Source organism: Balaenoptera acutorostrata, chromosome 15 (assembly GCF_949987535.1).
Source record: "Balaenoptera acutorostrata chromosome 15, mBalAcu1.1, whole genome shotgun sequence".
NCBI classification, from domain to species: domain Eukaryota; kingdom Metazoa; phylum Chordata; class Mammalia; order Artiodactyla; family Balaenopteridae; genus Balaenoptera; species Balaenoptera acutorostrata.
In genome coordinates, this window is record NC_080078.1 from 65,795,958 (window position 1) to 65,917,853 (window position 121,896).

At 46.6% G+C, this 121,896-nt stretch overlaps 5 protein-coding genes across 12 annotated transcripts; 2 read left to right on the forward strand and 3 right to left on the reverse strand.

Moving 5' to 3' along the window:
- The first annotated feature begins 3,919 nt into the window (after positions 1 to 3,919).
- On the forward strand, positions 3,920 to 16,232 carry PROCR (protein C receptor). 4 transcript variants are annotated; one of them, XM_007193237.2, is made up of 5 exons: positions 3,920 to 4,034; positions 4,155 to 4,305; positions 6,507 to 6,758; positions 7,152 to 7,430; positions 7,684 to 8,195. In XM_007193237.2, exons 2-5 carry the CDS (start codon positions 4,227 to 4,229, stop codon positions 7,800 to 7,802), a joined length of 729 nt encoding a protein of 242 aa, XP_007193299.1. In that variant the 5' UTR covers positions 3,920 to 4,034; positions 4,155 to 4,226; the 3' UTR covers positions 7,803 to 8,195. The 4 variants fall into 4 exon arrangements, with proteins under 4 accessions (XP_007193299.1, XP_057385530.1, XP_007193298.1 ...); XM_057529547.1 differs by lacking the exons at positions 3,920 to 4,034; positions 7,684 to 8,195 and adding an exon at positions 15,981 to 16,232 and having other exon boundaries at positions 4,073 to 4,305; XM_007193236.2 differs by lacking the exon at positions 3,920 to 4,034 and having other exon boundaries at positions 4,073 to 4,305.
- Positions 16,233 to 54,561: 38,329 nt separating this feature from the next.
- MMP24 (matrix metallopeptidase 24) lies at positions 54,562 to 99,285 on the forward strand. The gene is made up of 9 exons (XM_057529067.1): positions 54,562 to 54,783; positions 74,201 to 74,349; positions 79,035 to 79,151; positions 80,830 to 81,134; positions 88,508 to 88,669; positions 90,756 to 90,970; positions 93,364 to 93,502; positions 94,911 to 95,177; positions 97,113 to 99,285. The coding sequence occupies exons 1-9, from the start codon at positions 54,562 to 54,564 to the stop codon at positions 97,448 to 97,450; spliced, it is 1,914 nt and encodes a 637-aa protein (XP_057385050.1). The 3' UTR covers positions 97,451 to 99,285.
- Positions 99,286 to 99,710: 425 nt separating this feature from the next.
- MMP24OS (MMP24 opposite strand) lies at positions 99,711 to 100,972 on the reverse strand. Of its 2 annotated transcripts, XR_009005395.1 has the most exons (3): positions 100,853 to 100,972; positions 100,154 to 100,768; positions 99,711 to 99,740 (listed from the first exon to the last, which is right to left on the reverse strand). XR_009005395.1 is itself a non-coding variant. In XM_057529069.1 (2 exons), exon 2 carries the CDS (start codon positions 100,763 to 100,765, stop codon positions 100,499 to 100,501), a length of 267 nt encoding a protein of 88 aa, XP_057385052.1. In that variant the 5' UTR covers positions 100,766 to 100,768; positions 100,853 to 100,972; the 3' UTR covers positions 99,711 to 100,498. The 2 variants fall into 2 exon arrangements, 1 of the variants encoding a protein (XP_057385052.1); XM_057529069.1 differs by having other exon boundaries at positions 99,711 to 100,768.
- A 588-nt stretch (positions 100,973 to 101,560) lies between these two features.
- Positions 101,561 to 110,196, reverse strand: EIF6 (eukaryotic translation initiation factor 6). Of its 4 annotated transcripts, none has more exons than XM_007193229.2 (7): positions 110,042 to 110,194; positions 109,665 to 109,783; positions 109,445 to 109,530; positions 107,749 to 107,924; positions 107,033 to 107,209; positions 106,664 to 106,845; positions 101,561 to 101,843 (listed from the first exon to the last, which is right to left on the reverse strand). In XM_007193229.2, the coding sequence occupies exons 2-7, from the start codon at positions 109,769 to 109,771 to the stop codon at positions 101,834 to 101,836; spliced, it is 738 nt and encodes a 245-aa protein (XP_007193291.2). In that variant the 5' UTR covers positions 109,772 to 109,783; positions 110,042 to 110,194; the 3' UTR covers positions 101,561 to 101,833. The 4 variants fall into 4 exon arrangements, with proteins under 4 accessions (XP_007193291.2, XP_007193292.2, XP_007193293.2 ...); XM_007193230.2 differs by having other exon boundaries at positions 110,056 to 110,192; XM_007193231.2 differs by having other exon boundaries at positions 110,013 to 110,100.
- A 2,206-nt stretch (positions 110,197 to 112,402) lies between these two features.
- Positions 112,403 to 117,791, reverse strand: FAM83C (family with sequence similarity 83 member C). The gene is made up of 5 exons (XM_007193376.2): positions 117,694 to 117,791; positions 117,023 to 117,629; positions 114,695 to 114,862; positions 114,356 to 114,480; positions 112,403 to 113,843 (listed from the first exon to the last, which is right to left on the reverse strand). The coding sequence occupies exons 1-5, from the start codon at positions 117,789 to 117,791 to the stop codon at positions 112,403 to 112,405; spliced, it is 2,439 nt and encodes an 812-aa protein (XP_007193438.2).
- Positions 117,792 to 121,896: the final 4,105 nt, after the last annotated feature.

The following is a 121,896-nucleotide window of genomic DNA, read 5'->3' on the forward strand; positions in this document are numbered from 1 at the left end:
TTTTCATAGGGCACTAGTGAGAATAAAACACAAGTACTCTGCTGACTTAATACCATGCTTAGCACATTGTAAGCTCTCAATACATGTTATTGTTATTATTTCACATCCTAAGGGGGAGGTGATCTCTGAAGGGACCACACTCTGCTGTTATCTGTTGTTATCTGAGTTGGGTCTGGTTGCTTCAACTGCCTCTCTTCAGTAGCTAACAGGGAGGGAGAGGGCTGGTCCTGTGAAGTCCCGCCGGGCCCTCTGCCAGTCCCCAGCTCAGCCCAGCTCCTACGGCCCTGGCAGGGCCTCTCCTCACCTACTGGGGCTGCACCGGCACTGACCCCTGCTCAGCTTCCTGTCTCCCTTATCTACCCCCCACATGTGCGCTCTGCAGTGGGAAATGCTACCACTTGCTTCCTTTACTCAACAGGACCCTCATTCTTTAGGCCGCAGTCAAATCCCAGCAGCTGGCCCTGTGCCCACTCTGCTCACTGGTTTTCTGCCCCTCAGCCACCCAGGCCAGATGCAGCAAAGGCTCTGCCTCCAACCCTCACCCCTGGCTTTAGAAAGGGAATGGGGACGCCCCTTAAGCTGCCCCCACTTACCAGCTTCCCCAGCCCCAATACTCTCTTTGTTCTCCCTGTACCCAACCCCATACATCCATCCTCTTTGAGTTCCAATCTCTGCTCTGAACTTCTCAACTCTGTGACCTTGGGCAAGTTAATTACACTTTCTGTCCTTTAATTATCCAATCTGTCACATGGAGACAAGACAGCCTGGTGCTATCTGCCCCAGAGGAAGCCATAAAGGTCTAGCACTTCGTATAAATTTTTGGCACATTTTATATTATACATAACATAAATATTCAAGCATGTTGGAAGTATGTGTTCAAAAATATACTGATGGAGAGTTATCTCCTCAAATTTTTGAGATACTATGTGGTCGTTAAATTCACAAACTTTGGCATCAGAGAGATGTGGGTTCAGATTATAGCTTTTGCTATATGACCTTAGGTAAGTCACTTACCCTCTCAAAGCCCCAGTTTCTTTATTAGTAAAATGATGTCAATGAAACCCACCTGGTAGGGCTGGCATATGAATAATGTGAGATTATTTGTGTAAAGAGATTATTTGTGTAATAATAATAAAAGATTATTTGTGTAAAGAGCTTAACACTGTTCCTAGGCACGATAAATGTTACCTATAATAATTGTTGTCTCTGCTATTTAATTTTCAGGGCACTGGTGTGTGAGGAGGGTGCTTGGGAAATAGCTGTTGCTGCTGCCACTTCTGTCCATGACAGATCTTAGCTTGGTGGGAAAGATCTCTCTGTAATTAGCTCTGTGCATACTGGTGTGGATCCACTTTAACCCCAGTGACCCAGGCCCTATCTGCTTAGATCAAAGACTCACAGCCCTCAATTCCAAATTGGTTCAATCATATGCTTTATTACGCTCCATCCCAAAGTACCCTTCTAAGCCCCCAAGGGAGAAAAAACACAAAGCAAAAATGCACAAACTCACTAGGAATCAGATAAAGCTAAGTAAAACCAAAACAAAGTGCCATTTTACACCCAACCATCTGACGTCAATGGCTAGCAAGGAGGTAGAGCTAGGGAACTCTCACGCACTGCTGGGGTATAAATTGGCCCAACCTTTTTGTAAATCAGTTTGGCAATATCTAGAAAAATTGAAGGTATGCATATACCCTATGACTCAGCAATGCTACTCTCAGGTTTGCACCTACAAAAACTCTCCCACCCATGCACAAAAAAATGTTTATAAGAACATTCATACCAGCACTGTTTATAACAGCAAAAACCTGGAAAAAAGACTGTAATGTCTAACAACAGGAGAATGGATAAATAAATTGTGATATAGTCATAAGATGGCATATTACAGAGCAGTGGAAATTAATGGACCTACACAGGGCAACATGAATGAATCATTAATATGTCAGGTAAAAAAAGCAAAAAAAAAAAGCAAACTGCAGAGAAATATGAGCACGTCAATACTATTTCTATAAAGCTCAACTTATGCAAAATACCACTATATATTACTTAAGGATATATGCATATTTTGTGTAAGTATACAGAAATGTAAGGATATAAAAAATAGCAAATTCTGATTAGTGGTTACTTTGGTGGTGGGGCACGGGGGAGAGAGATGCAGTTGGGTAGGAGTACAGAGGGGGCTGCAATTATATTGGTAATATTTTATTTCTTATGCTGAGTAGTGGGGGCTTGTATGTTTGTAATAAAATTCAAGCGTGAATTAATTCTTCAAATATGAATTATTTCATAATATTTTTTTACAAAAGGCAAGACAATACAATTGGCAGTGATTTAAGTCCTTTTGCTTTTCCTGAGTCCCAGTCCAGGAAAACAAGGCCCCCATTCTTCTTCTAACTAGACCACTTTGACGAGCTGGAAAAAACTTTGTTATTTCTATGCTGGTTTATAACAACTGAGAGGTGAGTATGGACGTTCTTGCATATTTTCAGCTCAGAGACTGGGAGTCTAGTATGTGCCTAGGGTTTGCCCCAGTTCTACTACGACATCTACTCTCCCTCCAAGAAACAGTATGTAAAATAAAAAGTTAAAGTCCCCCCTCAGCCCTTTATCTAATCCCATTCCCCAGAGGTAATCTCTACTGACGGTACCCTTCCAGGCATTTTCCCTATCATATATAAATACATAGATAAACACATAAAGTTTTTTTAAATATAAGAATGGAATTAAATATGGATTACTTGGACAGAAGTAAAAATTTTAAACTAAAAATAGATGGAATTTTACTATATGTATCGTTTACTATATAAATCGTTCTGCAGTTCCTTTTTTCATTTATCAGTGTCTCACGTCAACACATCAGTTCATAATGTGTCTTCTACCACAATCTGTTACTTAAACTTCTATTTTTAATTCAACAAGAGATATATGATCACATTCTAGATGCAAAATTTTCAAACAATACAGATAGAGTGATAAAATCCTTCACAAAATAGAGTGAGAAAGCCTTTCACAAGATTGTCACCCCTAACGCATACACACACACACACACACACACACACACACACACACACACACACACACAATCTCAGGCTCCTCCCTGGAGATGAACCACTGCTATATTTGATGTACATCTTTCCAGATTCCTTTACTCCCATAAAGAAATAGGTTGTTTAGTTGTTGTGTGCGTGGCTGACACATAAATGGTTCTAAACTGTACATAATGTTCTGCAACTTACTCTTGGTGATTTATGCATATAATCACTATCTCACTGAGTCATCCATTAGCTGATATTTATTATTTATTATGCTATTATTTATGATGTGCACTGTTCCAGGCACAGTAGCAAATAAGATGGACAGCCTCCATCCTCATGGAGCTTACATTCTGATGGGACATTCAGACAATAAACATGTAAATGAATAAGTAAAATCATTTCAGGTAGTGCTAAGTAACATGATGAAAACAGAGTGGGCATTGGGCAGAAAGGGTTTTTTTAACAACTGCATAGTATCCCACAGTATAGATTAACATAGTTTGGGAGAGTGACTTTCAAATTTTTCTACTTGCTTCCTAGAGTAAGAAATAAATTTTACACTGCTACCCAATATCCACCATAGAAATATACACACACAGAACCAACACACACACATATACAATTGAACAAATATTTCATGAAATAATGTTTACCCTTATTAAGGGTGATGCACTGAAAATTTTTATACTGTTCTATGTCATTCTTTTATTATTATTTTTTAATTCCTTACATCTCTCTGGGCCTCAGTTTCCCCATCAGGAACATGCTGATCTCAACATCCTAGAATCTGCTCTAAGTTGATGCCCCACCCCCTGACTCAGCGAAGGCAGGACTTCTCTCTGGCCCTTCTCCCCCTTTTCCGCTCCCTGTTCCTCAGAAGTGGCCCAGGGAAAAGGGAAAAGGGAAAAGGCAGGTCTCTGCAGGCAGGAGAGTGTGATTCAGGGCAGGGCAGAGGGAGGGAAAGAGAGAGGCCCGCCCTCTAGTAGGAAATGAGACCGGGTAAGAATAATACTTTATAAGCCTGCCGACCTCTTTCTCCTCCCATGCCCTGGCCACCTTCCAGCCTCCTCCGTCCAGTCTCCTCCCCTCCCAGAGAGTCCTCACTTCTTTTTCCCCTAGGCTGCAGTCAGCCGGAGGCCCCAGCGTGCCAGAGCCAAGAGCCCAGGTGGGGTCGAGAACCTCAGCTACAGGATGTTGACAACACTGCTGTCCCTGCTGCCACTACTGCTCCTGCCCCACTGGGCCCTCTGCAGCCAGGAAGCCTCAGATGGTGAGTCGAGGGCACATCTCGTGCCCTGGGATGGTTCTGGAGACTCTCAGCCTGTCTGGGTACACAGGCAAGACCAGAGGGGAGCTTATCCCACAGTGTCTGTGTCTGCAGCCCTGCTGGATCTCTCCAGGGGGCAGGCAGGTACCTGGGGACTGGTTCGTGTCCCAAAGCCAAGGTGAGGAAGCATAGTTCAGCCCCTGAGAAGGGGGAGATGCAGGAGGCTAGGGGGAAACAAGACTGGAAAAATGGGAAAGGGGCTTGTAGAAAGGGTGAGAGAATTAGCCGTGGGGAGAGAGGAAAGATGGGGCGAAGTCTAGAGAGGGAGGTCTGAGGGTGATGGTGGGTGGAGGTGAGTTTAGGGAAGATGGGAAGAGACTTAGGGATGAGACGAGAGATGGAAGGAATGAGAGAGACTGGGAGAACTGACGGGAGACTTGGGGAAAGACTGGGGCTGAGATCTGTGAGGCAGAAGAGGAGACTAGAGAAGGTGGAGGAAGACTGGGGGCAGCTGGTGAGGGGAAACCCAAGGGAGAGACAAGCTGTGGTTGATGGGAGAACTTGTGAAGGATCAGGCTGCCACAGTAGCTCCATTTAAGCAGGGAAGGGGAGTTACTGCCTTGCACCGTAATTGCACAGGGGCCTCGTCTCCCCTCTCCCACAGCCTCTGTAGCTTCAGTCTCCCCCTCAGAGAGGGAGCAAATAATAACCAGTATTCAATCAGTGCTCACTATGCTTAATACGTGTATTGACTCATTTCACTCCCACAAAATCTTTACAAGGTGGGTGATATTATTATCTCCATTTTACAAAGGAGGAGACTGGTCACAAAGCAGTTAAGAACCTTGTCTGGGGGTGACCCACACAGAAATACTTGTTCACATCTGCAGACACAGAGCACAACTTCTCAGATGCAAACGGGGACGAGACACATGCCCCCACGGAGATTTACAACGCCAGACGCATTCCCCCCTCAGACATTCTCTGGGCACCAACTCCATGCCAGGCCCTTAGTGGGTGTAGGAGGCAGAGATAACCAGACATGATTCCATAGCCTAGAGGAATGGAAGCCTGTGTGTTTGGAGCCAGTTATGCAGAATCCGGGATCGCGGAAACTGACCCACTGTGTCTGGGAGGGTAAAGAGGAGAAGCATTAGGAAAACTTCTTCAAGGAGAGGGCAACAGAGCTGGGTCTTAAAGCATAAACAGAAGTTTGCCAGGAGGCACAGCAACCCCGGCATGCTATTCACATGTCACCTGAAAGGTGGCATGATGGACTCCAAGTACTCTGAGGTACTATCTAAGCACAGGGAAGAGGCCAAAAAAGGCAGGCGGGGCCCAGTCTCCAGCAGCCTTGAATGTCAGGCTAAAGACTTTGGACTTGATTCTATGGACAGATATCCTATGGGGAGACAGTATAGTTGAGTGGCTAAGAGTGCTGGGCTCAGACTGCCTGCTAACCTTGACTCTGCTATGCCACTTTCACCTGTTTTCCACATGGACTGGGGTTAATAATAGTAGCTACTACACCAAGTTAATGGAAGGAAGGCACAAATAAGATAATGATGCATGTAAAGTACAGTGCCCAGGTCATAATAAGCACTTAATGGCTATTACTATTGTTGTTGTTGATAGGGGACTGTGTCCCTGGAGGATTTTTAGGCAGAAGGACATAATCTTATTTCTAGGCCAGGTGGAGGGCAGATTAGAAGGGGTGAGACTGAAAGATGAGTGGAGGGGGATGAGGAAGGAAGTTACTACTCCAGGACAGATGAGAACCACTGAGGCCTGAAGTGGGACAGTGGCAGAGGAGATAGAGAACAGGAGATGGAATTGGGACTTCATTGTAGGTCAGGATTTGTTAACCAACCGGAAATGGGGGGGTGGGGAGGAAGGGGTGAGAGAGAGAAAGCAGACCAGAGTGGCTCTTCCACTGACCGTCTGGATTATCCTGGGGCAAGTGGCTCCTGCACTTCTAGCCTCAGTTTCCTCATCTGTAAAAACAAAGATAATAACCCCTGACCTGCCTTCCTGGCAGGGTTCCTGAGAGCGTCAAATGGAAGGAAGGGTGGGAGGGCACTTTATGGTTTAGGAAGGGCCGAGAAGGTGGGCGGCCGACCTCTGGGTGGGGGGTTATTATCTCGGGTTACACGCCGACCCCTCCCACGCCGGCCTGGGCCCGACGCGCTGACTCCTGCCCCCAGGCCCGCGGTACCTCCACATGATCCAGGTCTCCTACTTCCGCAACCCCTCTCAAGTGTGGCACCGGGGCAACGCGACGCTGGGGGGAGTCCTGACGCACGTTCTGGAAGGCCCGGGCAACAACGTCTCGATCCAACAGCTGCAGCCCTTTCAGGAGCCCGAGAGCTGGGCTCTCACAAAGAACAGCCTGAATCGCTACCTGCAGGAGTTCCTGGGCCTGGTGCAGGTGGTGCACCACGAGCGGGGCGTGGCCTGTGAGTGACGCACGCAGGGGCGGGGGCTGGCGAGGGAGGGCCCTTGAGGTGGGGGGCGTGGCCTATGGGCGGGACATAACTGGGGGCCGGGTCTGTGGAAGAACCGGGCGGGGCCAAGTTCTGGGATGGGTGTCCTTGCCGGGCGTGGTCTTTTTGCCTTTGCTGATTGCTGGGTGGGAGATTGAGGCTGGAGAAGAGTGGGTGTCCTAGCTGACGTACTGTACTGTCCGTCAGGCCCTCTTCCTGCTGGCATGACCTCGGGGTAGTCCCTGTTAAAGAGGCCCTGTCCCTGATCCACCCTGCACCCTGAAAGCTCACTTCCCCCTGGCGGACATGCCCCGACACCTGACACCCTTCCACATATCCCCCTGACCCTGAATCCCACATCTACAGTTCCTCTGACCATTCGCTGCTTCCTGGGATGTGAGCTGCCTCCTGAGGGCTTGAAAGCCCGTGTCTTCTTTGAAGTGGCTGTGAATGGGAGCTCCTTTATGAATTTCCAACCGAAGACAGCCTCATGGACAGCAGGGCCTCAGGCACCTTCCAGTGTGGTCACCTACGCCCTGGAGCAGCTCAACAAGTACAATCGTACTCGGTACGAACTGCAGGAATTTCTGCAGGTCACCTGTGTGCAGTACGTGCAGAAACACATCACCGGGAACAACTCGAAAGGTATGGTGGGATCGGGGAGGGTCCTGTGTGTTGGGTGGTTCCAGGCAAATGCGTGGACCTGAAGGATGGATACCTTGAGCAACAGGAGGCCCAAGGCTGGCGGTTTGGGACAGAGTACACACACCTTACGTAAATTGGTGAACTAGCCCTCCCCGCCCCCCTTCCTTTGGGGAAGGGATTCCTTGGGGTTTGACTCAAACCATGGACTCCTTGGGGGTATGCTCTTCAAGCTAACTCTCCGCATGTTCTGCAGGAAGCCAAATAGGCCGCTCCTACACTTCGCTGGTCCTGGGCATCCTGGTGGGCTGTTTCATCATCACTGGAGTGGCTGTAGGCATCTTCTTGTACACAGGTGGACGGCGGCGGTGTTAATTACTCTCCAGCCCTCTCTGGAAAAGAGCTAGACTGATGGGGGCTGGCAAAGGAAGATCTCAGCTCACTGCAAAACTGTACAGTTTCTCTATCTGGGACATTATACTCCAGAAGATTTAGAGTGGCAGCTCATTTCTTCTCCAAGATCCGCCCACCAAGAGTTTGAGGGAGGGGAGGGGAGGAGCCTAGGTAGACAGGGTAGTTGGTTTGCTAAGAACCTAAGAACTGGCACCTTTGCTGAATTGGTCTGAGAAGTGAATGCTTATCTATATTTGTGGAAAACAGATGATGGAGTTGGGGCAACAGAGGTGGTCTGTGGCCCACCCATCTTGCAAAGACAGAATCACCTGAGGCGTTCAAAACACATAACCAAATAAAACAAGTCATCCACAACCCAAACAACCAACATTCAGTGCTTCCGGGTATGTTAGACTTGGGAAGGGACACTGGTATTATACAATAGAGGTAGAAATAACCAGAGAAATGATGGAAGTGTGCAATCGAAGTAATATGGGAGCAAGGAATTATTAATTAATCAATTAATAATAACATTAATAAAATTCCTTGCTTATGTATACACCATTATTACTTCCTCTACTTTGCAAAACTTTGGGGAAAGTAGCCTATACCCTTTGCTTCTGCTTCCTCCCCTCCCACTCTCTCTTCAACCCACTGCAATCTGACTTCTCTGTAAACTGCTCTAAGATCATCAATGACCTCTAATTGTGAAACCTTCATCTTCCATGATATCTGCAACATTTCACTTTATGGACTAGGACTCTCTTTTTACCCCAACTTCTGAGATAGCATACTTCTCATCTTTAAAAACTGTTCTGGCTGCTCAGTCAATCCCTTTGCCTATGTCGTCTTCCCCAATTCACCTTTGAAATATTGACTTCCTTAGAATTCCTTTTTTTGGCTCCTTTTGTTCCCCTTTAAACTGTACCCTTTCTGGTGACCTACTAACTTCCATGACTTCAAATACTGTCTCTATGTGGTGGTTTCCATGGGCAAACAATGTCATGGTGTCTTTGAGAGCATGTGTTTTGTCATAAGACAGGCTCGAGTTTTACCTCTATGAGCCAGGCATTTAACTTCTTCAAGTCTTAGTTTCTTCATAAACAAAAGGTATAATAAAATATACAAAAAGGGTATAATAAAAACAATACCTATCTCATAGAGGCATTATGAGTATTAAATGAGATAATATATATAAGGTAATATATATATACTCAATAAATATAGTCCTTGCTGCTGACCTCCAGACCCCCCCATTTGCCTTGCTTCTTGAAAATCATCTGTACCTTAATATTTTGCAGACATTTCAGAGTCAACATGTTCAAAATGAAATTCCATATCTGTCTCCCCAAACCTGGTCTCCCTCTTCTGTTTACTCTCAGTTAAACAGAATTACCATCAAATCATATCAATGTAGAGACCTCACTGTTAACCTTTATTTACTCCCTTTATTTACTCTGACCCACTGTATTTCTGATGAGCTGTGTTCATTCCAGAGCTCCTCACCAGGTTGGCTGGGTCTCTGTTGGATCTACACTACAGTCTGATTTCTTCCTCTATTCAATCCTGCTTCCTCCCCCTAGTTAATATCTTGCACCTCAAACCCTGTCTTGGCATCTGCTTCCAGAAGGCCCAACCTGTGATTGACAATCTCTCTCTCTGTCTCCAAATTGAGGAAGTCTATCAATCTTTTGACTGGACCATGGCAATAGCTCTTCCTCATTTTTCTCCTGGTCTCTAATTTCTCTAATCCTCTACATGGCAATAAAAATATATAGTTCTGAGCATGTCATTGTTCTGTTTTTCAAATTTCCCATATTTATTGAGCTAAATTCAGAATCTGCAAAATGACTGTCAAGGCCTCGTAAAATCTGGCCCCAACTTACTTTTCAAATTTTTTTCCCTACCACTTCTCTTCACCCAACTGTGCTTTAGATTTACCAATTTTAAAAGCATATTTTTAAATGACGGAAGTAATACAACAACAGTAGCAACACAGAGGTTTACAAAGAGAAAAGTGAAAGACTCCTGCTTTCCCCTTCTCCCCAAAACCTTACCTCAAAGGTATGCCAAGATTCTTAGTTGCAAGCAATAGAAATCAATTCTGCCAACTTAAGGGGGAAATAAATATATCGGAAGGCTATCAAGTAATCCTCAGAGTTTGGGGGAAGGCCAGCTAATCAAGCTCAGAAAATAGAACCAGGGATGACAAAGTCACAGCACAGGAATGGTCTAGTTAAGGATACCACAGCTGAAACCACTACCTTCATCACCACTGCATGGTGCCTTCTTAAATGAATACTACCCTGTCCCTTGTGTCTTACACTATTTGTTCAAGATTCAAGGTCCTGGTGGAAGCATTCAAATGGCCAGACCTATATCATGTTGCCTTTGCCATAGTTATAAGGAGGTGGTGGGGAGGGAAACTTTAAGTATCTTTGGCTTCTTTGAATTCAAACCCATGCCTTCATGTTCTAGAATTTATGCTTTTTCTAGTCTTTCTAAAACTAAGGGAATCAGAGGAATCTGAGGGGGAAGGGGTGGGATTTGTGGATGGGTAAGATATGACCATGCACAGATAGGAAACATAGATAGAATAGCTTAAATAATGGCTTAGAGTTAGAAAAAAGCAGAGTAAATTTTAGGAAGGATAACCAGCCCAGTGGGACTGGAGAATAGAGAAGAATGGTGGAAAATGAGACTGGAAAGCAGGCTGGGGTTTCATTGTACTGGACCTCTAAAGCCTGGTGAAAGAGTGTGTTTTTTAGGTGGTAAAAACCTGGGGAATTATCAAAGCTGGTTGGATAGAAAACTGCTGAAGTCTCCTTTCCCCTTTCAGCTGCATTGCGTTTTTCTTTTGGCTGTGCCCTGCTGCATGTGGGATCTTATTTCCCTGACCAGGGATGGAACTGCGCCCCCTGCAGTGGAAGTGCGGAGTCTTAACCACTGGACCACCATGGAAGTCCTCAGCTACTTTGTAAAAAAGGGGCTTCAGATAGACTGAGACCCATCGACCCCAAGCTTAAAGACCTGGCCTTGACACTGTTCAGATCAAGACTAGACTAGGCCTGGGACTTCCCTGGTGGCGCAGTGGTTAAGACTCCGTGCTCCTAATGCATGGGGCTCGGGTTCAATCCCTGGTCAGAGAACTAGATCCCACACGCATGACACAACTAAGAGTTCGCATGCCACAACTAAGGAGCCAGCAAGCCGCAACTAAGGAGCCCACAAGCTACAACTAAGGAGCCCGCCTGCTGCAACTAAACCCGGCGCAACCAAATAAATAAATAAATAAATAAATTTTTAAAAAAGTCTAGACTAGGCCTTCTCCCAAGTTAGGGAGCAAAAGGGAAAGGAGAATGTGGGAAGAAGTCAGCCTGGAAAAGAGTGAAATCTTGGAGAGTGGGTCAGATGTACTCAGGCTCTGAGATATTACATCACCCCATTTCATCAATGCTGGAACCGCGGTATTTCAGACCTTCACCAACTCTAACTTAGACTATTAGAATCAGAGCTTACTCTCTTTTAGTCCCCTCAAAAAGTTGCCCTCAGAATGTTTTTTCTAAAACATGCTAGTCTTCTGCTCAGAATTCTTTAGTTCTTCTATTGTCTATAGGATAAAATTTAAACTCCTTAGTATGGAGTTGAAGACCATCCACAATCCAGCACCAACCTATCTTTTCTCTGGCTTCGTCTTCAACCCTTCTGTCTTAGTCTGTTCAGACTGGGTGGCTTAAACAACAAGCATTTATTTCTCACAGTTCTGGAAGCTAGGAAGTCCAAGATCGAGATGCTGGCATATTCGGTGTCTGATGAGGGCCCACTTCTTGGTTCACAGGTGGCCATCTTCTCAGTGTCCTCATAAGGTGGAAGGGGGGAGGGAGCTCTCCAGGGTCTCTCTTTTAAGGGTACTTATCCCATTCATGAGTGTTCTACCCTCATAACCTAATCACCTCCCAAAGGCCCCACCTCCAAATATCATCACATTGGGGATTAGGTTTCAACAGATGAACTGGGGAGGTGAGCACAAACATTCAGTCTATAGTACCCTTCCTCTCTCTCAACCTACCTTCTAGCCCCTCCAAACCACCTTTGTTTTCTCCAACATACCTTGTCCTTTCTGGTCATGCCATTTCATGTCATATTCTTTTCTCTCCCTGGCAAACTCCTATTCAACAATAATAGTTACAGAGTTCAGTACTCCATTTTTTTTTTAATTAATTAATTAATTTATTTATTTTTGGCTGTGTTGGGTCTTCGTTTCTGTGCGAGGGCTTTCTCTAGTTGTGGCAAGCGGGGGCCACTCTCTTCATCGCGGTGCGCGGGCCTCTCACTTCCGCGGCCTCTCTTGTTGCGGAGCACAGGCTCCAGACGCGCAGGCTCAGCAGTTGTGGCTCACGGGCCTAGTTGCTCCGTGGCATGTGGGATCTTCCCAGACCAGGGCTCGAACCCGTGTCCCCTGCATTGGCAGGCAGACTCTCAACCACTGTGCCACCAGGGAAGCCCAATACTCCATTTTTAATAATGGCAGAAAATCAATAATGACACAGAAGACTTGAACAACACTATAAACCAACTAGACGCATCTATAGGATACTCCATCTAACAACAGCAGAATATACATTCTTCTCAAGCACACATGGACAATTTTCAAGGACAGATCATGTGTTAGGCCATGAAACAAGTCTCAATATTTTAAAAAGAAAGTCATTAAAGGCATGTTCTCTGACCACAGTGGAATTAAATTAGAAATCAACAATAAAAGGAAATTTGGAAAATTCACAAATTTGCATGTAAACAACACATTCCTAAATTTTAAAATGGGTCAAAAAAATTATGAGGTAAACTAGAAAATAGTTTGAGGTGAATGAAAACAAAAACTCAACATATGAAAACCTATGAGATGTAGCTAGATTAATTAGAAATGGGGGAAATGTATAGGTTTAAGTGCCTATATTAAAAAAGAAGAAATATCTCAAATCAATAACCTAACCTTCCACCTAAAGAAGCTAGAAAAAGAGGAGCAACCTAAACCTAAATCAAGCAGGAGAATGGAAGTAATAAGAATTAGAGCAGATAAGTGAAATAGAGACTAAAAAAAAATAAAGAAAATCAACAAAATGAAAAGTTGATTTTTGAAAAGATAAACAAATTTGACAAAACTTTAACTAGACTTATCACGAAAAAAAGAGAGAAGATCAAATTACAAATATCATTACAGAAATAAAAATGATTATAAGGAATACTACAAACAACTGTATGCCAACAAACCAGACAACGTTGATGAAACTGACAAATTCCTAGAAAAACACAAACAATCAACACAGACTAAGAAGAAATAGAAAATCTAAATAGACTTATAACAAGTAAAGATGTTGAATTAGTAATTTTAAACGTCCCACAAAGAAAAGCCCAGGCCCAAATTAATTCACTGGTGAATTCCACCACATTTAAAGAAGAATTAACATTAATCCTTGATAAACTCTTCCAAAAAACAGAAAAGGGAACACTCTCCAGGTCATTCTATGAGGCCAGTATTACTTTGAGACCAAAACCATATAGATAGATTATAAGACAACTACAAATATCTTATAGACATGAAAATCCTCAACAAATTCTAACAAATTGAATCCAACAACATATAAAAAGGATGATATTCCGTGAACAAGGGAGGTTTATCCCAAGGATGCAAAATTGGCTCAATATATGAAAATCAGTCAGTGTAATACACCATATCAATAAAATAAAGGACAAAATCAACATGATCATCTCAATAGACGCAGAAAAAGCATTTGTTATAATCCAATACCCTGTATGATAAAAACACTCAACAAACTAGAAACAGAAGGGAACTTATTCAACCTGATAAATGTTATCTACAGAAAAACCCACAGCTAACACCATACTTAACCTTTTCCCTAAAATCAGAAACAAGACAAGAATTTCTGCTCTCCCTACTTTTTTTTCAACATTGTACTTGAGGTTCTAGCCTGAGCAACCAGGCAAGAGTAAAATCAGGCAAGATAAAAGGCACCTGTATTAGAAGGGAAGAAGTAAAAGTATATCTATTCAGAAATGACATGATTTTATATATGGAAAATCCTAAAGAATGTACTAAAAAAAACAATTAGAGCTAATAACAAGTTTAGCAATGTTGCAGGATACAAGATCAATATATAAAAACCAATTGTAGGGAAAAGAATCTGAAAAAGAATAGATATATGTGTATGTATAACTAAGTCATTTTTCTGTACACCCGAAACTAACACAACATTGTAAATCAAATATACCCCAATATAAAATAAAATAATATTTTTAAAAAATAAAATAAAATATTGATAAAAAACATTTGTATCTCTATGCACTAGCAATAAACAATCCAATAATGAAATTAAGAAGAGAAATCTATTTATAATAGCATGAAAAAGAATAAAATACTTAAGAATAAATTTAACAAAAGGAGCATAAGATCTACACACTGAAAACTACAAATCCTTATTGAAAGAAATTAAAGAAGGCCTAGATAAATTAACAAATCCTGCATTCCTTGGTCAGAGACTTAATATGTTAAGGCAGCAATACTACCCAAACTAATCTACAGATTCAATGCAGTCCCTATTAAAATTCATATGGAAGTGCAAGGGACCCAAAATAGCTCCCAAAACTATCTTGAAAAAAAAGTTGAGGACTCACACTTCTTGACTTAAAAACTGACTACAAAGCTACAATCATCAACACAGTGTTTTACTGGCATAACAAGAGATATATAGATCAGTGGAAAAAGACTGAGACTCCAGAAATAAACCCTTATGTTGTGGTCAATTGACTTCCTACAATTTGCTAAAGTAATTCAATGGAGAAGGAATAATTTTTTCAACAAATGGTGCTGGGACAACTGTATATCAACATGCAAAAGAATGAAGTTGGGATCCCAACCTCACGCTCTAAACACAAATTAACTCAAAATGGATCAAAGTACTAAATATAAGATCTAAAGTCATTAAACTCTTAGAAGAAAACACAAGTGCAAATACTGCCCTTAGATTAGGCAATGGTTTCTTAGATATGATAAAAAAGTATAAGCAACAAAAGAAAAAAAATAGATAAATTGCAATTCTTCAAAATAAAATACTTTGGTGCTTCACAGGACACTATCAAAGTGGAAACATGTCCCACAGAATAGAAGAACATATTTGTAAATCATATATCTCATAAGGATCTAGTATTGAGAATATATAAAAAGCTCTTACAACACAAAAATAAAAAGACAGATAACCCAATTTTAAAATAGGCAAAGGATTTGAATAGGCATTTATTAAAGAATATATACCAGTAGTCAAAAGCACATGAAAAGAGGCTCAACACCATTAGTCATTAAGGAAATGTAAATCAAGACTATAATGAGATACCATTTCACACCATCAAAAATGGCTAAAATTAAAAACGACAGACAATAAACAAGTGTTGGTGAGGTCGTGGAGAAAGTGGAACCCTAAGATATTGCTGGTGGAAATGTAAAATGGTACAGCCACTTCGGAAAACATTTGACAGTTCCCAAAAAGTTAAACGCAGATTTACCAATTGACTCAGCAATTCCATTCCTGTTATGTACTCAAGAGAACTGAAAACATGTCTACACAGATACTTGTACATGAATGTTCATAGCAGCGCTATTCATAACAGCCAAAGGGTGGAAACAATCCAAATACCTATCAATTGATGAATGGATAAACAAATTGTGGTATATTTCTACAATAGAATACTCTGCAAGCATAAAAATGAATGAAGCATTGATACATGCTACAATATGAATGAGCCTTTAAAACATTACAATAAATGAAAGAAGCCAGTCACAAAGAACCACATCTTGTATGATTCCATTTACATGAAATGTCCAGAATAGGAAATCCATAGATATAAAAAGTAGATTAGTGGTGCCTAGTGCTGGGAGGAGGAGGTGGTGACAGAAAGTGACTGCTAAAGGACACAGGGTTATTTTGGGGGTGATGAAAATATTCTAAACTTAGACTGTGATGATGGATGCATCATAGTTAAACATTGAACTGCATACTTTAAATGGATGAATTTTATGGTATGTGAATTATATCTCAATACAGGTGTACCTTGTTTTATTGTATTTTGCTTTATTGCACCTCACAGATATTGCAGATTTTACAAACTGAAGGTTTGTGGCAACCCTGCATTGAGCAAGTCTATCAGAGCCATTTTTCCAACGGCGTTTGCTTACCTCCTGTCTCTGTGTCTCATTTTGGTACTTCTCACAGTATTTCAACTTTTTCATTATTATTACCTCTATTCTGGTCATCTGTGATCAGTGACCTTTGATGTTACTACTGTAATTGTTTGGGGGCTCCATGAACTGTGTTATATAAGATGGCGAACTTATTAAATGTTGTGTGTGTTCTGACTGCTCCACCAACTGACTGTTCCTCTGTCTCACACCCTCTCCTTGGGCCTCCCTATTCCCTGGGACACAACAACATTGAAATTAGGCCAATAATAATCCTACAATGGCTTCTAAGTGTTCAAGCGAAAGGAAAAGTTGCATGCCTCTCACTTTAAATCAAAAACTAGAAATTATTAAGCTTAGTGAGGAAAGCATATTGAAAGCCAAAATAGGCTGAGAGCTAGACCTCTTGTACCAAACAGTTAGCTAAGTTGTGAATACAAAGGAAAAGTTCTTGAAGGAAATTAAAAGCACTACTCCAGTAGCACATGAATGATAAGGAAGTGAAACAGCCTTATTGCTGATATGGAGAAAGTTTATTCTGGAGAGATGATCAGACCAGCCACAACGTTCCCTTGAGCCAAAGCCTCATCCAGAGTAAAGCCCTAACTCTCTTCAATTCTATGAAGGCTGAGGGAGGTGAGGAACTACAGAAGAAAAGTTTGAAGCTAGCAAATGTTAGTTCATGAGGTTGAGGAGAGAAGCCATCTCTGCAACATAAAAGTGCAAGTAAAGCTACCAGTGCTGATGTAGAAGCTGCAGCAAGTTATCCAGAAGATGTAGCTAAGATAATTAAAGAAGGTGGCTACACTAAACAACAGATTTTCCATGTAGATGATACAACCTTATATTGGAAGATGCCGTCTAGGGCTCTCATAGCTAGAGAGGAGAAGTCAATGCTTGGCTTTAAAGCTTCAAAAGACAGGCTGACTCTCGTTAGGGCCTAATGCACCTGGTAATTTTAAATCGAAGCCATGGTCATTTACCATCCTGAAAATCCAAGGGCCCTTATGAATTATGCTAAACCTACTCTGCCTGTGCTCTATAAATAGAACAACAAAGCCTGGATGACAGCACATCTGTTTACAACAGGGTTTACTGTATATTTTAAGCCCACTGTTAAGACCTATTGCTCAGGAAAAAAAAAAAGGATTCCTCTCAAAATATTACTGCTCATTAATGCACCTGGTCACCCAAGAGCTCTGATGGAGATGGACAGTGAGATTAATGTCATTTTTTTAAATATACTCTGCTTGTTGACACTTTCTTTCTTTTTTTAATTGAGATTAATGTTATTTTCATGCCTGCTGACACAACAGCCATTCTGTAGTCCATGGATCAAGGAGTCATTTCAACTTTCAACTTTATTTATTTATTTTTTTTAGAATTTTATGTATCTATGTATTTATTTTATTTATTAATTTTTGGCTGCACTGGGTCTTCATTGCTACTCGCGGGTTTTCTCTAGTTGCTGCGAGCGGGGGCTACTCTTTGTTGAGGTGCGCAGGCTTCTCATTGCGGTGGCTTCTCTTGTTGTGGAGCACGGACTCTAGGCCCACAGGCTTCAGTAGTTGTGGCACGTGGGCTCAGTAGTTGTGGCTCGCGAGCTTAGTTGCTCCGTGGCATGTGGGATCTTCCCGGACCAGGGCTCGAACCCGTGTCCCCTGCATTGGCAGGCGGATTCTTAACCACTACGCCACCAGGCAAGCCCTCAACTTTCTTTATTTAAGAAATATTTTCGGGGCTTCCCTGGTGGCGCAGTGGTTAAGAATACGCCTGCCAATGCAGGGGACACGGGTTCGAGCCCTGGTCTGGGAAGATCCCACATGCCGCGGAGCAACTAAGCCCATGCTCCACAACTACTGATCCTGCGCTCTAGAGCCCACAAGCCACAACTACTGAAGCCCACGTGCCACAACTACTGAAGCCTGCGCACCTAGAGCCCGTGCTCCGCAACAAGAGAAGCCACCACAATGAGAAGCCCGCACACCACAACAAAGAGTAGCCCCTGCTCTCCACAACTAGAGAAATCCTGCGCGCAACAACAAAGACCCAACTTAGCCAAAAATAAATAAATAAATTTATTTTTTTAAAAAAGAAATATTTTCCGTAAGCCTATAGCTGCCATAGTAGTGATTTCTCTGATGGATCTGGGCAAAGTCAGTTAAAAACCTTCTGGAAAGGATTTACCATTCTAGATGCCATTAAGAACATTAAAGGGGTTAGGCAACACTAACAGGAATTTGGAAGAAGTTGATTCCAACCCTCATGGGTGACTTTGAAGGGTTCAAGACTTCAGCAGAGAAAGTAACTGCATATGGTGTGGAAATAGCAAAACAACCTGAATTAGAAGTGGAGCCTGAAGATGGGACTGAATTGCTGCAATCTCATGATAAAACTTGACCAGACGAGGAGTTGCTTCTTACAGATGAGCAAATAAAGTAGTTTCTTGAGATGAAATCTACTCTTGGTGAAGATGCTTTGAAGATAATGATTTAGAGTATTACATCAACTTAGTTGATAAAGCAGAGGCAGCGTTTGAGAGGACTGCCTCTGATTTGGAAAGAAGTTCTACTGTGGGTAAAATGCTATCAAACAGCATTGCCTGCTACAGAGAAATCGTTCATGAACTGAAGAGTCAATGAATGTGGCAGACATCACTGCTGTCTTATTTTAAGACATCGCCGCAGCCACCCAAGCTTCAGCAACCACCACCCTGATCAGTCAGCAGCCATCGCATCAAGGCAAGACCCTCCACCAGCAAAAAGATTACTGCTTGCTGAAGGCTCAGAGGATGGTTAACATTTTTTAACAAGAAAGTATTTTTAAAATTAAGGTGTGTACATTGTTTTTTAGTCATAATGCTATTGTACACTTTCGAGACTACAGTATAGTGTAAGTATAACTTTTATATGCACTTAGAAACCAAAAATGTCGTGTAACTGGCTTTATTGCGATACTCACTTTATTGCAGTGGTCTGGAACCAAACACACAATATCTCCAAGGTATGCCTGCAAAGATGTTACAAAGCGGTACCAATAAAAAAACTTGAATATGAAAAAAGAAAGCAATAGATGCTTAAGTCAGAGGTCAGCAAAAAAATGTTAACAATTATTTGAAAAAAAAAAGAGCCTCTAGAGTGAGGTTAGGGAAGTTAATTCTCTTTTTTTTCCCAATATTTATTTATTTATAATAGATCTTTATTGGAGTGTAATTGCTTCACAATACTGTGTTAGTTTCTGCTGTACACCAAAGTGAATCAGCCATATGCATACATATGTCCCCAGAGCCCCTCCCTCTTGAGCCTCCCTCTCTTTATGCTTTATCAACCCACAGTCTGATCACTCTTCCTCTGAGTCCACAGGGAGAATAAAGAGGCAGAACTGTAAAATGTTATATCGTATATTCTTTTTTTTTTGGCTGCTTTGGGTCTTCGTTGCTTTCTCTAGTTGTGACGAGCGGGGGCTACTCTTGGTTGCGGTGAGCAGGCTTCTCATTGCGGGGCTTCTCTTGTTGCGGAGCACAGGCTGTAGGCCCGTGGGCTTCAGTAGTTGTGGCTCACAGGCTCAGTAGTTGTGGCTCACGGGCTCTAGAGCTCAGGCTCAGTAGTTGTGGTGCATGGGCTTAGTAGTTCTGCGGCATATGGGGTCTTCCCGGATCAGGGCTCGAACCCATGTCCCCTGCATTGGCAGGCGGATTCTTAACCACTGCGCCACCAGGGAAGCCCTACATCATATATTCTTGACCTGATGGTAAAATTGAATCTGGGAGAGACTAAGCAGCTTGTCCAAAATTCCACAGTTATCTGGCATAGGAACTAGCACTAGAACTTGGGACTTCTGACTTTTGACCCTGAGCTAATGCTGCTACACCATGCTGTGAGAGGTAGTGGGAGTCATAAGCTGTAGAAGTAATGGGATTACTTGCAGGGATTTTCTTAAAGTTCTTATTCACATTCCGAAGAAGGAGAGGTAAAGCGTCAGAAAAACAATGGGATGAGTAACTCTGACCTTCTAGGGAGACGATATGATCCTCATTTCTAGAAGGTTCTACACCGAGTAGAGAGTGAATGGAAGGTTCATTGCCTATGCTTACACATGTGAATATTTGTTCATAGCTGTGTGACCTTGGCTAAATCAGTGCCCCTCCGAAAGGGAGCTTATAATTTCTAAGATACTTTCCAGCTCTGATAACTAGGATTCTAAGTTCCTAAGTCCAGACAGCTGGCCTTTGGGTAAAGGTAAGAGTTCTAGAAGTCCCATTCTTCTTCCCGGACAACTGCAGAATGTTTGGCTTATGCCTACCTCCAATAGCCAGACTACTGGAAGCCAAATTTGAGTTTGCACAAGAAGTAAACAAATCTGGAATAAATTTAAACAAGTGACTCCCTAGCGTATTCTAAAAGCCTCCTTCTGGGTAGCTTGGCTTACTGTCTTCCCCATCCTTTTAATTCAGTTCAATATGTATGTTTTTATGGATCAATGGAACAGAATAGAGAGCCCAGAAATAAACCCACTCACCTATGGTCAATTAATCTTTGCCAAAGCAGGCAAGAAGATATAATGGAGAAAAGGCAGTTTCTTCAGTAAGTGGTGTTGGGAAAGCTGGACAGCCACATGCAAATCAATGAAGTTAGAATACTCCTTCACACCATACACAAAAATAAACTCAAAATGGCTTAAACACTTAAATATAAGACAGGACACCTTAAAACTTCTATAAGACCACATAGGCAAACATTCTCTGACCTAAGTCGTAGCAACGTTTTCTTAAGTCAGTCTCCCAAGGCAACTGAAATAAAAGTAAAAATAAACAAATGGGACCTAATCAAACTTATGTTTTTGCTTAGGAAACCATAAACAAATGAAAAGACAGCAAAGGAAACCATAAACAAGCGAAAAGACAACTTACAGACTGGGAGAAAATATCTGCAAAATATGTGACTGACAAGGGCTTAGTTTCCAAAATATACAGACAGCTCACACAACTCAATAACAACAAAATAACAAACAACCCAATCAAAAAATGGGCAGAAACTCTAAATAAACATTTCTCCAAAGAAGACATACAGATGGCCAGTGGGCACGTGAAAAGATGCTCAACTTCGCTAATAATTATCAGAGAAATGCAAATCAAAGCTACAATGATGTATCACCTCACACTCAGCAGAACGGCCATCATTAAAAAGTCTGCAAATAATAAAGGCTGGAGAGGGTGTGGAGAAAAGGGAACCCTCCTACAATGTTGGTGGGAGTATAAATTGGTGCAGCCACTATGGAAAACAGTATGGAGTTTCCTTAAAAAACTAAAAATAGAATTCCATATGATCCAGCAATCCCACTCCTGGGCATATATCCAGAGAAAACCTAACTCGAAAAGGTACATGCACCCCAATATTCATAGCAGCACTATTCACAATAGCCAAGACATGGAAGCAAGCTAAATGTCCATTGACAGATGAATGGATAAAGAAGATGTGGTAGGGCTTCGCTGGTGGTGCAGTGGTTAAGAATCCACCTGCCAATGCAGGGGACACGGGTCCGAGACCTGGTCTGGGAAGATCCCACATGCCGTGGAGCAACTAAGCCTGTGCACCACAACTACTGAAGCCCGCATGCCTAGAGCCCATGAACCGCAAGAAGAGTAGCCCCCACTTGTCGTAACCAGAGAAAAGCCCGCGTGCAGCAACGAAGACCCAACGCAGCCAAAAATAAAATAAAATAAATAAATTTATATAAAAAAAGGAAGATGTAGTATATACACAAATACTACTCAGCCATAAAAAAAGAATGAAATAATGCCATTTGCAGCAACATGGATAGACCTAGAGATTATCATACTAAGTGAAGTAAGTCAGACAGAGAAATACAAATATCACATGATATCACTTATATGTCGAATCTAAAATATGACACAAATGAACTTATCTACAAAACAGAAACAGACTCACAGACATAGAAAACAAACTTATGGTTACCAAAGGGGAAGCGGGGTGGGGTGGGGGGGAGAGGGATAAATTAGGAGTTAGGGTTTAGCAGATACAAACTACTATATATAAAATAGATAAACAGCAAAGTTCTAGCATATAGCCCAGGGAACTATATTCAATATCTTGTAATAACATATAATAGAAAAGAATATGAAAAAGAACATATATATTTATATTCTTTTTCATATGCTTTTCCATTATACATATATACATATATTTATAACTGAATCACTTTGCTGTATACCAGAAACTAACACAGCATTGTAAATCAACTATACTTTAATTAAAAAATAATAAATAAATAAATAAATAAAATAATAATAAATAAATATAAATTAAAAACAAAATGCAAAAAAATGTATGTTTTGATTTTATGCCTCCTGCCAGGTCTGAGGTGTAGGTTTCTGTAACTTATTCTTCTTCCAATTCAACCAACTGTTGCTGGGGCCTATCTGATGTAAAGCATCGTGTTAACTGCTCTCAGGATGCAGAAATGCGTAAAACATGATTCCTGAAAGGAGCTCATAGTCTAGAAGGAGAGGCACACAAAACAGTTTATTTTCACACAACAGGAATGAAAAGGGTACAAAGTAATTATAAGCCATGTACTGAGGGAAAGGGTCTGGGAAAGCTACACAGAGGCCATAGATTCACCTGGGCCTTGAAGGAAGAGAAGGATTTCAGTAGGTGAAGGGGGGAAAGATGTTTCTCCCCTCCCAGGCTAAGATCTTTGAGGGCAAAGCTTATATCTTATTTATCAACATGTTCCTGGGACTTCCCTGGTGGTCCAGTGGTAAAGAATCTGTCCTGCAATGCAGGGCACGCGGGTTCGATCCCTGGTTGGGGAACTAACATCCCACATGCCGCGGGGCAACTAAGCCCCGCGCCACAACTACAGAGTTTACGCGCACCTCAACTAGAGAGCCCCACGTGCCGCAAACTACAGACCCCACGCGCTCTGGAGCCCACGCGTCATAACTAGAAAATAGGAAAAACCCCAAGCCACAACTAGAGAGAAGCCTGTGTGCCTCGGTGAAGAGCCCGCACGCTGCAAATAAACACCCTACACGGCCAAAAAAAAGTTCCTGACATGTCCCAGCATAAAACACAAGGGAAGAGTCCAGTACATGTTTGTTTGATGAATGAATAATGACTGGATTCTGGATGGACATAAAAGCATAAAGGCAAAGAGGGTGAAAGAGAACCGTATGTTTGAGGAATAATAAATGGTCTCATGTGGCTGCTCTTGAGTATACGTAAGGAAATGTCATGGGAGATAAAATGGGTCATTTGAGTACCAGATTAAGAATGCCATGCTGGGGACTTCCCTGGCAGTCCAGTGGTTAAGACTCCGTGCTTCCACTGCAGGGGGCAAGGGTTCGATTCCCTGGTCGGGGAACTAAGATCCCACATACGGGGGCTACCCTGGTGGTGCAGTGGTTAAGAACCCGCCTGCCAATGCAGGGGACACGGGTTCGACCCCTGGTCCTGGAAGATCCCACATACCGCAGAGCAGCTAAGCCCGTGCACCACAACTACTGAGCCTGGGCTCTACAGCTCGCGAGCCACAACTACTCAGCCCACGTTCCACAACTACTGAAGCCCGCGCACCTAGAGCCTGTGCTCCGCAACAAGGGAAGCCACCGCAAAGAGAAGCCCATGCACCACAACAAAGAGTAGCCCCCGCTCACTGCAACTAGAGAAAGCCCGCACGCAGCAACGAAGACAGAACACAGCCAAAAATAAATAAATAAATAAAAATAAATAAATTAAAAAAAAAAAAGATCCCACATGCTGCGTGGTGTGGCCAATTAAAAAAAAAAAAAGAATGCAATGCTAAGAAGTGATACTTAATTCTACAGGCAGTAGTTAACTAGTTCCTTCTCTAGGGAAATAAAAACGCTTGTTCATCTTTGTAGCCTTAGTATCTAGAAGAGTGCCAGGGATCTAGAAGAGTGCCAGGGATTTAGAAGATAGACAACAAATGACTAGATGAATAAATAAACGGACAATTTTTGAGAAAGAAAGTTATTTCATCCAGTCTTCCACTACCTTTAATAATAATAATCCCTTTTAGGGCTTCCCTGGTGGCGCAGTGGTTGAGAGTCTGCCTGCCAATGCAGGGAACACGGGTTCGAGCCCTGGTCTGGGAGGATCCCGCATGCCACGGAGCAGCTGGGCCCGTGAGTCACAATTACTGAGCCTGCGCGTCTGGAGCCTGTGCTCCACAGCAAGAGAGGCCGCGATGGTGAGAGGCCCGCGCACCGCGATGAAGGGTGGCCCCCGCTTGCCACAACAGGAGAAAGCCCTCGCACAGAAACGGGGACCCAACACAGCCAAAAATAAATAAATAAATTTATTAAAAAAAATAATCCCTTTTATATACAATTTTATCATTACAGAAATATTTTTATTCTATTATCTTGTTGAAATTTTTGTTCATCTGGCAAACAAGTTTATTAGGAAAGAAGCACAGGTATTATCTTCATTTCCTAGCAGATGTTATTATTCTCATTTCCTGGCAGATGTTACTATTCTCATTTCCAGTATCCAAAACTCATTTCCACAGAATCCAAAACTCTGTTTCCTCTGATCTCCCCTCGTCTGGCTGAAGGACTGGTGTATGTGGACTTGCATATGACAGCCCTCTCATGAGCAGCCTCACACTGGCTCCACACTCACCAGACTCAAGACTTCTACATATTCCCCCCCAAAATAGATCCAAGTCTACAATGCAGGAATATTTTACTGATTACTTAATGGAGAGCCTAGTAAAAAGGTACATCACGCCTGCCCCATACAGCAGAAACTTAATCAAATTCTCCTTTAGATATTTCTGTCCTTTTCCCCAAGATTCCTCTCCCGAACCATCAACTCATCTTCCTTCTTTGTCTTTCCTCTCACAACTTCACAATACCTTCCCACTTAAACAAACAACAAGCAACAACACCTTTTATTTTTTCAAGCCTCCCATTTTTCAGTATGTGTATTCCTTTCTGCAAAACAAAAGTCACGTCATTTTTTTTGTTTTATTCTGTTTTTTAAATTTCCTCAGGCATACGTGTTGGTGTTCTCTCCGTATTTTTTTTTGGGGGGGCCACACCACGCAACGTGTGGGATCTTAGTTCCCCGACCAGGGACTGAACCCCAGACCTTGGCGGTGAGAGCCTGAAGTCCTAACCACTGGACTGCCAGCGAATTTCCCCTATTGGTGTCTCATTTCATCCAGTTAGAGGTGAAGAGGGAAGGATATTTGGTCTGGAAGCTCCGGAGAACAGATTAATGAATAAGAGGAAGTCATAGAGAAATAAATGTTAGTTCAGTATAATAACTTTCTAACAGAGCAATCCAATAACAGAACTGGCAGCTTCACAAAATAGTGAGCTCCCTGTCACTAGAAGTATTCAAATGGGTCAGGTCCAAGTTCTGACCTCCAAAACCACATGTGACAGCCCTGCATACTTTTGAAGACAGTGATCCTGTTCTCCCAAATCTTCTCTTCTTTAGGTTAAACATCTCTGGCTCCCTCAAGAGTTCCTTATGTGATGCGGCTTTTCAGTATCCCAGTATTACTCTTCTGGACTTATCACAACTTGTCAATTTATATGAGTTTATTCCAAAAATATTTATTGAGTGTCTACTGTGTTTCAGACATCATTTGAGGAGCTGGGACTATAGCAAAGAACAAAATGAAGTGTCTGTCCTCATAGAACTTACTGTCTACTGGGAGAGAAAGACAATAAACAAGTAAAGTTTTAAAATGTCAGTGATAATAAGTGCTATGTGGAAAAGTAAAGGAGGTGAGGGAGAGTAATAAAGGGATAACGAGTGCCAGGGTGTGGTGAGTTGCTGTTTTATACAGCACAGTCAGGGCAGGCCTCTAAAATAGGATGGCAGGTGAGCAGAGATCTGAAGGAAGAGAGAGAATGAGCCATCACATGGCCAGGGGAAGAACAATCTAATCTAAGTAGACAGAACAAATGCAAAAGTCCCGAGAGTAAGCTTGGTTTATTTGATTAACAAGGAGGATCGTTTATCTATAGTATATGGTTGGGCAAAGGAGAGAGAAGTAGCAGGACGCTCATCCCTTAGGACCTTGTAGGCCAATTATAACTCCTTTGATTTTTATTCTAAATGAGGTGGGAAGCCATGGGAGGCTTTTGAGAAGAGGAGTGATGTGATCTGACTTTTGTTTGAAGAGCATCACTGTGGCTACCATAGGGGAAATAGGGCTCAGGGGCAAAGACACGCTCAGGGAGTCCCAAGGACACATACATTCCTCTTATGAGGCTACTATAATAATATGGGTGAAAAATGATGGTGGTGTGGACCAGGGTGTTTGCAGTAGAGATGGTGAAAGTACATGGATGTTGGATATGTTATGAAGATAGAGCTGATAGAATTTGCTGACAGATTGCATGTGGGTATGAGAGAAATAGAGGAATAAAAAAGTGACTCTAAGAAATGAAAATTAAAGCCACAATATGAAGCCACTACTTACCTACCAGAATAGTTAAAAACAAAAAGACAAGACTAGTGAGGAAGGGAAGGAGAGAGGAGGGAGGGAAAAAGAGTATTGGTGAGGCTATAGAACAACTAGACCCCTACTACTCTGCCGTGGGTAATGTAAACTGGTACAACCACTTAGGAAAACTGATAGCACCTACTAAAGCTGAATATATCCCTCCTAGGTATATTCCTAGTAGAAATGCTTACATATATCCATTGAAAAACACATATATGTTTAGTCATAGCAGCATTATCTGTAATAGTCCCAAATTGGACACTACCCAAACAGCTGTCAAGAATAGAATGACTGTGGGGACTTCACTGGTGGTCCAGTGGTTAAGGCTCTGCGCTTCCAGTGCAGGGGGCGCATGTTTGATCCCTGCTGGGGGAACTAAGATCCCACGTGGCACGGTTAAAAAATAAATGAAAAAAAAAAAAGAATAGAATGATTGAACAGATTATGCCATATTTACAAAATAGAATATACAGCAATGAAAATGAATAAACTTAAATTACGGTGATTTGTTCAAGATGGCGGAGTAGAAGGATGTGCTCTCACTCCCTCTTGAGAGAACACTGAAATCACAACTAACTGCTGAACAATCATCGACAGGAAGACACTGGAACTCACCAAAAAAGATACCCCACATCCAAAGACAAAGGAGAAGCCACATTGAGACAGTAGGAGGGATGCAATCACAATAAAATCAAATCCCATAAGTGCTGGGTGGGTGACCCACAAACTGGAGAACTCTTATACCACAGAAGTCCACCCCCTGGAGTGAAGGTTCTGAGCCCCACGTCAGGCTTCCAAACCTGGGGGTCCGGCAAAGGGAGGAGGAATTCCTAAAGAATCAGACTTTGAAGGCTAGTGGGATTTGATTGCAGGACTTCAACAGGACTGGGGTAAACAGAGACTCCACTCTTGGAGGGCACACACAAAGTAGTGTGCACATCGGGACCCAGGGGAAGGAGCAGTGACCCCATAGAGACTGAACCAGACCGACCTGCTAGTGTTGGAGGGTCTCCTGCAGAGGCAGGGGGTGGCTGAGGCTCACCACAGGGACAAGGACACTGGCAGCAGAAGTTCTGGGAAGTACTTCTTGGCATGAGACCTCATAGAGTCCACCATTAACCCCACCAAAGAGCCTGTAGCCTCCAGTGCTGGGTCGCCTCCGGCCAAACAACCATCAGGGAGGGAACTCAGCCCCACCCATCAGCAGACAAGCGGATTAAAGTTTTACTGAACTCTGCCCACCAGAGCAACAGCCAGCTCTACCCACCACCAGTCCCTCCCATCAGGAAACTTGAACAAACCTCTTAGATAGCCTCATCCACCAGAGGGCAGACAGCAGAAGCAAGAAGAACTACAATCCTGCAGCCTGTGGAACAAAAACCACATTCATAGAAAGACAGACAAAATGAAAAGGCAGAGGGCTATGTACCAGATGAAGGAACAAGATAAAACCCCAGAAAAATAACTAAATGAAGTGGAGATAGGCAACCTTCCAGAAAGAAAATTCAGAATAATGATAGTGAAGATGATCCAGGACCCTGGAAAAAGAATGGAGGCAAAGACCGAGAAGATGCAAGAAATGTTTAACAAAGACCTAGAAGAATTAAAGAACAAACAAACAGAGATGAACAATACAATAATTGAAATGAAAAATACACTAAAAGGAATCAATAGGAGAATAACTGAGGCAGAAGAATGGATAAGTGACCTGGAAGACAGAATGGTGAAATTCACTGCTGCAGAACAGAATAAAGAGAAAAGAATGAAAAGAAATGAAGACAGCCTAAGAGACCTCTGGGACAACATTAAACACAACAACATTCTCATTATAGGGGTCCCAGAAGGAGAAGAGAGAGAGAAAGGACCCGAGAAAATATTTGAAGAGATTATAGTCGAAAACTTCCCTAACATGGGAAAGGAAATAGCCACCCAAGTCCAGGAATCACAGAGAGTCCCATACAGGATAAACCCAAGGAGAAACACGCCGAGACACATAGTAATCAAATTGGCAAATATTAAAGACAAAGAAAAATTATTGGAAGCAGCAAGGGAAAAATGACAAATAACATACAAGGGAACTCCCATAAGGTTAACAGGTGATTTCTCAGCAGAAACTCTACAAGCCAGAAGGGAGTGGCATGATATACTTAAAGTGATGAAAGGAAAAAACCTACAACCAAGAGTACTCTACCCAGCCAGGATCTCATTCAGATTCGATGGAAAATCAAAAGCTTTACAGACAAGCAAAAGCTAGGAGAATTCAGCACCACCAAACCAGCTCTACAACAAATGCTAAAGGAACTTCTCTAAGTGGGAAACACAAGAGAAGAAAAGGATCTACAAAAACAAACCCAAAACAATTAAGAAAATGGTCATAGGAACATACATATCTATAATTACCTTAAATGTGAATGGATTAAATGCTCCAACCAAAAGACACAGGCTTGCTGAATGGATACAAAAACAAGACCCATATATATGCTGTCTACAAGAGACCCACTTCAGACCTAGGGACACATACAGACTGAAAGTGAGGGGATGGAAAAAGATATTCCATGCAAATGGGAATCAAAAGAAAGCTGGAGTAGCTATACTCATATCAGATAAAATAGACTTTAAAATAAAGAATGTTACAAGAGACAAGGAAGGACACTACGTAATGATCAAGGGATCCATCCAAGAAGAAGATATAACAATTATAAATATATATGCACCCAACATAGGAGCACCTCAATACATAAGGCAACTGCTAACAGCTATAAAAGAGGAAATCGACAGTGACACAATAATAGTGGGGGACTTTAACACCTCACTTACACCAATGGACAGATCATCCAAACAGAAAATTAATAAGGAAACACAAGCTTTAAATGACACAATAGACCATATAGATTTATTGATATTTATAGGACATTCCATCCAAAAACAGCAGATTACACATTCTTCTCAACTGCACACGGAACATTCTCCAGGATAGATCACATCTTGGGTCACAAATCAAGCCTTAGTAAATTTAAGAAAATTGAAATCATATCAAGCATCTTTTCTGACCACAACACTATGAGATTAGAAATCAATTACAGGGAAAAAAATGTAAAAAACATAAACACATGGAGGCTAAACAATACGTTACTAAATAACCAAGCGATCACTGAAGAAATCAAAGAGGAAATCAAAAAATACCTAGAGACAAATGACAATGAAAACAGGAGGATCCAAAGCCTATGGGATGCAGCAAAAGCAGTTCTAAGAGGGAAGTTTATAGCAATACAATCCTACTTCAAGAAACAAGAAAAATCTCAAATAAGAAATCTAACATTACACCTAAAAGAACTAGAGAAAGAAGAACAAGCAAAACCCAAAGTTAGCAGAAGGAAAGAAATCATAAAGATCAGAGCAGAAATAAATGAAATAGAGACAAAGAAAACAATAGCAAAGATCAATAAAACTAAAAGCTGGTTCTTTGAGAAGATAAACAAAACTGATAAATCTTTAGCCAGACTCATCAAGAAAAAGAAGGAGAGAACTCAAATCAATAAAATTAGAAATGAAAAAGGGGAAGTTACAATAGACACCGCAGAAATACAAAGCATCCTAAGAGACTACTACAAGCAACTCTATGCCAATAAAATGGACAACCTGGAAGAAATGGACAAATTCTTAGAAAGGTATAACCTCCCAAGACTGAACCAGGAAGAAATAGAAAATATGAACAGACAAATCACAAGTAATGAAATTGAAACTGTGATTTAAAATCTTCCAACAGGGGCTTCCCTGGCAGCGCAGTGGTTGAGAATCTGCCTACCAATGCAGGGGACACAGGTTCGAGCCCTGGTCTGGGAAGATCCCACATGCCGTGGAGCAACTGGGCCTGTGAGCCACAGCTACTGAGCCTGCGCGTCTGGAGCTTGTGCTCCGTAACAAGAGAGGCCGCGATAGTGAGAGGCCCCCGTGCACCGCGATGAAGAGTGGCCCCCACTTGCCACAACTAGAGAAAGCCCTCGCACAGAAACGAAGACTCAACACAGCCAAAAAAAAAAAAAAAATCTTCCAACAAACAAAAGCCCAGGACCAGATGGCTTCACAGGTGAATTCTATCAAACATTTAGAGAAGAGCTAACACCCATCCTTCTCAAACTCTTCCAAAAAATTTCAGAGGAAGGAACACTCCCAAACTCATTCTATGAGGCCACCATCACTCTGATACCAAAATCAGACAAAGATACTACAAAAAAAGAAAATTACAGACCAATATCACTGATGAACATAGATGCAAAAATTCTCAACAAAATACTAGCAAACAGAATCCAACAACACATTAAAAGGATCATACACCATGATCAAGTGGAATTTATCCCAGGGATGCAAGGATTCTCCAATATACACAAATCAATCAATGCAATACACCATATTAACAAATTGAAGAATAAAAACCATATGATCATCTCAATAGATGCAGAAGAAGCTTCTGACAAAATTCAGCACCCATTTATGATAAAAACTCTCCAGAAAGTGGGCATAGAAGGAACCTACCTCAACATATAAAAGCCATATATGACAAACCCACAGCAAACATGATTCTCAGTAGTGAAAAACTGAAAGCATTTCCTCTAAGATGAGGAACAAGACAAGGATGTCCACTCTCACCACTATTATTCAACATAGTTTTGGAAGTCCTAGCCACGGCAATCAGAGAAGAAAAAGAAATAAAAGGAATACAAATTGGAAAAGAAGAAGTAAAGCTGTCACTGTTTGCAGATGACATGATACTATACATAGAGAATCTGAAAGATGCCACCAGAAAATTACTAGAGCTAATGAATGAATTTGGTAAAGTTGCAGGATACAAAATTAATGCACAGAAATCTCTTGCATTCCTATACACTAATGATGAAAAATCTGAAAGAGAAGTTAAGGAAACACTCCCATTTACCATTGCAGCAAAAAGAATAAAATACCTGGGAATAACCCTACCTAGGGAGACAAAAGACCTGTATGCAGAAAATTATAAGACACTGAAGAAAGAAATTAAAGATGATACCAACAGATGGAGAGATATACCATGTTCTTGGATTGGAAGAATCAATATTGTGAAAATGAGTATACTACCCAAAGCAATCTACAGATTCAATGCAATCCCTATCAAATTACCAATAGCATTTTTTACAGAACTAGAACAAAAAATCTTAAAATTTGTATGGAGACAAAAAAGACCCCGAATAGCCAAAGCAGTCTTGAGGGAAAAAAACGGAGCTGGAGGAATCAGACTCCCTGACTTCAGACTATACTACAAAGCTACAGTAATCAAGACAATATGGTACTGGCACAAAAACATAAACATAGATCAATGGAACAAGATAGAAAGCCCAGAGATAAACCCATGCACCTATGGTCAACTAATCTATGACAAAGGAGGCAAGGATATACAATGGAGAAAAGACAGTCTCTTCAATAAGTGGTGCTGGGAAAACTGGACAGCTACATGTAAAAGAATGAAATTGGAACACTCCCTAACACCATACACAAAAATAAACTCAAAATGGATTAGAGACCTAAATGTAAGACCGGACACTATAAAACTCTTAGAGGAAAACACAGGAAGAACACTCTTTTTTTTTTTTTTTTTTAAATCTCAATCTGTGTGAACCCATAGTCTGCTTTTTTTTTTTTAACTTTATTAATTTATTTATCTATTTTTGGCTGTGTTGGGTCTTCGTTTCTGTGCGAGGGCTTTCTCTAGTTGTGGCAAGCGGGGGCCACTCTTCATCGCGGTGCGCGGGCCTCTCACTATCGTGGCCTCTCTTGTTGCGGAGCACAGGCTCCAGACGCTCAGGCTCAGTAGTTGTGGCTCACGGGCCTAGTTGCTCCACAGCATGTGGGATCTTCCCAGTCCAGGGCTCGAACCCATGATCCCTGCATTAGCAGGCAGATTCTCAACCACTGTGCCACCAGGGAAGCCCATGGTCTGTTTATTGATCTAGTGCTGACTATATAAATGTGCTCACTTTGTGAACATTTATTGACTTACACATTTATAATTTGTGTACTTTTCTGTATTAGTATTATGTTTCAATAAAGCCTGTGTTAAAAAGATAGAACCCTGAAGTTTTTGGTCTGGGCAACTGGAGGCCAGAGTTATCATTTATTGAAAGGGGGAAGCTGTAGGAGAAGCAGGTTTTTGCGGGAAATACATCAATTTTTATACATTAAGTTTGATACTTAATCAGATACTTATCGGTATTTTAATGCTACTTATTAGTATTTCCATCCAAGCAGAAATGCTGACAGGTAGTTTGTATGCAAGTCTGAAGTTCAGGGAAGAAGTCTAGGCTGGAACCTAAATATGGGAGCTCACCATATAGATGATGTGTAAACCAATGAAGCTGGATGGGATCACCTAAGGTATAGTGAAGACAGAGAAAACACCCGAGGACTACACCCTGGGGGAGCCCCAGCTTCTAATGATTGGGATGGAGGGGAAGTCAGCAAAGAAAAGTGAGAAGTGGCCAGGGAGGTATGAAGAGAACCAAGAGAGAGTGGCATCTCAGCAGCCAGATGAGAAAGGTTCCAAGGGGGAAGTGATCAACGGTAGCAGATGTTCCTGGAGGTGGAGTAAGGTACGGATTGAGGATGGATTGTTGATGGAGGTCACTGGTGACTTGGTAAGAGCAGTTTGGGTGGTGCGGTGGGCAAAAAGCCTAATTGGAGTGGGATTAAGAAAGAAAGTGGGGGGCTTCCCTGGTGGCGCAGTGGTTGAGAATCCTCCTGCCAATGCAGGGGACGCGGGTTTGATCCCTGGTCCGGGAGGATCCCACATGCCGCGGAGCAACTAAGCCCGTGCACCACAGCTACTGAGCCTGCACTCTAGAGCCCGCGAGCCACAACTACCAAGCCCACGTGCCACAAGTACTGAAGCCTGCGCGCCTAGAGCCCACGCTCTGCAACAGGAGAAGCCACCGCAATGAGAAGCCCCCGCTCGCCGCATCTAGAGGGAGCCTGTGCGCAGCAATGAACACCCAACACAGCCAAAAATAAATAAAATAAATAAAAATTTTAAAAAAGAGAAAGAAAATGGGGAAACTAATTTGAGGCAAAGAGTATAGATAACTCTTTTGAGGAGTTGGCTTGTTTCATAGGGGAGCAGAGAAGTAGGATATAAAATAGAGTATTAATTAAGGGTATTAGAAGTGTGGGATTAAGTATCTAAAAGAGACTGTGGAGTAAAAGGAAGTTTTTAGGGGGACTTCCCTGGTGGCGCAGTGGTTAAGAATCCACCTGCCAATGCAGGGGACACGGGTTCGAGCCCTGGTCCGGGAAGATCCCATATGCCGCAGAGCAACTAAGCCCATGTGCCACAACTAGAGCCGAGCCACAACTACTGAAGCCCGTGCACCTAGAGCCCATGCTCCACAACAAGAGAAGCCACCGCAATGAGAAGCTCACACACCGCAACGAAAAGTAGCCCGCACTCACCGCAACTAGAGAAAGCCCGTGCACAGCAATGAAGACCCAACGCAGCCAAAAATAAATAAATAAACTAATTAATTTTAAAAAAAGAGAGAGAGAGCAGATTGCTCCATCTCCTATTTAAAAAAAAAAGAGAGAGAAGTTTTTTTCTTTTGAGAAGGTGGATAATATAGCATGTTTGTACACTTATAGGAATAATCAATCGGGAGGGAAATTTTGATGATGCAGGAAAAAGGACGGTCACTGGAGTTGCGTCCTTGAGGAGGTAAGAAAGGATGGAATCTAAGGCACAGATGGAGAAACTGACTTGGCTGGGAGCATAGACAGTTCACTCATAGTAACTGGAGGGGAGACAGAGCAAATGAGTAGAGATGCTAATAGATCAGTAGAGTGGAAACTGTTTTCCCAGAGAATTAGGAAGCACAATTTTCATCTGAGTGTTAGAGGGACACAGTGATGGTGGTGGCTTGGAAAGAGAGGTGTGAAACAATCATCTTGGAGATTGGAAGAGTGCAAGTGTGAATTGGACAATAGTTCTATAGGTAGCATTTGACAAGTGCATCATATTTATCCAATGAAACTATTACTTTCTGGGTTTTGTATACAGTGTTTTTTCTCCAACAGTACAATCAAACTTATTATTAATCAAAATATCTGGTTTTTACTTCTGGCACTGGCCAAATGAAGTAAACCCACTACCGTCTTTTTCTCTCACTGATTGCAGCTAAAAATCTCTGACCAAAAATATGAAACGAAACAAAACAAAAACAGTCTGAAGACTCTGCAAAGTTAATAATAGCAGACAGATTGGGGAGGGAAGTCAAAACTTGAAGAATGCCCACTATGGCAGTGGTGAATTTCCTAGTGGTGTTTGGTTGGGACTTTTTTCTCCTTTACCCCTGGCCTTCACCCGAGGGTGGGTCAAATCTGGGAACTGTGCAGTAGGTGCAGACAATAAAAAACACTAAGGGGCTTCCCTGGTGGCACAGTGGTTGAGAGTCTGCCTGCCAATGCAGGGGACACGGGTTCGAGCCCTGGTCTGGGAGGGTCCCACATGCCCTGGAGCAACTGGGCCCGTGAGCCACAGTTACTGAGCCTGCGCGTCTGGAGCCTGTGCTCCGCAACAAGAGAGGCTGCGACAGTGAGAGGCCCGCGCACCGCGATGAAGAGTGGCCCCCGCTTGCCACAACTAGAGAAAGCCCTTGCACAGAAACGAAGACCCAACACAGCCAAAAATAAATACATAAATAAAATTTTTAAAAAACAAACAAAAACAAAACACTAAGAAAACCCCATCTTTCTGTCCAGAGGATCGGAAAAGGAGACATTTTGAGCTGGAGAGTGTGGGGAGAACCCCTATTTTTTTCCTCTCCCAGTGTCTGCACTGCTATGGGAGTGGTGTTGTCAGTATGGCCATCTAAAACTCTGGAGAAAACCCACTTTTAGACAGAGGATCTGGAAAAGGGACCACTGTTGTGTGGATTTTTTCTTTCTTTTTTTTAAGCAAGGGGTAGTTGATTTAAAATACTATATAAGTTTCAGGTGTACAACATAGTGATCCACAATTTTTAAAGGTTATACTCCATTTATAGTTATTATAAAATATTGGCTATACTTCCTGTGCTGTATAATATATCCTTGTAGCTTATTCGTTTTATACATAGTAGTTTGTAACTCTTAATCCCCTATCCCTATCTTGTCCATTTCCCCTTCCCTTATGCAACTGGTAACTAGTTTGTTCTCTATATCTGCAAGCCTGTTTCTGTTTTGTTATAGTCACTAGTTTGTTTTATTCGTAGATTCTACTTATAAGTGATATCATATAGTATTGGTCTTTGATTGATTTCACTAAGCATGATACACTGCAAATCCATCCATGTTGTTGCAAATGGAAAAATTTCATTCCTTTTTTATGTCTGAGTAGTATGCCATTGTATATACATACCACATCTTTATCCATTCATCTGTTGATGCACACTTGGGTTGCTTCCATATCTTGGCAGTTGTAAATAATGCTGCTATGAACATTGCGGTGCATTTATCTTTTCAAATTAATGTTTTTGTTTTCTTTGGATATATATCCAGGAGTGGAACTGCTGGATTATATGGTAGCTCTATTTTTAGTTTTTTGAGAAACCTCCATTTTCAGTGTCTGCACCAATTTACATTCCCACAAACAGTGTACAAGAGTTCCCTTTTCTCCACATCCTCACCAACATTTGTTATTTGTGGTCTTTTTGATGATAGCCATTCTGGCAGGTGTGAGGTGTTACCTCACTGTGGTTTTGATTTGCATTTCTCTGATGATTAACGATGTTGAGCACCTTTTCATGTGCCTGTTGGCCATCTGTATGTCTTCTTTGGAAAAATGTGTATTCAGGTCTTCTGCCCATTTTTAAATCAGGTTGTTTGGTTTTTTTGATGTTGAGTAGTATGAGCTGTTTATATATTTTGGATATTAACCCCTTATTGGTCATATCATTTGCAAATATTTTCTTCCATTTAGCAGGTTGTCTTTCGTTTTGTCAGTGGTTTCCTTAGCTGTGCAAAACCTTTTAAGTTTACTTAGGTCTCATTTGTTTATTTTTGCTTTTGCTTCCTTTGCCTTAGGACACAGATCCAAAAAAATACAGCTATGATTTATGTTAACAAGTGTTCTGCCTATATTCTCTTCTAGTTTTATGGTTTCTGGTCTTACATTTAGGTCTTTAATCCATTTTGAGTTTTGTGTGTGAATGTTTTTCAATGTAGATTTTATTTTTATTCAGGTATGGTGAGGCCAACAGATCAGGAGATGATTGTCATAGAAAAGATGGCCACTGGGGTCACAGAAAGAATACTGAGGTCCACTGCAGGCAGAGAGAGGACCTGGAGGTATGTCTTTAACGTGGTTTTGGAGGGAAGGAATGAGGGAGACAGGGTAAGCAAGTTTAGGATAGATTAGTTTGAATAATTTCAGGGCCTCTAGGATTTAGGGGCCCAGAGGTGATTCTGAGGTAGGGCCTCAGTATTGGTTAATTTGCATATGAATAGCACACAGGAAAGAGAGTCATTTCCTATTTCTAGGAATCAGCTAACCCTTGAAGGGGCAGCAAGGCCCTAGATGTCAAAGCACCAAATATAGAAACTAGAAAATGTGGTTAAAACTGTGGAGACTATGGAGGGAATTCCCCACCATTTTTTTCCTCTTTTCTCTTGCTAGCTCACCCCAGAGGTGGGTTGAGTCATATGGAACTGTGTGGCAGGATGGGAGGCTAAAGCTCTGAGAGAACCCCAACTTTCTAGACAGAGGATTCAGAAAAAGGGGCCTCTGGGAGCCAGAGTGAGGGAGAAATCCCAGGGAGGAGGGAGCAGGAGAAGGGGGACCCTTTAATTCTGTGCATGAACCAACAGAAATTCTGGGCTCATCCCCAAGTAGCAGAACATACCCAAGAAGCTTAGTAAGGGCTTTGGGAAATGAACTATGATATAAACCATCACTTAAGTCCCAGACCAACCCCTGAGCAGCACATGACAAGGTCAGGTCCAAACAGCTAAGGAAAAACTCTGAAAACAAACTGACACTGGAACCACCACCCATAGAAGGTGAGACAGAACTTGTAGTCTGAACCTAATTGTGTTGATTTGATTGTTAATATAAAAATAATCAACATCCAGAAGATTTAGCAGAACTCAAAGTCCCACAGTATGGACTTCCCTGGTGGCACAGTGGTTAAGAATCCACCTGCCAATGCAGGGGACACAGGTTCGAGCCCTGGTCCAGGAAGATCCCACATGCCGCGGAGAAACTAAGCCCATGCGTCACAACTACTGAGTCTGCACTCTACAGTTGAAGCCACAACTACTGAGTCTGCGTGCCACAACTACTGAAGCCTGCACGCCTAGAGCCCATGCTCCGCAACAAGAGAAGCCTCCGCAACAAGAGAAGCCTGCACACTGCAAGGAAGAGTAGCCCCCGCTCACTGCAACTAGAGATAGCCTGCATGCAGCAACGAAGACCCAATGCTGTCAAAAATTAATTAATTAATTAATTAAAAAAAAAAGTCCCACAATATAATATTCAAGATGGCCAGGATAAATCCAAAATTACTTAACATACCAAGAACCAGGAAAATATGACCAGTCTTCAAAGGAAAGGAAAATAAACAAATGCTAATCCTAAAATGACCCAGATATTGAGATTACCTGACAAAGATTTTAAAGCTATTTAACCATCCTCCATGAAGTAAAAGTAAACACCTTTGAAATGAATAGAAAGGTAGAAGTTCTCAGTAGAGAACCAAAAAATAAAATAAGAACAAAATGGAAATTACATGAAGAAAAAAAATTACTGGAGGGACTCATTAGTAGAATAGAGATGACAGAGGAATGAATGAGTAAACTTGAAGATAGATCAATCTGAAGATCACAGAGGAAAAAAAAAACATCTTTTTTTAATGAACACAGTTTTGGGACCTGTGGGACAATATTAAAGAAAATTGAATTCATAGTTTAAAACCTTCCTAATGAAGAAATTTCCAGGCCCAGAGTTTCATTGGCAAATTCTACCAAACACTTAAGGAAGAAATAATACTAGTTCTACACAAACTCCCCCAGAAAATAGAAATGGAGGGACACTTTGCAACTCATTTTATGAGACCAGCATTATCCTGACACCAAAATGAAAAAAAAAAGACATTATGAGGAAACTACAGACTAATATTCCACATGAGCGTAGACTAAAAATTCTCAACAGATTATTAGCAAATGGAATCCAGAAACATATAAAAAGGATAATACTTCACTACCAATTGGAGTTTATCCCAGGTAATTCAATGCTGATACAACATTCAAAAATCAATTAATGTAATTAACCATATTGACAGACTAAAGCAGGAAAAAAATACATGTTAATCTCAACTGATGAAGAAAACACATTAACAGAATTCAACATCTATTCATGATAAAATCTCTCAACAAACCAGGAACAGAAGATAACTTCCCTAACCTAAAAAAAGGACATCTACAAAAAGGGCATCATACCTAAAGACTGAATGATTTCTCCCTAATATTGGGAACACAAAAGGATGCTCACTCTTGCATATTCAATATTATCCAGAAAATTCTAACTAATGCAACAAGGCAAGGGGGGAAAAAGACATATGGATTGGAAAGGAAGAAATAAAACTCTCTATTAGTAGCCAACATGATTGCCTATATGGAAAATTCTATTAAATCTACAAAAAAGTTCCTAAAACTAATTAATGAGTTTGGCAAAGTCACAGGATACAAGTCATAATATAAAAATCAATTGTATTTCTATATACTGGCAATAAACAATTGGAAAACAAAATTAAATAAATACTAATTAACAGTTGCACCAAAATAATGAAAGTCTTAGGGATAAATACAACAAAATATATGATGGATCTTTATGCTGAAAAACTACAACACACCGATGAAGGAAATCAAAGAGATATAACATGTTCACTGATTGGAAGCCTCAATTCTGTTAAGACATCAGTTCTCCCTAAATTGATATGCAGATTCAATACAATCTCAATCAAAATCCCAGCAGTTTTTGTAGATATCAATAAGTTGATTCTAAAATTTATATGGAAAGACAAAGAAACTAGAATGCTGAAACAATTTTGGAAAAGTAGAACACTGGTGGAGAAATACCACTACATTGATAAAGATAGCATAGTACTGGTGAAAGGACAGATGCATAGATCAATGGAACGGAACAGGGAGTCCAGAAATAGATTGACACAAATATGGCCCATTGATTATTTTACAAAAGTGCAATGGGATAGATTGTCTTTTCAACAAATGATACTAGAGTAACTGGACATTCCTATGCAAAAATGTAAACCTTGACCTATATCTTATACTTTCTATTTTAAAAACTTAGTTGAAATGAATCTTGGACCTAAATGTAAACCTACGAAACTTTTAGAAGGAAGCAAAGGAGAAAATTCTTTGTCACCTTAGGTTAGACAGAATTCTTAAATGCAACATTAAACCAAATTCATAAAAGGAAATCTTGGTAAACTGGACCACAGGATAGAGAGAACATCAGTGTGGCCAGAGCTTAAGGGTGGGAGAAGGTTTTGACTACAAAGGGTTAATACATGGAAATTTTTAGGGAATGATGAACCCTTCTGTATTTTTATTGTGGTGGTTACATGACGGTGCAAAACTCACAGAGCTATACACCAAAAAGTCAATTGTACTGATATAAATTACAATTAAGTTGTATATACAGATACATTTACATATATTATATGGATGGATGGATGGATGAATTTATGAAATTTTAAAGAAGCTTTTCTCCTCATATCAAGTCATATCTAACAGATTTTGTATTTGTACAATTATTTTTCTTGAGACCAAGATTAGGACTGCTTTAATCCCAGTTAACTTTCCATTTTCTCTTATTCCATAGAACCTAAAACTTCATCATTTGAAATTTATTCTTTTTTGAGTAGGTTATTCTGTCTCAAGAAGGTCCAACTCCTATTATTGGGAGTGGTAAAATAACACACTATCTGCCATTAGCACGTTAGCGGGGTCCCATTTATTGGGTGAACAAGCTGTCATCGTGGATGGCAATGAGTAGGCCTCTGAGGGGCTGGGACACAGGACAGACGTGCTTTGATGGGAGGAAAGGGAAAGAAAGGCCTGCAGTTCAGGACAATGATAGGGCACCAGGGTGAGAGGTGGAGGTGGGAGGGCAGTGATCAGAGAGCAGAGATACGAGCCTGCCAAGAACACACTGTGATAACAGCTTTGCCTCCCGCTGGCTATGGACTTAGGCCAGTCTCTTCCTTGAGCTTTCATTTCATCTCTTATGAATCTGTGAAGTCTCTGCTCACATCAGATCCATAAGGTAACCAAGATCCTCTTCCTCTGCCTGCATTTATTCAACAAATATTTATCATAACTGACTCCAATAATACTCTCTTCTGTTTGCACTAAAGCTCTTTTATATCTGCTTATCTTTTTTGATCCACGGGGAGGAGAATTAGCCCTGATTTCCGAGGAAGGAAATAGAGTCTCAGAAAAGTTAAATCATTTACCTGAAGTCACCCTTTCAATACTGAAGTGGACTCTTTCCATTATCTATACTCTGCTGCCCCCTACTGTGCACATAGCATTAGGCACTAAACTTCAGACAACACACAGTTGCTATCAATACAATCTGAGGGTTTATATTTGTTAATTTAACAAATATTTATTGAGACCCTACTATGTGCCAGAAAAAAGACAAGCATGGTTCTTGTGCTTATGGAGCTTGTGATGTAGAGGGGGGGAGAGATAATTACATAAATAATTACATAATTACAATTTGGATGAGTACTAGAAGTAGAAGGTGCTATATGAGGGTATAGAATAGGGGTATATGTAGTCTAGTCTGCAGGCTTAGGGGAATCTTGCATGAAGTGTAATCTATAGGAATAGATTATTTATTGGCTATGGAGCAGGTTAAGGAGGTATCAGAGATGGCTCCCAGGCCTCTGGCATGAACTGGGCAGAAGGAATATTGTGACTCAGTTGGGGAAGCCTAGCAGAAGATGAGATTCTGACTGGGAAGAACATGAGCTTGGCTTTGGTTTTTTTCAGTTTGTAAATTCTGTGGGACCTTCAGGTATAGACATGGAATAAGTAATTGGATTTAGGAGTTTGGGAGCAAGGTCCTAGGCTAGAGATAGAAATTTGGGAGTTGTTGGGATGCAGGTGGTATTTAAAATTAGGATTAATGGAGACTTCCCTGGTGGCCCAGTGGTAAAGAATCCACCTTACAATGCAGGGGACGTGGCTTCGATCCCTGGTCGCAGAACTAGGATCCCACATGTCGTGGGGCAGCTAAGCCCGTGCGCCACAACTACTGAGCTCACGCGCTCTGGAACCGGCGCACCACAACTACAGAGCCCACATGCCCTGAAGCCTGTGCGCCACAACGAGAGAGAAGCCCACACCACAACGAGGATCCCACGTGCACAACTAAGACCCGATGCAGCCAAAAAAAATTTTTTTTAATTAAAAAATTTTTTAAAATAAAATTGTGGTTAGGGCTTCCCTGGTGGCACAGTGGTTGAGAATCTGCCTGCCAAGGCAGGGGACACAGGTTCGAGCCCTGGTATGGGAAGATCCCACATGCCACGGAGCAACTGGGCCCGTGAGCCACAATTAACTGAGCCTGCGCATCTGGAGCCTGTGCTCTGCAACAAGACAGGTCACGATAGTGAGAGGCCCGCGCACCGCGATGAAGAGTGGCCCCCGCTTGCCGCAACTGGAGAAAGCCCTCGCACAGAAACGAAGACCCAACACAGCCATAAATAAATAAATAAATAAATAAATAAATAAATAAAATTAAAAAAAAATACTCCTCTTGAAAAAAAAAATTGTGGTTAAAGGATGAAATCTCTTTGTAAGAAAAGAACAGAAAGAGGAAGGAAAAGTGTTTCTAGTGGCTGGGTTATGAGTCTGGAGAAAATCACTCAATGCCCATTGGCATTCGTTTAAAGTATTACTTTCAAGGAAAAACAATGGAGAAAGACTTGTTTGTTAACATAAATTGCTAGAAATAAAAATAAACAAAGGCAGAAAAAAAAAAAACCACAGAAAGAGAAGAGGGCTTATAACTGCCATGAGAAGCTCTTGAATTTAAAAGGTCAATTGGAGGCTTCCCTGGTGGCGCAGTGGTTGAGAATCTGCCTGCCAATTCAGGGGACACAGGTTCGAGCCCTGGTCTGGGAAGATCCCACATGCCACGGAGCAACTAGGCCCGTGAGCCACAATTACTGAGCCTGCGCGTCTGGAGCCTGTGCTCCGCAACAAGAGAGGCCGCGATAATGAGAGGCCCCTGCACCACCATGAAGAGTGGTCCCCACTTGCCACAACTAGAGAAAGCCCTCGCACAGAAACGAAGACCCAACACAGCCATAAATAAAATTTTTTTAAAAAAAAAGTTATTTAAATGCAAGTTGAGTGGCATGTATATTAAAAAAAAAAAAAAAAAAAAAAGGTCAATTGGAAGAGATGGGACTAGAAAAGGAAAGTTAGAATGAGGGGCCAGAGAGGTTGAAAGGAAAATCAGAGTGTGATAAAAGCCAAGGGAAGAGTGTGTTTTAAGAGGGAGACTGTCGGGGCTTCCCTGGTGGCGCAGTGGATAAGAATCCGCCTGCCAATGCAGGGGACACGGGTTCAATCCCTGGTCCAGGAAAATCCTACATGCCACAGAGCAACTAAGCCCATGCGCTACTACTACTGAGCCCACGTGCCACAACTACTGAAGCCCGCGTGCTTAGAGCCCATGCTCTGCAACAAGAGAAACCACCTCAATGAGAAGCCCACGCACAGCAACGAAGAGTAGCCCCCGCTCGCTGCAACTAGAGGAAGCCCACACGCAGCAACAAAGACCCAACACAGCCAAAAATAAAAATAAGTAAAATAAATAAATATAAAAAAAAATAATAAGAGGGAGACTGTCAACTGTAATGGAAGTTATAAAGTAATCAAGTACAAATTAAACAAATAAATAAATAAATATGCTTTTTAAAAAATCAAGTAAAAATTATTTACCTGACTCTCCTAGTAAAATTGAGGTCCAGTTGTAGAGGCCTAGAGCTTGAGAAGCCCAGGATCTCCTAGAAAAACCTCCAGAAGCTACCATAGTGTGTTATCTTGGACCAGTGGTCTTCATACTATTTTTTTCACATACCACCCAAAAAATTTTCATAGATGATGTAACCCCAAAATTAAAAGATATTGCCCTGAAAACTATCAACAAAATGAAAAGGCAGTCTACTGAATGAGAGAAGATATTTGCAAATGATATATCTGATAAGGGGTTAAAATATACCAAGAACTCATGCAACTCAATATCAGAGAAAACAAACAACTCAATTTAAAAATGGACAGAAGACTTGAATAGACATTTTTCCAAAGAAGACATACAGATGGCCAGCAGACACATGAAAAGATGCTCAACATCACTAATCATCAGGAAATGCAAATCAAAACCACAATGAGATATCACCTCACACCTGCCAGAATGGCCATCCTTAAAAAGACAACGAATAACAAGTGTTGGTGAGGGTGTGGAGAAAAGAGAATCTCCATGAACTGTTGGTGGGAATGTAAATTGGTACAGCCACTGTGGAAAACAGTGTGGAAGTTCCTCAAAAAGTTAAAAATAGAATGACCATGTGATCCAGGAATTCCACTTCTGAGTATTTTTCTGAAGAAAATAAAAACACTAATTCAAAAAGATATATACATAATGCAGGATTATTTACAATAGCCAAGATAAGGAGGCAACATAAGTGTCCATCGATAGATGAATGGATAAAGAAGATGTGTATATATACAATGGGATATTACTCAGCCATAAAAAGAATGAAGTCTTGCCATTTGTGACAACATGGATGGATGGACCTACAGGGTATTATGCTAAGTGAAATGTCAGACAAAGACAAATACCGTATGATTTCAGTTATATGTGGAATCTAAAAAACAAAACAAATGAACAAACATAACAAAACAGAAACAGACTCAGAGATACAGAGAACAAACAGGTGGTTGCTAGAGGGGAGGGGGGTGTGGGGATGAGTGAAATAGGTGAGGAAAATTAAGAAGTACAAACTTCCAGTTACAAAATAAATGATTCACAGAGATGAAATGTACAGCATGGGGAATATAGTCAATAATATTGTAATAACCTTGTATGGTGACAGATGGTAACTAGACTTATTGTGGTGACCATTTTGTAATATATAGAAATATCAAATTACTATGTTGTGCCCCTGAAACTAACATAGTGTTGTAGGTCATTATGCTTCAATTAAAAAAGGATGTTTCCCTAAAACTGGTATTTTTAATTGTCTCTTTGTCACTTCCAGTATTTTTTTTTCTTTTTTTTTTTTTTTTTTAAATTTATTTTTGTTTTATTTATTTATTTTTGGCTGTGTTGGGTCTTCGTTGCTGTGTGCGGGCTTTCTCTAGTTACGGCAAGCGGGGGCTACTCTTCATTGCGGTGCGCAGGCCTCTCATTGCGGTGGCTTCTCTTATTGTGGAGCACGGGCTCTAGGCGCATGGGCTTCAGTAGTTGTGGCACTTGGGCTCAGTAGTTGTGGCTCACAGGCTCTAGAGCGCAGGCTCAGTAGTTGTGGCGCACGAGCTTAGTTGCTCTGCGGCATGTGGGATCTTCCCGGACCAGGGCTCGAACCCGTGTCCCCTGCATTGGCAGGCGGATTCTCAACCACTGCGCCACCAGGGAAGCCCAGTATTTTTTTTTCTTTCTCAGACTATTTTATTTTATTTTAAAATTTTTATTGGAGTACAGTTGACTTATAATGTGTTAGTTTCAGGTGTACAGCCAAGTGAATCAGTTTTATATACATATTTCCATTCTTTTTCAGATTCTTTTCCCATACAGATTATTACAGAATATTGAGTAGAGTTCCCTGTGCTTTACAGTAGATCCTTATTAGCCATCTATTTTATATATAGTAGTGTATATATGTTAATCCCAATCTCCTAATTTATTACTTCCCCCCATGTTTCCCCTTTGGTAACCATAAATTTGATTTTGAGATCCATGAGTCTTTCCGTTTTGTAAATAAGTTCATTTGTATCATTTTTTATTAGATTCCACATATAAGTGGTATCATAAGATATTTGTCTTTGTCTGACTGGCTTCACTTGGTATGATAATCTCTAGGTCCATCCATGTTGCTGCAAATGGCATTATTTCATTCTTTTTTATGGCTGAGTGATATTCCATTTTATATCTGTACCACATCTTCTTTATCCATTCCTCTGTCAATGGACATTTAGGTTGCTTTCATGTCTTGGCTATTGTAAATAGCGCTGCAATGAACATGGGGTGCAGGTATCTTTTTGAATTCACTTCCAGTATTTTTTATTGCCCCATGCAATAAATGTATTTTTAATTGCCCCAGGCAATAGATTACCATAGTAAGATTCATGTTGACCCAGGATATGCCTTTCTTATGAAGATTAGAAGAATTACAATTATGAAAGAAAAGCCAGCTTGGAGCCTCAACCCCAGGAACTTTCTCAGGTAGAATGCATACGGAAGTTGAGGACCTGGAAATTGATGCCCTTAAAATGATCAGTACATGAGAACCCCATAGAAGGTCTTTCTATATCATAGGGGTATCGCATACCTCCATTTGAAAGCCAGTGTTGCAAAGGATTAGAGGCAATCTGAAACTACTGCCAGGTTCCTGGAATCTGGAACTGACTGATGGGGTCAGCTGGACCTGATGAAATCAAATCCCCATTTTTAAATGCCTGAAGGGTATAAGGAGATGCAGAGACAGGGATAGGTGGCTTGGGGGATCCTCCAAAGGCTTTCAGGTTCAGGCATCTCCTACCGCTCCAGGGGACCATCTGAAACTATATCACGGCTCTTAGAATCAAGAGCTGGCCATCAGGGCTTGCTGGCCTCAGTGAACTTAGAGTCCAATCCAATTTAGCAACGTAAAGGTGAGGTGTAACCATGAAGCAAAACAATTGATTATTTAACACACCCACCCAAACAGATCCACTCCAATTCATTCATTCTCTCAACTCCCAGGTCCCCAGCAATGTATGAGGTTCTAGGGTTACTCAAATAAGCAAACAAGCATAACCCATAGGCCAAGACTTTGAGAAGCTTAGAGGGAGAGATTTTTAAACAAATCATCATAATACTCTGTAACAAAGAGTTAATAAAACGATGGGCAAGATCTAGGGGAGCACTGAAGAAAGAGTGTCTTGGGTGAGAGGGTCAAAGAAAACTTCCCAAAGCATTTGAGTTATTTCTTGACAGGCATGTAGTACATCAGATGGTGGGGGAAAGATGTGGGAGGCGGAGGAAACAGCATGCCACTTTGGCAGCCAGTGTCTAAGTTGGCACTCCAAGAACAAAGCCAGCTTCACGGGCATGTGACCTCGGCAGTCACACAGGGCCTTGCACTTAGAAGGGTCCCCGCACTTGTTTTAATGCTCTGCTGTCACCATCTTGGAATTCATAATATTTTTTAAACAAGAGGCCCTGAAATTTCATTTTGCACTGGGCCTGCAAATTACATAGCAGGTCCTGCGAGGGGGCAAGATAAAGGCAGGGAAACCTGTCAGGACACTGTAGCCCAAATAGGAGATAATAAGGGGGATAAATTAATCTTGTCATAACAGTAATATAGATGCACACTGTTCTTTTCAACACCTAGCTAGTGTTTCTCTGTTTAGATGTAGCAGTTTCCCCAGTTCGAAAATATTTAGGTAGATTTTGATCTTTTGTAATTACAAAGAATGCTGCAGTGAATAATTTTGTACATCTGTCTGTGTACATATGCAAAGATTATCTGTCTAGGATAAATTCTGAAAATTAGAATTGATGAGTCAAAGGTACGCTCATTTTCAAGGTTGAAAGGCATGGCTAATTTGTGCTCCAAAGAAAGTCTACCAGTTTATATCTCTTCTCAAAGTACTTTAATCGTGCCCTCTTTAACACTCTGTAATATTCAACTTTTTGATATTTGCAGTCTCGTGGGTGAGAAAGCAATAGCTCATTGTTCCAATTTGCCTTTCTTTAATTACAAATAAGGTTGGACTTTAAAACAAAGAATATAAGTCCATATTTCTGTTTACGTGAAGCCCATTTTATCCTTTGCCATTTTTGAACTGGGTAATAGGTCCTTTGCTTAATGGTTTCTAAAGAACTGTCTTATGTTAAGAAAATTAATAATAAATATCTTACCGTTCTTTTTTTTTACTTTATTTCTGGTATTTTTTTTGGCCAAGCAAATTAAGGCCTGAATTTTTGAAACTGCCCACCTAAGTGAACTGCTTTTGCTTATATCATACCGTAATAAATGCCCTCTTTTCGGGGAATTTCCTTTAGAGACTAATACACTTACTTTTTCAAAAGTTCAACTTATATTTATGTATTTTTTTAATAGATAATATATTCACATGGTTAAAAAGTCATAGAGGTATACAGTGAAAAAGAGGTATACAGGGAGCTCTCACCCTGTCCTCAAGCCACATAGTTCCTCTCCGGGAAGGTATTCCCTGTTATCAGTGCCCTGGGTATCCTTCCATATTTGACATGTAAACAAGCAAATGCACACACACACACGCACACACACACAAACTCTTTTCTTCCCATTATTGCGTAAATAGTAGCATACCATAACCAGTATTCTGCACCTTCCTTTTTTTCATTTAACATCGCATTTTGGAAATAATTTCCTAACAGTTCATAAAATAATTTCTCATTTTCTTAAATGACTGAGTGTGTTTTATTGAATGCACATCACTTTGAGGATGTTCTTAAGGGAAAAAAATCTAAGTGGAAAATACCTTGGAGTCATTTGAGGTTGGATTCTGAGACAGAGGCAAGGGATTGAACTGGGGCTTCTCTACATCCTGAACAATCAGACCCTTTCCTTCTTCCATGCCTTCACCCCTATTTTCTGCCAATTAAAACTTCACAGTCTTCCATTGCTTATAACTTTTAAACACATGTGTGGTAATGTTCAGTGTATAGTGCATATAAAACAATTAGTTTTAAACATATTACTTGGTTAGATAGGCTCATCTCAAATGCTATTCCTTTTGGAAGCCTTCCTTGATCTCTGATTTTCCCCAGACAGAGTGACTTCACTCCCTCTGAAATCCTATAGGATGTTGTAATGTGTTGTGGTTATTTGTCACATCTTATGTGTGCTCAGGTCTTAGCTCTTTTACCTGAAGACAGTCTCACTCGCCACAGTACCTTCCAGAATGGCTGCTTAGTAATGTTTATAGAATTTTTGAGGTGATTAATGAATGAACAAAAGAACAAGCAGATAAGGACATAAGCTTTAGTGTCAGACACTTGGGCTTTATTCCCACTTTTGCCGTTTTCTAGGTGTATCATTGGGTAAATCGCTTCTCCTCTCACCCTTTCTTTGGAATCTGCCTCATAGGATAACTGTGAAGATTAAGTGATGTAACAAAGATAAATTGCTTTGCACATAATAAGCCCTCATTAAATGTCAGCTGCTGTAATAGGAATTCAGAGGAAGGAGAGAAATCAAGAAGTCTTCCTGAACTGGATCGTGCTCTCCAGCCTCCCATCTATACTTCCTTTCAGACCCCAAATCAGAACTTCACTCTCCTCTATTCATGTATTCTCTCTTTTTTTTTAATTTACTTATTTTATTTATTTTTATTTTTGGCTGTGCGGGCTTTCTCTAGTTGCAGCGAGTGGGGGTACTCTTCGTTGCAGTGCGTGGGCTTCTCATTGCGGTGGCTTCTCTTGTTGCAGAGCACGGGCTCTAGGCGCACGGGCTTCAGTAGTTGCAGCACTCAGGCTCAGTAGTTGCAGCACGCGGGCCCTAGAGTGTGCGGGCTTCAGTGGTTGTGGTGCACGGGCTTAGTTGCTCTGCCGCATGTCGGATCCTCCCAGACCAGGGCTTGAACCTGTGTCCCCTGCATTGGCAGGCGGATTCTCAACCACTGTGCCACCAGGGAAGTCTCTTCTCTTTTTCTAATACCTCATATCCAATACATTGTATGTTTGGTCAACTCTACTTTCAAAATCTATTAAGAATCCAACTACATCTCACTATCCCCACTTGGACTCGGGTCCAAGCCACCATCATCTTGCACCTGATGGATTATTGCAATAGCCTCCTAGCTGACCTTTCTGCTTATGATTTTTCACTTGTTCTCAGCAGCAACCAAAGTGCTTCTGTTAAAGGTAAGTCAGAAGATGTCTCTTCAGTTCTCAAAAGCTTCTATTGGCTTTCTCTCTCAGGGAGAGCACCCCTTCCCTCCATAACCCTCATCTTCTAATACCCTCAACCTTCTTCCACTCCAACCACACTGGTCTCCAAGATGCTCCTCAAACCTCCCAGGCAAGCTCTTGTCCCAGAACGTTTTCACTTGCTATTCCCTCTTCTGAATTCATTTCTCTCAGATGGCTGCATGATCCACTCCCTTCTTGTTCCTTCAATTCTTTATTGAAAACACGCCTTCTTACTGAGGTTTTCCCTGGTTATTCGATCCAAAATTACACACACACACACACACACACACACACACACACACACACACACCTTTCAGCTTTCATATCCTAGTTCCCTGCTTTTCTCAACAGCTGTTACTATTTAACATACTACATATATTAATTATTTTGCTTGTTTTCTGTCACACCTAGTATAAGTTCCATGAAAGTGGGGCATTTGATTTGATTTGTTGACTGCTCTATCCCAGCACCTAGAATATGTAGATTATGTTTATTGACAATTACCACACTAAAAATCAAAGCTGAGACATTTAAAAATATTTACGTATTAATTCATTTAAAATGATAAATGCATCAACATAAATAACATTTTTATGAAAAATAACTATATTTTCCAAAACAAAACAAAAAATTTAGTGAGAAGAGTGTTGTTTTACAGTCTTGAAAACCTGTTTAAAGTCTGACTTTATAGAAGATAGCGCTTCCCTGGTGGCGCAGTGGTCAACAATCCGCCTGCCAATGCAGGGGACATGGGTTCGAGCCCTGGTCCAGGAAGATCCCACATGCCGCGGAGAAACTAAGCCCGTGCACCACAACTACTGAGCCTGCGCTCTAGAGCCGGTGAGCCACAACTACTGAGCCCACGTGCTACAGCTACTGAAGCCCACACACCTAGAGACCACACTCTGCAACAAGAGAGGCCACCGCAATGAGAAGCCCGCGCACCACAACAAAGAGTAGCCCCCAGGGGCTTCCCTGGTGGCGCAGTGGTTGAGAATCTGCCTGCCAATGCAGGGGACACGGGTTCGAGCCCTGGTCTGGGAAGATCCCACATGCCGTGGAGCAACTGGGCACGTGCGCCACAACTACTGAGCCTGCTCATCTGGAGCCTGTGCTCCGCAACGGGAGAGGCCGCGATAGTGAGAGGCCCGCGCACCACGATGAAGAGTGGCCCCCGCTTGCCGCAACTGGAAAAAGCCCTCGCATAGAAACGAAGACCCAACACAGCCATAAATAAATAAATAAATAAATAAAAAATTTAAAAAAGAGTAGCCCCCGCTCACCACAACTAGAGAAAGCCCGCGTGCAGCAACAAAGACCCAACACAGCCAAAAATAAATAAATTAAATTTTTTTTTAAAAAGAAAAAACTCCCACAAATCTCAAAAAAAAAAAAATAGAAGATAGATGTCTTCTTATGTCTACTTCTGCAGTCAATCTGTCGTGACATGTCATAAAGCCTCTGGACAATCACACAGTCTACTCATGAGAAAATGAGAGTTAAAAAAAAAATAATGTCTTAGTATTATTAGGAAAATAGTTTTGATCTCACAGACCCACTAAAAGGGTCAGGACCACACTTTGAGAACTGCTGGCTTAGAACATGAAGTTCAAACTCCTTAGCGTGGCATTCATATATATCCACACCTTTGTTTATACAGTTCCCTTCTCACTCTACCCAGCAAATCCCTGCTGGTCATTCAAGGCCCATCTCACCTCCTGACAGCTCTAGACAGTTGTTCCCTCCTCTCTACTCCTATAATATTTTTCTCTTCTCTCTTATAGCACATACTATGCTATCTTCTTGGTGTCTATTTAAGTGTCTATCTCCCCAAATGACTATCTTTCTAAAGGAAGTTTTACTATACAAATGAGGAAACCAAGGCTCAAAGAGATGAAACGACTTGCCCAAAGATGCAATACAAATTAGTGACAGCCAATATTGAATCCAGGTTTTTGACTCTAAGTCCAGTGCTTTTTCCCTGGAAGAGGAGAAAAGAGAAGTCAGCGCCCTAGTAATTCCATCTTAGGCTGTTACTCTGAAGCCTGCTAAACCTCCTCTTGGGCTGGCTTCACAATGCTCTCTAGACTTTTCCTACTAGGGACCTACCTTAGGGTTACATTTTATAAGCATTCAACCTCTTCCTTCTTTATCATCAATTACCTACAGCCACTCACATCTACCACCTTAGGTAGCTGGCTCATGGACCACTTGAGCCCTACGTTCACATTAGCAGTTCAATGAGCATTTGGCATTAGGAGTAAGGAGATGAATAAGAGATCTTATTCTTAGATGCTCAGTCCAGTCTGTTTCTTTTCACTCTTTGAATGTACTCTTTCCTCCTTCTGGAATATACCCTCTCTCAAATCTTCTAACTTTGAGCAGTTTGTTGCTCTTTCCTCAATGTTTCCATAACACTTTGTGCTCATCACTGCCGTAATTTATCACGTAACCAAAATGATTTGCTTATGTCTGTCTCCCTCCTAGACTGTGAGCTGTTCAATTCAATGGTGTGGATGCACTCTTCCATTTCTGATTTCCCTGACACTGCCAACCCCTCTCCCTCTCCTTGAAACGTTTCTCCCCCTTCCTGTATATTCCATAACCCTGATTCCTCAATCGTTTAGACCACTCTTTAGACTGAACATGTCTCAACAGGGGGCCCTCAGGCTTTTGCTCTTTCCTACTCCTATCTTTCAGTTTCAGCTATCATATTGACCTGAATGTTTCCAAAACACCTATTCTCCACCCTCCTCTGAACTCATTGCTGTACCCATCTCAGGGATCTTGTGGTCACCTCAACCTCAGCAAGCCTAAAACCAAAGCCCTTGTCAATTCCCTCAAGCTGGTTCCTCCTTATGACAACGTCATTTCTGTGAAGACACCACCACCCATCTTTCTGGACTTGCCATTACTCCAAACTCCTTTCCCTCTTCTTCTTTGCCCAATGTGTCTTAAATTTGTCTCTTTTTTTTCCCCCCACCCTTAAAAAAAAAATTGGGTTCTGAGGTCAGATTGCTTCAGCTCTGCCACTTATGAGTCGTGGTGAAATGAGATATAATATAGTAAAGGGCTTAACCCAGTGCTTGATACATAGTAGACATTCAATAAATGCTAATTGTTTGTTATCATCATTTCCTTGTATGCAGAAGGTTGCAGTAATCTACCAACTAATCTCTTTGCCTCCTCTGGTCATTATTCTATATACTGGGAGGGGAACTAATATGGAACATCTATTAAGTGCTAAGCACCTCATCCTTACAGCAACCTTATGCAGTAATATCAGCATGATTTTATAAAAATGAACAGAGCCAAGAGATTTGAACATAGGTCTGACTCTAAAGCCTGTTCCCTTTCCACACCTCCAAATTACCAGGTAACCATAAAACATCATTTTCCACACACCATCTTGCTTAAAAAAACCTTCAATCACAACCACTCCCATTTCCCTTCAGAACATAACCCAAATTCATTTTCCTAGGGTTTACAGTCTTAGACTATTTCCTTACATCCCAGCACTTTCCTATGGGAACCCTGTGCTTCAGAGAAACAGATCTACTGCCCCAGCCATGTCTTGTACACCCTCATCTTCATACCTGACATCATGCCCTCTCCATTCCCCTTCCCTTGTCTGAATCTGGCCTTTCCTTCAAGGCTTAGCTAGAGTTGCCGTCACCCAACCCCTAATGCCTGTCCTGACTTCTCCAGTCCCCCATCAAGCCTCCTCTGATCCCTGGAGCACCTGTCTGTATGCTTTTTGACACTTGGTGTTTGCCACTCTGTGTTTCTTTGTACTTATGTTTTCTCACCAAGCTGTAAACATCTACACTTCAGGGAATCAGCCTCTTTTTTTTTTTTTTTGTATCCCAAGTAGCCCAGAGCCCTACATATATATAGAAAGTGTTCAATAAATATGGGTTGTTTTGGATGAAAGATGATCTTCCCAACTGGTTGATGTCTCTCCCTCTGTGGGTGAGAGAATGAGCTTCACCTTAATTTCACCTAATGTCTCCAGAGCTACCCCCCTGAAATGCTCCTCGGGTTTATTCTTTAGTTTCTCACCCTCCCTGCCCTCCCTTCTCCACTGCCACCCTCTCAGACCCTCTCCTCCAGGGCTATTTCTTCAGCTCATTCCCTCCAACCTCACCGTTACCCCAGGGCAGCGCCTCATTCCCCTCCCCCAGGCCCAGACCCCCTCCTGCAGTGTCCCGCCTCATACCCTCTCCCCCAGGACTATGCCTTTGGCTTCGGACCCCCAACCCCGGATATCCTCTCCCAGAGCCGCGGCGTGGTTCTGTTTCTAGGATTATTTATTTAGCCTCTTCCCCCTCCCCCTGGGCTGCCACTCAAGCCCCCCTCCTCCAGTTCCACCCCTTTGGACCCTGCCTCCAGAGCGGTTCTTTTGGCCTCTGCGACTCCCACGCCAGCGTCGTTCCTCGGCCAGTGTCTCCGGGCTGGCCCGGAGCCGCCGGCTCCGCGGGTCCCGCCTGGGTGCTGCCCCCGCGCCCCTGGACGCCCCCCGCCGGGGCGCGGCGCGCGGAGGCGGGGGCGCGCGGGCTGCCGAGGCGGCGGCGGCGGCGGCGGCGAAGACAGGCGGGCCGGGCGCGTGTCCGCGGCGCGGTGACTCGGCGGCTCCGCAGCGGCTGCAGCGGGAGGACCCGGCCGGAGCCGCCGCCGCCGCCGCCGCCATCGCAGCCGGGCGGCCGGGCCCCGCCGCCGGGATGCCGAAGAGCCGGGGCGGCCGTGCCGCGCCGGGGCTGCCGCCGCCGCCGGGCCTGGCCCCGCGCTGGAGCCTCTGGCGGGCCCCGGAGCGGCTGCTGCTGCTGCTGCCCGCGCTCTGCTGCCTCCCGGGCGCCGCGCGGGCGGCGGCGGCGGCGGCGGCGGCGGGGGCCGGGGACCGGGCGGCGCGGGCGGCCGAGGCGGAGGCGCCCTTCGCCGGGCAGGTGGGGCTGGCGCGCCGGGCCGGGGCGCGGGCTCGGGACCTCCGGGCAGGGCGGGGGGCGGCGCCGGGGCCGGGCCTGGGCCGGGCCGCGCCGGCCGCCCGGGGCGCGGAGGTGGCGCGCCGGGGGTCCGCGCCGGGGGTCCGGGCTAGCGGCCCAGGGCGGGGGCTGGGAAGGGCCGCGCCAGGCCCGCGGGGGCCCGGAGCCGCTTCAGCACCGCGGACAGCGGCAGCGGGCGGGGGCGGAGCGGGAGGGTCGGAACTGTGGCGGTGCGGCGTGTGGCCTGCCTGACTATGTGTGAGGGAAGCCGTACAACGCCTGGGAGTAAATAGTAAGCGCAGCCAGTCTGTTGTGGTTTGGGAGAAGAACCCGAGGGTGTTCAAGCTGGAGACGAGAGGACAGGGCGGGGGGGAGCGGGGGGCGGGGAGGGCGGCGGGGGACGGGGGATGGACTCGATCACTGTCTTCATATCTGAAGGGCTGTCACGTGGAGGAAGGACGGCCTTGCTCTGCGTGGCCCCGCAGGCCAGAACTAGGGCCAACGGGGGTGGGGGTAAGGGTCGCAAGAAGGCGAATTTCGCTCAACATGAGAAGAAGTTTGTAACAATCGGAGCTGCTCAACCAGCTCGGGAGGCAGTGAGCTGCTCATCGCAGAGATGTGCAAGCAAAAGCTCCAGGAGGGGACTGGATGGATGCATGCATAATACCTCCCTGGATACAAGCATAATAATAACAATAATGCCAGCTAGCATCGACTGAGCACTCACTATGTGCCAGGCCTGGTGCTGAGTTTTATGTGAATTATCGCGTTTAATCCTCGTAACTACGCTGCGAGATAATTGTAATTATTTTCCTCATTTTACAGATGAGGATACAGACTCAGAGAACTAAGTAACTTGCCCAAGATCACACAGCTAGTGAGTAATGGAGTTGGGATTCTAACCTAGGCAGGCTGACTCTAGTCTCCACATATTTAACCATGATATTATCCTATGTCACACAAGGGGGGCGGGGGGCAGTTGGACTAGGTAATATCTCTGGTCTCTTCCAACCTACAGGTCTGCAATTCTGATAAGTGACGTTGAGACAGTGTTGTTGTTGTTGTTTTTTGCTGAGGAATATCAAAGTGATCGCCTCACTTATCGTAAGAGATGGAGTGTGATTGTTGAAGCAGTCTATTTGTTCAGAAGAATCTGCCAGAACAGGAATTCTTAATTGGGCATGGGACTCAGGGAGTCTGAAATCTTGTGTAAAATTGTGTTTGTATGTGCAAATGGGTTTTTCTTGGAGAGAATCCCTAGATTTCTTCAGACTCTCAAAGGGGTACATGATCCCCCCAAATTAGGGTGTGTAGAAAGTCTCTAGTTCTGCTGGTAGTTTTCTTCCAAATGCCTTATAATTGCTGTTGACTTTTAGTGAAAACTTTCCCTAGCTTGTTTGTGTTTTCAGCTTTATTTCATCTCAAAGTAATGCATTTCATGAGTTTACACCCTATAAAAAGTAGGATTCCTTTAGTCTTCCTGAGTGCACAGGGTGAGGCGGAAAGACCCTAGCCTGGGATTTAGGAGGCCTGGGCTTCTAATCCTACCTTGGCTCCTGGTGGCTTCTGTGACCTTGGGCCATTTCCTTGCCCTCTCTAAGCCTGAATTTTACCATCTCTAATACAAAGAGATAGGGCTGAATGACCTCAACTCTGAAACCCTTTTATTCCTATGATATTTCAAGCATTAAGAGGAGGCTTTTTGGTTGAATATGTTAGGATTGGAGAGAAGGTAATGCTACCCACTCCTTATCATTATCAGTTTTATAGGCTTTGATTATTCCACCTCTCTTAGCCTTTGTCTTTTCATACTTGTTTCCCCCTTATAATAGGCCACCTCTAGAATAGTCACATTCATCCTCACAAATCATTTTAATTACCCTTTTCTATATATCCTTGGGCCCTAACTTTCAATGGATGTCAACCTGACCATTCTCCCCAAATATGGGACCTTGTCATCTTACACAAAGGAGGATGATTTCCTCTTTGATTTTTAGGTCCCTTCCTGCTTCTGCCTATCTCTTTGTCAGGCTTCCTGATCCCAACACATTAGGACACTGCCTTTAGGAAACAATCTGCAGTAGCTCCCCGATCCCTTTCCTGGGTCAAAACTGATAGCCTGGAACACAACACCCTATCTGTGCATTATTCTTACCAGAGTACATTGTTACCTTACATTTCCCACGTTGACATTTATCTGCCATTTTGTATCCCACTCAGTACCTTCCTTTAGCTCTCTCTCTCTCTCTCCTTTGGCAGAGCATGTCCCTACCTGAAAGGGCTTAATATGAACTGCAGTCCTGAAATTTTCACTTTGCTCTACTTCTTCTGGATCACTGATAAAAAATTTAAATCAGACAGGTCCCAGCATGGTCTCTTGGGGCCCCCTGCCTTCTTAATCTCCTTTCATTTAGAGACGTGACCAGCTCCATCTATTTATTTATTTCCACCTATTTATTTATTGCCTTCTATTGTTTACTTCCTTCTACCGTTTTCTATCTCTGAGTTCTCAGGCCCTCATCACCCTCAATTCCATGGTGTCTCTATTTTCCATTTCTAATATATTGTCCAAAACTTTCTGAAAGATAATTATATCCACTCCTTCTGTGAACAATTTGCACACTATTATCCCCTCATTGAATCCTAGTGGATCACGTGGTTGAAACCTTATAGAAATTTTGCTGCTTTTCAGCGAGAAGATAACGTTGCTTAGTCCTCTCTCTGTCTTTTAAGGCCTCTGCAGTCTGACTCCACCCTACCGCCTCACTAGAAGCTGCCTTTCCCCCTGCTCATCCATACACATCCTTACTCCAGACAAGCTTGTTTCTCCTTTATCCTAAGATAAGCTCCCCATGTTTCCCTGGACATTTACACATGCTGTACCTCCCCCCATCCATCTGCCTCCTTTCTTAAAGTTCCAGCTCAAGCCCTGCCTATCTAGGAAACTCCCTGACTTCTCTAGGCATTTATTTCTCTCTTCTCAGAGGAGCACTTTGAGGCAGCTCCAGCCAGTTTGTCATTTAATTTTTTTTTTTAATACTTAAACATTATTTTCGGGAAAAGGGTTGTGGTTCTTAGGCAGGGCCTTCCCCAACCAAAGTGCTTTACGTTTTTAGATCCAGCACAATCCTCAACTCTCAATGCTCATTGTTAATTACTCAGAAAGCATCCAATGATTCTTCTCTTCATCCTTTAGGCCAAAAAGTTACATGCATCTGAAATAGACACTCATGGGCATGTGGTCTCAAGGTGCCTTCTAAAACCCTTCTTAGGAATAAAACTCATTGCCTACCTGTACTTCCTTTAATGAAAATAGAGGCTATTCCGCTTGTCAGTGGTTCCACAATGACACCCTTGAGTTCTTTCATAACTCTTTAGGTAGGCTGTCATCAAATGGTAGTGATATACAATAGAGAGGAATTGAGAGGTGGCCATGACCTTAGAGATCCCTAAGTAAGCACACTTAACAGATACTTAACAGATATTTCGTAAATTGCCATAAGTGAGTTGCCCAAGGTCACTAAGCCTGATAGTAGGTGATTCAGAACTAGAACTTTTCCCTGGTTTCCTGACTTATTAGTTGAAAGCGTTTTCACTATCTTTGGCTTTGATTTCATATTTCTGAACTTTTATTACCAAAAGACAAAGCCAAAAAAAAAATTCGTTCAATCTGTTTTCTCCTTTGCTTTCTTGAGTCTTTCTTTTGTATTTTGCACATTGAGGGGTCCCACTGATTCTCTAATTGGCTTCCTGTGTTTGGTTTATTTAAAGCATCTCTTTCTCTTATTATTAGCTGAGTAGAATGCCCCATACATAGATTTTTGGCCCTCCTAACTTCCAATTTGATTCTGAGGAAGGTCAGTATAGGCAGAAAGAGACAAGCCAATCAGCACAGGCCACATGAGTGACACAGTGTGACTCCAGGACCCAGGGCTTAATGGATTCCTGCTCTGTAGACTGGTTTTGAGGGGTCTGCTCTGGGCAGATGGCGAAAGTTCCTCAGTTTGCACCTGTAGTCAAGGAAAGTTAGAGCCCTAAATGAGTTTAGGGGTGGGGTAGGCCTAGTAGGAAGCACTAACAGACTCCCAAGCCAAAAATGTATTTCAATGTGATCATGGCCTCCAATATATCTTCATTCTTGTCTGAAAAAAAATTCTCACTGTTAGGAAGTTCTTCCTTTTACCTAACCTGAGTCTACTCTGCTGCATTTTTAAATCATTTTCTCTTATTAGTACTATGGTTTTTCCTATCACATTAATAGCCTCATATCTGTAAAGCACTTTGCATTTTCCAGATGCTTTTATGTGCCTGGCCCCACTTGATCCTGGCAACAACACTATGAGGTGAACTAGGAAGATATTGACCTCATTTTAATAGAGGAGGAAACGGAGACTCAGAGAGATGATGTGGCTTGTCCACGCATTGTCCAGAGACCCATATGGAGCTAATAAACAGTAAGGCAGGGCTTCCCTGGTGGCGCAGTGGTTAAGAATCCGCCTGCCAATGCAGGGCACACGGGTTCGAGCCCTGGTCTGGGAAGATCCCACATGCCGCGGAGCAACTAAGCCCGTGAGCCACAACTACTGAGCTTGCGCGTCTGGAGCCCGTGCTCCGCAACAAGAGAGGCCGCGACAGTGATAGGCCCGCGCACCGCGATGAAGAGTGGCCCCCGCTTGCCGCAACTAGAGGAAGCCCTCACACAGAAACAAAGACCCAACACAGCCAAAAATAAATAAATAAATTAATTTTAAAAAAAATCAGAAAACACATGTACTGTTTTTGAGATGTTTACAGTCTTGTGGGATATGCAGGGATATTAAACAGTAAGGCAAGGACCAGAAGCTAGGTTCTCTGTCCTAGATCTGAGGTTTTCCCTATATACGAAACTGTCCTATTCTGTATTATTATAATAGCCTTTTAGCTAATCTCCTCCACTTTCAGGTATATCCCACTCCAGTCGTTGAAAGAGGTAGTTTTAGAGCAAATAAATGTAAATTATAATTGTACCAGAGAGATTAATCTTAGAGATTAAACCTAGCCTTATGATATGGTATAGTTTAGACTCAAAATCAGAGGAAGCAGTTCTTAATAGACTGCAGCCAATGACTCCTCAGGACCTAGCACAGTGCCTGGCACATTCTAGATACTTGATAAATATTTTAAAACTGATTGTTTATCTGTGTCCCCCACCAACTTCTTTCATAGTGCTTGGCATGCAAAAGTCCGTACCTTTTTTGAAGAAAAATCAATGTATGCTAGAGGTTTAAAGGACTGGGGAAGCACCAAAGGGGGAGGAGATGGGGTTGGGGAAGTTAGGGAATGTTCTAGGAAGAAGGTTGGTATCGAAGATGAACCTTTGAGGGAGGAAACGGACAAAGAACGTTGAGTGGGGCAGTCCAGAGAGAAGGAAAACATGAACCAAGGATCCACACATGTGCAGGGCGTATTTAGGAAATGGTAGAGGATCTGATGTGCCTGAGGCCTTGAGTTATTGCTATTTCCAGTAAGAGTGTTTGAGAAGAGGCTGGAAAGGGAGGCTGAGAGCAGACTGTGAAATTGGCTTTTGTCCAAAGACTGAGAGGAGTCATGAAAGGTTTCTGAGCAGAGAAGTGACCTGCTCAGATTCTCAGAGCCGTGTTGAGGGAATGGAGGCACCGAGGCCTGTTCTGAGTTGTTCTGGGAGCTGGCTGCTGCCCTGGGCGCTTTTAGCTTTCTTCGCACAACTCAGGTCTGTATACCTGTTCTAGTGTGTGGATAAAAGTTGTGCACCCCAGCTCTGGCCCTCCCCAGCTGAGCAATTCTGAAACAAATCATTTGGTTTCACTGGCCCTCAGGATCAATTTCCTTCAAGTCCTTCCCTGATTTTTCTTCATCATTACTCCATGCATTTTAAAGGGCAACTTGGAACTAGGCTTTGATGATCTATAGGATAACAGCAAAGCCACATTTATAAAAGATAATATTTTCTCAAAAATCAGACAGGTTGTTATAACAAAGTAGGTAGAGAAAAGCAAGGCATAGTTGTTAGCAACTCTGTTAGCAATAATTTTTAAAATTTTTTTTTTTTTTTTTGCTACGCCGGGTCTTAGTTGCAGCACGTGGGATCTTTAGTTGTGGCACGTGGGATGTTTGTTGCAGCACGTGGACTCTCAGTTGCGGCATGCATGCAGGACCTAGTTCCCCAACGAGGGATCGAACCTGGGCCCCCTGCACTGGGAGCGCAGAGTATTACCCACTGGACCACCAGGGAAGTCCCAGCAATAATAATTTCAAAACTCACTTTTGTACCACAAACACTCACATGCACACCATTCTCTGTGCCCCAAAAGCACTGGGCCAGAAAGAGCCCTCCTTCAGCTGGTCTTCCTCTCACCTGCCTCAGTAGAATCAGCTGCCAGCCCAGCACTTCACCTCCTGAACAGATCTTCCCTGTGGCTGCTTCTCTCCACCACTGTTGCCTCTACTTTAGTCTAAACTTCCATCCTGTCTCACCTGGATTCCAGAAACTTCCCACCTGATCCACCTCTCTTGCCTGCCTCTAATCCTTCTTCCCACGGCAGCCAGAGTGACCTTTTAAAAATAAATCTAGGTGCTCTGTGACGACCTAGATGGGTGGGATGGGGGGGCGGTGGGAGGGAGGTCCAAGAGGGAAGGGATGTGTGTATGCGTATGGCTGATTCACTTCACTGTGTGGCAGAAACTAACACAACATTGTAAGGCAATTTTACTCCAGTAAAAAATAAATAAATAAATAAATAAATCTACTCAGGGGCCAGTTATATCTGAAGCAAATATGGCAAAAGCCAAGATTTAACAAAGCTGGTTGGTGATTATCCAAGGGTTTTTAAAAAATTATTTTTATGCCTTTCTGAATGCTTATAATATTTAATTTTTTAAAATTTTTAAACAAAAAAATCTGGTTTGTGACTCCCACTCTCCCCTTGCTTAAACTGGCTTTAAGGTAAAGGCTAAATTAATATTACAATACTATGGCCACTTCTCAATTTTTATTATGGAAAAATTTCAAACACACAGAAAAGTAGAACAAATAGTGTCGTAAGCCCCTTGTACCCAGCACCCCCTCAGGTTGCTTAATCAGGCCTCTGAGCCCCTGCATCACCGAGTCCTCCCCACCTCTCTGCTCCCTTTTATACCAGCTTCTCAGTCAACTCCAGCTGCCCTGGCCTTCTTTCTCTTTTCCTAAAAGGTAGGCTCCTTCCCATCTCAGGAATTCAATAAGCTCTCCTTTTCCTGGGGCACACATTATTTGACCTTCACCTTCACCTCTTCTGCTCATACACAGGTCTCAGCTGAGATGTCACGTCCTCTGGGAGGCCATCCCTGACGTCACAGCCTAGAGCTCCTGTCACACACTTTCTTTCCCAGCACCTTCTCCTTTTCCTTCACTTATCACCGTTGGAATGAAACATTTCGTCTTTCCATGTTTCCCTCCCCCTCCAGGCTGTAAGCTCCATGAGGAAGAGTTCAGTAGGAGAGACAGGCATGGAAACCACTATTGATAATGTACTATGAAAGATGCTGTAAGTAAGGGGTGCATATGGGAGCACAGAGGAAGTCCATTTAACCTTGGATAGTCCTCCCAGGTGAGGTGACATTCAAGTTGCATTTCAAAGGAAATTTATCTATTAGTTCAGCCGGGAGAGGCCAGTATCCACGTGGGAAAGGCCTTCTAGGGAGAGGGAATGAAAAACGGCAGAGAGGAAGGAACTTGCAGGATGTGTTCAGGCAACACAAGTAGATCAGTAGCTAGAGGAGGGGGCACTTGGGGTAGGGAATAGAAGGGTGGGGCATACAAGTCAGAGGGTAAGGCTAGAAAGGTGCATTGGCATCAGACTGTGAGGCTTGCTGAGTGCCATGCTGAGGAGCTTAGACTTTAAGACTGGCCGTGAGGACCAGCTCCACACTCAATCCAATTAAGCTAAAGTAATAGAACTTTATATAATTACTTAGAGGTTATCTACTTCAGCTATCTGCCTATTTCAGTTGAGAAACTAAGGCCTGACCACGGTCTTTGTCTTCCTTCTTCCCTTTAACTCATCAATAAGTTAAGCCCCATCGGACAGAAGATGATGGCAGATTTGCAGGAAGGCACTGGAAAGGGCAAGGAAGACTAAGGCGCCTTGCTTCTCAGAGAGTGAATGTGCACATGGCTACCCTCCTGGCCTTAGGAGGAAGCCTCCCCAGAATTGGGAAACTCAGACATCCCAGTGTCTGGCTGATCCAAAACCCCAAATGTGCCACCTCCCTGGGCATGGTGATTGTCTGGCTTGTGGTGGCCTCCTGGGAGTGGGCCAAGGACACTGTGCAGAGCGCCAGGGAATTCCCGCTGGTGCACTTTCCACCCACTCGAGAGATGGTGGCAGCCAAGAGGCAATACCGTGCCATTAAGGTGTTTGTCAAGAAGCTAAGTTGGGCTTTGTGGGCGATCCTGAGGGCCCTTTTTAGACTGGCTGTGAGTGGGAAAAGAAGAAAATTTTAAAAAGACACAGCCTTTGGAGGCAAACCAGAGCTAGCGTGGAGGGTGTAGCATGGCAGAGAGAACCCTCCCTGGGAGGCAGGGACACTAGCCTCCATTTTCAGCTCCTCCGCCAACTTGCTCTGTGACTTTGGATAAGTCATTTCTCCCTGAGTTTTATTTTCCTCTTCTGCAAATTAAGCGTGTTAAATCAGATGATCCCTAAGTACTCGGTGATGAGTGCATTTTCTAGATACCTCCATGGTTAGGCCTTTACGTTTGAAGTTTTAAAAAATTAGTTATAACTCAGGTGGGTTCAGCGGCAAGGCTGGGACCTCAGTTCTGTGGGTGGAGGAGGAAGCGGGTTTTGGTGGCACAGGAGTTGGAGGGAACTGCCACAGTGATAAGGCTGATCTCTGAGGAGTCACCAAAGGACACAGTGATTCGGTCCAGCAGTAATGACCGAAGGTGGTGGTCCACGTACTGCTGAAGAGTGTGGGAGAAAAATACAGACAATAACATTGTGAGAACGCTTGCTATGTGCCAGGATCTGCTAAATGCTTTACATTCATCTATTAGCTTCTTACTGCTACTGAAACAAATTACCACAAGCTTTGGGGCCTATAACAATACAAATTTATTTTCTTACAGTTCTGAAATTTATTAGTTCTTATTTAATATTATCTTACAGTCTGAAGCTTGAAATGGGACTAAAGGGACTAAAATCAAGGTGTCAGCAGGGCTGCATTATTTCTTGAGGCTGCAGGGGAGAATTCGTACCTTGCCTTTTCCAGCTTCTAGAAGCCGCCCGCATTCCTTGGCTTGTGGTCCCCTTTCGACAATGGCATGACATCTGCTTCTGTCTTGACGTCTCCATCTCTGACTCTGATGTCCTGCCTCCCTCTTATAAGGACTGTTGTGATTACACTGAGCCCACCTGCATGATCCAGGCTAATCTCCCCACCTGAAGATACTTAACTTAATCATACCTGTAAAGTCTCCTTTGCCATGTAAGGCAACATAGCAGGTTTTGGGAATTAGGATGTGGACATCTTTGAAGGGCCATGATTTTAGCTATTACTGAATCTTACTGAATCATCATCTTACTGAATCTTCCTAACAACCCTTCTTTTAATATCCTCTATGTAACGGATGAATAAAAATGATGGCTTAAAGAAGTTAGGTCATTTGCCCAAGGACACTCAGCTGGAAGGAGCAGAGTTAAGTAATATTTGGCATGTGGTGGCATCTTGGTCCCAAGTGACCTGTCTTTTCAGATACAACCTCACTCAGCTCCCGGGAGTGTAGGGACTAGAGTCTCACTCTCTGGAGGACACTGAGAACCAGGCAGGGAACCTGAGGTCCTGAGAAGCAGATTAGCGTCCTTACAATCTCAGTTTAGAACCTGAGTGCCAGCCAGGGAAACTGATGCCAAAACCCACTTGTAAGGGCTGGCCGAGGAGACAGGCGGGTGAAGGACCCAGGGATGAGAGCAGAGCCGAGGCACAGAGGGCAGGGGCTGGATCTTGAGCCAACTTTAATAGAAGGCTTTCCTAAATGGCAACATGCTTCCTGTCCTAGCAAGTCAGAGGTGGTACTGAACATAACATGCCCATTCTTCGTGGCACAGGGTCATCACCCCCAGCCGTCCTTACTGCGGTGGTTCTCAAACTTTAGTAGGCAACAGAATCACTTTAGGTGCTCTCTTTTCAAAAACACAGATTCCCAGTTCCCAACCTCAGAGGGTCTGATTTTGTAGGTCTAAATTCACTAATACGTACTTATAACAAGTTCATTGGACGGTGTGATGCTGACAGCCCATGATGCACAAGGACTGCCCAGTGAGAAACACAGCCTCAGTGTTTGGGGCTGCAGTGCAGTGAGGGCTTTAGAGTTGTTTGTCACCTATCAGGAAAATAACAGCCATTATTGTTGCTATCTTTTACTGAGCACTCAATACCACGTATTATGTTATTTAATCTTTACAACCACTCCTTGGGGCACATGCTAAGGATATTATGCAGATGGAGCTTGATGTGAACAGTAGCGAGGCTGAATAATTTGCTGAGGTTGTGTAACAAGTAAATGGGAGAGTTAGGATTTGAGCCCAGCACGGTGTGTCTCCAGAGCGTGTACTCTTAACCATACCCTAAATGTCCTCTCAAGCTGCCTCGCCCCTCACCGCTCTCCACACCTCACTACCATTCATGTCCACCTGCTCAGATAAGGAAACCAGCTCTCCTTCTGAGCCCCATCCTAGGAGGCTATTGACTGAATGCCTAGTGCTTTCCCTAAATGCCTAGTGCAGAATTTAGGGTTGAAAGGACCCTTAGAGAATATTCAAGGCAGCCCTATATGGGAATCCCTTTATAATAGTGGTTCTCAACATGGGACAATTTTGCCCACCGTCAAGGGAACTCTTTGGCCAATGGAGACATTTCTGGTTGTCACAGCTGAGGGGGTGGTGCTGTTGGCATCTTGTTGTAGAAGCCAGGGTTGCTGCTAAATGTCCTACAATGCACCAGACAGCCCTCCTACAACAGAATTATCTGGCCCAAAATACCAGTAGTGCCGGGGTTAAGAAACTCTGTTCTATAACAAATTTTGACCAGCAATCACTCATCCTCTCCCTGAGCACTTCAACTTGTTTTATTCAATAAAGAGGTATCTATGCTGGCCCTGTGCTAGGTGTGGGGATACAACAGTGAAGAAGACAAGACTATGGGCCCCGCCCTCGGCATTGTGTAGTCAAGGAGAGGAGACAAGCAATTCCATTGCAACACTGTGTGATAAGAATTGTGATAAGTAGAAGGATGGGTACTGACCAGGGATGTAGAAGGAACTCCTGAGTTAAGGGGTCAAGGAAGGCTTCCCCAGAGAAAGAGAGAGGAGCGTGATCTAGACAGAAGGAACTGTGTATGTCAGGGTCTGGAAGAATTAGAACACACTAGAACACAGAGTGCTAGGTGGGGAGTGGTAAAAGAGGCTGCAGAGGTAGTCAGGGACCATATCATGAAGCCTCTTGGTTTTTTTAAAACCACTTTATTGAGGTATAATTGACATACAAAAAGCTTCACATATTTACTGCATACAACTTAATGAGTTTGGAGCTAAGTATACACCTGTGAAACCATCACCACAATCTATGCCATAAACAAATCCATCCCCTCCAAAAGTTTCTTCCTGCCCTCTTTATTTCTACCATCATCATCATTATCACCACCACCATCATCATCACCTTGTGCTAAGAACTTAAGGTCTGCCCTTCTAACAAATGTTTTAAGTGTATAATACAGTATTGTTGACTATGGGCACTATGCTGTACAGTAGCTCTCCAGGACTTATTAATCTCGTGTAACTGAAATTTTGTACCCTTTGACTAATATCTCCTGTTTCCCCCTCCCTCAAAAGCTCTTGATGGGAAGACTTTGAAGCTGCCTCAGGGTATTCACACTTTCTGTTCCCTCTTCCTGGAACTCCCTCGCCTCCTTCAGGTCTCTTGCTCAGATGTGACTTCCTCAGAGACGTCCCCCGACCATTCTCAATACAAAAGTCCCATCACTCTCCATCTCCTTACCCTACTTTATTTTCATAGCACTTATTGCAACATGGTTCATCCATTAGACTGTAGCTAGAAAGTAAGGAGAGTGTTTTTGTTCAATGTTCTATCCCAGAGCCTAGCCCACAGTGCCTGGACATCGTAGTAGGTACTCAATAAATACGTATTGAATGAATAGACAGAAACAGATTCGATGTTTAGGAGGTAGAGCCAATAGTTCTTTGGTAAAAGACAATGTGGATGAAGGAGAGCGGGGAGACATGTGTCATATGAAGTTTCTGGTTTGATAATTGGGTGGGGGGCGGTGCCGAAGCCTGGTGTAGGAATCACAGCAGAAGGGTATTGAGCTCACGGTGATCTGAGATAAGGTACAGAAAGGAGTGTGAGCTATAGAAAGTCCTGCGAGGGGAAAGGGATGCCTGTCCAGTGGTCTGACAGTGTGAAATGCCTGGTTTCAGAGACAACTGGGTTTGGAATCCTGCTACTTATTAGCTTTGTGGCTCTGGATGATTATTTAACCTCTCTGAACCTCAGTTTCTTCATCTGCAAATCGGGGATCATAATTCCTACCTTGTGGGGTCGTTGTAGTCTAGACTGCCTGGCACAGTGCCAGGTATGTAGTAGGAGTTCTAATAATAGTAGCTATATCCTTGTTACTATAATTAGAACATCTCTGTTAAAAAGTTGTTTATTTGAGTGAGTCAAGACCTATGTCCTGTGATCTCCTGTGCTGGTCTTAGCTTGGCCGTCTGCCAACCAGAATAAATCTTCATCCATAGCCGTTTGGCTTTTTGAAGACAGTCATGTCCCCTGCAGTCCTCCCTTCTCCAGCCTAAACATCCCTCATCTTTCCTCATGGGCTATGGTTCCTACGAATGACTCCCTCACTCTCCCGGCCACTCTCCCTCAGTCATGCTCTAGCTTGTCGCTGTCCCTCTAGAACTGGACTTGGACTTCCCACGCATGTTGAGGTCGATGCCTTGTTCCTGTTACTCACATTGTCACCCTAGATTATGACCTCAGCTGCCCAAACTCTTTGATCAAGATCTTTGATTCTTTCTTTCTCATTCCAGCCCATGCTTCCAAATTTAACACCTTCCTGCCTGTCCCTTCTTTGTAGACTTCGCCTCTGGCCTTTCTGACATTACCTTCAGACCCACTGGATTCCTGACCAAACACCAAATCCTAATCATTCCCCTGCTCCTTCTCCAGGCCTGTACAGTCTGGTTTGGGCTCATACCCAACCAGATGCAATGCTCCTGAACACCCCCAGGAGACGCTGTTTTGACCGATCCATCTCTCTCCTCCCCCATGGCCATCTCTGTTTTCCAAGAGCAAACGGCAGCACACCAGTTGATCTGCTACTTGCCGCCTCCATTGACACTTCTAATCTCACCACCGCCTCTGCTGTCTGCCGCTCTCTTCCCTCTTCGGGCCACTTTTTTTCTCCTTGTTATTCTCCGCTCTCTCCTTTGCCTGCCACTGCAGCTAAACGTCTCAGCTTCGGCTTCTCGGGAATCAAAATCCCGCCTTCTGGCCAGCGGACCAATCACGCGGTGTTGTTGGTATCTCTCCATCTTCGGTTCAGCCCAGCTATTTTGGTCCCTGCTCGCACTCTGAGATCTTTCTCACTTTCCTCTGGGTTTACACCTTTTTCAGCACTTAAAGGGTGACAGACATCTTAGAGTTGGTTAACTGAGCTGTAAAGGTTAGAATTCTCACACGGCTGGTGATTGATTAATGGATCCAGGTGTAAAAAGATGAAAGGTAGGTCATTCTGTTTAAAACTGAATGGGTTTTTTTTTTTTTCCTTTAGTGGATTTTATCTTTTTTCAAATGGGACAATGGAGCCTCTTGCCTCATCAGGCAAAGAAGTCAAACCACAAAAGACTGAATTTCAGCAAACGGTTTTTTCAGTCCCTAATAGATACCAAGGATTGTTTGGTGCTTTCATGTGTATTACTCATTTAACCTTCCCAAGATGAAATCCCTTCGTTGGTACCCAGACAGTACCTCCTAGACCAACTGTTTGTTCACTCATTCATTCCTTCCTTCACTCACTCATTCATTCAGTGATTATTTATTATGCCAGGCACTGTGCTAAGTACTGTAGCAGATATAAAAATAAATATGACAGTCTCTGCTCCTTGGGAACTCAATCTAGTGGGGAAAACATATCAACCAACAGGTGTGATACACCGTGGTAGTTACGTTTAGAGCAACGTTTAGAGAAGTAAGCATTGCAGGAGTAAAGAGGGTGCCCCTAGCTCTGCCAGGGAGAGTTAAGGAAGGTTTTCCAAAGGAGGTGACATTTCAGCTAGATTTTGAAGGACGAGTTTGCTAACATGCATAAAGAGAATGGGCTCTGTTGGCAGCAGGAACAGCCTGGAAGTGTGAAAGGGCAGGGAATGTTCTGGACTTGGGACGACTGGAGTGTAGAAGACTTCCTTCAACATCAGGAGCTTCTGCTCAGAGAAGTCAGAGGATTGCCTGGGTCACAGAGCAGGTGAAAGGCAGCGACAGGGTTAAACAGCAGAAGTTGGAACTGTCTGGTCCCTAATGCATAGTCCTTAGCCTCCCACCCTGTAACACACACACACACACACACACACACACACACGCACACACACGCACTCACACACAGGTGAGGTCCAGTCTCAATGCCCTGTTCCCTGGCTTAGAGCTGTCATTTGACCAGCTCCTCCCCTCCCATTTCCCCTCTTAGGGGTCTGCCCCTGAGCTCCCAGTGAACTTGGGAGGGAAGCAGAATCCACAGAAGGCTGATCCATTCCAATGTTTGGCCCTGAACTAGACACTTGCCTAAGACCTGAGTCCTTAGATCCTAACTCCTGACACTGCTGAGAACTTCGTAATGGATCCTGATTGGCTTTGAGATGCTCCTTGCTTGAGTATCCAAAAAAAGGATCTGGGTAAACCAGGTTGCCCTTTACAGAGGAAGAGCTATTTCCAATTCCCCAAAGCTTTAGAAGGCTGAAGAGAGTTTATGCCAAAAATTCCCTGTTCTCTATCTCCCACCATACCTAGTAATGAGGGCAGGAGGGAAGAAGATCCTTAAATTCCATACTAGCTTGGAGGTAGGTGCTCAAAAAATACTCGGTCGGTTGACTGGTTTGTCAGAATTATCTGTCGAAAGTTCCCAGCCATTTCCCAAATGCTGTAATTCATCCTAATTGGATTTTAAGAGAACTAACTGAGTCCACAGATAGGGAGGAATTGGATTTTAGTTTGTACCACACCTCTTTTTGGAAGGGTTTGAGGCAGTTTACAGAGTGAAGCAATGTTTTTAAGTAAGATTTTTAAGGATGAAACATAACTTGGTGGTTGGAAAGATGAAAAAAGTAATAGCTACTTCCAAGCATCACCGTGTTCAACACTTATGCTATAAATTTGACTGAAAGATTTCTGGCAGAAAGGTCAAAAATGGAAAACCACTGGGTTACCCAGTGTGCATTTTCTGAAACCAGAAAGCATGCAGAATCTCCTGTAGGGAAACCATTTTCCTCAAGCTAAAGCTTGATAGAAAGTGATTTTGTTTGGTCCCAGTAAAGCTGAGTGACAGGGCGAAGAGAGCAATTCAAGTCAGCTGTCATCTCTCTGCATGCAGTGTTCCCAGTGCTGTGTGAGAGACGGTCATGCCCATAGGTCACCCGAGAGCAGGTAGACTTGACTGTGACAGATGCACTACCCTCCATAGACCCACGAGGACTGGCTCTTGGTCCAGGGGGAGGGCAGGATGACTGGATTTCAAAAGGCAGGGAAGGAGTCAAAGACCATGTTTTCCACGTTGATTTTACAGAAGGTAACAGAGACACCATCCAAAGGGATAACAAACGAATCACTTTTGAGTACTTATATGTCAGGTACATTTAATCATTTCATCTTAACAGCAATCCTGTGGAGGAAGGTCATTGTTTACGTTTTACAAAGAAGGAAACTGAAGCTCAGTTTGTCCAAAGTCACACAGCTGGCAAGTGGTGAAGCCGGGATTCCATCTCAGGACTGTGTGTCTCTTTCCCACTATACCGCCCTGTTTATTCAACCCAACAAGTCTTCATTGAAGTTTCCGTAAAGAAAGAACGGAATGTGGCATGCTGGCTGGGAGGGGCTGAGGAATACGGTGCAGGAACTTAATGCTTTGATGACATAACTGACCTGGGAATAGAAACTGGAGCTGGATGAATGGACAGGTAACTTGTCAGTTGCCCTATCATGTCCATTTCCAGATGTTTTACTTGAGCTTTTTGGCTGATCCGAGACCACAGTCAAGTCACAAGTGATTCTCTGTAAGTTGCCCACTTTGAGAACAGATAATTAATGGCAAATCATCTCTCCCCACTCCCCTCCTTTCCAATCCTCTCCACTCATCACCACACTCCTCTCCCGCAAGTTCCAGCCATTTTAAATACCGCGCAGAATGTGCCATGCATCCCAACACCTCCAGGCAATTGCACATGCTGTATCCTTCACGACTTAGCTCCACCTGGAAGCCTCCCCTGAGTTCCCCCTTGCTCCCCATCTCCACCCCTCCATGTGGATAAGACACCCCACCTTCGTTCTCCCATGGAACCCTCTACACACCTGATTTTTAGTGCTGTATTTTTATGGTGGGTTTACTTGTTGGTCTGTGAGCTCCTTATTCATCGTTGTATCCCCAGAGCCGTGCACAGTGCCTAGCAGGTAGTCAGTACCCAGTAATGTTTGTTGAATGGAGACAATGATCAGCTACTTTGTCAGGCACTTCCTGGGCACCGGATATAGAGAGATGAGTAAAACACAGACCCTTCCCTGGAGGAACTCAGAGTCTAATACATAAAGTAATGATTAGAGCCCAATATTGTAAGAGCTATACCATCTGTAATAGGGGATTTAGGGAGCACAGAAGAGGAAGAAAATAACAGGCTGGGGAGTGAGACAAGTCTTTCAGAGGGAGTAATTTATGGACTGAACTTGAAAATAATGAAAGATTTTTGCCAAACTTAGAAATATGCCAGGCATAGGGACTTCCCTGATGGTGCAGTGGTTAAGAATCCGCCTGCCAATGCAGGGGACACGGGTTCAAGCCCTGGTCCGGGAAGATCCCACATGCTGCGGAGCAACTAAGCCTGTGCGCCACAACTACTGAGCCCGTGCTCTAGAGCCTGAGAGCCACAACTACTGAGCCCACATGCCACAACTACTGAAGCCCACGTGCCTAGAGCCCATGCTCCACAAGAGAAGCCACTGCAATGAGAAGCACGCGCACTACAATGAAGAGTAGCCCCCGCTTGCCGCAACTAGAGAAAGCCTGCGTGCAGCAACGAAGACCAAACACAGCCATAAATAAATAAATAAAGCATTTCTAAAAACTAAATTAAATGGTTACAATGGTCAATTTTAGAAAGAAAAAAAAAAGAAATATGCCAGGCAGATGGGGGAGACATACAAAGGCATGAAAGAGATTCAAAGTTTGGGAAAGTGCAAGACGTATTGAAATCCTGTGCCAAAATTTAGAATGAAAAACAGGTTTTGGATCTCAAACATGAAAGAGGTAAGGTTGTCACTCTGTTGTGGATGTTTGAAGACTTTATTATTCTGACTATTTTGTTTTTGGGGTTTTTAAAAATATTTACTTATTTATGTATTTGGTTGGTTGAGTCTTAGTTGTGGCAGGCAGGCTCCTTAGTTGTGGCACGCAAACTCTTAGTTGTGGCATGCATGTGGGATCTATTTCCCAGACCAGGGATTGAACCCGGCCCCCCTGCATTGGGAGCACGGAGCCTTAACCACTGTGCCACCAGGGAAGTCCCATGACTCTTTTGTTTTTACTCAGTCAGATGGATTTCATCACAAGGCAGTAAAGATGTGATAGCCACCTGGGATGAAATAAATGATAACTTATTTATAGTTTCTGGTCTGCCTCCTTCCCAAAATGGTTTGATTTGACTTGTAACAGATGCATCCACAATAAGACTGTTCATATACAAACAAGAAACAAAACTATAGATGGGAAGGACATAATACAGCTTCCTAAGATCTTTTTGCTTCATTAGCTTACTTGGTGTTCAAGATAATCCTCTGAGGATGAGCAGCAGGTCCTGTGTGGTTTAGAGACCAGCGTGTAGGTGTGCTCCTTACAGGACATGCTTGCGGATTCCATAGATATGTGGATATTTTCCCCACTTTCCAATCGGTGCCACAGATATTTCCTGGTGCTGTGATTTCTTCTGATTTCTTGTTTCCATCCCTCGTGCTTGTTGGTGGAAATAATCATCTTTACTTTGCTGTCCTTCAGATTCATTGTTTGTTTGAGCTTCTTCATCCAAGCTACTTTCAGACTCTCTTGCCCTTTTAAAGTTTTTCTCCTTCTTTAAAAAAAGACTCCATGCATAAAACTTAGAAAAACACAGAAAAAAGTCCCCCAAGATACTATAACAAAGGATATTCAAATTAATTCTTTTTTCACCAAAAACAATTTTGACATTATTTTAGACTTCCAGAAAAGTTTTCAAGAATAGGACAAAGAATTCCTGAATACGTTTCACCCACATTCCCCAACTCTTAACATTTTACTACATTTGTTTTTTTTTCTCCCTCTCTCTCCTCTCCCTCTCTTTCTCTCTATTTTTTCCGATTCTGTTGAAGAAAAAGTTGCAGACATTGTGCACCGTTATGTAAGCTGAAATACTTCAGCATGTATTCCCTAAAAACAAAGAATTCTCTTACATAACCATACTATTATTATGTTATGTGCGCCCTTCTAGGCTTTTTTCTATGCATATATTTGTGTACTCATATTTAAATTAAATAATACATTGTTTTGCTTATTTTGTTTATATTTATTTATAATGGCTTGCTCTTTTGGAGGGATTAGCAATAAAGACCACAGATAATCTCATGCCTATTAATATTCTACAACATGATTCTTCAGCAGACTCTGCCTTTGGACACAATGGGTTTCTGGGTGGCATAGCGTTTTATCAGGCCAGTCTGCTTCCGAGAACGAACTGTTCTGGTGCTCTTGCATGTCTAGTCATATGTCAGTGGAAACCATGACAGGGTAGAGAGGCAGGGTACTAGAGAGCCTGGAATGCAATTTAATCTTTATTCTGCAGCCAGTAGAGATCCAGTGAAAGTTTTATAGCAGAAGAGTCAGCCAACAAGAGCTGGGCTTTCTGGAGGTTAATTTGACAGTGTCTGCAGGAGGGAATGAAGGAGGCAGGAATCAAAGGCTGAGTCCATAAGTCCCTCCAGTAAAACGATCCCTGGTTTCAAGGGCAAATCTCTACCCAGGTAGAACAGAGCCTTCTCTCGCGTAATGCACCCTTTTCTTTTCACATGTCTTTCAGAACTGGTTAAAGTCATACGGCTATCTGCTGCCCTATGACTCACGGGCATCTGCGTTGCACTCAGGGAAGGCCTTACAGTCAGCAGTCGCCACTATGCAGCAGTTTTACGGGATCCCAGTCACCGGTGTGTTGGATCAGACAACAATCGAGTAAGATTTGCATAGGACATTGTGCCTTTGAACTTTCCAGACTTACATTTGGGTTCACATTTGTCATGGCCTCATCTGTATACCATGCCCATCCTACCTTCCTATCTTTTACCCCTGCAGTGTCACCCTGGGAGGGAGTACCCCAAGGTGCCCTTTCCTATGTGAGCTGGGGATGTGCTCTGCCGTAAACTTGCTGTGTGACCTTGAACAAGACTCTTAACCCTTCTGGGCCTCAGTTTCCTTATCAGCACAATAAGGGGTTTGGTTATAGATGGTCTTAAATCTCCTCTGACACTAATAACTTGTGGGTCTGTGAGTCACCCCTCTGGCATTCCTGAGATGTACACATCTCACTTGATACAGAGAACTCTAGAATAATAATGAGTTGGCAAGTCTTATTCCACTATTCCCATTTATCACGTATTTGCTGAATGCCTGCATGTGCCAGGCACTGGGCTTGGTCCTTTGATCCCTGCCCTCCAGAGGCTCCCCATTTAGTGAAAGACACCATCATCTAGCTACACTGGTCTAGAACTCAGAAGGAAACACGGAGGTTCAGGGAGATACTTAGGAGGTAATGACAAGTAAGCCAAGCTACAGGGATGGTTTTATACTCAGGGAGAGGATAAAGAGGAGGGAGAGAAGAGTGCTGGGGATGGAACTCACAAAACAAGCCGAGAAGAAGCAGCCTGAGAGGTGAAGGAAGCCCAGGGCGGGGATGCCATGGCCGTGAAGGGGGATGGTCAGCAGGGTCGGCTGCCATGGTGGTCAAACAGGAGACTGAAAGGTGTCTGCTGAGTTTAGTAACAAAGAGGCTGGCCGTTGAAACCTCCGTGGAGTGGTGGCAGGAAAGTCAGATTGCGGTGGGGAGAAGGGGAGGTGAGGAGTGGAGATGACAAAGGTAGGGACAACTTTCAAGAAGCTGATCAGTGGGAGTTTCCTGGTGGCCTAATGGTTAGGATTCTGGGGAACCACTGCCGTGGCCGGGGTTCAATCCCTGGTCGGAGCTAGAGAGGGATGAATTTTTGTTTGTTTAAGATGGGAGAGAGTTGAGTATGTTATATATATTTTTAAGGAATAGCCATGAAAGTTATTAAAGCTGTTTAAGAAAAGCCGTAGCTGCTATAAAGGCACGACCAAGAGCTGGAGTGAGTTTCCCAAGCAGTGGGGGAGGGGCAGGAGCCCGAGCTCAGGTGGAAAGAAGGAGCGGGGCTGGGGGAGGATGCGGGGAAGTCAGTGGGTGGAGAACAGGAAATCTAGCTAATTGTGGATCCAGGATCAATCCACCCCTTGGGTGAGTCACTCCTTGAGATAAGCATCTCTCTGGGCCTCATCTTGTTCATTTACAGGGGGGTGGGTGGGGGAAGTGTTGGATTTTTGACTCTTAAATTCTGGATTCCATTATTCTAAGCTTTTAAAGTTTAGTGAGTCTGGGGTTTTTTTGTTTTGTTTTGTTTTGTTTTGTTTTGTTTTGTTTTGTTTTTTGGCTGTGTCAGGTCTTAGTTGCGGCATATGGGATTTTTCGTTGTGGTGCGTGGGCTCAGTAGTTGCGGTGCGTGGGCTTAGTTGCCCCGCGATATGTGGGGTCTTAGTTCCCCGACCAGGGATCGAACCCGCGTCCCCTGCATTGGAAGGCAGATTCTATTTTTTTTTTTAATTAATTAATTAATTTTTTGGCTGCATTGGGTCTTCGTTGTTGCTGTGCGCGGGCTTTCTCTAGTTGTGGCGAGCGGGGGCTACTCTTCGTTGCGGTGTGTGGGCTTCTCATTGTGGTGGCTTCTCTTGTTGTGGAGCACGGGGTCTAGGCACGCGGGCTTTGGTAGTTGTGGCACGTGGGCTCAGTAATTGTGGCTTGCGGGCTCTAGAGCGCAGGCTCAGTAGTTGTGGCTCACAGGCTTAGCTGCTCCGCAGCATGTGGGATGTCCCCGGACCAGGGCTCGAATCCGTGTCCCTTGCATTGGCAGGCAGATTCTTAACCACTGTGCCACCAGGGAAGTCCGAGTCTGGGGTTTTATGATACTAAAATTCTGTATGAACATTTTCTATTCCTCAGATTCTCTGATTGTGAGATTGTGAAATTCTGAGATAATACATTTGACCGCTCCTATGATGCTGTGAGTACAGTGGACTCCTTGGCCCCGTGGCCTCACGAGCCAGCTGGTCAAAAAGAGCCTGACCGCCTTTCAAAGCGGAGGTTATTTTGAGGGCTTTGTGCAGGCCTCATGGCAGCGCATCCCGGGGCAGGAGCACTGGTGTGTCTGCTGAGGCACCACCTGGCCTTGGGTTTCGCTCTGTTCCAGAAGCCGCAGGCCTGTTGGACAGGCTTCAGAGAGTGGCAGGTGGCAGCAAGAGAAGGAGGCAGAGGGAAAGATCTGAGGGAGGAAGATGGCATTCCCCACTTGCCGCTCTGCCCCCAGCTCTTTGTAGGAAGGCGGGGGAACGCTGTTTTGGAGGCTTGGGAAGGAGGAAGGTGCTCGCACTTAATCCCAGACCCTATGCGGAGGGTGATTGCGGGTAGAACTTGGAGACCTTAGTTTTGGCTCCAGCTCTGTGACCTTGGGCAATCGCTGCCTCTCTCTGGGCCTGTTTCCTCCCTGGGGGCCCTTCCAGGTCTAGTTCAGCCTCCTGGAGGTGCCTCCTGGGTCTCTTCCCAGGGACTGTCAGTGAAAGGAAGCTAGATTAGCACTTTAAAGTATTATTTTTGAGAGCCTACCTTGGGAAATGTCACACATTATTCACTCCTTCATTCATTCAACAAACATTACCCAAACTTCCTCTAACCCAAACTTGTACTAAGCACAGAAAAGAAAAGCCCCAGATTTTGTTTCTCAAATTGCATTAATTAACGAAGTCCCAGTCCTGCCTCACAGTTTGCTATAGTTTGCAAGTTACTCGATTTATCTCTGTACCTTTTCCCTCATCTGTAAAATTGGGATCAATCATTTCTGACTACCTCACAGAGTTGTTTTGAGAATCAAATTTACTTTTTTAAAAAAAGAAAGTGAACACTGTGAAAATTATAAACGTTTATACCAATGCATGTTATTGTTATTATTTTGTCTTTTGTTATTGATTTCCGAGTGTGGACATTCTAGGTGATGTAAAGCATACAAAATGAGTAAGACCTGGTTAAGTCCCTCAAGGGGCTTTTAATATTTGGTTAAAATAGTCTCTGTCTCCTTTTCTCTCTATTGCCAAAGGCAACTGCTTTCAACACCTGCAAATGAGGCCAGACTGTTTTTCTCCCAGCATCTCAATCTACAGTTCAGTGAGCTGGTCATTAGGGCAGCACAGAGACATGAAAGGCAAGGATGGCCCTTCCAATCAGCCATGATCTTTAAAATCTCCTATCCTGGCCCCTATTTTATATCCCCAATGAAGTCCCAGGCTCACTGTTCCCTAATGCAACTTAACCTGACAACAAACAGTTATCAGGATTTACTTAGTTCCAAGCACAGGGCTAGCTTCTAAGGACACGATGATGAATACAAAACAGTTCCTGTCCTCAAAGAATTTACTATTTACTAGAGACAACAGACTAATAGATTTCAAATCACAATACAGTGTAGTTAAGTGCTGCAGATAATTACACTCCAAGTCCTACAGTTGTTCAGCCACTTTTTGAACACCTGGAGTGAAAGAGAATTTACTGTCTTCCAAGCTATGCCTTTCTACCATGGGATAGTTCTCATTCATTCATTCAACAAATCATTCTTGAACACCTTCTGAGTCAGGCACTGTGCTGGCACTGGGGATACAGGCAAGGTTCCTGTCCTTATGGAGTTAGAATCTGGTAAGAGAGACAAAGAATAAACAAAAAGCTACTATATGATGTCATTTCAGGCAATGATAAAGGATATAAAGAAAAATTAAGCAGGATAAACAGACAGAGGTGGGATGGGGAGGGGGAGATTATTTTAGAGAGGGTGGCAGGGAAGTCCTCTTGGAAAGGGTGACATTTGAGCAGAGACCTTCATGAAGTAAGGGAACAAACCGTGTGAAGAAGAAGGGCATGGCAAGCAGAGGACACAGCAAATGCAAAACCCTGAAGTTGAATGATTTTAGCATGTTCAAGGCACAGCAGGGAGGCCACTGGAGCTGGAGCAGAGTGCCTGTGGGGAAGCAGGGGGTGCCGGTGTCGTCACACACGTAGGTGGGGGCTAGATCGCGGATCACGCAGGGGCTGTGGGCCAAGGTGAGGAGTTTGGGTTTTATTCTAGGTGATTGGGGAAATCATTGGAAGGTTTTAAAGCAGGGAGTGATGTGATCTAATTTCATTTACAGAGCATTTCCGTGCGCATTCCCTCCTTGGAGGCTCCCCACAAGCTAAGACCAGCGAGAACTAGAATTCTCATGTTGCTGATGAGGAAACTGAGGTTCACATTGATTCAGTCGCTTGCCCGGGCGCCTATGATTAGTGATGAAGCTGGAACTAGCAAGCCCGTGTCTTCTGACTCCCAGTCTCTTATGCAGCAGCGCTTCCTCATATTCAGTTAGGAGTGAATGAAGTGATGAATCGAGCAGTCGATCATGTTCCTTTCGGGGACCCCATCAGAGCCAGGGGCCCAGAGTCTAGGTTGAGCGTGCACGTTGCCATTCAGCCTGGGACCAGGGAGCTGCAGTGCCTTCCTAGAGTGTCCAGGGCCCACAGTGTTGGTGTGTTTGTGTGTCCTCTCTCTGCCCAGGTGGATGAAGAAACCCCGATGTGGTGTCCCTGATCACCCGCACTTGAGCCGAAGGCGGAGAAACAAGCGCTATGCCCTGACGGGACAGAAGTGGCGGCAGAAGCATATCACCTACAGGTGCCTCAACTCCCTCTCCTCCTCCTTGGCTTTGGCTCCACCCTCACTCTGATTTTTCCTGGCCTGAGTTTCTGAGGCTCACACTGTAGGTGGGTCTGTGATCAGGGCCAGGCTCTGAGACCCCATGACTTTGTTCTCCTTGTAGCATCCAGAGGATGCTATGTCTCCAGCTTCAGGTTTATTTGGTCCTTTAAGGGCTCATGAGTTATGCTCTGTTCAGATTCCTAGAGTTTTTAGTTACGGAAAGTGGGGTATGTTCGGTAACTTTCACCTGGGATAAAGAACCATGGCTGAACTCATCCTCCCTACCGCTGCTTGCCAAACCCCACTCCCTCTGATCTGGATCCCTTCCCCACTTAGCCTGATTGATGGACTTCAGCCGAGATTCCCAGCACGGAGTTCCAGTTGTTTCTTAAGGAGCATAAAAAGCTGGGAACTGAATTGCAACAGTTGTCATCCCTTGACTGTCTGGGCAAAGCAGGATCAGGCTCCAAGTCAGCCCAGTGATCAAGGGCAGGGATGATGGAACCCATCGCAGCAGACGCAGACATCAGGATTCAGATGGGGTGGGGTCAGGGCCAGGCATAGGGCAGGCTCAGCTGGGCCCTGTTTGGCACCTCTCACGTCTCTGATTCCATCTCAGGTGGATCCCTGGGTTCAGGAGTAGGATCTGAGACAGAGATCCTTTGGGTTGAGCTAAGGACTCTCCTGCTCACAAGCTATAGAGACCAGAACAGGATTTTTTCAGAAATCTGACAAGAGGAGGAAACTTAAGAAGAATCTGGGTTAGTAACTGGATAGACTTAGAGTCTCCTGAAGAGTAGAGTTAGAAGTGGCTTCTAACCCAATTCTAACCTTAACTTCTATCACACAACCTCTCTGGGCTTCAGTTTCCTTACCTGTAGAATGGGTGAATAGTCTTTGCCCCAGGTGTTCACGGGGCAGAGCAGCCAGAAGTGGTGATGCTCCATCGTGGAAAACCATGCAGTATGGATACAGTAACCTTACATAGTCAAACCTATAACTGATTCAATCACATGCCACCCTATACCAGCTTCTATGTAGACAAACAGTAGTAGTTGGTGCCAAAGATTTTTTTACAGGATATTTCACTTAAACTCTCCACTGTTTAAGTGGTTTTTTAAAAAAATATTTATTTATTTATTTAATTTATTTATTTGGTTGTGCTGGGTCTTAGCTGTGGCTCGCGGGCTCCTTAGTTGCGGCAGGCGGACTCCTTAGTTGTGGCATGTGAACTCTTAGTTGCGACATGTGGGATCTAGTTCCCTGACCAGGGATCAAACCCGGGCACCTTGCATTGGAAGCATGGAGTCTTAACCGCTGCACCACCAGGGAAGTCCCTGTTTAAGTGTTTTTATAAATTTTATAAATGTACCTTTTTATGTATTGGGAGAAAAACTTAAAATTTAGGAAATGCCATGCACAACTTAATTTTTTTTCTACAAATTCAACACAAACTTTTTCAGAGATCAAATATAAAAACACTAGTAAAAGGCAGGGGTGGGGACCCAGAGCCCTGCCCACCCAACCTCTTCATCAACCCCTGAGGTACCTCAGCAGAATTCTAGGCCCACATGGCCTCTGGTGTTCCTTTTAGCTCTGCTGGTCTCTGATTCTTGGTCTGTTCCTCCCTATCAATCCTCCCCTCTCTCACCAGCATTCACAACTACACCCCAAAGGTGGGTGAGTTAGACACGCGGAAAGCTATTCGCCAGGCTTTCGATGTGTGGCAGAAGGTGACCCCGCTGACCTTTGAAGAGGTGCCCTACCATGAAATCAAAAGTGACCGGAAGGAGGCCGACATCATGATCTTCTTTGCTTCTGGCTTCCATGGCGACAGCTCCCCGTTTGATGGCGAAGGGGGATTCCTGGCTCATGCCTACTTCCCTGGCCCAGGGATTGGTGGAGACACTCACTTTGATTCAGACGAGCCATGGACATTAGGAAATGCCAACCACGATGGTAAGGTCATGAGGGGACAGGGGGTTACTTGGCTGTCAGGGAAAGAAGCCCTGAGGAAGAGCTTGGAGGATACCACAGTTGAGTTTCCTGGTTTCTAGAGCTTCTTGTCCAAGAACAAAGGCCCTAAGAGGGTGGGAACTGCAGTCTCTGATAATATTCAACAGTTGATCCATCAGGGCCAGGGCCAGGGAGATGGGTCAGATCACTTAGTAAATGGTCTAATTGGATTGAGTTAGGAGGAAAGTTTAGGCCATGAATAATACGATAAAGTAATGGATCAGAGGCTGGAGGAAACGGTTAAAAGGCTTAAAGCTGAAAGTGGTAGGCTCTGGCCTGACTGATGAGGGCTTCAAAGGCCATGCTGTGGGAAAACATGACAGACTTTCTCCCTTATGTCAACCTCACAAGTGAATAATAGGCCCCGTAATTACTCTAGCATCCTCTCTGCAGTAATCGTAACAATACTCCTCAGGTTGCAAGAGTTCTTCATCAGTACTTACTTGCAAGGCAACTGCTTAGTAAGTAGGCAACTGTACATCATTATGCCCTTTTTTAAGATGAAGAGTTTGAGGCTCAGATGGCATAGCTGGTAGGCAGCAGTGCCAGGGCTCAAACTATAGTTCAACCACTGGCCATGTGACGAGGGGCGCATCATTCACCCTCAGTCTCCTCATCTGTTAGATGAGGGGCTGGATTAGGTGACTTCTGAAGTCCCTTCCGACTCTAATGGAACATGATGCACGTGTTCGAACCTTTAAAAAAGACACAGTCTCTGCCCTTTGGAAGTCCAGAGTCGCGTCGGGGAGACAGACGTATACATAAGTCACACTGTTGCAAGGCAGACTGTACTGAAGGACGCAGCAGAAGTACCAAGAAAATGCAGTAGGACTCTGGAGGAAAGAGGGACAGAGGATTCAATTCAATTCTATTTTAGATTATAATAGATTAGAATTAGTATGTTAATATTCTAAGGCCCATGTCAAGTGTTTTCCACATACTATATAATATGTATATGTTATTATCATCCCCATTTTACAGATAGGTAAACTGAGGTGTAGAGAAACAGTAAGTAACCTACTAAGGTCCCACAGTTGGTGAATGGGGAAATACGTTTTCAAACCCAGACATGACGATTCCAGAGCCCATACTCTTTGCTACCATGCTGTTTCCATGGCTCTCCAACTGCAGGGCACACCAGAATCACCTAGAAACCTTTTTTCAGAACTCAGATTCCAGGCTCCAGGCCCCTAACCTCTTGCTATTCTGATTCTCTGGTTCTGGGTTCAGGCCTGGGAATCTGCACATGGTCTCATAAATTCCCCAAGTGCTTCTGAGGCAGGTATCCATTACCTTGAGAAACACTGTCTTAATCCCCAGTTTCCCTAACTTGCCTGATGATAAGAATCAACCAGGTTCTTTTTATAAACATGGATTCCCAGGCCCTTCCCCTGGAAATTCCAATTCTTAAGCTTAGGCAAGTTGGGGAAACACTAGGCCTTCTTTTTCCTTGGCGATGCTTCAGGCTGAGAGCAGACTTTAAAGGCCCATTTCCTCAGAGGCTGTGTCTGCTGTCTGTAGGTGGGGACTGACTCCTTGAAAGCATTTCATATCATTGCATGGATCCGGGATCACGACTCTTGGCCTGTCTGTCAAAGGGTGGTTCAGGAGGTGATGTGGCCAAGGCTCAGCCTAGGCAAAGTTATGAAACTGCTACATTTCTCTTTGTCCCCCACCCTCTTCTTTGGTCCTCTTTCCTATCCAGCTCCATTTCCTCAGCCCAGGAGTCCTTTCCCTTATGTCTTGGATGTGTTTCCTGGCTTTCTGAACACCTATTCTTTATCTTGTTCTTATTCTTGGATCAGTGTCAACCAACGGTGGTCTGTGCTAACTGATAAAGTGTGACGAGAGGAGAACTAACATTTTTGAGCCACTGTTATGTGCGAGGCGCTGTTAGCTGATCACAGTCATAGCCCTGATAGAGATACATGAATTATTAAGGACATTCCTCCTCTACCCTGCCCTTCCCAGCTCTGGGTGTGCACTTCCCACACCTGCTCCTTGCTGGTGGAGACCTTGGACCAGTCTCAAAATCCTGAGAACTTCTGGTGGTGTGTGTGGGAAGGAGCTGGGACCTGTGCATGGGCACCACCCCGGCACCCTCTCATCTGTCCCACCCCATCCTGACGAATGACCAAGAATTCGGATAGAAATTCCAAGATAGCTAATGTCTTCTTTGGACGAGAGTCAGGACTTTGCTCTGGAAAACCAAGCATGAACTATCCAGATGCAGCTCATAACTCCAGCAATAGACCACTAGGAACCGGAAGGCAGCCATTGCCCTAGGACGGCCTTTGGAAGGAGAGGAAAGGAACCAAGATTGATTGAGCACCTATATGTTATCTCGTTTAATTTCCACATAAACTCAGCGAGGGCGTGAGCGCAGCCTCGAGGGAATTTTTGTTTATTAGCTTTCTTCTCTATTCTAAATTTCCATTACGGAAAATTTTAAACTTACCAAGTAGGGAGAATGATAATGTGAACCCCCCCAGGCACCCATCACCCTGCTTCAGCAGTTATCAACATTACTACGTCAGTGCTGTTTCATCTACCCTCCCCAACCTCCTGTACTTTTTGGTGATGTATTTTAAGGAAAATCTCAGGTCTCACCTCTAAATACTCTAGTACATACCTCTAACAGATTATCTTTAACACAACCACAAAATCATGACCAACCCGACAAAATTAACAATAATTTCTTAAAATCCAATACCCAGTTTGTGTTCATTTTCCCAAATTACCTCAAAAATGTCTTTAACGGTTGTTTGCTTGTATCAGGATCCAAAGGGCATCCACACATCATTCGTCTCTTAAGTCCCTTTTCATTTACAGCAGTCACCTTGCTTCTCTTTTCTCCCTGCATTTGTTGAAGAAATTACTTATCTATTTTATAGATAGCAGTGTGTATATGTCGATCCCAATCTTCCAATTTATCCCTCGCCCCTCCTTACCCCATGGTAACCGTAAGTTTATTTTCTACATCTATAACTATGTCTGTTTTGCAGATAAGTTCATTTGTACCCTTTTTTTTTAGATTCCACATATAAGCAATATCACATGATATTTGTCTTTCTCTGTCTGACTTAGGTTCACTTTTACCATGTCTCTCTTCCCCATATAGCCTGAATAGATCTACAGGCCTGACTGGATTGACTTTTATGGAGACAATGCTTCCCAGTTGGTGATGGTCCCCCCTGTTGCATCACGTTAGGAAGCACATGTGACACAGGCTGTCCCACTCTTAGTGACGTGAAGGTTGAGCGGTTGCTTCAGGTGTGTCAGCCTGACCCAACCACTGTAAGATTCCCACGGGGGACTTTATTTTAAAAAGGTTGCCTGAGCCCTAACCGCAAACTCCTGAATCAGAATCCCCTCCACCTGTGTGTTGAAAAGGCTCTCCTGGAGAACCACTAGAATGTAAAGGGGATTCTGATTCTCCACCACTTTGGAGTCTGCGTGAAGGGCGATCTGGCCCACCACACCTTTAAGCTGATTTCGGGGAGTCTCCCAGGCACCCTGTGTCCTCATCCCTTTCCAATGGGTCAAGCAGTGAAGTCAGCAGAATTCACTAAGCTCTGCTGGGGAGGGAGCCCAGCCCTGGGGAAGGTAACAAGACGAGAAGAGTCATGGGGACCAGCCCTTCACAGGGGACAGTCCTTCTGCAGTTACTACAGTGATTCCTCCCCACCCTGGGAGCTAGACTGAGCAGGGTGGTGAGGAAAGGAAAGTTCTGAGTGGTTAAGACGTTCACACAGTAAGCGGCAGAAGAATAGAGAAGAAAGCCAACAAACAAAAATTCCCAGGAGGCTGCATCACGCCCTCGCTGGGTTTATGTGGAAATTAAACGAGATAATATATAGGTGCTCAATCAATCTCGGTTCCTTTGCTGTCCTTCCAAAAACCATCCTAGGGCAATGGCTGCATTCCGGTTCCTAGCGGTCTATTGCTGGGGTTATGAACTGCGTCTGGATAGTTCATGGTTGGTTTTCCAGAGCAAAGTCCTGACTCTCATCCAGAGAAGACATTAGCTGTCTCAAACCCAGGACTCTGAATTTTTAACAATCACCCCAGTTGGTTCTGCTGCAGATGGTCCAAAGACAACACCTGGAAAAATACTGAACATTTGGCACTCTTCCATCCTGGCCTGTCCAGCACAGAGCTTTCCCTCAAGGAGCTCATAGTCCTGGGGCAGAAGAGAGTGTGTGCTCCTGGCTATGATGTAGGGTGGAAAGTGGTCAGGGCCATAAAGATGGTACAGATACACTGCTGGGAGAGTGTATAGGAGGAAGCAGTCATTGCTGGTTAGGGAAATGAAGGAAGGCTCCCTGGAGGATGTGGCATTCAGCTGAACTTTGAAGGAGTAAGGTTATTCCAGGTAGAGGGGACAGCATTGGCAAAAGAATAGAGGCAAAAGGAAATGTAACCTTTGGGAGGGTTTCAGGAGTCAATGAGATGGGACTCACCAAAGATGGAGGTCCCAAGAGAAGGAAATGAAGCAGAGACAAGATACACTGGAGTAGCCAAGTAGACTGTTGGGTGCTTGCTAGGAAGCCCAAGGACTTGAGCTCCCAGCTCAAGGGAACTCTCCCTGTTGAGGATGCTGGTCCTTCATACATAGCTTAACGTGACCTTGCTAATTAGCGGTGATAGTTCTGTGCCTGGAGGTGGTGTGAGTGCTTTCTGTACCTTGCCTCATTAATCTTCACCCCATTCTTATGATGAAGGTACCATTAATCCTTTGTTTTACACAGGAAGAGATTTAAAATGTCACACTGCTAGGACATGGCAGAACCGGGAGTCACGGCAGTCAGACCCCCAGGGACTGCACTTCTGACCACTCTGCTTCTCTGCCTTTCACCCTGTTGGGTGGTGAAGCCCTTACCAGCCTCCTGCCCATTAAGCATGTGGGTCTTCTCCATCCTTCTGCTTTTTCTGGAGTTCTCCTGCCCCTCCCCACTCTCCTTCCATCTCCCCAGAGCAGCCCCCACTTAACAGGTCTCTCGGGATTCTGTGCAGTAGGATGCCAGCTCCCCAGCTCTCCTCTGCCTTTTGGTCCCTGGAACAAACCCACAGACCCCTTTCCTTCAAGGGCTTACTCCTGTTCTCTGCAGAGACCCAGCACAGAGGCTAACAGAGTAATAGACACAGGCTGAGTACAAAGGTTTAGAGTCTAGCCAGGTGCCCAGAGCCCTGCTCCCTGGTTCTCAGCTGATATCCCTGTGGATGCTCCCTGAGGAAGAGCCTAGTCAGGAGACAGAGGCCCAAACAGCTTGTCCCGGGTCACAGAACGGGCCAGGAGCAGAGCCAGGACCGGACCCCAGGAAGCAGGGCTGCCTTCCATTGGCGCTAGCAGCCACCTTTGTTTGGGATGGAGCTCAGAGATGAGCTCACCCTTCCCTGCTGCCAGAGGGGCCAGGACCTGAGGAAGGAACTGGGGGAAGCCTGGCCTCCTCATGCCAGCTTGCCCTGCCCCAGCAGAAGGCCAGCCCCAGGCTCTTGGCCAAACTTCCCCTGATCTTGCCCATCCACCCTTCGCTGAAGGTACTGGTGGTGTCCGCAGAGCAGCAGGCATGCATGCGTGTGACTGAGTCCGCCCCATTGGGCTCTTTTCTCTTCCCGAGACCTTAGCCAGGAAGGCCAGACACAATCCCCAGCCTCATCTGACCCTCGTGGGGCCCTCAGCCGGGCTGGGGTAGGGCAGCTTGGCCAGTGCCACTGGGGCCAGAGTGAGCACTAGGGCTCCTGACCACCTCCTGGGCTCTTGGCAGCCTCCCCTGCACTTCAAGGTGGCAGGACTGGACTGTGACATGCCTTAGGGCTGGGCAACAGAGGCAGGGCTCAAGGGACATTCAAATGCCAGAGGTCGAGGCAAGCAGGAGTCTATAACTGGACATAATATGAGTCAGGACTGTTGATTCGACGGCCTGCTCAACTCCCTGCCCGTTGCATTTCTTTCCCAAAGCCAGGGCTGCTTAATCCCCCCCAAAGTCAGGCCTTGCTGTCCCAGGCCTGACCCAGAAGTTCAAGGGAGCTGGCTTTAAGAGGATCTGGTTGCTGGGACCCCAAGGGCCTTGTGCTTCCTTTCTGGTCAATGGGCTTGTTCCAGGGACCAAGCTGCTGTCTTATGCATGGTGACAGCAGCTGCCATGCAGCCTCATGCCCTCTACACATCTCATCCTATCCAGTCCTCACACAACCCTCTGAAGTAGGTATGACCTCTGAGTTGTACAAATAAGGAAATTGGGGCTCAGGGGGTAGACCTGACCGAATTCACAAAGCTCACTGGGGTAGAGCTGGAAATGAACGAGACCTGTCCCATTCAGGGGCCCAGGCTCACGACCACTCTGCCGTGTTGCTGCCTCAGCTTCACCCTCGGGATCCCGTATCCCACTTTTAGTACCTGGACCTTTTGTTTTCACTCGCATTCGAATCCCTGCGTTGATCTTGGCCATAGTTCAGTCCTTTCAGGACTGAGAGCTGCTGCACGACCAAGGCTCCGCCTGCCCCTGGGTCTCTGAAGATGACCGCCAGCCTGCCGCCCCCAGGACTCCCCTCTGCCCGTCGCACCCCCTCTGCCTTGGCTCAGGCTCTTTTCATCTCTCACCGGGACCCTCATACTGGCTTCCAGACCGGCCCCACTGATCCCCCTGCCTCTGGTCTCATCACCCTCTAATCCTTCCTCCAACTGCAGCCAGAGTGATTTCATCATGTCACCACCGCCCCCCTCCCCGACACCAACCTGCTTAAACCCCCCACTGGCCAAGAAGCCAATCCAAATTCCTTTGCATGGCATCACAAGCCCTGCTTGCCAGCCTGGCTGACCTCATCTCCCTCCGGCCCTCCCCTCCTGCTTTGCTCCGGAGCCAAGTGGAATGAAACTGCTTGTCCCTGGACGTTGTTCATAGCATTTTCTCAGCCAGAAATGCCACCCCCGCCCCTCTTCCTCTCCTTCCCACTGAATCCATTCTGCTGACTAACTTCTTATCTTCCTAGACTCACCTTAAGCTTCACCTTCATGACGCTTTCCCTGAACATCTTCCTTCAAGCGTAAATGACTCCTTCCTCCTCGGAATCCTCACTCGACCCTTACAGACAGCTGTAGAAGCACCTGGAACACTAATTTCACTTATTTTATTTCTCTGTCCCTATCCACCACTATATGGAGAGTTCTGGAAGGCAGGGGTGTGTATGTCCCAGTGTCCGGGACAGGGCCTTGGCACAAAGCTTATGCTAGGCGTTTGCTGAAGTCATGGATTGACTGACTGACTGACACCTGAGTGGGCGCCCTGGGCACCTCCCCATCTCCCCCTCCACAGGGAATGACCTCTTCCTGGTGGCTGTGCATGAGCTGGGCCACGCGCTGGGACTGGAGCACTCCAACGACCCCAGCGCCATCATGGCGCCCTTCTACCAGTACATGGAAACACACAACTTCAAGCTGCCTCAGGATGATCTCCAGGGCATCCAGAAGATCTACGGTGTGTGGCAGGGGAGCAGGGCCACCGTTCCTTCCTTGGGCTGGGCCATGACTGCCTGCCTGTCGGGGCGGGGGCGGGGGGGTGTGGGGAGGCTGGGGACCTGGGTCTCTGACTGCTGTCTGCAAGGCCCCTCCCCCACCCCCCTCCTTCCCTGCACACTTGGGAAGCCTAGGGGAGGGTCTGAGCTGCAACTGGGAGGGACAAAAGTGAACAGAAAGCCGCCCACTCCCCCTACTCTACCCGCCTCCCCCCCTCCACACACCTCCCTCTCACCTCCTGTGGTTCCCTCTCAAGGGGTCCCACCTCTAGCCAGGAGACTCACCCATCTGCCCAAGCAACGGTGATACAAGAGGATAAGTATTATTACCAGAGCTTTTTTCTTAAACAAGAAAAAAAGACAAACTAGGCTGATATCTTGCTAAGATTTGAGGGGCCTGCTACCAGGCCACCCCATTCTCTGTTCACACCGGTGTGGGAAGTTCTTGTTCTTGTCAAGTCGGTTGAGACGGGAAGACCAGTTTATTACGGCAAACGCATGTCCACATGGCACGGCCCCTACAGCCCCCAGGCTGTGGAGTACGGGAGGAGGGCTCCCTCTGGAGGCTCTGAGGACCTCACAGAGGAGGTCGCCCCAGCCAAAGCCTGGAGGATGGGCAGGATCTCCACAGGTGAGGCAGCAGAGGACTGGATAGGTGGTGGGGACTAGGAGGTATTTTGAAAATAAAATGGACCCTATTTGCTGATAGATTAGACACAGGGGTGAGGTTTCTGGCTTTTGTAATTGTGGAGCAATAGATTGACCTCTGTAGCTCAGAGATCTGGGCTGGAATATTGACCTGGGATCTTTGGTGTTCAATACGGTAGCCACTAGCCACACGTGGCTATTTAAATTTATATGAATTAGAATTAAATAAAATTAAAATTTCAGTTCTTCTGCCGCACTAATAACTAGTCGCTCATTTCAAGTGCTCGATAGCCACACATGGCTAGAGGCTTCTGTATTGGACAGTGCAGATATATAGAACATTTATGTAATCACAGAACGTTCTATGGGACGGCTTGAACAGAGGTCTTTAAAGCCATGAACCTGGAAGAGATCACTTCGGGTAGTGATTCTCAACTTGGCAGTCCATTGGAATCACCTTGGGATTTCAATTTAAAAAAATACTGATACCCAGGCTTCACCCCCAGAAATTTGGTTTTAATTGGTCTGGGGTGACTTCTGAACATCAGGGGTTTTAAAAGTTCCCCAGGTGATCCTAATATGCAGCCCAAGTTGAGAAGCACTGACCTAGGGACCTAAATAGAGAGAGACAGACAGACAGACAGAAAGAGAGAGAGAGAGAGAGAAGGGGAGGGGAGGGGAGAGGAGAGGACCCAGGGGCATGCCGACCTTTAGAGCCAGGTGGATGAGGAAAGGCTGCCAGCAAAGCAGGCTGAGAAGGAACAGTACACGAGGTAGGAGGAAAACCAAGAGAGTGCAGGTTCTGGAAAAGAGAGAAGAGTGTTTTAAGGAAAGTGTGTGTATGATCTTGCTACTCAAAGTGTGGGCCTCAGACCAGTAACTTTGGCATCACCTGAGAGCCTGAAGAAACACAGAATCTAAGGCCCCACCCCAGACCCTCTGAGTCACAATCTGCATTTTATCAAGATCCCTGAATGAATCATATGGACATCAAAGTTTGGGTCAAGTCATGTTGGATTTGGCAACAGGGAGGTCATTAGTGATCTTGACAGCAGTTTCATTGGGTGATGAGGCAGAGGCCATACTGGAGCAGGATAAAGAATGGGGGGAGCAGACAGAGAGGGTAGGGGACACTGAGCCTAAGAAGGGACATGTCCTCTCTCGTAACAGGAGAGAAGAAAGAGAAGATACCAGATTTGGGGGTGGAAAGATGGGAGTTCCCATCTAATGGCTCTTTTCATGGATTTTCTCAAAGACTGGGGGAGTAAACAATGGGAGAGGGGGGACAGGAGGCTGGAGTGTGACAGGCTTGTCTCAGAGTTGCCCAGGTGATGATGAGGCAATGGCAGCGGGGGGCAGGGCATGCCTGGCCCTTCTCTAAGACGCAGCCCCTCTCTCCAGGACCCCCCGCGGAGCCCCTGGAGCCCACAAGGCCCCTCCCCACACTCCCCGTCCGCAGGATCCACTCACCGTCTGAGAGGAAGCATGAGCGCCAGCCCAGGCCCCCTCGGCCGCCCCTGGGGGACCGGCCAGCCACACCGGGCGCCAAACCCAACATCTGTGACGGCAACTTCAACACGGTGGCCCTCTTCCGGGGCGAGATGTTTGTGTTTAAGGTAGGACCTCGGTGCTGCCCTCCCACTCCTTCCCCCACCACGGGGCGGGAGAGAGCTGCTGCTCTGGGATTAGGCCTGCTGTGGGGCCTGGAGGGGAGCTAGCCCAGCGGCCAGGCCATGGGGTCTCTTCCTGGTGCTGCTGGGTGAATGGACTTGTTTCCAAGAGGGAGAGGGGAAGTGGTGACCCTGCCCCTTCCCAAGGGTTAACGCTGGGGGAAAAGTGCTGGAGACCGGCCTCTGGTCTGTGACTCTGAGCAAGTCACCTCCCTCGTCTGGACCTCAGTTTCTCCATCTGAGAGCTGGGAGAGTCATTTCTCTAACGAAGGGTGTGTGCAGATCAAAGGAGTCATGGCTGTGAAGATGTTGGCTTGGAGTAGGGGCTGGCACAGCAGGGGCTGCATCTGCCTCCGGATCCTGCCAGGGCTGGTCCAGAGGAGCGCTTGACAGGAAGCTGGCCAGGCTCCGTCCTGTCCCCTTGCCTGTTCCTGTCCCTTTAGCCATGGGCTGCAGGGTGGCAGCCTGCTCAGCGTGTTGCAGTTGGGTTCTCAGGGAAGCAGGCTCTGGGACAGTGTTTGGGATGCAGGATTTTGACTATGGAGCACCTTTGGGATCCACATCTGTGGGAAGGAGGGGAGGGAAGCACAATGGGGCAGGAGAAGATAAGCAGCAACTAGACCCACTGCAGACCCGGCCACGCCCACAGCGAGTTCTGGAGCTAGAATGGCCCGTCAGAGTTGTCCCGTGTTGGGCCCCAAATGGCTGGAACTTTATTCAGTCAATGGATGAGGGGGGGCATGACCTTGGGGGAGCTCTCTGGAGCTAGGCCATCCCCAGAGAGGTTGACAGTTGAAAACTGCCTGCTCACCACACTGCCTCCTGGCCACCAGCACAAGAGGCCGTCCGCTGACAGCGTGTCTCTGTCACACTGGCTGGTTGCGGAGAGCTGCCCCACTCACCTTGTGGAATTCTCCCCAGCAAGCTTTGAGCTCTGACCAAGAATCAGGCGACAGGGGTCAGCCCCAGTCCTTCTCTCACTGCGTGGCTCAAGGAGAGTCACTCGGCCTTCCTTAAGACTCTGTGTATCTCAGATCTACTTAAACAGGAATTGCGAAAGTCAAAATAAGGTTTAAAAACCTGGATGTGAAAGTACTTCGTAAAACACCTTAAAAAAAAAAAAACTTCTAGCTTTTGTACCTTTTTTTTTTTTTTTTTTTGGCTGCATTGGGTCTTCGTTGCTGCGCACGGGCTTTCTCTAGTTGCGGCGAGCAGGGGCTACTCTTCGTTGTGGTGCATGGGCTTCTCATTGTGGTGGCTTCTCTTGTTGCGGAGCACGGGCTCTAGGCGCACGGGCTTCACTAGTTGTGGCATGCGGGCTCAGTAGTTGTGGCTCGTGGGCTCTAGAGCGTAGCCTCAGTAGTTGTGACGCACAGGCTTAGTTGCTCCGCGTCATGTGGAATCTTCCCGGACCAGGGCTTGAACCCGTGTTCCCTGCATTGGCAGGTGGATTCTTAACCACTGCGCCACCAGGGAAGCCCCTGTACCATTTTTATGTATCATGTTCATTCTTCTGCACCCTTGGATCCTCCAACTGAACGGTTCCTAAGCAAGTCTGGGTTTTATCATTCCCATTCACGCATAAGAAAACCGAGGTCCTAGGAGGTTACAGGCCTCGCCCAGACTGCCTACCAACCAGGGCTGCAGTGGGACCAGGCACCAATTTGAGGAGGAGGGCTTTTTTCACATTCTTGGCCTATTGAGCTGCCATTTACTTAACGTTGACTATGTGTCCTGTACTGTTCTAGGCACTTCACCTATAATCTCTCATCTGACCCCTATTACCCCCTTTGCAGGTGAGGCTCTTTAAGTACTGAACCCCAGGTCATGCAACTGTAAGAGGAGGAAACTGAATTCACACCCGGGGCTTGGGGGAATTTCCACGGCTTGCTTCCCACAGACCTTACCCTGCTGGCTGGAGCCAGCCGTGAGGAGGGCACTCTGCCCAGACTCAGTGACCAACCCCTGCTTCCCAGCAGCCTGCGGAGGGGCCCGCTGACGTCGGTGACTCTCCGCTGCCCTCATGTGGTCATCCCAGGCCTTGCATCATCCCTTCCAGCTACCCCACGCCTCCTCTGCCCACCAGGCCTGTCTGCTGGCTCTGTCTCATGGCCCCTTGGGCAGCAAGAGCCATCAGGAGCCTTAAGTGAAGAGAGTTGATGGGCATTTTATCTTCCTCATTGGGCTTTGAAAGATAGAAGCAGTAAATGGACAGACTTCAGGGAGGGTTGCAAGGCTGGGCCCAGGGGAACGTGTTGGGTTGTTGGGGCCTGAGCCCCAGGGCTGAGATCACTGGGTTCAAAGGCTATGCCTCTTTCTTTCCTTGCCTTAACCCCCAGGATCGCTGGTTCTGGCGCCTGCGCAATAACCGGGTACAGGAGGGCTACCCCATGCAGATCGAGCAGTTCTGGAAAGGCCTGCCCGCCCGCATAGATGCAGCCTATGAAAGGGCTGATGGAAGATTTGTCTTCTTCAAAGGTAACGTGGCCTGTGCAGAAGGACCTGGCACGCTTTCCTGCCCTTCTCGGGACCCCCTTTTTCCACCTGTAAACTGGAAGAGGCAGGGTGGGAGGCAGATGAGCTGCAAGGGTCCTTCTGGCCCTAACAGAAACACTGCCATCTGACAGGACGATCCCTGCAGGCAGGGAAATTAAGTCAAGGAGTGATTGTTGAGGGTCTGTATGTGCCAAAGTTGGTGGGGTGACAAGCCTCACCCCCACAAAGTAGAGGGTGGTGCAGACAACTGAAGACCATCCAGTGCTCCATGGAAAGCCACCCTGTGAGTTCTATAAGAGCCTGGAGGGGGGAGGTCACGCATGCTGGAGAGGCCAGGGGAGGAGGGAGAACCAGGTGTATGGCAGGCCCTCCCTGTGCTAGGTTGTTTCACTTCGATTATCTCGACTTGGGCCAGGCCTCAGAAGAGTAAGATTCAGATAGTGAGGAGCGAGAAAAGCATTCCAAGGGGAAGGAACAGCATGGGCAAAGGAGTAGTTCAGAGGGCTTTAGAAGACCCACCGGACAGCCACGGAGCCCCCCAGAGAGGTGTGAGAAGTGGCCTGGAAAGGTAGTTTAGGGGAGAGTCCTGAGGAGCCCTGGCTGCCCAGCCAGACGGTGGTCTTAATCCATCAGGGCAATGCTGGAAGTTCACTGTTTGTCTCTGAGCAGCAGAGAGCCAGAGGGCAGGCGGCAATCCAGGCAGAGGCAGGAGGCCGTTTCTGAGACGGCTGCTGGAGTTGAGGAGAGCGATGTCTGTAAGGCCTGTACCAGGGAGGAGCAGTGAGGCTAGGCGGTTGACAAGGCCTTGTGAGAGGCTAAGTGCTGAGAGGAGAAGGAAAGAGAGGGTGATGCCACCTTCTTGGGGACCCTGGGAGGCAGACAGGTGGTGAAGGAGGGAGCCCCTGGGGTGGAGAGGAGGACCTCCGGAAGCCGACCTAGAAATGCCCAGAGGATGGTGGGCAATCAGGGTCCTGGGCCTGGTGCCCAGGTTCACTGGGAGAGTGGCAGCCTCAGAGTTGGGTGTCACTGGTAGAAGGTGGGGGGAGTACTAGTGTGTGTGTGAAGCCATGAGAGGCTGAGGTCACCTGGAAAGGAAAAAGGAGCAAGTCACATGAAAGGAAAAGAGGGTGGGGCACGGAGCCTGGGCAGCGTGGGGCGAGTTGCCCAGGATCTGAGACTGGATTCTGGCTTCTTGTCCCCTAAGCTCTGCCTGGGCCAAGGGGCCTCAGCCTCCTCCGCCACAGGGATCAAGCAGGACCAGGGCTGTCTCCCCCTGACACTGGCTCCATGACTGACTTCAGCCCCAGTGGATGATGGGCAAGTGGCTCTATCCACAACCTCCAGCACGAATGACCGGGGAAGGCTAATCCTGGGTTCCTCTTGGCCACAGGTGACAAGTACTGGGTGTTTAAGGAGGTGACGGTGGAGCCTGGGTACCCCCACAGCCTGGGGGAGCTGGGCAGCTGTCTGCCCCGAGAAGGCATTGACACAGCTCTGCGCTGGGAACCTGTGGGCAAGACCTACTTTTTCAAAGGCGAGCGGTACTGGCGCTACAGCGAGGAGCGGCGGGCCACAGACCCTGGCTATCCCAAGCCCATCACCGTGTGGAAGGGCATCCCCCAGGCTCCCCAAGGGGCCTTCATCAGCAAGGAAGGATGTACGTAAGAACCCGGCCGGGTTTTGTGAGGAGGGATCTGATTTCACGTGGGTCTCACCGGGGCCCACGGGCATACTCTCAGGGTATCCAGGTTTGAGAAACACCGCCTGGTGGCAAAGACAACTGCCTCATATCGACCCATGTTCACCCAGTAAATTAATCCTCTCTTACCAGCGGCCAAGTCACAATTTCTCATCTGTAGGGATCATTCACAATTGAGAGATGTTTTCATAGACTGACTTCATTCCCTCAGATAGCACTTCTCAAACAGTGGTCCTCAGGTGTACTCTAGGAGTCCCTCAAGTTATCAGATCTGAAATGATGGATGTGGTGGTTCAAAGGTGCTTTTTCACAGGGCTTAAAGAGAGCAGCATTTTCTAATTATGAGACATTTCCTAAGCTCCTCCTGGAGGCCAGGCTGACTCACAGCCTCTCCCCCCTCCGGACTAGAAGCTTCTCAAGAAGAGGGGCTGGGACTTGCCAGGTGCAGAGGGGCTATCCATGGATATTTGTTCCATCTCCACTCATCTGGTCAAAAGCACAGACCCTGGAGCCAGCCTGGCTGATTTCATATCCCACCTCCACTACTTACTAGGAGTTTGTGCAAATCACTTAAGTTTCCTCAGTTTCTTCATCTATAAAATGGGGATAATAATGGTACCTACCTCATAGGGCTTTGTGAGGACTAAGTAAGATAAATTATGTAGAGCACTTGGCCCATGCCATGTAAGTTTTAGCTGTTATCATCATTATTATCTTGTTGGGGTGTTTTAGTTTTTATGGAATGACAGGTGTCATTCATTCACTCCACAATAATTGCTGAGAGCCAGGTTGTGTGGGAGGGCTGGGGATGGAGCTTGGAACAAGACTTGCCTTGCATCCCTGGCTCCCAGTCTAGAGGCAAAAAACAAACAAAGTGGCAACAAATGCAATAAGGGAAAGCATTTGTGAGAGAGCATCTAGGCGGAGGGCCATGTGAGAGAGGGTCGTCAGGAAGAGCTCTCCAAGGAGACATCACCGGTAAGAAAGCCAGCAGCCACAGGGGCAGAGCTGCTATTTGGTGGCTCTCCTGTGTACCTGATGCTTTACACACATGGTCTCACTTTCTGGGGAGCCTCAGAGGCAGGTGACATCAAGAACTTTAGCCAATGAAAATCCCAGCCAAGGTGGGGAGCCGGCCAATAGGAGAGCATGAGTTGCTCTGTGTCTGTGGACTGGCGGGGCGATAAGGCTGCTGCAGGGAGCCTAGTGGTGGTTGCCAAGCCCTGCTGCCTCTTTTCCTTCCAGCCCCTCCCCCAGCAGGGTCCCAGCGACCCTGCAATCTGTGTTGCACAGTCACGTGTGCCAAGCCAAAAAAAGTCCATGATAACTGCGAAGAGGTGGTGCCCTCCGTCAACAGGAGAAATCTTGCTCCCTGCCTCCCTTGGCTCAGGCAGGAGCTGGCTCAGCCCTAGAGCTATGGAGACAGTGCCGTCCAAGCCTTACGTTGGGGGCTTGATCTGACTCACACGGGGGAGGGGGGAGGCTATGGGCACACTATAGCAGAGCTGAGACCCAGGGCTGAGAAGAGTCCTGTCTGGGAAGCACAAAATGAGCTTACCAATGCTACTTCCAGCCCCTCAGTGGCTTCCCAGCACCTTTGAGATGGCAGGGTGGGCTGCTCCAGGTCCCAGGTGCCTCTCTGCAGCTGGGCGGGTCATCCTCGACCAGCCACACCACTTGTAGGGTGTGCGCCGCAGGCCTACCTCCAAGAGTTCCAACACGCCCCCACCACGTCATGTGCCCACCTGCCTTTCAGAGCTCCTCTTGGGCTCCTCCCAGGTGGGAGAGGCGCCCCTCCTCCACGCTGCCACAGCACCCTGGGCCCGCTCACGCTGGCGCAGAACAGGTGAAGGGAAGTGTCTGGGATGGTGATGATGGGCCGTGTTTCTGCAGATTACACCTACTTCTACAAGGGCCGGGACTACTGGAAATTCGACAACCAGAAACTAAGTGTGGAGCCAGGCTACCCGCGCAACATCCTGCGTGACTGGATGGGTTGCAACCAGAAGGAGGTGGAGAGGCGCAAGGAGCGGCGGCTGCCCCAGGACGATGTGGACATCATGGTGACCATCAACGACGTGCCAGGCTCTGTGAATGCAGTGGCCGTGGTCATCCCCTGCATCCTGTCCCTCTGCATCCTGGTGCTGGTCTACACCATCTTCCAGTTCAAGAACAAGGCAGGCCCTCAGCCTGTCACCTACTATAAGCGGCCAGTCCAGGAGTGGGTGTGAGCAGCCCAGAGCCCTCTCTGTCCACTCGGTCTGGCCAGCCAGGCCCTTCCTCACCAGGGTCTGAAGGGCAGCTCTGGCAACTGCCCACCGGGGCCAGCACGGCCCTAGGCCAGGGGTCATGTAGCTGAAGTGGTGGTGCATTGGCCTAGGCTGAGCATGGGGCAGGGAGTGATGGCAGCTGTGCACCAGGATGGGTGTCTGGCACCCAGCTGCCAGCCTTCTGTCCTGGGTAAACTGCTCCCTACTCAAGGGAATAGGCCAGGCCCCATCAGGAGGCAGGGACCATGCCAGGAGGAGGCCCATGGTCACTGCACCCTGTGGCGTCCATGAGGTACCACAGCACCATCTGTACTTGGCTGGACCCAGCACCTTCTGTGGGAAGCCAGCACTAGCGCTCTCAGCCCCATCTGGGAGATGCCACCAGTCCTGGTCCCCCATTGCCAACACCTGCTGGTCAGATGTCCCCCCACCCCTACCCCACTGTCCTCCAAGGCTACAGGACCCCTGCTGCCGACACAGTGGGCAACAAGCCTGGGTTTCCTCTGCTGGCAACAGCAGATTCCTCAGGAAACCTGCTCCACACGTCAGGGTCTCCTCTGAGACCCAGGATTTAGGGTCACATGCTGCAGGCAGGGCTGTGGCCCAGCTGGGTCTGACAAGGACCCAGCTGTCATGTCGTGAATATTTCAATGTCCTGTCACTATTGTTTAAAGTCCCATTCTGCAAAGGCTGCTTGAGGCTTTAGGTGAATTAGAGGTGACTGTCTTGGTGATGAGGCCAGCCCTCCCCCCAGCGATAAGGACCAAGGTGCTGTTAAGGCCACTCTAGTGCCCAGACACGCCAGGAGCCGGGCCCTGCTAATGAGGCTAAAGGGCTGGAGCAGGAGCTGACCCCATCTCTGGAGGCTGATCTGAGTTTGTAGCTGTCCTCCACTCCCCCGTTCCTCTCCCCATCCCCCAAGTCCCTGGCCCTGCTCCAGCCTGTCGCTTGTGGCCTGAGGGCTCAGCCTGACTAGTGAGGTGAGACGGAAACAGCTCCAGGCCAACATTCTCACAGCCTTGGAGTAAGGGGCCCAGGGCAGCCTTCTGAAGTGCTCAGAGCCCACACCCCTAGCTACCCTGAGACCAATTCAATCTCTCAGCCCAGAAGCAGTGTTTATACCATAAGCTTGGCCCCTGCTAACCCAGCTCTCTGGGCCCATCACCCTGCATTGCTCTTCGGAAAAGGGCAGCCACAACTGGTAACAACCCCCAGCCTAGGGGCCCGCCCCTCACTGTCTCTGGCAGGAATTCCTAGGGCTCGGCCTGCCTCGCTCCAACCCAGTAAGAGGCAGCCCTGCTTGTCACTAAGGAGCTGGAGGCAAGACCAATGGGTTCAACTATCTCCACTGGCTCCCTGCCAAATCGGAGCAGAGGTGTCAGTCTTCAGGGTGCTGGCAGGGCCTCTGAGCCTGCATGGGCCTTGCCCCCACCCCGTGGCCTCTGGGCTTTGAGTCTGCTTAACCTGTAGCAGACAGGGACTCTGGGAGCTGTCTTGAGCAAAATCTCTCATCCCAGAGACACCTATATGGGTCCACTGTGTTCCCTGTCATCAACCTTCTGTTTTTTTCTCATTTTGGCCAAGGGCGGGCTCCCTGGGACGGGTGGGGAACAACTGCAGAGATATTAGTGATTCATAGGTTTGTACAGTGTTTTATACTTTGCAAAGCACTTTATTAGCTCACCCCTGTCCGCTCACATGTAACTCATGCAGTCCCTGGGAGGCCAAGGATAACTCTCACTGTGCCCTCAAATGAAGCACAGAGAGGCTGTTACTTGCCCAGGCCATCCAGTGGGCTTGCTAGACCCCTCTAGGGTCCAAGATGAGATCAGAAGTGTCTCTTTTATCCATCTTTTCTTGGCCTCCCTTCTCCCCTTCCGGGTCCCTCTCCACTCCTCAGGTTGGTGCTCTCACTTCTTGAAAGCTCTAGGCCCCCCAGGCTCCCACTGGCTCCTGGTACTACCGAGGTCAGCTGAGAAAGAGCAGGAGATGGAGGCAGGCAGCCCAGGCTGCAGATGTGAGGGATGCAGGGCCAGGCCCAGAGAGGGCTCAGCCTGGAGGCTTCCAATCATGGATTCTCCTGCCTTGTGGTCATCCGTTTGTCCATCATCCCAGGACAGGGCAGACAGAGGGGCAAAGCACTGGGGGCCCCAGAGCCCAGCTTCCCCTCAGTCTGGGGAACATCACAGCATTTCAGTGTCAGTCACATTTTAAACTGATCAGCCTTTGTATAATGTTTTTTAAATCATTTCTAAATAAAACAAAAATACAGAGTGTGTCATTTCCCTGGGATGTGGGAACAAGGATCAGGTTCTGGGTGGCCTTAAGAAGTTTCTGGGAGACAGGGTGCTTTGGGGTGTCTGGGAGCTGCCCCATGCATCTCATCTGCCAGCCCAAAAATCAGATGCCCCCTCTCTCCAAAAGGCTGGCCCTGGAGGCCCTCTGTTACTGGGGTCTCAGGAAAACAGCCAGATAATGCCAGGGTGGCACCCAGGATGGCGGAGCAACCCCTCCCAGGAGAGGTATGGGCAGGTTCACTGTGGCAAGGTCTTCTCTGAAGTCAAGGCACATGGTGCCATGACCAAGGACAAAAGCAAGAGCCCAGTTCTTGGCAACAGGGACAAATGAGGTGAGATTAGGCCAGCAGCCTTAGGGTCTTCTTACCAAGAGCCCTGGCCTGGTTCTGGAAGCCAGTGAGAGGGAAGGCTGCCCCAGCACCCAGACGGCTGGAGAAACTGTGGGGTGGGGATGAACACGAAGGTCTGCGCTTGTCTGGGTGCAGGCTGAGAAGCCAACGAATCTGGGGTAGCGGGAGGGGCCAGAGGCAAGACGGTGCCCCAAGGCGAGGCTGCGGAGGAGGCTTCCTTCCAGTCCCCAGCGAGCTCCCCGACTCTCCGCGCGTCTCCGGGGTGGCGGAAGGTGGGGAGAGACGACAAGGACCAGGACTCGAGCAGGAGAGGCTGACGGGATGACAGGAGGCGGCGGGAGGTAAGTGCGGAGAGCGACGAGTCAGTACCAGGAGGTGCAGACGATAAGGAAGCGCACGTCGTCCAGCGGCCCCCAAGGGCCGGGCTCTGGCCAGGGCCGCCCAGGGCCCTCGGGCGCCGCGGGCTGGGGTTGGGGGTAGGTCTGGGGTTGGATCTGGGGTTGGGTCTGGGGTTGGGGCTGAGGTTGGGGCTGAGGTTGGGGCTGGGGCTGGGGCTGGGGCTGGGGCTGGGGCTGCGCCGGCTGCGCCGGCTGCGCGGCGCCCTGGTCACCGCTCAGCTGAGCTCCCATGTTCTGCAGGACGAGAGGCCCGTCAGGTACGGGACGGGCCGCACGCCACCCCCGCCCCGGCCCGGCCCGGCCCGAACCGACCCTCACCTCGCACCGCCCGAGCCGCCGATCAGAATCCCAGCGCCAGCCTCCTCTCCCGGCTCGCCTGCGCAGCGCCGTCTGGAAGGACTGGCGTCGTGACGCCACGGCGCACGAACCCCGCCCTCCGACCGCCAGTGATGAAGGTTTCAGGGCACAGGGGCGGGGCCCAGCCAACCCGACCCCACCCACCAGCAACCGGCCAAACCCGCCCCGAAGTCCCGGGGCCCCGCCCCGCGAGCAGCTCGGAGACGCCTGGGGCCGCCCCAGCTACCCATGCCTCTCCAGCCCGGCTCCGCACCCACCCAAGGCCCTAAAGAAAAGGGCCTACCGAGACTGGTCTGAGGCGGTCCTGGGCACCTAACAGCCAGGCCAGCAAACCTCCATCCACCCTGGGTCAAAGAGGACAAGACTGCCCTGTAGCCAGGTGCCCAGAGCCCTTCAGGATCCTCACACTAGCCTAGGGGAGAGTTGAAACAGACTCTCATCTTTGAAGCCAAAAGTATGAGGCTGAAGTTGTGTGGAAAATGGGAGAAGTACAGTGGAGAGTGCTGCTTCCTCTTGTCCTGGGATGAAACCGCCCATCTGGTGATGGGGGGAGAGGAGTGGGAGACTGTAGAACTAAGGGGTGTGTGTGCATCCTACCCCACCTCCCCCCTGCAACAATGGTGGGGGGCTGAGTGCAGGCGGAGGTCCCCAAATAACACATTCAGAATGGCCGGAAGAAGCTGCCCTTTAATGGGTTGGCACAGACAACACAGCTCTCAGCCAGAAGCCATAGGACCTGCCGGCCAGCATGATGTGGCAGATTTTTGCAGTAACTGTAGATTCAGGAGATGGGCACAGGTGAAGAAGGGCTGGGCATCCAGCCACTGAGTCCAGGTGAGCTCTCTGCCACTGCCCTGCCAGCATCCAGGACAGACTGGGTGGGGTGTGGAGACGGAGCCAAAGTCCAGAGCCAGGAGCCCATGGAAGAGTATGGAAGGTGACTCAGGTGAGGCTAGAGAGAGAAGGAGCATTGTCAGTAGGTGCTTCACAGAGCACAGCTCACCCTCCATTCTCAAGGTGCTTGCCTCCACCCTTACCCCAGGACCTCTGTTCCAGCTCAGCCCCGAAGGGCCACACACAGCCCCTTCCAGATTCCACTGCTCCCACGAGTCACAAATCCAGTCTAGCACTCTCAGTGCTTAAAAACTAAAACTAAAAGTAACTCCTCCACTTGGGTGGGTGAACTCAATAACTTATTCAAATCGTTATTGATCATAAATCAGAGCCTCACAGGTCAAGCCCAACAGACATTAGACAAGGGAACAAACAAGGTGGCTCAGAGAGGGGAAGGGACACGTCCAGGCCCCAAATCCTCTAGTGGCAGGGCCAGAACATTCTTCCTGGAGGTGATAATCACGTTCATGATTATAAAAGTGAAGTACGTATTTCTTTTCTTCGGCCGCGCCTCGCAGCTTGCAGAATTTTAGCTCCCCGAACAGGGACTGAACCCAGGCCCCTGGCAGTGAAAGCACCAAGTCCTAACCACTGGACTGCCAGGGAATTCCCTTAAGTACATATTTCTTTTTGGGTTTTTTTGTTTGCTTTTTTTTGTTATCTGAAGTTTTTATTTCTCTCTTTAAAGTACTAAAAAAGTTGGATTCTATCTTAGTTTTCCTAGGATTGGCTTTTCCTCATAATATCTTAAATAGAAGAAATGAAAGAACTTTGGGGAAGTTGAAGTACATATTTCTAATCCCCTACCTGACACCTTCCTTGTAAGGTCTCATGGGCACCTCAAACTCAACAGGTTCAAAACGAAAGGAGGCTAATGAGTTTTGTCTCTTCTTTCCCAACACCCTTTTTTTTTTCTATTAATGTAATTTATTGCATTACAAGATGCAAGTAGAAAAACAATTTGGTCATTTCAATATATGCAGAAAAGAGATTTGAAGAAATTCAATACTCTTTTGTTAAAAACAAAACAAAATGACAGCAACAACAACAAAAAACCCTCAAAATAATATTAGAATTTTAGTCTGATACATAGTTTAAAGGTGAAAGGTCTGAAACATTCCCTTTAAAGTCAGGGAATTCCCTTTAAAGTCCTACACTGTTGGTGGGATGTAAATTGGTGCATCCACTATGGAAAACAGTATGGAGGTTCCTCAAACAACTAAAAATAGAACTAACATATGATCCAGCAATTTCACCGCTGTATATATATATAAAGAAAACAAAAACACTAATTCAAAAAGATACATGCACCCCAGTGCATGGAAGACATGGAAGCAACCCAAGTGCCCAACAGACAAATGGATAAAGGAGATGTGTAACGTACACACACACACCACACACAATGGAATATTACTCAGCTATACAAAAATTGAAATTCTACCATTTGCAACAATGTGGATGGACCTAGAGAGTATCATGCTTAGTGAAATAAGTCAGACAGAGAAAGACAAACACTCCTATGTTATCACTTATATGTGGAATCTAAAAAATTAAACAAATGAATGTATATAACAAGACAGATGCAGACTCACAGATATAGAGAACAAACTAGTGGTTACCAGTAGGGAGATGGAGGGGGGAATCCAACACCCATTTCTTTATTTGAACTAACTGCAATGCTGACCAGGGCTGCTGACTGTAGGCAGTTCTGCCTGGCAGTTTCTGAAGTTTCACCATTAAATACAACATTTGCTGTAGTTTAGTAGGTAACAATTATCAGGTTACAGAAATTTCTTTCTGTTCTTAGGTTGCTAAGTTTTTTTTGTTTTGTTCTTTAATTAAATGGTTAATTGTGGAAGTACTGTTTTCTTTATGAGGTTCAATGTTCCAAAAGGGGAGGAAGGGTATATTTTATTCATCACCCCATCACTACTGTCTGGCACATAGTAGGTGCTCAAAAAAAAGTTGTTGAACAAATAACAAAACCACTGGTACTACTTTCCTGTTCAGACCCTTTCAACTGCTCTCCAGTGCTGACAGCAGAGTGTGTCAGTGTGGTCTCCAAACTGCCCTCATCAGAATCACCCAGGAAAGATTATTAAAACAACCACACATGGTTGGGTCCCACGCCAAACTGAGGGTATCAGTATCTGAGGGATGATGGCAAGAATCTACGTTAACAAGTATCCGAACATAAACCAAAGGTCAAAACACCTACAGTCAAAACTTCTCGACATGGGTATTCAGAGTTCTCAACACTGGGAATAAAACCTTTCCCCTTCACACCTTGCACACTTCCCCATCCCTGGTTCTGTCTAAAGTGGGGCATCCCCACCCTATCTTCGCATATTCAATTACCTACTCATTCCCTGAAGCCCAGACTAAATGATCTGTTCTCCCCAAAGCCTTCCTGGATTCCAGAAAGTGTATCACAGGAGCTTCCAAAACCACAAAAGGCACCTTTTACTTCTTCTTTGAAGGTAGCTAAGTTATATATGGCCACTACATGTTCTCTCCCCTGCTACAATCTAAGTCCCTCTCAGAGGCAGGATGTAGCACTAAGTTGCCTGACTATCCCACATGGAGTCTTGTCCATAGGGTTCAATGAACACCAAGCAATTGAATGAATGAAGGAGGGAAAATGAAGGGAAATTCTGCCCCTGGTAAGCAGGGAGTCTGCTACTGGACACTTGCTCTACTTTGGGGTTTCTATCCTCATAAAGACTCCTGTGCTCAAGACAGTACGGTACTGGCACAAAAACAGAAATATAGATCAATGGAACAGGACAGAAAGCCCAGAGATAAACCCACACACATATGGTCACCTTATCTTTGATAAAGGAGGCAAGACAAGACAGCCTCTTCAATAAGTGGTGCTGGGAAAACTGGACAGCTACATGTAAAAGTATGAAATTAGAACACTCCCTAACACCATACACAAAAATAAACTCAAAATGGATTAAAGACCTAAATGTAAGCCCAGACACTATCAAAACTCTTAGAGGAAAACATAGGCAGAACACTCTATGACATAAATCACAGCAAGATCCTTTTTGACCCACCTTCTAGAGAAATGGAAATAAAAACAAAAATAAACAAACGAGACCTAATGAAACTTAAAAGCTTTTGCACAGCAAAGGAAACCATAAACAAGACCAAAAGACAACCCTCAGAATGGGAGAAAATATTTGCAAATGAAGCAACTGACAAAGGATTAATCTCCAAAATTTACAAGCAGCTAATGCAGCTCAATAACAAAAAAACAAACAACCCAATCGAAAAATGGGCAGAAGACCTAAATAGACATTTCTCCAAAGAAGATATACAGATTGCCAACAAACACATGAAAGAATGCTCAACATCATTAATCATTAGAGAAATGCAAATCAAAACTACAATGAGATATCATCTCACACCGGTCAGAATGGCCATCATCAAAAAATCCAGAAACAATAAATGCTGGAGAGGGTGTGGAGAAAAGGGAACACTCTTGCACTGTTGGTGGGAATGTAAATTGATACAGCCACTATGGAGAACAGTATGGAGGTTCCTTAAAAAACTAAAAATAGAAATACCATATGACCCAGCAATCCCACTACTGGGCATACACCCTGAGAAAACCATAATTCAAAAAGAGTCATGTACCGAAATGTTCATTGCAGCTCTATTTACAATAGCTAGGACATGGAAGCAACCTAAGTGTCCATCAACAGATGAATGGATAAAGAACATGTGACACATATATACAATGGAATATTACTCAGCCATACAAAGAAACGAAATTGAGTTATTTGTAGTGAGGTGGATGGACCTAGAGTCTGTCATACAGAGTGAAGTAAGTCAGAAAGAGAAAAACAAATACCGTATGCTAACACATATATATGGAATCTAAGAAAAAAAAAAAGGTCATGAAGAACCTAGGGGCAAGATGGGAATAAAGACGCAGACCTACTAGAGAATGGACTTGAGGTTATGGGGAGGGGGAAGGGTAAGCTGTGACAAAGTGAGAGAGTGGCATGGACATATATACACTACCAAACGTAAAACAGATAGCTAGTGGGAAGCAGCTGCATAGCACAGGGAGATCAGCTTGGTGGTTTGTGACTACCTAGAGGGGTGGGATTGGGAGGGTGGGAGGGAGGGAGACGCAAGAGGGAAGACATATGGGAACATGTGTATATGTATAACTGATTCACTCTGTTATAAAGCAGAAACTAACACACCATTGTAAAGCAATTATACTCCAATAAAGATGTTAAAAAAAAGAAAAAAAAAAAGACTCCTGTGCTAGCTGGGTATGGCGGGCCTTGAGAAGGATCCTAAATGGGGGGGCGGGGCGGGGGGACACTAAATATCCAGCACCTGCTGCTCTTCCAAAGGAAGAGATTCTAGAGCCTAACACCCCAGAACCTTCCAGGGTTAGGGCCCAAGAACCCACTCTTGTTTTAAACCCACAAAGTCCAGATGACGGCGATTCTGATGCATTCCCCACACCCCTGAGTCCCTTAGGCACCTGGGTCTCCTCAGTTCCTAAAAGAAGCCTTCCCTCCTTCCTTCAATTAAAAAGCTCTTTCCTGTCTCAGGCTACTGGCTGGGGACACTGACACACAGGCAAATACAAACTGCAAAAGAATGTGGTCAGTGATAAAATAAGACAGACTACAGAAGGGATACACTGAGCCAGCGTCTTCAAAGACGGCAGTGGGCAGATACTCAGGCAATGCTTGTGGACTGTACCCTATGCCTGCTCAGCAGTGCGCAGATGTGGCCTCACATGCAAGGAGAACCTACCAGTATGAATACAGTGTGGCTCCCATTACAGGTGGCATCTCCCTCCCCTCCCTTCCCCTCCCCTCAAAAGAAGAGAGGCCCAGATACCTGTCAATGAGGGAATCCCGCATGTTGGTAGCAATGGTGCTAGGCTGGGCTTCATTCAGCTTGAAAACACTCTCCACCACTGACAGCTCTGTGCTGGTTGTGTCCAGGCCACAGAAGGCACACCAGTCGTTCACTACCATCCCAGCAGCGACCACCTCGCTGCCTCGGTTCACAGTGCCCGCCTGCCAAGGGACGGCTCAGTGTGGGTCATGGCGCCAACAGCCAAAGTCATGAGGACTCTCCCCAAACCCTTCTCCCTGACCCTCAGCCCAAACCCAAACTGTGACAGGTAATAATCTAGATTCCCGAATACTGGGCAAAGGGATCTGCTCCAGCAGGAGACAGAGCTCAGAGAACAAGACTGCTTACCACAAGGGGGACCTGAAGGAGAGAGGCCAGCTCATCCTGGTCTTCAACTGAAGTCTTGGGATGCACCAGCCCTCCCTGATTGCTGAAGACACAGTAGCTTCCTACCAGCACCTGGTCAGCTACTGTCTGTCTGAAGACTTCCACCTTTAGCACATCAGCCAGGATTTCTTCTGTTTCCTGTCAGCCAAAGGTACTGTGCTCAGCCCCCAGAACAAGCAGATCAAAGAACCCAGGGCCTCCACACCCAGACCCACCCAGGGCATGATTCCCTAAGCTCATTCCTCTGCTATGTAGCTGCATATGGAAGCTTCACCCAGAAAAAGGAGGGAATACAGCTTGGAGCAGAGTCTAGACCAGCTATGGAGCCCCTAATATCCATGCATGCCCTGAAGAGCCAGAGGCTGGTCTCCACATTACCCTCCTTTCCTCTAACCCACAGGCAAGAGTTCACCTGTCAATCTTCTCTCCTAGCCCTGGCTTCAAGACCAGATGGGTCAATCTCCCTGATTCTGAAGGACTAATACACTCCCTAGCTTCTTTCGGACACTGATCACACCATGGAAGGCCTCTGTTCACTATTCCAACCAGTGTCTGAACTGCAGGAGCCCAGGTATAAAGAGAAACCACAAGAGATACCCCTAATTCCTGTCTGATGGGCAAGAATGATGGCTAACCACTGACTCGGCTAATATCCTGTGACTCCTGGGCCACCTCACCCTGTCCAGGTCTGGGTGGACTAAGGCCACGTAGTCATTGCAGGTGGTGACATTGCCCAGGGCTGATAGCCGCTCCTCCACCCGCCGGATCTGCACTGAGTCTGGGAGGCAGTTGCGAATGTGTTGCAGCTCCTGGTCGGTGGCGTTGCTGGGCACCAGGAGACCATGCCTGTTCCCTGGGGAGACCCAAGTTAGGGAAGGTGGGACAAGGATGGACCATGAATACACAAGATGCCTGCTGAGCCCTGGGGGCTGGGGATACAATCCAGCCCAATTAGCTTCCCCAGCAAAGCTTTAGACCCAGACCCCAGTCCTCCAAACCACTGATCCATACAACACCCGGGGTACCAGGAGTCCCACTGGGCAGGCCAGAGATGGCCTAGGAGTTTGTCCCAACACATCCTGCCCAATTCGCCATCATCAGCCAGGAGGAACCAGGACTAACAGGAAGGGCTCTTGGGCATTAGTTGTATTTTAAGAAACTGAAGTAACACTCCATACCTACCAGAATGGTGAAATTTTTTAAAACAATGTCAATACCAAGTGTTGGCAAAGATATATGGAGCAACCAATAGGAGTATAAACTGGACAACCACTTCAGATAAGTATGTGGCATCATCTACTACATTGAATACCCAGCCATTCCTCTCCTAGGTACTATATATACAATAGAAATCCATACATTTGTTCACTAACAAACATAGCAGCAATACTCATAACAGACCAAACTGAAAACTACCCAAATACCCACTATCAACAGAATGAATGAATACACCGTGGTATACTTACACAAAACAGTACACGGCAACATGAATGAACCACAACTACCTTGTGACAACAATGACTAAACCTCTGCCTAACTCTGCAAGGACACAACTCTGAACTTCTCAACTATGAGTTTCTCCCATCATTAAAAAAAAAACCACCAAAGGTCCGGTTAAGTTCTCCCTTGTTACATAAGAACTAGTTTCAAGTCCAAAGGTCATGGTTAGGGATAAGAATGTTCTGCCTGAATAAGAAAATACTCAGAGTCCAAGATCATCAGGCTTATGATTAAAAATAAAGGAACAAACTCCTATTTGAGCAAAACTAGAAAGAAGGGGAGGCAGTAAAGGCAGACAGATCCAGCTCAAAGAAAGGACAAATGGCCAGAGTCAACCGTGCTGAGAGATATAGGGGTACATGGTAAAGGGAACTGAAGATTGAAATGGGTAACTGAACAGTATGCCCCAGAATCTTAGCTTGTCATTTTTTAGAGGCAGAAATAGACGCTCAGAAAGTGGAAGCAATTTGCCCAGAGTCAGTGGCCGGGGAGAGATGACAATCCAATCTTCCCTCACACCAGCTGTGGAACTGGGCGAGTCACTTGGGTTCTTTGAGTCTCAGCTTCCTCATCAGTCAAATTAGGACAATAATGCCGACCTCCCAGGGTCTTCGTGAACAAGGACTGAAACAAGGGTAAAAGTGAAAGCCCTTAATGTTATCTGTGATTACAATGATCCAGAAGCCTTTGCCAGAGGTTTTCCCTGATCTGTTGACACTTAGGGTCCAGCACAGGCCTGAGAGATTCTGTAGTCCCTGGATATAATGGATGAAAGCCTGGGAATCCCTGGGTCACCCGGGGTCCCTTCTAGGGGTATAATTAAAGGCGCTGGGAGGCTCCATTTCCTCCCTCGGCGACTTCCAACTAGCTTACCCACACACATGCGCCCGATGATGCGGCAGCCGGCGATGGAGGCGTGCACCACAGGGATGGTATCAGCAAGCTCACCCTCGAACACACTGTAGGGACAAGGACTCGGTGGTCACGGGGCTGGGGGGCCTGAGCCCTCCCTCTGCCCGAGCCCCAGACTCCCAAGTACCCCTCCCAGCCACCCACACACACGCTGCCCGCGGGCCCGGGGCTCCCGCCGCACCTATAGAAGTTCTCCGACCCTCCGATGGCCACCAGGCAGTAGGTGTTGGTAAGTTTAGCAAAGCAGCCGATCTCACAGTTGTTCTCGAACGACGCTCGGACCGCCATGAGGCCTAGGGGCTGCAGGACAGGGAGCTCAGGGCCGGCGGATCCTCTCCCGGGACAGGGTGCCCGGGCTTCGACCCTGGGTCCGGGTCCGGGTCCCCCGGCCTCCGCGCCTCAGGCCCCGCCGCGACCCCGCCCCTCTCGGCCCCCAGCCCTCGGGGCCCGCCCACCTAGCCCCTCCCGACACGCCGGCCCCGAATCCTTCGGCCCCCACCCCTCACGACCCAGGGCGCCCCGAGCTGACCCTGCTGGTGTCCCGCCACAACCGCTCACCACGTAAACGCTACCTCCGCACGCGGCGAAAGGCCTCCTCGGCCCTCGGTAGGTTTCCGTTTCCGCCTCCGCCCTGGGAGACTTCCGAGAGAACGCGACGCACGCTGCCACGCATGCGACCACTCTAGCGCCAGCCTCTGGGCGGACTCTATGGCTGCAAGTGGTCTGGTCTCTACCCCGCCTGGCCCCGCCTCCAGCAAGCTCGCATTCATTCATTTATTCATTCAGTCAGGAGCTTTGTAGGAGATAATATCGACCCAGACCTGTGCTGGTTGGATGTGAGGCATCAGAATGGAGGAGCCAGGGATGTCTCGCAGCAGATGGGTTGATGATAGAGTGATATCTTAGTTCCCCCACCAGGCATCGAACCCTCGCCCCCTGCATTGGAAGCGGGAAGTCTTAACCACTGGACCGTCAGGGAAGTCCCAGATGGAGTTATACCTTGCAGTAAAGCCTGAAGAGGAAGAGCAGGTGTGGGAGAGGTGAGGGACAGTGAGGTGTGGGACAGATGCCCAGGCCAGATCTGGAGCCCAGGGGAGACGGAAGGGCTGAGATGTGGAGCTGAAGCCTGGGGTGGATGAAGTCACCCACGGAGAAGGTGTCCATCAGGGAGAAGTAAGACCACGACAGAGGCTGGAGAAGGAGGCGCGGCCAGAGGAGGAAAGGAAACCATGCTTAAGAAGGTATTGGAGAGGAGAGGATGGACGAAGCCGGGTGTCAGGGAGGGTCCAGAGTGGGCAAGGGTGTAGGGGCTGATGGGCAGCCACTTTCTGCCTCCCTCCCCCACCCCCGACCCCGCCACGCCCGCAGATGGTGGCAGTCAAGAGACCCCCTCTGTGGACGGATGAACTTGGCCCACATTTTGTACAAAAGCCCCAGGGTCTCTCAGAATGTCACTCTCAGCGAGGGCAGAGGGAAGCTTGGAGCCCCTTTCCTCCCCACCCCCCAGCCCTCCTGCAGCCGTCCACTCTCCTCCAAGGACCTCTCCATAGTTGGCCTGAATGGCGCCCTTCCCCTGTCCCCAACCTGCAGTTTCATTAACTCTGCCTTCTTCAGGATACACCAGGCTGCTGCTAAGTCATAGCATGTCTGCTTTTATTGATTTGTATCACGTATACTGTCCCAGGCAGGTCGCAAGCTCAGGAAAAGGACCTACATCTGACAGAGCCTATACTTCTAGGGACACTCAGCAAAATGATGCTGGTGTGTGTGTGTGTGTCCACGTCCTCTCCATCCTCCCAGGTTCATCTCAGACCCACTCATTCAGTCCTCTCCCTGGTCTCTCTTCAGCTGGTTCCCTCTACCAGGAATTCCTCTAACCCTTGCCTCCATCTATCCAAGTCCTTCCCACCCTTCAAGGCTTGGCTCAAAGGCCACCTCCTCTAAGAAACTTTTCTCACCACTCCATCATCACCACCACTTGCTGGCCTTCCTTCTCTACCACCTTCTGTCACTGGTTAGCCTTTAATTAGATACACCAATCGTTTATGCATTGAATCCTTGTCTCCCAGGGACTGAGTCTGATTCATTTCTCAACCCTATGGCATGTCCAGCACAGGACTGGGTACACAGCTTAGGTACAAAAAGATACTGGTTGGTGCATGCATGCCTGTGTGTGTGTGTATGTGTGTGTGTGTGGTTATGTGCATATTTATGGTCTGTGGATCCTAAGGGGTCTACGGTGTGCACCGAATGTAGCCATTCATTTAGCCAAATGACATTTATTGAGTACCTATAACTAGAATCCTGAGTGTTTTGGTTTATCACATGGACTGCATCTGTGGGTGTACAGTTTGTGGGTGTGAACCCTGTCAGTGTGCAGTGTATATTGTGCAGGCATTTGGAGCATCTCTGTTATATGAGGATTTTGTGTGCATGGGGACATGGGAACTGTTGATATTGTGTGTCCTGTCTGTGCAAAAACACGATCTTAAGAAATTAAGAGTCAGAGACACAGATTTGAGCCCCTGTCACTTACTCGGACCTGATTCCAAGCAAGTCATCAAACTCGCTGGGTCCCAGCTTCTAAATTTCTATTATAGGGAAAATAATATCTATGATCCTAGAATTGTACGCCTACTAGAGCTCTATCTCGTAGGGTATTGTGAGGATGAAGGATGAGAAGTAACTGGTGAGAAGGGCTCAGCAGGTGCCCAGTAACTGTGGGTTCCATTTCCCCATATGTGTGCATGTATGTCTGTGAGCAAGAATCCCAAGCCCAAGGAATGTCTAACCTGGGCCTCTAGACTCCCTCTCCTCCCCATAAGGCCCCTGCTTGAGCTCCCACCCCAGAGTCTGGGACCTGAGCCAATCTAGAGTCACAGTGGATGGAGGACGGACATGTCCTTTCTGGGAGTAGAACTACAACTCAAAGCGGCTTCGGAGCAGCTTGGACTTGGACTTGTTGTACTGAGTAATGAGGTCCAGTTTGCTGTGGCCCAGGGTCAGCCGTTTCTCATCCCCAGACAGGCCATTGCTACTGCCTTTGCGCTGGCCACCTGTGGGGCCCCCGGGGAGGCCAGGCTCAGGTCCCTGCCTGGTGCCCTGTAACTGATGATACTTGGTGATGAGGTCCAGCTGGCTGTGGCCCAGAGTCAGCCACTTCTCATCCCCAGAGTCCACTCCAGGCTTTCTGGCAGGGCTCGGTCTGGGGAGATCACTGGACCCAGGCCCCTCACCCCGGAATGGGCCAAACTTCATGATGAGGTCCAGCTGGCTGTGTCCCAGGTTCTGCCGTTGTTCATCTGGACCCTGCTTACCAGGCCTGGCCAAGGAGTTGGCTTCAGGGGGCACTCTGGAGCCCCCAGCCTTGGGGGACTGTACCTGGAGGTCCATTTGGCCATGGCTGTGGTCTGGGGACAGCCTCTTGTCCTCTGGGGTCTGATTGCCAGGCCTGGGGGAACGTGACTCAGGGGGACCCCTGGCACCCTGGGCCTGGGGCAGGAGATCCAGCTGGTTGTATCTCTGATTTGAGGCCAAACTCCTGTCCTCTGGGGCCTGCTCACTAGGCCAAAGGGAGCCTGAGTTGGGGGTCACCCCAGAATCAGGGCCTCCTGCTTCTCGTGCCCTGGGGAAGGGGACGAGGAGATCCAGCTGGCCATGGCTCTGACTCAGAGACACCTTATTCTCCTCCGCTGCCTCCAGGGCTGCGCCGGGTACCCAGCGGCCTCGTGGGGGGCTAGGCTCCTGGCTTCCTGTGACCCCATTCTCTGGGAGTCGGGACAGAGCTGAGACACACCGGGGAAAGGAGAGGAGGGGGCGAGGGCGAGCAAGCAGAGGTGACTCCCCTGCCTGGGTCACAGGGCTGCTGCTGTTGTGGTCGAGGGCAGGGGAGGACTGGGACAAGGGGGATGCCCCCAGCTTGCTCAGGTTGGCCCTGTAGGGCCCAAGCAGGGGGCCGTGGTTAGGGTCTGACAGCTGGCATTGCAGGGAGGGCTGGCCATCAGCCTCACAGCGGGCAGGGCCCGGGGAGGAGGATCCCATACCCGTGTCACTGAAGCCGCCGCCTCTTGGCAGAGCGGGGTAGGAGGAGTGACCCCTGCGAGGTGAGCACTTGATGCTGCTGAGGCTGGTGCTGGAGCGCGACGAGCATGTGGTGCTGGGGATGCCGGGCCTGAAGGCCAGGGCCACTGGGGGAGGGCACGGTGCCCTGGGAGACAGGGGATCTTCACATCCGCAGAAGCCCTTCACGGGCCGGGACTCGGCATAAAGACAGCGGAACTCCCGGTCAAAGTCTTCCACGATGCGGCCCCTCAGCTGCAGCACCATGCTCGTGTGGGCCTGGCCGCAAAGCCAGGTGAAGCTGGGGGCAGAGGGTCAGGGTCAAGAGGCAAAGTGCAGGACCTTGGGGCCAGGCAGGAGTCACAAACAGGGGAGCAAGACAAAACCATCACCACCCCGAGGGCCCAAGCGAGGGGGCAGAGCTCTGACTCCGGAGTCTGTTCTAGCCCTAGCGCAGCTTAGTGGACTTCGGCACGTGGTTTCGCATCTCAGCCTCAACTTCCCATCTGTAAAATGGACCAAGGGCCAGGTTCCCTGAAGTCCCTCCAATTCCGAGGTGCAAGAGTTATTTTCTATGCCAAGGGCATTAAAATAATCCTTCCACAGAGTGAGCTCCTCCAGGGCCCAACCCAGGGCTGTCTTGCTCCCCATACTGGCCCCTGGGCCCTGCACCATGCCTGGCACATGGCGGCTGCTCAGTTCATGGTGGAAGGGATGGATGAAGGAAGGAAAGTTCAAAGCTGCCAGGTCCCAGGCACCCTCACAAGCTGGTGGCTCAGCCCCAGGCACCCTCCCCGCCATCCACTTGCTCACCTGTAGCTGCCCGCCACCACCTGCTCACAGTCAATGATGGCGAACTTCTCCAGGGCCTGCCCCGTGAAGCGGCGGCCTGCCTTGCTGCAGTATGTGTCCCCACACGTGCTCCGCACACGCATGTTCTGGGCCAAGGAGGGAGGAAGGTTGGGAATCACCTTTAGAGGACGGGGCTCAAGCCATGTCTAAATCCCCTGGGGTCTCTGACTCAAAATAGCTAGGAGAACCCGGCCTCCCACTCCCATTGACCCCCGATGCTCACGAACCACCCAACTGACTCTCCTGCCCTCCCTGAGTCCTCACCCCACACCCCAGTTCCTGCCCCTGTCCCTTGCTGACCTGTAGGTGCCCTCCATTGAGGTCCATCTTGTAGCACATCTCCAGGAAGTGCCTCAGGTGTTCCTCGGCCAGAAGCAGATAGACGGGGACACCACGCCAGCACGAGGCCTCCATGAGGTCACACAGAAGCTCCATGTCGGTGAAGATGTCCATCACCACAGCCACCACCTGGCAGGGCGGTGGGGGGAAGGAGCTCAGCCCTGCCCGGGGCACTGCCGAGGCCAGGGGCAGAGGCTAGATCCCCGGAAACAGCGCTGGACTGAAAAGCAGGAGGCCAGAGCCCGTGAGAACACCTGAACTGGGAGGGCTTTTAGTGGTGACCCAGCCTGGGGGTTCCTGACTTGGAAACTGGGGGGTTTCACTGTCTTGAAGCCCAGAAGGCTGTTTGAAAGTTTTTGTGTGCATTTTTCTAAGGACGGTTTGTTTATCTGTCATCTGATTCTCAAAGAGATCTGTGGATCAGCTGTACCAGTCTAAAGGTCTACTCTACAGATGGGAAGACAGAGGACCAGAGGGGGAAAGAGTCAGAAGCAAAACCCAGATCCCACTTCCCAGGCTAGCACCTCACACTCCCCCCACTAGCTCAAGCTGTAGCTCTGGCTGTCTGTCTGAGGCTCCCTTCTCACGGATCAGAGCTGCAGGCCAATTACTGGGGTCTTCAGTGCCTTTTGCTAGACCCACCTGTTTCCCTGAGAAGCTGCAGAGATCTGCTGTGACCTCTTACAACTGGAACCAAGTTTTCTGCTCAGTTGAGAGGCGGGGCTTGCAATATCTGCCGTGAGAAGCTCCTCTCCCAGTCCGGGCTGAAAGGCAGGAGGTGCAGAGCAAAGCACTCCAGCTCTGGAGCCAGACAGAACTGGGTTCGAACCTGCACTCTGCTACTTCCTAGTGCTATGACCTTAAGTGAATTCCTTCACCTCTGGGAGCCTCAACTTCCTCATCTGCTAAATGGAGATAATGATAGCTACCTCTCAAGAGTTATGGGGAATTAAATGTGAAAATACTCAACACACAACAGAAGCTCAGTAAATGTTCCTCTCCTGCTGCCTCCTTAACAAACAAAGCCATTGGGCCACAGGGGGAGGAAGCACTTCCCAAGATCACTCTGAGAGTCAGTGACAGCCCAGAGTGGAAGCTTGGCTCCTGGCCCAGAGGTGGAGGGTCTAGACGGGGGGATGAGGAACCAAAGCACTGAGGGATGCCCTAGTCCATGGCATAGGCCTGGCCACGGGTGAGGGGAACAAGGACAAGCAAGAAAGATCAAACGGGCAGGGGTGATGATAGCAGCCATCTCACTAATAACCCCGTTCCCTGTGCCAGTCAGGTCTGGCCCTCCCCTGCCTGGGACATAGGTAGACTTGCCAGGGAGACTCTGGAGGTACCAGCAGGATCCCAGCATCCTGGCTCCTAACATCTGCAGCAGGTACCCTCAGGGCTGCTCCCCTAGCAAGGGCACTGAATCTATCCCACCCCAAACCCTGCCTAGGGTCATCTGATCCATCTCCCTGCCTCCTGAGTCAGAGGTCAGGGCTCCAGGAGTGAGGCTGTGCTAGTCTGTAGCTGAAGGCTTCCCAGGTACCAACACCCCACCTGCTCTGCCGCTTCCCTTTCTCCTGAGCCCTGCTCCCCGTCCTTGAGCCCAGCAGCTTCTGCCCCTCTTTCCTTTGGGTGCAGAGCTAAAAGCCCAGCCCTCAAGGCCATGCTGAGGCCCAGGCACAAGTGCCCCTTCCCCTGCTTCAGGCCAGTGGAGATACAGTGCACAAAGCGAGGTGCGGTTGAGACCATTTGTCAGGAGGCAGGGCTGTGCCTGGGGCCCGGGGCCTGAGTCTAGACCCCTTTTCCTCTCCCTGAGCCCCGGGTTCCATTTCACCAACTGACTGGACCTGCTGAGTAAGTCCCAGCCCCTTTCTGGCCTCAGTTTCCTCCTCTGTAACTCAAGGGGGTGGCTCAGATGCTCACCAAGGTTGGGGTTCTTAGTTTGGGGATCACAGACCTTTTTGAGAATCTGAGGAAGGCCATAGGCCCTCTCCCCCATAAAAAGAAAGGGGATCCCCTCTGCAACAAGCACCACTTCGCATGCGTTTTCAGGGTGTGTGTGGAGTCCCTGAGGCCCATCCCCTGTTCTAAGCTTATTCGTAATGTCCTGGAGTGCCAAGAGGTTACCAAGGTAAATAAAACACGCCCACACTCTAGGAGCTTGTGATCTGATAGGGGGCAGAGGTTCTCGTCCCAGTGCTGCCCCCAAGCTGCTGTGTGGCCACACTTTCCCTCCCTGGGCCTCAGTTTCCACATCTGTGAAATGAATGTCTGAAGAGACGAGGCCCTTACCGTGCGGGCCTGGCTGAAGAGGAAATGCAGAAGGTCCTTGATGCTCTTGGCTTTGTCCCGCTGGAAGTGGACCACAGCCTGCGTGGGCCTGAAGCCCGCGGCCCGTGGCACCTCGGGCCAGCCCAAGTCCAGATCCGGGGGGTCTATGTCGGAGGCCAGGGGGAAGTAAGTGCCGGAGGTGACTTCGGAGAGCAGGCTGAGGCGGTCAGGCCCTGCAGCCTCGGGTCCCTGGGCCTCGCCTAGCTCAGAGCCCCTGCGCGCATGGCTGGTCATGTAGTCCACATCCAGAGGGCTCAGGAAGGGCAGCTCCCGCTCCGCGGAGATGACCCGCAGGTAGGCAACCTCACCCCGCTCCAGGAGGGCATCGGCCGCCAGCCGGGCGGCCTCGCTGTGCTGGAGCACCCGTGGGGAGCTCTCCCGCCACCGCGGCTGCTTCAGCTCCTCCACCCGGCCCCGCAGGGGCCCCGCCATGCCCTGAGCTCCCAGAGCCTCCGAACACTCCTGCCCACCGGCTACCCTCACCTTCCAGCAGGCTCCGTGGCGGGCACCAGGGGCTGGCCGCAGCAGGAAGAAGATACCAGCAGAAACTGCCTCCCGCCCTCCTGCCCTTTGTCAGAGCCGTGCTCCACCCCGTTGCCCCCGGCCTCGGGAACCTGTTGGATCAGCCTCACCTGTCCGCCTGCAGTTGGGACTCGCCCGCCGCCCGGGGAAAGGGCAGGTCCTTACTCAGCACCCACTCCCTCCGCCACCCCAGCATCACCTGCTCCATCCCCACCAGGCTCCCAGCAAGTTTCCTCCAAACCCTGCCCTTCCAGAGTCCCAGTGAAAAATGCTGTCCCACCCCTGAAAAACTCTGTTCCCGATGGCTGCGTTTCCACCACCCTCAACTCTGGGGAAGCTCTTGCTGGTGGCGCCAGACCCCAGCCTTTCTCCCCTCCTCGGGGCGGGGCTGAGTATTAAACGGTTAGTGAGAAAGTTGGTTGAGAGGATGGGGGACACACTGCATGGTCCGGAGGCAAACAGCAGGCCAGTTTCTGTTCTCTGCCCCCATCAAGGGCCTTAGTCCCGGAGTCCTCAGGAGCAGGGTGAGGCTTTGCGCTGGGGAAGGGGGCTCAGCAGATGGTAGCTAGTTAGGGAGGCAGGCCGGGCAGAAGTGGTCACAATGGTGCCAGCCCCACCTTTCTGTGGAGGGACGAGGTCCCATGAGGGTGGCCGGGACAGCAGGAGACCTAATGCCATGTTTCAACGACCCCGTTTAGTACTGGCTGCACTTGCTTTAACTGATCTGTGATTATGTCCAGATCAGACTCAGGTTCCTCTATGTCCACAAAGCTTCCCTTGGGGCCCAATGCATGCACATCGGGGCGGGTGCTGGCGAGGGGATTTAGGGGCTCCCTGCGTCAAGCTGGGCCCTGGGACTAAAGACGAATGCGGCTTTGTCTTTGAGGAGCCTAGAGGGGCCCAGGAGGGGCAGGGGCAGAGATCAGAGCCCCGGGTACCCTAAGGAGGCCCTTCCCTGGGCCCTGGGCGTGGGGAGGCTGCGTGAGGGGCAGGGGGAGGAGTAAGCAGAGCCAGACTGTGGGAGGGTAACAAGCCGTAGGGGGAGCGAAGGTGGCAGGGCCTTATCTCTAGATTTGTTTAGGGGGAGAACAGGGGCCTTATCTGGGTCAGAGAAGCACTCCTGGGAGGGGAGGAGTCATGTTTCTGTGTTGCTGAGTTCCTGTGTTTATCCCTCAGTGTATATATGTCTACCTGACGGTACATATTTTTGGATCTTTTAAAAAATTATTTTTAATTAACATAAAGTTTACCATCTTAACCATTTTTAAGTGTGCAGTTCAGTGGTATTAAGTACACTCATATTGCTGTGCAACCGTCACCACTATCCATCTCCAGAACTTTTTCATCTTCCCCAACTGAAACTCTGTACCTATGAAAGGCTAAGTACCCTGCTCACCCCCTGATAGCCACCACTCTACTTTCTGAGTGTGAATTTGACTACTCTGGGTACCTCATGTAAGTGGAATCATACAGTTTTGTCTTTTTGTGACTGGCATATTTCACCTAGCATAAAGGTTCACTCATGTTGAAGCATGTGACAGGATTTCCTTCCTTTTTAAGGCTGAATAATATTCCATTGTGTGTATATACCACATTGTTTATCCATTCACCCACTGATAGACACTTGGATTGTTTCCACCTTTTGGCTATTGTGAATAATACTGCTTGAACATGGGTGTACAAATTTGGCTCTGTATTTTTTAATATTTCCCTCCATGCCCACATTTGTATTAGATTCCATTTTTTAAAGTAAAAAAACCACTGAATATTGGCAATTTCACGTGGCTCAACTCAACATATACAGGAACACCTCAGAGATATCATGGGTTCAGTTCCAGACCACCACAATAAAGCAAATATTGATATCTCAATAAAGTGGATCACACAATTTTTTTGGTTTCCCAGTGCATACAGAAGTTGTTTACACTATACTGTAGTCTATTAAGTGTGCAATAGAATTGTGTCTAAAAAACAATGTACATACTGTAATTAAAAAATACTTTATTGCTAAAAAATGCTAACCATCATCTGAGAACTCAGGGTTGCTACAAACCTTCAGTTGGTAAAAAAAAAAAAATTGCAGTATCTGCAAAGCACTGTACAGTGAAGTACAATAAAATGAGGTATGCCTGTACACTATACCTATGCATAACTATATACCTGGGCATGTGTGTACATTACATACTGTCTATTTGTGATGTTTGTGTGTCTGCTTGGCTGTCTTTAAGTATCTAGCTGCACATCAGTGTGTATTTACCTGCGTGTGCATCTGTGTATGTTCTCCTGTATGTGTCTGGGTGCATATCTGTGTGCATGAATGTCTGGGCACTAGGGGTGGTTTTTGACCCTAACATGGGACTGTGGTACTAAGTGTCTGTACAAGGGAGCTCAACTGAGAGGGGCAAGGATGGGAAGACTGAGTTGAAAAGGGCTCCAAGGGATCCCGGATACCCTGATAATAAAAGCGTATAAATCAAACTAAATCCCCCAGGGCTGCAGGACTGTCCACCCGTCCTATGGGCTGAGTGGGTAAAGGGCAATGGGAGGACAGACAGGTATATCTTAGCCTTGGGGCTGAGCCTAGGGGTGGGGACCCAGGGTGACGAGAGCCATACAGATAGCTAAGCCCAGACCCTGGATGCAGTGGGTCGGGCACAGGCCCCTTAATAACTGTTATTAAGAGGAAGAAAAGTATTTTCCTGTCCAGGGGGTGTGTCAGGCGCCTGCCTGGCATCATTCGGCTATCCTAGGGGCCATTTAGCCTTGTCTGTTCTCTCTTAGAAGCTGAGTGGCACCTGGGCAGGTGAATGTCGTGTGGGGCTGGTGGGAGCAGAGGCTGGGCTGCAGCACTTCAGTTGCAGGCTGCTCTGATGCCAACACTGCCACACACCTTTACTGTGGCACCTCTGGGTCAGGGGAGACAAGATTCCTGGGAGGAGCAGCCAGGGCTAGTAGGGGCGCCAGAGTGTGCCTAAATCCCTTGAATCAAGGCAAAGTGACCTAAGAGCTTGACACAGGGACAAGTCGTGAGGAGTCCCAGAGACTGGCTCGAGCTGGGTATTAAAGGATGAGAAGGATTTTGAGACGTGCAGGGTGGAGGGCTGGGCGTTCCAGGCTGGAGGACTAGAGGGGCGGGGGCCTGCCTGCTGAAGGTATTGGGAGCAGCAATGCAGGGAAAGGGCTACCGGAAAGGCCGTCTGGGGCCACACCCTGAAGAGGGCCTTGCTGAGGCCCAGAGGTTGGCAAGATCCATCGAGCGGTGGTGTTTTAGGATAACTTAGGAAGCAGGCCCCCGGGGGCAGAGTGGCCCAAAGCAGGAGTCCCAGAAACAGCCCAGATGGTGTGGTTTGCTGTTCTTGAGCACCACACAGGCCTTCAGGAGGCCACACTGGCTCTGGCACTTAATGGGTGAGCCAAACAATCACAACTCTGAGTCACAGTGGCTTAATCTGTAAAATGGGACCAACAGCATCTCCTTCACCAGGTTGTTGTAAGGAATAAGTGGACTACTCTGTGTCAGGTGCCTGACTGAGAGGACGAGGAGCTCAGTACATGCTGAATTTAGAGCTTTTCCAGCCATGAAGGGGCAGGGGCTCAGTGACGGCCTGACGGCAAACGAAGCAGCACCACAGAAGCTCCTTCGGGTCCGTCTCCGGCCCCTTCCAGACCAAAGGCCAGCCCTGAAGGTGAATATGGCCCTGGGCCATGTCAGTGGAGTGTGGCTCTGAGATTTGGCCTCTCATCCCAGCTCACAGGAGTCAAGGTCCTCTCTCCACTCCGCATACACAGATGAACACTGGGCAAGTACGATCACAAGGAATAAGGATTTTGGCATTCTGTTTTGGAAAGGTGACTGTGTCTGGGTCTACACTGTAACACTGTGATGATGGGGTCTCACCCTTTCCCCCACGTCCTTCCCTCCTCCCCCTCTACCCATCCGTCCACCGTATCCCATCCCACAGTGGGAGACCTGTCCCCACTCCCCATGTTTCCATAAGGGGAGAGAATTCCCACTCCACTCTCCTGGAGGAGAAGGGTGAGAGGACCACCCCCTAAATCCTCACCGGCCTCATCCTCCCCCGAGGAGGGGAATGGCTTGGCTGATTAGTGGCTTAGGGAAGGAGCTGAGCTCAAATATTTCTGGGTTTCTCTCTCTCTCACCCTTGGTTCTGCTGTAGGCAGAAGTAGCATATTCTCCATTGATCTACATCGTAAAATTCCACAGGAGGTTCTGTCCCTGCCAGGGAGAGAGGTCTGCCCCTTTTTTGGGGGCGGGGGTGTGTGTGCATGTTTATTTTGGGGAGGATATTATT

Bases quoted from the DNA above. Each gene is read 5' to 3' on its own strand.
- PROCR (XM_007193237.2), top strand. From the start codon at position 4,227: ATGTTGACAACACTGCTGTCCCTGCTGCCACTACTGCTCCTGCCCCAC. The intron at 6,759-7,151 runs GTGAGTGACGCA...CCACATCTACAG, and splicing joins CCACGAGCGGGGCGTGGCCT to TTCCTCTGACCATTCGCTGC. The intron at 7,431-7,683 runs GTATGGTGGGAT...CATGTTCTGCAG, and splicing joins CACCGGGAACAACTCGAAAG to GAAGCCAAATAGGCCGCTCC.
- MMP24 (XM_057529067.1), top strand. From the start codon at position 54,562: ATGCCGAAGAGCCGGGGCGGCCGTGCCGCGCCGGGGCTGCCGCCGCCG. The intron at 54,784-74,200 runs GTGGGGCTGGCG...CATGTCTTTCAG, and splicing joins AGGCGCCCTTCGCCGGGCAG to AACTGGTTAAAGTCATACGG. The intron at 88,670-90,755 runs GTGTGTGGCAGG...CCCTCTCTCCAG, and splicing joins GGGCATCCAGAAGATCTACG to GACCCCCCGCGGAGCCCCTG.
- MMP24OS (XM_057529069.1), bottom strand. From the start codon at position 100,765: ATGGGAGCTCAGCTGAGCGGTGACCAGGGCGCCGCGCAGCCGGCGCAG.
- EIF6 (XM_007193229.2), bottom strand. From the start codon at position 109,771: ATGGCGGTCCGAGCGTCGTTCGAGAACAACTGTGAGATCGGCTGCTTT. The intron at 107,925-109,444 runs GTAAGCTAGTTG...GGGTCTCCCCAG, and splicing joins CATCGGGCGCATGTGTGTGG to GGAACAGGCATGGTCTCCTG. The intron at 106,846-107,032 runs GTAAGCAGTCTT...GTCCCTTGGCAG, and splicing joins TCCTTCAGGTCCCCCTTGTG to GCGGGCACTGTGAACCGAGG.
- FAM83C (XM_007193376.2), bottom strand. From the start codon at position 117,791: ATGGAGCAGGTGATGCTGGGGTGGCGGAGGGAGTGGGTGCTGAGTAAG. The intron at 117,630-117,693 runs GTGAGGCTGATC...GCTCTGACAAAG, and splicing joins TCCCAACTGCAGGCGGACAG to GGCAGGAGGGCGGGAGGCAG. The intron at 114,481-114,694 runs GTCAGCAAGGGA...TCCTTGGCCCAG, and splicing joins TCAATGGAGGGCACCTACAG to AACATGCGTGTGCGGAGCAC.